The 144,179-nt window shown below is 34.4% G+C and overlaps 1 protein-coding gene across 1 annotated transcript; it reads right to left on the minus strand.

The window, feature by feature from the left end:
* Positions 1-34,148: 34,148 nt before the first annotated feature.
* LOC126970480 (achaete-scute complex protein T3-like) lies at positions 34,149-36,629 on the minus strand. The gene is made up of 2 exons (XM_050816413.1): positions 35,949-36,629; positions 34,149-34,792 (listed from the first exon to the last, which is right to left on the minus strand). The coding sequence occupies exon 1, from the start codon at positions 36,527-36,529 to the stop codon at positions 35,954-35,956; it is 576 nt and encodes a 191-aa protein (XP_050672370.1). The 5' UTR covers positions 36,530-36,629; the 3' UTR covers positions 34,149-34,792; positions 35,949-35,953.
* Between the last annotated feature and the right edge of the window lie 107,550 nt (positions 36,630-144,179).

A 144,179-nucleotide genomic window follows, 5' to 3' on the forward strand; every position in this document is an offset into this window, starting at 1 on the left:
ACCCATGTCGTATCATCCCGGAAACACCGCACAAGGAAGTTCAATCCACAGCTTTGTAGTACGTGGAAGAAGGTTCCTCGAATACCGCACAGTGGAGGACTGCGAGGTGGAATTTGGCGACAGGAATCAGGTGGAACAACTCTTCGGATCACACCCCGAGAGACATACGGTAGAAGACACACAATGAAGCGACGTTTCTACGCAACGCCAGGTTATCCAGTCGTTTACAGAGCACCGAATCCACCGGGCCCCGATTTATGGAAAAACCAAGAATATGTAAAATGTTTAAAAATGTATTTTGCTTATGATTGGTGTATTCAGACGTATAACTTTTCCCGCGTTTATTTGTAAGGCTGCTTGACATTCAAAAAACTTCAGAATTATCATTGTATTGACAGTGCTGTCAACGATATAGTCAACATTTTGCATATAACTTTATACCAAGTTTATTTGTAAGATCGGTTTAGTAAAATGTTTAATATGTTAAGCAGTGTTGTTATTATATGATTTAAAAGATCAGCTGAGACTTTCAAATCAGTTCTTCTCCCCATGTCCCCCCATCATCCCCAAAACCCATTTACGAACTGATGTAACTTCGTGACGTTTACCAAGAGTTTTTGCAGTATGTTATGTTATTGTCACTCCCTATGCTAAATAAATATTATATTCTTAATTAACTAACTGTTTCTTGTAACTCCAGTGAGAATCCCTTACTTTCACAAAAAAAGGTGCCATTGTCGTACCCATAATCTAGCCGGCATCCTGTGCAAGTGCCTCCCACTGGTAAAGAATATTTCTTTCAAATATAAATAGTATTTCAGAATTCTAAAACATTGTACAAATTTAAGGTTGTGATTCATAATTTTCATCGGGTAATAAACCATTCACAGTGAAGCGGTATCGCTTGTGATTGTAACAGACATCCCGGTATTTCGAAGCTCATTTTCTTCGCGCATCATACGAATCTAATTTCGCCACCACATTCGTACATGCGAACAAAGAACATTTTTCTACGGCTTTTAAACTTCAATAGGGACTTATTTAGATGGTATTTTTTCAGTGCAGCAAGCCAGTGTTCCCTTATTTGCCTTTTGTTATCCCGTGGGCGCGACAGAGCCACAAACATTCCCTGCTGCGTGGCCGACAGATTTTTTGCGTAAATTTCGTATTTTATTTCATTTGCTGAATCTCAATGCATTGAAAAAGTGCATTTAGTAGGTACACGTGGGGCAAAAAAATTTAATGGAAGATGCACATGATATATCGCCCTGTGGCTACGTAGTCTATTCAGTCGCGGCCGTATTGTGGTGAAATTGTTATTATAAAGAATCGGTCAGAATCTGTAGCTTTTTGCAAAAAGATCTACTAAGATATTGTATCTGATTATATCTTTAATACGCGAATTTTAAAAAAAAATATGATAAAATAAAATACCAATTACTTACCTTACCCTACCATATTTATATTTATCTAAACATCTAACTAACTAAAAATACAACATCTATTTTTCATCCCCCTAAATGTTAAGGGTGGTCCACACGAACTTCTTTTTTTAATTTTTGACATTTTTTTTAATTTGTTTGATTATGAGTCAGCATTAAAAAATACATACAACTTCAAATTTTCACCCATCTACGATCAACAGTTACATTTGTATCGCGATTTTAATATCGGCAATACAACGTTTGCTGGGTCACCTAGTTATAATATATTTTTGTATATGATATTGTTGGATAGTTTTTAGTTTTCGTGTATATTAAACGAAAGTCAATAAAAAAGATACTATTATTGTAAAGGATAATGTCAATGAATATAATAAATCTTGGATGTGAATTGCCTTAAAGGATTTCAGATTTTAATTACTTTTGGTAAAAATAATATATTAATAACAAATTATTTACAAATTGAAACAAAATAATAAACTTTAATTGCATGTATTTCGTGAGCTCATTTCGCGTATTTGTAGTGCTGCTCAGAATTTTTGGGTTTTTTCAAGAATCCTGAGCGGCACTGCATTGTTATGGGTACGGCATATCAATTACCGTCAGCTGAACATCCTGCTCATCGTCTATTTTCATTAAAAAATAATAAAAAAAATTCATTAAATTTCCTGTATCCCCTAGCTGGGGCAGAGGGCATCCACAGGACATCTCCATCGCGATTAATCCTTGGTCCAATGGAACTTGTCAGAGAACAAAAATTACTTCCAAAATTATATCTCACTTTGGGCATAGAGCCGCCCCCAGTCAAATTTTAATTATTTAAACGATTTATCTATTATTATTTTATTAAAAAGAAACAAATTATTGACTGATTTTTTTTCACTCGTTCTTCTCACAAAATTGTAACAAAGTAAAATTTGTTTATATGAGTATTTATTGTGCGAATAATAAAAACTCTGTAAGAAATGAATACCTTTTTGAGCCATACTTTAGTTAACTACCACTTTCTTATAGTAGACTTACCGACAACCAGCTTAATATACATTAATAAACCTCTCCAATTCCTAAGCCATTGATTCTAACGAGCCTAATATACAGTAATCTGCTTTATGAGTTAGTATACCTTCAAAATTATGATTACAGAGCTATTACCTTGATTAATAAGAGGCGTTTTGTTTCTGCAAGTACACGAGATTCTGAAATTATACCAAATTTAATTCAGGGAGGCTTTTTTTTTAGTTGAATGCAGCACAAAACCTCCCGGAACACGTGCAGGTTCGCTCAATGAGATTTTGCATTTCCGCCCGCCATGCACTTCCTTTACTTGAGATTTTACTTTTTATTACGCTTTTATATTGCGGTCTGGACTATTGTGAGGCTGTATTGTGCGGGGGACATTCAGCCTGCGCAGGTTTCGATTTCGTTAATGATATCGGTAAAATTTTATCGGGAATGAAATCGAAAGGAAAGGAAATATTTAATTTAATGCCCAGGAATTGCTTCCGAGGGAGGCATTGAAGTTAGGTTTTTTATAGTGTTTTACGTTTATTGTTCTTAAATTGAAATTAAAAGTGAAATCTAAAATACGTATCTTCATAGTTTTTGCTTTAACATTGTGAACCATTGCTAACAATTAATGTGAACGCTCTGACTATCCCAACAGATATTAAATCAAACCGTATCAAAATCACTTTATTCATGTAGGTCATGGAAAGGAACACTATAAATGTCAAAAAAAAATATTTTTCTTATTGAATCTACCGCTGCTTCGTAAAGGGTTGATCTAATGAGAATAAGTAGCAAGAAACTCATTGCCACTCTTTTAAATCAAGATTTTTTCATCGCTTTACAAATCATTCTATGAGAATAGTAATGGTTTTTCGGTCAACTTCAAAAATAGGAGAAGGTTCCCAATTTCAGTTTTTTTTTATGTTTGTTATTATTATTATTATTGGTCTCCACACTATACGACTTACATACAAAAAATTTAAACCGTACAAAAAAAATTCCTAAAATATTTATGTTACAAAGCATGTCATCCCTACACGTCATACGATGAAGCATGTAGATTTTTTAATATAGACCCACTGGAACTCCGCCGAAACCAACAAAGATGTAATGTTTCTACATTCTTTATTGTCAGGCAATACAAACTGTTCTGAATTATTAAGTGCCCTATCGTTTAATGTACCACAATATAGAACACGTCATACGAAACTCCTGGTTGCACCACGTACCAAAACGAACTATTATAAAAACTCGATTATTTGCAGGATTCAAAATAATTACAATAATAACTATGATATTCTAGATATCTTCATGTTAGAAAAGGATAAATTGAAGCGTGAAATTATTAAATTACACCAGTCTAAAGCAGTGCCATACTCATTTGTTTAAAATATATACATATTGTTATCTACTAACCACACACATACCCTTTCACACCCACACACATACGCTTTCACACCCACACACAAACATACACACAGTAAATAAGAAACACAAGAGGCAGTTATTCTGTAATATATCTCGTTGTAAAACTATTGTAAAATAATAATAAATCTAATAAATCTTTATTTGTTGCAAAGAAAAAATACAATTTTGCTTAAAATTACCCTCGACCCCCAAACTAGGACAGCCCGTGACATGGGGGTCAGTCTCTTCCCAGTTGTGCATTGTAAAATGTCAAATAACAAACATCAACATATTTTAAGGTCTAACAATGGAAGTTATGCAACAAATTATGATCACAGAAACTATTTTATATATAATTTAGGGCGTGTATTGTGTGTTTGTGTGTGTATGTGTATGTGTGTGTGTATATGTGTGTGTGTGTGTGTGTGTGTGTGTGTGTGTGTGTGTGTGTGTGTGTGTGTGTGTGTGAGTATGTGTTTAGCTTTTTATTTTTCAAATGCTATACCTGGTTTAAGTAGTGGTTATCGAATAAGATTTTCAGTAGCTTCGTAATTTAGGTTTCTTAACATGTTCTTAAGTTTATGTCTAAGTTCATATATATTACAATGCATAATTTTAAGTTTTGTATTAATATTTTTGAAAAGATATCGTCCCAAATAGTTATATTGGCGTTGTGCAAATGAACTTTTTGTTCGGGGAATGTGTATTACAGGTCGACGTCGGGGAGTACTGTCCAGTGGTGGGATTCGGTGCATCCGATGGTAACGTGTAAATATGAGTAATCTATAATGGCCTTAAGAATTATGTTATATATTATTGTTTATTAACGTTTACTGTAACGCTGTTGATTACCAATAAATAAATAAATAAATAAATTATTTGGAGAGGGTGGGTATATTCCTAGTTCTAATTGGGTCCTAGTAACACCGCGTCCCGAATTGAACTATTGTGTTCGCCACTCATACTAAGCTGGTCGTCGAGCCCTGCCGCGTTTGTGAACCACAGTATCTTCTTGATGCGAGTATTGCAAACAGGATCAGGGTGTAGGGTATAATCGCCGATAATGTTTGTTAACTTATATATATTTTATGGATCGATTTGAAAAAGTTTTTGTTCGTTTGCCTCTTTCGTGTATCTGATCATGGAGTCTAGAAGCGATTTATGTAGCATTATTGGCTTTTTAAAACAAAAAAAAACAAGCATTTGTATTGTAGAAGTGGTGAACTGATGATAAAGACCACATATGGCCAACGGAACTTATTAAATAAAAGTATTTCAAATGAAAACAGAGCTAAGCGACTGTACCTAGGTAACACTGGAAACGTTTAGAAAATAAAAACGGCTTAATGTAGAAAGATGCCGAAGTAATCTCCGTTCCTCTGTACACATCGTGGCTTTTGATGGAACCACTGTTTTATATAACATATTTTTTTAAAAAAAGTTTTCAGTGCCATGTTTCTAACTGGCCAGTTCTAAATATTTTCAGTGTTACCCATGTATATCCAAAATCCAAATAAATACAATATATTATATCGTCACAGGTGATGAAAGCTGGATATATTACTACGAACCCGAAACCAAAAGACAATCAGCTCAGTGGGTGTTTCCTTTCGAGGGTCGGCCAACTAAGGTAAAGAAAGGAATAGGTCAAGGAAAAAAGATGATTGGCTCATGCTTTGGTCGGAAAGGTCATTTCGCGACAGTTGTGCTAAAAGATGGAAGGTCAGTTACTGCAGACTGGTATGTCAATCGTTGTTTGCCTGTTGTCTTGAAAAAAATTCGACAGCAGCGCCCTAGAAGCAGGATCCTCCTTCACCACGAAAATGCTGCAGCGCACTCCGCAAATCGGACTGCTGAATAATTGACTATGGCAGGTGTCGGGCTAATAAATCATCCGCCATACAGTCCTGACCTGGCGCCCTGCGACTTTTATTTATTCGCAATAACTAAAGATAAAATTATAGGTATTCGCTTTACGAGCCCTGAAGATGCGGTGAAAGCGTACAAAAATGCCATAGAAGAGACCCCTAAAAGAATGGGCCCACTGCTTTTCTCAGTGGTTCCATCGAATGCGACGATGTGTTGAGAGGAACGGAGATTACTTCGAAAAACAATAAAAGTATTGGCAACATTCTACATAACGTCGTTTTTCATTTTTTAAGCATTTTCAGTGTTACCTATGTATTTAAAAAAAAATACCATTGTCATTACTCACAGTCCTTGTAGACTTAGAAATACGATAACTTTAACTCCAAAATCCGACTAAATCCCACTTACTATATTGTTATACGATACGGTGGACAATGCAAAATGTTTATAAGTTAATTTACCACCTTTTAATCTTTATGATCAACAACACATGTCAAGATAAGGTACTGGTAAGCCACCATGATGGGCTATTGTGGCTAAATATATTTGCACATCCATCTGCGCTCGAATTTAAAACAAAAACTCAAATTCCATTATTCGTTCACAGAAACAATGCTGCCCAACAAAAAATCGCACAAGTAGATCTGATAGAAGAAAAAGTTGTTTGGGCATCGAATGATAAAATGTTTTTCTTTCACTCGGTATTTATAGCCTTATTCAATTCTCAACTTTATGTTATGAGTGGTAACGTTAAAATTGAGTTGTGCGACAGAATGTCACCGTAAAGAGTTTTGTTGTGGTCAAGCCCTGATTATTTTTATCTGCAGTGGATCTTTAGGCGTCAAAACTTATGTCCGGAACGCAGCGTGATACAGGAAGGTGTCAGGGAGGCATGCCACACAAGTTGACGTCTTATTTCCCGAAATAATATTCAATTAACGTCACAAATTGTCAACCAGTAGCCGTCTGATTTAAGTGTCAATAAATGCGGGAGGTCCTCGGATAATAATTGTCTATCAATACCAACCCCCTGCGTATCTCGCTCGTGCATTTATTGATGGAAATAATTGAAATGTCTCGTGATCGGTAGTCATTTGTAGATGTCATGAGTATAAAGCTCAATAGAGCAATCATTTGAAATCGTGGGGTATATAATCGATGCAAAACCGTTTTGATATTTTGTTTAAAATAATTGCATTATATTAAACAAAAAAACTTTTATTTGTTTTTGTTTTTTGTTTTTGTTTGTTTGTTTTAAACAAACTTTTGTTTAAAATAATTGCATTATTTTAAACAAAAGTTTGGAAAATAGAGCATGTTATTTCAAATAACTTCAATATATCTCCAGTAATCGCACCTGTGAACGGATTTTAACTTTTGTGAAACAAAATTCTTTAACTTATTTCAAATTTATACATTAATTAAGATGTTTCATTTTAAAGTTATGACTTTATAATAGCGTGGGTACTTTGTTGTTTACGGTATTTAGCTGAACTTACAAGATAAGTAATCTTTTATCTATATCATTCAATCGGATTGTTTAAAAATTTTAGAATTTCATGTGTAATTAATCCCAGAAGTGAGGGTTATCACTTAAAAAAATAAAAAATTGTTTAGATCTTAAGTCCATTTCCTAATATGCAAATATAGGGGTTGATCAGGTTATCAACTACTGTAAAGTAGATCCTTTAGATGAAGTCACAACCTGAGAGTTGTACAATACATACAAGATATATCAACGATAAGTCACAGTGGAAAGAGCGCTCGCACTTAACGCGAGAGTTTGCGGGTTCGAGACCAGCATTGTTCATAAATTTTGTTTTTAAATTTAATGTGTGTAATTAATCCCAAAAGTGAGGTTATCAATTTAAAAAGTAACAAATTATTAAGAATTTAATTTAACCAGATTTTATATAAAAAAAAGTACAAGTATATGTGCGTATTTTATTGATAAATAAAAACTCATTCGCAACTTCAACTTTTCTTGAAATACGTCAAAAGCATATTATATTAACTGAATACCTTCTGGTAACTCTGAACGCTTGTCAATTTTAACGGTTCTGTTTTATAACGGCAAGCAGGTGGACAGTTCGAAATTTGAATGTGGTTAATGTTGTCAGTCTAGTTTTAAATTATCGATTTTATTTCAATCGGACATTACTCACATATTTCCCTTTTAGACTCAAAAGAGCCGCAATACATAGACGCGACTCGGTATTTCTTTCGTTTTTACGGTGTTTGTGTCAAATAACTTTTAAATATAATATATCGGACAAAAACTTTTCACATATTATTATACTTAGTATTTATTAACTTGAAATAAAATCTCTTTGGTTGGTATTGTTAGTAACTGGTTGGCTATCATGCCATTAAAAAGTAATATTCAAAATAAGAATCGAATCTAATTAAGACATTCATATTTCGAAATTCTGTTTCAAAAAAGGAAAAATGCAAATGTCGGCAGGTCGCGTGGCAGTTAGAGTGGTACAAAGTTGGTTTAAGCGTTTCCAATCCGGTAATTTTGATGTCAAATATGCAACTCTATCTGGTCACCCTGCTACAGATAAAATGGTCATGGTAAAAAAAATGGGAGCAAGATCAGTAGGTAGTGATGACGGCTCAAGAACTATATCTTCAATCAAAAAATATTCCTTAAGAATCTCTAGGCGCCTGGGCATAAATTAAGTTAAAATAAATTACAATAACTTATAACTGATAATTATTAATAATTGTTTCAACCACAACGTAATTACGTACTTATTATAAGTCAAATCGTCTGTCTGTTTTTTCCTTCTACTCTCGGAATAATAGAATTTCACTGACATACCTGCTGTTGTAAGGGAAGAAGCTAATATTATTTAAAAAAAGTGAAAAGTGCTCCTTGAACATTAAGTTAATCTTAACAGCTATCTTGTAATCTTGCTTATCTTAAACTAGACATTACTTATTAAGGGTATGTTCCGATATGCACTGCGACCAGTGTACAGTGTGACGTCAATTTAGTATACTGTGAAGCCGTTCCTTTATAGCCAGTTATATTGGTTACTATTTAAAACGGAACACAATCCCGTATACCGTCAGCCGCATTTTTTGACGCAGCATTTAAATGAGTGTGTTAAAGTTTTCTAGTTCATTAAAAAAAAACTGTTCTAGACAGTACTCCATACTGTCATATTAAAAATATTTGGGATTAAACTGTAGGTATTGTTTATAAAACGTTAGGCACTCGAGTGGTTCTGACTGATCACGTGATCAAAGTACTGCGAGTACATTACCTCGAAAACGCCAGTGCTCACAGTAGAATATGGCGGCAATTTATGACGTCATATATTTCCCTAGGGTACTGCGGCAGTATACTGGCAATCCATAACGGAACGAAGTTTTCTACAGTGATAGTACTGTGCAGTGCTCGCAGTGCATGTCGGAACATACCCTAAGTAATTTAAATACATACTTATTTCGTGGTGTGTTAATAGTATAATATGTCAATAATAATGAAAAAAAAACCATTTAAATTCTATATTTAAATTTTTGATTCCTATTTCAGGTTCTCATTCAAATTCTGAATTCATATTCTGGATTATTATAGATTATAGATTTTTAATCCTTTTTTTTTACCTATCGGATTTACTTGGCGGTTATTTTTTCTGTTTTGGCTTTTAATGTTTGGTGTTATAGTGATAATAGTTAATGAACACTGTCGAAATTACTGCTTGAACTAACAGACAAATGGATCCCTAATAATATCAGTCGGAGAAAGGAGTGACTCTGGCAGTCATTCTACTTCATAAACCATGATTGTTTCTTCGAATTAAGTTCTACGGGGAAACCCGGCAAGGTGATTTAGTGGTCAAGTATGTTCTTTCCAATTTCTGATGATGGAGTTATAAGATAGCCACGGGAACTCCCAAAGATGGTTACCTCTCGTTTGATGTGATCTACCGTCTCGAAAATTAAATTCAAACGTTGTTGAAACGATAATAAATACGGTTTTCATCTATGTAATGTTGCAAGTTTTCCGTTACATTTACCTCCCTAATTTTTTTCAATCCGATTGAAAACAAATAGAAAATTTTAGTAAATACACATAATACGGCGACATTTAGGCGGGCAGTGACAGGTATCCCCTCATTAATATTTAAATGAAAAGCTTATTAATAAAAAAGAATTCAATAAAAATCTTATAAGAAAATCAACACAATTTCACATAGTATCCCACATCAAGGAGCAAACAGCACAAAAGAACTATAGAGACGCAATGTTGTACAAAACATGATCACAGTATCATTGCTTCCGCACAGATAGCATCGGGCACAGTTAGTATCACAATAAAGATGTCCAACCCGATAGCCATAGGTAAATGTAACAACATCGTTAGCGAGAGCATTAAGTTGTCTAACAAGTCGACTCCATTCTTCGACTTTTACAAAATACAGGAATTTAGATTTTTGTTCTTGTTGCGATTGGCTCATAGCACAATAATCCCTAGACTTGTTTTTATTAAAACCTTACTTTATTACAATTTTGACGTGTGGAATTTATAAAATGGTGTCTTGTCTTAGTTATATCTTAATAACATCTATGGTACATGTTTCAAACATGGAAGCAGTACAACGTGTGAGTCTAAATATGGCTTCTTATATAGTTTATACGGGAGCATTCATTTACGTTCCTAATTATTGGAAGTCCTTTTTTAGGGAAACAAACAGTACTTAAAACATTTACAAAATACATACACAACTTTACACACACCAATAATGTTTTCACTAATAAACATTACAAAATAAAAAATAAAACCAAAAATATATCTATACCTTTAAAAGTGCACCATTTTGTTTTGTATACCTATGTATTAAATCATATCTTTATTGCAAATTAAGATCAAAGAAAATATATAATAACTTAATTTACAAACATTGTTTAAATTCAAATATTACGCTTGAAATGTGTAATTTTTTTAATACATTCTCTTCGCTCATTCGGAAGGCTGATTTCCTTAGAGAAGAATGAGCAAGAAACTCTAAAGTTGCTTTTTTCAAAACAGATAAGGTTTTACAAGTTCTTAATTTTAATGCAACTTACAGATCATTTCAATTACAATATATGCAAAGTGATGCAACAAAAATACTCAAACTTCAAAAACTAAATCTATTTTAAGCCTCTAAGAATGTTATTCATCAGTCTTTATGTTAGTATTTCTCAGAAGCTAGCTAGATATGTATAGACTGTCAGTAGAACACTAGCCCCAAGGTACTACTTAAATCATTAAGCTTACTGCCACTGAGTGACATTGCATAATAGCACGAGAGCCGCTGGTTTGTAAACGCTTCGTAGAAACCACCATTATATTATAAAGTATAAAGATCATAAGGACGCAGGCATTACTTTGTGAGCGCTTAATGCGTGTAATCAGCTCCTGATTGGCTTGAATTAATCGTCCGCGCATGCGTGACCGCTACCCGAGTCACTTTCCTGATTCCCCCTTCATGAGATATCGTCCCAGCCTCGAGTGAATTAAAAATAATGGCATAATAAAACGGTACATCGCTCTTGGTACGTCTTAAACTAATGCCAACGATATTTTCATTTTAATTACATACGATAATTAAACTTTGTAGGCATTTATAATTTCTTGTCAAAACATCAGTCATGCTAAATTAGCAAAATAGTTTTACAACCGCTTAAAAGCTTTACAATATTTTTTGCTACCATTACATATTAAACTTGTAGATAGGCAGTAATTGGATAGATAATTTTTTATGCTATTAAATTTAAGAGCCGGTGCCTATGTTGTCGCGAAATGATGAATGTTGTACAAAACGATATTAAATCATAAAATGTCGATCAACATCACTATTAGAAACGCCAAAGAAATTCGACTATAAAATTCGTTAGCACCGCTTAATGAAGGCTGTTAATTCAAATTTTTCTAATATGTTTAATAATAAATCCATTTAGGTAATGACTGTGGGCGGGTGATGGAGCGATTCGTCACCGCTATTACATAGAACCGCTGACTACCGGACCACCAAAAAGCATACTTTTACAAAGATCTCGACTAATCTCTCGATTTATCGACAACTATTAACGATGTTGTTAGTAATTATTTCGTCTCTATTATATTAATATCAGGGATATAAAGTTAATCGTTACGCATATTCGGAAGTTTGGAGTTTTAAATTAAAGCTGTAGTATTTTTTAACGTTACATTAAATGTTCTTTAGCTCTGCAGCTATTTTTAGATGAATAGATACCTCATCTAGGAATTATTTTTGGTTATAAAGTCGAAATTAGATTTATTCAGTTAAGTTATTCCACTATTCATACAGCTTGCATATTCCTATCCCACTGGTGTCGTATATTTCAACAGTTGTTTTTCTAATCTTTAGTGTTTTTTATGTTATTCTCTATGGAATAGAAAAACCAATGAGCATAATATGAGGTTCGCTCAAGCTCTCACGGAACACGAAAGGAATCACAGAATCGTTGCATCTTAACGCGGTTGTAGGTAACTTCACACTTTTTCGGATCATGTTCAATCAGCTGGTATATCTAATCTGGCAGTCTTCTGGTATACCTAACACATGGAGAAGCGGCGGCTATTAAAAGAAAAAGGAAGGCCTGGCAGTTATTCTGAATATAGCAAAGGCCTTCGAGTGAACGACCCATGGCTTCCTTCTGGAAACTATCATCATTTGGATTTCCCGTGAGTTTATGCAAGTGGACCATCAGCTTTCTCACTCGGCGCAGCATTTAGGTCCATTTCAAACCTGGACGAATATTGATCAAACCTAAAAACCGTGATAGATGGAGTTCTCCAATTATATGTGTTATCTGTATCTTCTGCATATCAATGATGTGTTGGATGCCTACAACATGCATCATAATGTAGATTAATTCAGTACTGGAGATGTGTTTACCCAGGTCATGCATGTCTTTCTCCGGATGATGTCAACCAGCGCTGGAAGAAACTTGAGTCTTCTATCGAGTCTTCTCTAGAGGTCACGGTATGAGTTTAAATGAAGCTAAAGCTAACTAATAACGATAGCTGGCAGGCGTTTGTCATCATCATCATTATCAGCCGGAAGACGACCACTGCTGGACAAAGGCCTCCCGCAAATATTTCCACAACAATCGATCCTGCGCTGCCCTCATCCAACGTATTCCGGCGATCTTGACCAGATCGTCGGTCCATCTTGTCGGGGCCTACCAATTTTTTGCGTTTGTCATAATAAAACCTAATCAATACAATTATTTGATATTATTTTACAATTAGTTCTATTATTTGATTAAATACCACTAAGTGAGTCCCATTCTCGTTGAGTTGAGCGCCAACATAATATTCCAACAGGTTCGTACCAAATTTCCTCTATAGTTCAAGTTATCTCGGCTACAATTAGCTATGCTACCGCCACCGCTTCTGTCTTATTACCCCTTCATTAGCTATGGTTTACCTCACAGCTTGTACTAACGACAATTATAATTACGATTCGACACACTACTTGAATATGTGCCCTGTCCAATGAGAGTTTTCATTTTTATCTCCTACCAAACTACATACAAAAACCGCAATAGGCTTTGAGCAAAAACATGTCATCATAGAACTTCATAAAAAGTAAGTGTAAACAGATTCCGCTTAGTTAGTACGTTATACCTATAATATTGTTTTAATAAAAGAAATATTTTCATTGTTAGTTATTTACAATGTTATAACTATTATATTATTTATTGTTTATTCTCCTGAATCACTTCGACAAGTGTTTCACCTCTACACGAGGAATTCTCACTAGCTGTTGACTCGCCAAGTCCGCAAGTCGGTTAGCGCGATCATAGATGGCGATGGCAAGGCACCTGATGAAGCTTATTAATTATGAAATAAAAGAAAGAATGAAATGAAGTGTGGATACCTACATAACTGCACTGAACATACGTTTTTTTACTTTGAGGTAAAGCAATTATTGTGAAAAACAAGAGTGATCTATAACTAATAAACTTCATATTTTCAAAAATGAAATAACATCATTAAAAATTTATAATCATAATATTTCTAGAGCTATCTCTTAGTAGATACACTTTTTCTCCTAACGATGTATCTTATTTTACAGCAACAATAATAACCATGCATGCGATGCTCTTGTAAATCTTCTACATCCCGATTTGCCATATTTCAAGACAAGTAATTGTCGTTTAAATTGTAACAGCTTCTTTATATGCATGTATCAGCTGAGTTATAAGAATATCAAATTGCTTTTTTAAGCAATCTATTCTCATTTCACTACTGTTTCATTGCTCGCGTGAGATATTCTCGTAAATTTAGTTTTGCGCAAGTCGATGTCGGCGGTAAGTGTATACAAATCTTCACCGGAACTACACAATTATTTGCTTAAAGACGTTCAAAAGGTTTCTAATTTAAGAGCATTGTCCGTTTTTAAGATAACTTTGAGTTTTGATACAATTGCAAGTTTCATTGTCAATGTTGGATTTCTGTTGTTTTTTATGAAAATAGCACTAGTAGGGTCAAATAAATGTCCTTGTGTTTGCGAAAGAAATTCTTTTTGAATGGGACAAGGTATGCCGTTGTAAATAATATAATTTCATCGATACCCAAGTTAATTAGCTCGTGGCTGAGCCCAACATTATTGGAGAAGTTAAGGCCTACCATCTTCGTAAATATTGTATAACTTTCTTAAAAAAGAACATTAATAATTACTTCAATGGTCGGGAACACTAGAGTTGGTTTGCAAATGTCGATGGGCAGTAGTATTTCCACGACGATCGGTCCTGCGCTGCCCTCATCCAACGTATCACGGCGATCTCAGCTCCTCTGAGCACACCCCGTGATAAATGCGGTAGAAGTTGCAGAGAGAACCCACATCTCTACGCAATGCTAGAGATTCAAGCCGATCGGAGATGACTTGATCGTCGATGATTCGAGCCACTCTTCGTTGTATGCGGTCAAATGGAAGAAGCTGGTACTGGGGAGCACCCGCCCAGAGGTGAGAACAGTACTCCATGTGAGGCTGAATTTGCGCCTTATAAAGTTGCAGGCGGTGGCTTTTAGTGAAGTACTGTCTCGCCTTACTGAGTACACCAAGCTTTTTAAAGGCCAGTTTGGCCTTCTCTTCCAAGTGACCACGGAACTGAACGTCGCTCGATATATCGACGCCAAGTATGCCAATACAGGCTGTGGCAGTTAGAGGAGTGATCTCGAATCGAGGGGATACGACAAAGGGATACTTTTTAGTGGTGAACGCACAAACTTGTACATTAGTACATTAACACTAAAACAAAAGCCTCGCCTAGTATCGGAATAATGGGTCTTGAAATCTCGAGCGATTGCCAATTCCGTGGTCATCTGGAGGGCAAAGCCAAATTCGCTTCGAAGAAGCTGGGCGTCATTAATAGAGCAAGGCCCACATTCTAGCGCTCTACAAAGCGCAGGTCCGGCCACACATGGAGTATTGCTGTCATCTCTGGTCTGGTGGACCCCAGTAACAGCTCGATCCATTTGACGGCGTGCAACGTAGAGCAGCTCTTCATCACTTGGCGTTGCGTAGAGATGTCACTTCAGTGTGTGTCTTCTACCGCATTTATCACGGGGAGTGTTCCAAAGAGCTGTTTAACCTGATTCCTGCCGCCAAATTCCACCTTCGCACGACACGCCACAAGTTAGGATATCATCTCCACCATCTGGATGTGTGGCGGTTCTGCACAGTGCGGTTTCAAGGAGCTTTCTTCCACGTACTACAAATCTGTGGAATGAACTTCCTTGTGCGGTGTTTCCGCGACGATACGACATAGGTACCTTCAATAAAAGCGCGTACACGTTCCTTAAAGGCCAACAACGCTCCTGTGATTCCTCTGGTATTGCAAGAGATTGTGGGCGGCGGTGATCACTTAACACCAGGTGACCCGTACGCTCGGTTGTCGTCCTATTCTATAAAAAAATGAAAAGCAAAATTCATAACTTAACAAACTAAAAAAATTAATAAAAGGAAAAGCAAGTTATACACTCCTCAATCAACATACAACTAAACGAGGGAGAAATCGAAGTCGTAATCATTGCATTGTTAAGGCACTTCAAAATCAAATCGGCTCAAATGGACTAGGGCAGGGCAATCAGTCAAAATAATTACATAAATAAAATTCACTTCAAAACCTCCGTTTGATAAAGTTTTCACTTCTATCGAGAAGATTTTTTGTTTGAAAATTATTGTTAAGAACAATTCTAGAACCAGGAATCAAATTCTGATGTTTTCTCATTATAAGTACCGTTTCGTTTTTACAGTCTGGTAAGTTTGACCTGTAGGTACATTGATCTGTGCAGTGAAATAGTAAATTGGAATCTAAATCATTGTGGTAAATAAATCAATGACCTTTCAACTCAGGTAATGATTGTTCTACCTATGTTTGTGCAAATTAAAATTCCTATAATATTCTTTGTTTTTTCAAAAACAAAGTTCAAAACAAATGTATTACGAAATTGAAAAGAATTTTTAAAAATCGTTTGTGTGGTAAACGTTATTGTAACACTAATGAATTTCTTAATAGTACCACAGCTTCCCAAGAATGGAGTGACCGCCCTCATAGTAATATTGATACACTTTTTACACAAATTATCTCACCCCAAATTAAGCATATATAGCCTGTGTTATCGGTTGCAAGACAACGTAAAAAATACATTATACTTACTTAAACATACATAAATACGCGATATGCTGTGAGATCGAACTATTGATGAAGAGTCGAAAAGAAGTCACCGACAGGCTCGAAGGACACCCATGCCGTTGGGGCAATAAAGTCCCCAAATAGCCCCGTACCGGAAAACGGAATGCTCCTAAGCCCCCACAAGATGAACTGATGATCTGATCAAGATCACCGGGATACGTTGGATGACGGCAGCGCAGGACCGATCGTCGTAGAGATACTACTACCCGATATTTGCAAAACAACTCTAGTGTTGCCGACCATTGAGGTAATTATCATTTATGTTCTCTTCTTTATTTCAAGAAAGTTACACAATATTGCGGTGGGCCTTAACTTTTCCAATAATGTTGGGCTCAGCCACGAGGTAAGTAACTGGGGTATCGATGAAATTATATTATTTACACTGGCATACCTTAACTAGTGTTATGTTTACACCAGGAACAGACATAAACTTATAATGACTACTACTCGGCTAAGTCGAGTTAGTAAGTCTTTTGTGGGGCGATGTATATGCTTTTACAACAAGATCCTAGAAAATGTTCAAATCAAATTATTACGGTATTCAAAAGAATTATTAGTATAAGTTTGTGTGGTAAAGGTTACTATTACATAAATGACTTTCTTAATGATACCACAGATTGGAAATGGAGTGACCGCCCTCAGGCTATCGAATAATAAGTTTAATTGTACCATTCTACATAGTAATTATCTTGCTAATATATAAATATTTTATAAAACAAAAGAAGCCCGCTGAGTATTTTACGGTTGTTCTTCTTAGGTCTGAGGCATAGTTTTTCGAATGTGTGAAGTTATTGACTTTCAAAAGGTGATACTATAATATCTTATTTTGAATAAAATTATTTGAATTTAAAAGTCTTACGTGCATATAATAAACTCATCAGTTATATTTTTACTCTACGATGTAGATATAGATACCAGCAATAATAATATCTTTTAATGATAAACACCATTAAATTGTAAGAATGCACATCTCACAGAGAGAAATGCAGTGGCGCTTCCATTTAAAATTATCAGTATTCAAATCACGGCTATCCTTAAGCCTAAAACACATGGTCGGATTTGGTACGGCTGGAACATCGGACGATCCGGTGGGCGCCTCGCACCTATCGGTTCGCCGGCATACTCGGTACGGTCCGGATGGTAATAATAATAATTTTGCTGCTCAAATAAAATTTATCAACAAAAATTATGAACGATGCGGGAAATGAAACCGAGGTGTTTTTCACTCGCATTGAACGTGAGAGGCGTTCCGTGCTCTTCCAATCTTGAGCCAACCGTCCGAGTGACGTATCGGTGATAAATCTTGTGTATGTCTATATAAAAATGGTATTATTATATACAAATGATTTAAGTTTTCTTTAGTGTTAATTCCGCCAATATTTGTTATTAAAACAATTCGACACGTGTTTCGCCTCTACACGAGGCATCCTCAGGACGTGTTGTCTCGCCAAAATCTGGCACGAGACTGTTTTAATAACAAATATTGGCGGAATTAACACTAAAGAAAACTTAAATCATTTGTATAATTATGGATTTCCGCAAAGTAACGCCTAATTCAATAAGTATTATTATAACCTAATTTAAGTTCTGTGGATTTTGTGATGTTTTAAATAAATAAATAAAAAAATGTCTTGTTCAACTTTAACATTGTGGCTTCAAAAATTTTGTTTCTAAATTTAATGTGTGTAATTAATCCCAGAAGTAAGGTTATCGATTTTAAAAGAACTGATTTTGGTGCGTGGGACTAAGCGACATACCATCGAATATCGCTACTGGACCGCGTCCGATGGTTCGGCCGGACCAAATCCGATCATGTGTTTAGGCCATTACATTTCTATGATGTTACTACTTAACATTTATCTGCTCTGATCAATTCTCCGCTTCGTTAGCGCGTTATAAATGCATCTCGCTTCTACGATTATATAGCTATTTGTCAATGTAATCACTCTGATTGGTTCCACGTGATTACGCCTCAAACTCTATAACGTTAATTTCGTGTGTAGATCACAGAGTATTTAAACACAGGAAGTGTATTTCAAACTTAAGGCGAAGAGTAAGCAGAAAACACGCAAACATGGTGTTTTTAGACATGTTTTGTGGTGAAAGTATAGCGTTTCGAGCTATGAACACTACTTAATCCTGCTACACATATCCTTAAGTCTTATTTGTAGGTTTCTCATGCTTGCTGTTGGTTATAGTTAACACTGCCGAGCCTTTTTGAACTACAACTTTTCTTTGAAGTTAAACAAGTTTTTTGGCATGGCGTGACGAAATTTTTTGGTACCTACTTCTCTCAGAAAAGTTATTCTTATAGCTTGTACTTTTTTGTGTAGGTTCATATATTCAGATTAGTAGTGAATAACGAGGATTGTAAGCATATAAACTGTGTTCCGCCCAAGAATTTTGAAAATATTGGCTTTGTTACATAGATGGCGGGCCGGCAGCCGTGAACTCATATCGCTCAAGGTCGCTGGCATTTAGTGTCGCCTTAAGGGTACACATTCGAAACAAATCGAAGCAGTATGGTAGTGGTTTGACAGCTTAATTTAGTTTTACATGAAAAACTGAAATTATCAATAAGTTATTTACACGTTATTCCGAAAAATTTTACTTTTCCTATAAAGACAAAACAATACAAGTTACCAAACTATACACATCATTCAGTTGTCATCTCTTTTAGCTTTTTTCAAAATAAGTCAAAAATATGACATCAAAAATTTATTTCAAAAGTATTAAGTATTAATTTTTTCTTCTAATTTATGAAAACGATTAAACACTAGTTACTTAACAATATTTAAACCACAATGATCGGTCCAAATTTAAAAATGCGAGACGAAAAACTACCATATTTCAATTTTTATTCAGCATTTTATGTCGATATATATAGTCTACGTAAAGTTTTAAAGTTTTACATAAAGTAAAAAAAAAAGTAAGTTTAGTAATATTTTGATTAATATACACAATTAAATTAAAACTACTTTAACCAAATACCAACTAATGGGGAGCTGTTAAAAACATAAAATAGAAACGCGTTGTGGCTTTGTAATATTATGAAAAAAAAAGAAGCACTCCGCGCCGTGATATTAGCAAGTGAAGCACCTTTATGCTAGTGTGTGTGTTATTACGGGATATACCAGTTACAGTTACTTTTCTATGATTGTTTTTACAATTTTTCACAACGCACGACGGCATTTTTAAAATATTTTATTGCGACGCTAACTGATCTGTCATAGAAGATGGCAAATCTCATAATGGTGGCCGATCGGCTTGTATTAGTGTAAGTGTATGCGTGGGTCTATGTATTTACACGTTTACCGGCTTGTTTTGGTGCCTCACTGTTATGTAAGGTGACACGGAGTCCTTATTTTTTTACTCGACCGTGGCGAAAACCCACAATATTTTTTGAAGAAAGATCATTAAACTGATGCTCTAATTGGCCAGTTTGTCAAAATCCTTTGGATTCAGCGTAATGGTTAGTTACCGCTACATTAAGCTCCTTAAAAGCCTCATTCGCCGCTCAATATGGGATGATTTTAGTGATTTTTGGTTTGCACGTTAAATCAAAAGCGTGGAAATTATTAACCACAAAGTGGTAGTCGGTGATGCTAATGTTCAATAATTCTCGGTTATTAGGCAGAAGCGTGTATGACACAATTTACAAATTAAGTATTGGTTACGCAAATTTGAACACAAGTGTATATCAACTGGGTTACTTTAAGTTGAAGTTGCTTTAATTAGACAGTTCTTTATTTTTTCACGCAAACTTTCTTTATAATGGTTTGATCAATCCGACCATTGCTTTTTTTAATGAAAATACGGGACGGGACGAGCAGAACGTTTAACTGATGGTAATTGATACACCCTGCCCATTACAATGCAGTGCCACTCAGGATTCTTGAAAAGCTCAAAAATTCTCAGCGGCACTACAATTGCGCTCGTCACCTTGAGACATAAAAAGGCATTTATTTTCTCAGAATTGATTTCTTTAGAATTCTTTTTGATGTTATTTTTAATATACTAGATACTACTACCGTTTCGGAAACAAATGGCGCTCTGAGAGAGAAGAAGCGGCGCAAGAAACTCTCCCAGCGTTCTTTTTTTGCGCTCTTTTTAATAAGAAGTTAAGTCTCATTTGCCAAGTAATTTCAATAGCTACAGCGCCCTTCAGACCGAAACACAGTAATGATTACACATTACTGCTGAACGGAAGAAATAGGCGCCGTTGTGGTACCTACAATCTAGTCGGCATACTGTGCAAAGGATGCTCCCACTGGTAAAACTGGTTTGCTTTGGGTTTTATTGTTTATAATTTTCTTTCGCGGAACCCTAACTGAATTTCTAGAATTAACAATATTAGTTTAAGTAAGTCGTTGTAATATTTGATAATATCTTGAAGTGAGAGTACAATGAACATCAATCTAACTGTTGTATAGGTTGGCCGAAACATAGGTAAAGATAAAAAGGCAAAAAAGCAGTATGAGCTGAAGACCACAAGACAGAAATGAAAACTTTATCATTTTGAGGTTGATGGTTATATTATGAAATACAATAAACTAAAATACTTCTTATAGGATAAAAACGCGTGTTATTTTAACTGTATTATTTCACATTAGGTATTTGCGGAGAAGTTATGTTTTTTATAATTTATTTATTTAACCTGACCGTTCGACCTTTGCAGGAGTATGTTTTCAGGGTCAATTATATTATTACATTATTCTGAACAAATTTTTTTTAACTGATAACCCTCACTTGTGAGTTATCACATTAAATAATAAGAAACTTTTGAAGAACGACATTTCAAGTAAATTTCCTAATATGCAAATAGTGGGGTTGAGCTGATTTTCAACTTTAAAGTTGTTCTATAGATGAAGCCACAATATGAGAGTTGAACAAGACACACAAGATTTATCAACGATACGTGACTCGGACGGTTGGCTCAGTGGAAGAGCGGCCGCACGAACGTTAATAAATTTTGTTGCACATTATTATTATTATTAGTGTTGCACATAACATACATATATTTTTTGTTCTATTGTAATAATTAACACATACAAAATATACCGTTTTAATTATGTTTATTAAAATGGTATATTTGTCTGTTAAATATTTCACTGACTTTACTTGCTTCAATTGAGGCTTTAGTCAAACGTCAACATCAAATCAAAATCAAAAATATATTTTTTTATTACTCATACCCGGAAAGTAATGTTGTTTAGATCTGATTATTGGATGGAAAATGCTGCTTCCCTCCATAGAGAGGGAATAACTCATACAAATTACTTCCCACCTGAGGGCCGGAATGAACTTTAAAAATAGAACTGCTGTGAAGAGTTTTATGTAAAAAAAGAACTTATAAAAAAAATCGCTGCGGCCATGTGACTTTCTAAACAGCCAGTGTGAACTTAGCGCAAACTTCTTTGAGCGGAATAAACTGCAACAATTACGCGGTGAGTTCCATATTTGAAATTTAAAAAGTCGACATAAATTGGCGGGATACTAATCTGTGCTTAGATAAGCAACTAGTTTTATTTTCCTCATATTCGAAATGAAAAGTAGAGTGTTTAACTCGGGTAAAAGTATCAATTCCTACTCGGACTATAGCCGACCTCGCTGCGCTCGGGCGCCTAAATACCTCGGGAATTGATTCTTTCGACCCACTGTTAACAATCTACTATTTTTCCCACCTCGATGAGAAGCTGTCTTTTAGTCCCTGGTGCGAAGGACAAAAGTGGCCGATTCTCTCCCAGCAAGACGACTTTTGCCCCTCGTACCAGGGACTAATATAGAGCTTTTCATCCAGGTGGGCAAAAAAATCATATACGCACCACGTGAGATAAGTAGGACATTGCCACCCGCAATTGTCAACAATACTCCGCGGATGAGAATCACCTACTTTTCTCCCTAGGTGCGTAATACACTATTATTTACACTATTTAAAACAGACATTAACATAATTTGGGCAAGTATCCTCCGGTAAGCAATTAATGCATGTATTGAAAGACAGCTTTTACTCCATTACAATTCTTAATGTAGATACACATAATTATTAAATGAATTAACTAAAAAGATACATGCGTTACTAAGCCAAGCGTGACTGCTCAGTAATATTGAAAGAAACCACAAAATAAAAATATACTAAAGTCAATTGACAATCAAAACCGGAAAACTTATGAAGAGCATCAATCTTTATTTATAATGAGGTCTTTAAATTTCAAAAGGGAACATACAAACATACTAACAACTGGAAAATAATGACAAGTGAATGACAAAAACTCGGATGCGTCTTTTCACTATATTTATTTTGATTGTGGCATCAATTTCTCAGTTCATAAGGCTAGTAGCTTCTCATATAATTTGGTTGTTTTTAAGATAATTCTTGACACTGTAAGACCACCTGAGTCGATTCGTTTTTTGTCAAACTTTCAACAGCCTTAACACGTTTTATGACTATTCAAATTATTCACTTGAGATTAATTAATTTAAATTCAATTAATTTTGAATCAATCGTGGCCTTATTCTATAAATAAAGCAGTAATTAATTAATGTTTCTAAATTTGAAATTCCAGTTTACATCTTCTTCGACAGCCTGAAGGATTTGGACGAATTTTTCTTTTAGGACTTGGCTATAGACATGAGAAGTACCTATCCTACCTACCACCATACCATTTGTGTAGTCATTTACAGTTTTCTAATCGAATACTTTTGGATATAAGTATATATTTATATTATATAAATAATTTTATAACGTCTTTTAAAGATAAACATTGGTTAGTGCTGCAAATCTGCGGTTCGGGTTGACTATATGTAGTGCTAGATAATTGGTACCACAACGGCATCTATTTCTGCTACCAGTGGGAGGCTCCTTTGCACGTGTGTTTCAGTCTGAAGTGCTCCGTAGTTAGTGAAATTACTGGGCAAATGAGCCTTGACATCCTATGTCTCAAGGTGACGAGCGCAGTCGTAGTGCCACGTAGTGGGCGTGTCAATTACCATCAGCTGAACGTCCTGCTCGTCTCGTCCCTTATTTTCATAAAATAAAAATGTTGGCAATATTATTTTTGCGTCTAATAAAAACTAAATAAATAGTACCGTAAACCATAGTTTTATTGTTAGATTAGACTCAGTAAAGTTTCAGTTCATTGACCTATCCAGGTGCCATGAGTGACAGTAAATATGAGTTATCTAAACGGAAGAAATTACGTTCCATTGGTGATAGCGATAATGGAATCAGTAAAGAACTGACCTCACATAATACGATCCAGATTAAAGACCACGCGACAATGAAGTTAATTCAGTATCAATGTTCAAATAGCAGCTGTCAATATGATTGACAATCTTATTGTCGCTCTCTATGATAATTCCTTTTAGACAGTCAACGGTAATGAAATTGTAACTGTCATTTATGGAACTATCAACGGATACATTACTACACTATTCTTTATCTAAGTACGGCAAACGTAAAAAAAAACATATCATGACTGATTATTTGATTATTTGAAGAAATTCAAATCAAATCAAAACGAAATCATTTTATTCAAGAAGGTCACGGAAATGACACTTTGGAATGTAAAAAAAAATCCTATTGATATTACCGCCACTTCGAAAAATGTTGAGATAGTGAGAAGAGGTAGCAAGAAACTCATTACAACTCTTTTAAATCAATATTTACATTTTCATCGTTTTACATATCATTTCAATTGCAATATTTTTTTTTATGAAAATATGGGACGAGACTTGCAAGACGTTCAGCTGATGGTAATTGATACGCACTGCCCATTATAATGCAGTGCCGCTCAGGATTTTTGAAAAACCCAAAAATTCTGAACGGCACTACAGTTGAGCTCGTCACCTTGATTCATAAGATTTTAAGTCACATTTGCCCAGTAATATCACTAGCTTCGGCGCACTTTAGACCGAAACACAGTTATGTTTACACATTACTGTTTCACGGCAGAAATAGGCGCTGTTATGGTACCTATAATCATAAAATGTTTGTATGTATGTATGCATAGTGAACAATTTACAAAATTGAGGATCGTATGTAATATCGTGCAAATGAAAGTAATACAAATTGGGTTTGCCTTCCGAGAACTACTTATAAGGTTAATACATTTTAACAAGGATTTAATGGCAGTATAAATGATTCTGTACATCGGGCAGGATATATCACGACGGTGCTTTTTGTGGTGACGACGATGCTCACGACTTTATGTGGTTTAATTCGATCCCAGTACGTACCCGTCCTAATTATTTGATTAACGCCACATAAAACTCCTTTGAACCGAGCCGATGGATTTCACGTACAAATTAACGAAGGCAATTTATAAACTTGGATAATATTGAATTGTTTTTTCGTGTGTAATGTCTGATTGCACTGATTTATTATATAAATCAATACATCAGTTTACGAGTATGTGAATAGAATCTTTATGTGTAAAGCCAGTGTCCTGATGTTTGTTTCCAGTGAACTCCTAAACTAATAAACGGATTTTAATGGAAATTACTTCATGGAATGCAGTTAAGTCCAACTTAAGAGATAGGATAGATTTATTTCTAATACTCGTTTTGTATGGACACATTTTCTATGTGAGAATTTATTGACGCACGGTTTAACAGTTCTGCTGTGAAAAAATTTAATTATAACAACAGGGAGCATATTTTACGAAATAACAATAATAATGTTGAAACACTCTTACACATATTATCTTGACCCAAACAAGGCATAGCCTGTACTATTGGTACAAGACAACGATTTATTTAATACAATATACTTACCTAAGCATACATAAATACAAATAAACATTCATGACTCGGAAACAAACATACATATTCATCATATAAATGATTGCACCTACCGGGATTTGAACCCGGGACCTCTAGCTCAGTAGGCAGGGTCACTAACCACTGAACTATAGGGGTCGTCAAATAATTCTTGTTGACGACCTGATGTTATGAAATTAAAGATTTACACAACCTTTAATTTCATTTAGAATACTGAGACGATTCATAAACTCATGCTGGAACATAAGCTATTGTTAGATTTATTATAATTTTAAAATCCTACTGCGGGCCGCTTATCTATGTACATACCTACTCAGCTATATTCGTAAAAAATATTTTAATAAACATATTATATTAATAAGTATCATAAAGATCTTATGACAAACAGAAATTCTAGCAGTAATTGGTAGACATCGTAGTAGTAGTAATAATATCCGGATGACCGAGCATTGCTCGGATATTTAAGAATGTACAAAACTTGAACAAAAAAAGAAACTAATAGGACATGTGGATCCGAACAGATCTTCTGCTTTCCGGATCACTCAATGTCCCACCTGAGCTAATATAGTCTTGCATATAGTGGCAACATTTACCTTTGTATTCTAATGTTATTGCACCTGTTTCTCATTAAGCACGGATAAAACTACATTTTTTAAAATTGAAACCTAGCTAGATAGATTTATCGCCTCTGAAATCCCCTGTATATTAGTAGTTAGTAAAATTTAGATTTATGAAAAACGTTGGAGCCGTTTCCGAGATTCAAATTATACAAGAATATATACATTTAAAGATATAGGATAACCTGAGCTATCAGATTCTAACCTTATTGTTTCTAGTTACAATTTAATAATTTAGGTATTATCAATCAGCTTTTGATATTATATTTGTTGTTCTATCTTTAAAAAAATCGTCTTATTGGACTAAGCCGAGAAGAGATAAGAAGAGCTCAAAGCCAACTGTATAATAGAGTATATAACAATTTAATAAGAAATTCCTCTATTATTGACTTTTTAGACGCTATTTATTAGCTTCACTGCTCTGTATGTTTGTTTGTTTGTAACAGACTCACTTAGGCGCAACTTTGTTCCACTTTTAACGGCCAGATTTCATTCAAACTTCGTAGATTTATCGAGGACCGGTGGCAATACAATAATTTGATGAAATTTGCAAAATAAAATTTTTGTTAATTAAGTCAATAAGGCAGAAATTACTTTTCTACTTTTTAGTTCGGTTTTCTATAAGAGTGATTTTAGTTTTTTATTTAAATGCTATTTATGTCTAGCAAACTTTGAAGTCTTCTAGGTACACTGAACGAAATTCCATTGACATTTTTATATTGGTAATTAAATTAAGTCCAGAGGTCTTAAGATACTTCAGCAAGAATTTGGTCCAAATCAGCGCGGCATCTACTAGTGGCTATTTAAAAAAAGTGGAGCTATTTGAGGTATTTTGGGACTACCTGCTACTGATCTCCAATTCATTAACGGCAATAAATGAAGTTTATAACAGCTTGAAAATTTATGAAAAGATGCATCTGATTAGAGGTAAGTTAAGACCATAAATATGTCAATGTCGGTCTCGTTTTGGTAGATCATTGAGATATTAATAAGCCTTCGGGAGAACGCATAAAGATCTGGATAATACCTACGTTATTTCGGTATGTAACAGTATTTTTTTTTTAATGAAAATAAGGGGCGAGACGAGCAGTTGATGGAAATTGATACGCCTTGCCCATTACAATGCAGTGCCACTCAGGATTCTCGAAAAACCCAAAAATTCTGAGCGGCACTACAATTGCGCTCGTCACCTTGAGACGTCGACCTACTTTGCTGATAATTATTTTAATTTAAAACATAAAAATTGTTAGGTTTTGTTTTTACACGAAAAAGATTGAATGGCAATTGTTGGACTGTCAGTGTCTAATAAAATGATAATCAGTTAAGTGTATGTTCAAGCGAAATTCGACTTATTTGCTTGTTTTGACTGTAGGAAAATAACATTAAGGTCCAATTTTGTCGATAGTACATTGAATAAATCGAATGCACGGAAATAATTTGTTTCACATAATTCTATAAAGTAATTGACGAGATGAAGAAAACATTCATCTGATATTAAATGGTACGCCCTGTCTTTTACAATTCAGTGCCTCTTGAATTACCTTGATTCTTGAAAAACCTTTATGAGCGGCACCGCCATCGCGACAATCTTGAGACATAAGATGTTAAGTCTCATTAGCCAAGCAATTTCACTAGCTACGGTGCCTTTCAAAACGTAATACAATAATTCATGCATTTTACTGCATAGCGATAAAGAATAGCTTCCATTTTTAATGTGCTAAACCCATCTAGCAATTAGCACTTAATTTGCTACTTATAATAACTAGCCGAATTATAGAACTGGCAGGGACATAATAATAACTGAGCGATTCACACCAACATTGGTAGTGTAACTGCTATAATGCGTCGCTGTGGGGTCATGCTGCTGACATTGATATAGGGTTTCCTCAGCAAAAGTCTGTTCATGCTATATATAAGCTTGGTTATAGACAGTCAATCAAAGAAAAATTTCTTTCGAAATCTTCAGTTAACAACGCCAGGTAACAACGAGGTTCGCATTATTAGCTGTCTCAGAAAAATTCCGTCAAACACACTTCACAATATATGTGCATGGAAATAGATGCAGGGAAATCCCACATGTCTACGCAACGCCAAATCTATACTGATAAATGGAGAGATGGTTTTTGTCAGTTTATAATGCAAAAACTACTAAATCGATCGAAATACTACTTATATCTTAAGATACAGCGTGTTTCGAACAGAATTTGGTATATGATATGTTGATGATTACTTATCTGAAACCCATATGTTTTTGACTTATAAATACCTTTAAATTCGCAATATAAATAAAAAATCAGCTAGTACTGAATAAAACGCTAAAGCAAACTCAAAAATATACAACTTCTTCATAAGACTCAAGCTTAAAACAAGTTACGTCGGTAATAGAGCCGCCTCGACACTTGAACTTGTTCGAAGTTCAAAAATAACTTAGTGCGTGTATGTTCAAATTTGGGTCACACGCTTATTGGTTGTAACTTGCGACTGTTCACAGCTTACTTCAAGTCAAGGTCGACGTAACCTACTACTCTACAGATTATTAAACTTTTGCAAAAAAAAAATCATTCTCAACCCCTCATTCTAATGAAAACTTCTATTCTATTAAGTATTTTATGGTAATTCATAATACATTTAGCAGACCTCTTATAAAATCTAATTTAGGACTGAAGTCCCCAATTATCAGAGCTGGTGAACAAAATAACATGCTTGTTAGAAAACACCCAAATGTAGATAATATATTCAATGACTCTATTGGGTCAGTTACAAATAAAATACTCACATACTTTTAAGTCATACTATAAACTAACAATAAACCTAGTAACTTAAATTAATTTTCACATTTATTTTCAATTGTACTTTGTTATAAAACACTTACTTTAAATTATTATTAGTCAATGCTGTGCAAGCAATTCTTTTATAGGCATATTAGAATTATGAATAATATTAAGTTTTTAATTGTAAATGAATTAATATGTATTCTGTTGAAGTGCTTAATAAATAAATAAATATGGTGATAGTCCTAGACCTTAAGAGTAAGTATTTCCATATAACACCAGAAATCTTCAAACCAAATTAATAGTAATTAAAAATTCTCATGGCACCCAAAAGAGATACTTATTATTTCCGGAAAAACTGACGTTTTAATATTTATTATTGCCATTATCACAGAGCAGTTTAAAAGATATTATTATAAGTGACGTTTGATGAAAGTGGAAATGATTTTACGTTGCACAGGGAAATAACATACTCTATTAAAAATGGTAATGAGCATCGCAATCAAAAACTAATGACATGCGCATTTTGTTCTCGAAAAGTAATCGGTTCTGCGCAAGCGGTCACTGCGAGTGCGGAAAGCAGCTGGCGGTGTGCGCCTGCGCAGACGCGCGACGGTCGCGTGCCGGCGACGCACGAGCGAGCCCGAGCGCTGCCGAGTGTAGCCGAGTCTGATTTAAGCTCACTCAATTAAATATTTAACGCTCTTTTGTGATTGACTTACCGGAAATAGGTTTAGAAAATTGATTTGTCATATAGTTACAGACGAGATTAGGTATTACTGACTTACCAGGTAAGTGGTCACTTCGACAATTGCTCATATAGTCTTAATACTTGGTTAGTATTTCTCCAAGTATCTTCTAGGCTTGGACACACTAAGATAATCAAGAATTTTCTTTATGTCTCTGGGTGTTAGGTTTGTTTGCCCGTTTGCCGCTCTAATATAAAATAATATAGCAAATATTTTTCTCCGCATCTGGAAAAGCCGTAATGTTATGCAAGCTTTCTTTGGCTGGCTTACAAGCCCTGTGTACAAATGATATAACCGTTGAAGACTCCAATATTTAAGTTAGTAGGAAATAATTACAATTATGTAGTGGTCATGTGATCACCTATCATTTGATTTGAAGTAAAAAGGTAAAATAGTATTAATAACTTAAATTTAAAACCTTGAAAGACTTTATTTGTTAAATAAATGCAAATATAGGAGGCATGACTAAGAAAATTCTTGATATCTACAATATAAATAAAATGAAAACATCACTCTTATAGTAAATGCTAATGATTTTATTAATAGCAGAGATATAAATTATTCAAACTAGAATTATATTAATAATTCCAATTATTTTATATTAAATTAGCTCTTTATATTATTAAGAAACCAGTTAATAAAAATAAAATAACAATGATAAAATATGATGAATGGCGACTTGAGCGAAACTTGTTTTTTTATTTCAATTTTAGCATTCGGCCTTAACTGAGGCGGGCAAAAACTTTAAAAAGCTAAAAAACGCTGTAGATATTCCTGTTACAAGTAGTCAATTATAAATAGCATTTAAAGTCGAATAAATAACTGCATATTTCACATGACGACAAAAAGTTGATCATACTTGAAACCGAACGGATGCGTCGTGGTATAGTAACCGACAATTATCATAAGGGGTATAATGAGTTCGAGAGGAAACTATTCGCGAATTATCACATACCTAGCACAGGTGTTTATGACGCTTCCGTCGCATCTACTAATTTTTAATCTTTGCCATCAATTAAAAGAGACAACGAGCTATCTTATGTATCAACTAGCTGACCCGACAGACGTTGTTCTGTTCATAATAAAAAAAAACTCTTGCGGATGGAATTTTGGAAAATCCTTAGCTCTTAGAAGTTCTTAGCTGACCTCTACTCGGTGAAAAGAATATTCCTACCAAATTTCAAGTCTTTAGCTCTAATAGTTCCAGAGATATCGTGATGAGTGACTTTAAACGTGGAAATTTCTTATATATATATATAGATATTATAGGAACTATGACTATTGCCAGTCAACTGTCAATTGTCATTTAACGTCAAAACAACACCAATCCGCCATAATTTCTCAATAATGGTATTGCATTATTTGGGAGACAATAAATATTAATAGAGCTCAAAATCAGTGGGAGGCTCCTTTACACAGGACGTTGGCTAGATTATGGGTACCACAACGGCGCCAATTTCTGCCGTGAGCAATAATGTGTAAGCATTATTGTTTCGGTCTGAAGGGCGCCGTAGCTAGTGAAATTACTGGGCAAACGAGACTTAATATTTTATGTCTCAATTAAAGAAGATATTCCGAAATTGTATGATAGGATATAGTTTTATTTCAGTAGATAAATAAAAAACATGTAACTATTTCTGATTATTCAAATATACAAATTCAACTTTTTTTATGAGGATAAGGGGTGAGACGAGCAAGACCTTCAACTGATTTGCCCTGCCCATTAAAATGCAGTGCCGCTGTCAGGATTCTTGAGAAAATTCTGAGTGGCACTATAATTGCGGTCGTCACCTTGAGACATAAGATGTTAAGTCTCATTTGCCCAGTTATTTCACTAGCTACAGTATCCTTCTGACTGAAACCGGTACCGTTGTGGTACCTATAATCTAGCCGGCATCCTGTGCTAATGAGCCTCCCACTGGTAACACATCACCCATGTTCACAAGACCCTCTAGATCGTCTGTCCTGTATTCCATTGCATATTCAATAAAAGATGTCTAACAAATAAAAGCAACGGATATATCCTCCCATATTCGCATTCTTCCCGTCCATTATCAAAAATGACTGCAACTGCAATTTGACTTCGATGGGCGGGTAGCAAGCAAAGATTGTCTTTGAAAATTAAATGTTGCAAAATCATGGGCCATACTGTATTCGCGTTGTATTATTTCCCTTTCGCAAATGTGTAATTTGAGATTAAGCACGTGGAGGGTATACCTACGTCTTGTTTTTTTTTTATTTAGTAACTTGTTTAACTATACCAACTGGTTTGGAAATCATATGGCGACGTTATAAGTTGGGTCCCTAAAACATGTTCACTTCCTGGCTTGTACACTACCTATGCATCATGGACTAGTCTTATCCTAAGGCGATGTTAGCGTCTTCAATTCCTGTTAGGGACATTTACTATTTTACCACCTTTGTTAAAAAAGGCATAAAAAGGCATTTATTTTCTCAAAATTGATTCCGTTAGAATTATATTTGATGTAATTTCTAATATACTAGATACTACTACCGCTTCGGAAACAAATGGCGCTCTGATAGAGAAGAAGTGGCGGAAGAAACTCTCCCAGCATTCCTTTTTTGCGCTCTGTTTAATAAAAATATACAATATTGTACTGTCATTGCTATTGCTATAAAAAATATTATAATCTAGTCCCAGGCTGCCCGATCACTTCATTAATTAATCATCAATTATTCAGCTGTGGAGTAATAGGATTTACGACAGAGCCATTTTATATATACCTATTCATCAAAATATATTTACCATATTGTGCCCGTATTATATTTTTTGTGGATTGATGCATCTACTGTTATACCTAATCGTATCTCTAACTATTAAACTAACTGAACTAAGTCAAATCGCTTAAGAATAGTTGTTGTGATAGTTTGAAAAGATTGTATAAACAGTTTGAAACTAGCAGAGTTGTAGATAATATGAAGTCGGTGTGTCATTTCTTCTTAATTTACCAAGTGGTAAAAGTTCACAAGTGTCATTTTATGACTAAAATTAACGAATTGTTTAGACAATTTGTAACTTTTTAAAGAGATAACTCTAACTTCTGGGATTAGATACACAAATTCAATTTGTAAACAAAATTTATGAACGATGCGGCACACGAACCCGCGATCTCTCGCGTTCGAATGACGTCTCACAATCTGAGAGTTGAACAAGACATTTAAAAAGATTCATTAACGATACGTCACCCGAAAGATTGGCTCAGTGGCAGAGTGCTCGCACGGAACGCGAGAGGTCGCGGGTTTGAGTCCTGCATCGTTCATAAATTTTGTTCACAAATTTAATTTCTTCTGAGTTACCTATTCACTTTCTGTGAGTACGCCGCATGTCTCATGAGGTAGTGAGCTTTAGGTAGGTTGCGCAGAAAATGGTGTCTTCAAGTCCTGTTTGGGACATTTACTATTTTACCACCTCTGTTTTATTGGTTTAAAAAGGCATAAAAAGGCATTTATTTTCTCAAAATTGATTCCTTTCCTTTTTGATGTAATTTCTAATATACTAGAGACTACTACCGCTTCGGAAACATATGGCGCCCTGAGAGAGAAGAAGCGGCGCAAGAAACTCTCCCAACCTTTTTTTTGCGCTCTTTTTAATAAAAATATACAATATTGTACTGTCATTGCTATTGCTATAAAATGATCATAATCTAGTCCCAGGCTGTCCGATCACTTAAATATTCAGCTGTGGAGTAATAGGATTTACGACAGAGCCATTTTTATAAAAACATTTAAATTTATTTATAGATAATGACTGAACAGTGGCTGGCCCTTTGTTATAAAAGTGTATACTTTTGCCCTTAAAGCTAGTATGTATCTTATATATGATTATATATATTATGTATGATTGTTCGAATATGTTGCTTTTGATTACAGTGGATTGTTTTTAGTAAATTGTAAATTGGATTGGTTTGTCAGATTTAGAAACTACTACTAGAACTAAATTAAAAAACAGCGAATTGCACTGACTGAAAGAAAGAAAGAAAAAATGTTTATTGACGTCATTATACATTCTGATAATAGTTCTTAAAGTTATACTAATCTAATTATGATCTAATGACGCCAATGGGCCCCTCAGCATAGTTGTGGTTTCGATAGAATCCACAACGCTGGTCTTCCGTGGAAACCCAATTTATATCAATATCCTGATCATGCTGGAGTCGATCATCAAGTTAAGGAGCCGAGCGTAACAGTTCAGTCTCATTCAATATGCACAAAATAGTGTACCGTGCTTTAGTTTTCACGACAAAATTACTGTTTAAATATTTTTTTTAATATGCAGCCTGTAAGATGTTTGTTAAAAGTGTGTGTAAAAATAATTAATATTTTAAAACTAATGTTATTTGTTATTCATGTAGATCAAGAATTTTTCAAAATGAACCAGAAAAAATATATTCATATTTAATTTGTATCAAAATATATGCACGCAAGCGGGATTCGAAGCCGCACCTCTGGGGTTACGTCTCAGAGCTCATAACAACTAAGCCAACCGTGAAAAAAAAAGTGAGGAATATCTTCAATAACTTCAAAAATAACAAACTATTCAGTTAATAACATTTTTTTTTTGCTAAAGTTCGGATCAAAATATAATTTAAATAATTTGAAGAAGTAAATTTTTCTATTATTTTGTATATTGCTATTGTAAAAATCTCACTTATTATATTATTGGGTATAAATATAATGTTTTATAAATAATCAAGAAGTCATTTAGATTTTCAAATGAAAAATCATTCGAACGCGCATAAAAAGAAAAAAACAAAATATATTCAATATATTTATTAACAAAGCATTTTCATATGCTTTCTTAAGTTTTGAAAAAACTTAAAATATTAGGAATCTGCCTTAGGTGCTAATATTTACATAATCACAATTAACTGTGACATTAATTCTCAACTTAATCTAAACGCTGCTATCGAAGCCAAAAGACTTTTAATAATATATTTAACAGATTCAATTGTATGCCGCAAGTATTTACAATAAAACTTCTTAATATTAATGACTAGATAGATTATTGAAAACATAACTATTTATAATCAACTTACTAACTACAATCTGGAAGCTAATCTAAGGCTATTTAAGGCACAGCGTTATAAAGTCTTCAACAATTAAACTAAATGCTTTTGCAGAACAAAATATTACGTTTCAGTCAATTTAGACTTCAGTCTTCTGTCATTCCATTCGCGTATGAAATGTCAGATGTTTAGTCAGTCGTTCGCTCGGAGGAATTCTTCGATGGGATTGTTTCACTCTACCATTATCCACTCTCATTAGGAAAACTCTGATTGCGCTTAATTAGAGGTTATCTCGGAGAGCGTCGCGTTTCAAACTATCGGCCTCTGCGAAAGGATTCTCGTTTTTCAACAACCAATAAGTGGTCTAATACCCTCATCTTCTTGTGCAAGTACCTGAGAAAATAAGAAATAAAACGTTAGTATACGACAGTTATCATTCATGATATAAATTGTATTGAATCTAGATTGGTTATCAACAGATGTTTGCTTAAAGCTAAGCAAATATTGTAACACGTGTTCAACTTCGTCATCCCTATATTTCCTATTGAGATTTCGTCTTCCGGTTCTAAAGTTAATGGGCGTGTAGTCTTAAGTTTTTTTGCGAATTCAAAATGAAATATTTACTCGCTATGGTTTTGTTGGTCGGTACCATATGGCGAAAAGTGCTGACAGCCAATACTGACCGGATGCTCCTTATTGATTTAAAATGAATCAGCGAATGCTAAACCTGTTCCCACTTCAGACCAATAAAAAAATCAGAACTCTAAACAACTGCTTGTTATTAAATTGCTTCACTATTTGAGTGCAGTATCCAGTCCATGCGGGGTAGACCACAAGATTGTTAGAAGTAATTGCTATTGGTCATTGTAGTAACAAAGTTATGCGGGTTTGGTCTATTAAAATTAATTTATAAAGAAGGCATCCTATCAAATGAATTTTATCTTATAGGCTATATTTTTTATTGGTATTATGTGTCAGAACTAAGCTTTGTCAAAGATCCTATTGTGTTTTGACTATGACGATGAATAGATAAAGGTCTTCGCGAAGACGGTTCAATGCGCACGTATAATAGTACATATGTTTACTTTTGGCTCGCAAGCTAGAGACGGTCCCAAAAGCCTTTTCAAATTGTACAATATAAAGAAACAGACCTGACCCGGTAGGTAACCGTGACTAACGAATGGAGCAAAAAGCTTAGTCGGTACTTTATTGAAGATAAAAAAACATTACCTGGTATATGCATTTTATTCTTTAGGGATCCCATAATTATAAAATTCAAGCTCTGATAACCAGTGTCAACACAGTCGGGACAATGTAAATATTCTGATAAGAAATTCGATATTTCAAGGTCTCTATGTCGTCTCTACCCTAATAAACTTTTGATAGTCCACGTAAAAATAATATGGAAATTTTAATAGTTACATAAATTCATAGAAATTAATGTCATTCTGAAATAATTTATGTTTAACACTAAAGCTGTTTTCTTTATAATTCTCTATGAATTAATGTAAATATTATCGAATCAGAAAATTGTTAAGTGAAAGCTTACCTTTCTCACTGTTGTTGCCACCAAGATATGACGTCTAACAGTTCTTCATCCTCAGGACTCATCGGCTCGTAGGAATCATATGTTTCGTGACAGTTCGGTCCAGCTGAGCCGTCAGATAATAAGGAAGGTGCCGGTGAATGAGATTCTTCAGATGACGGGGGCGTTTGAGGTCCACTTGTATTTAATCCCAGACCTAATTGCGACTCCGAACATCCCTCTTCGCCGTCTTCAAGTAATCTTTTTAAGCTCTTTATATATTCTACAGCTAACCGCAACGTATCAACTTTGCTTAACTTCCGCGAAGATCCTCTACCACCTGCTAAGGCGGCAGAAACAGCTGATGGAATGTGCTGCCTGAGCGCAGCAAATCCATTGTTGACTTGTTTCACTCTGTTTCTTTCTCTTGCGTTTCTTCTGGCAACCGAAGCAGGTTGCGACGGGTAGGACTGGAGGTAGGTGCGCTTCTTGCAGCGCCCGGGGTCTGGGGCAGGTGCGAGCCGCAGGTTCCTCGCAGGTTGCAACTGCGTCAGTTTCTGATTAACACCGTGATTCTGGTAACCGTGTATCGCCGCCATGGGCATCGCGTTCGTTCGAGAGTAGGTCAAGTAGCGCACGTGTGGTTAGCGCGGAGGTTGCGCGTGGATTGGCGGAGGTTGTGCTCACCCCCGACTCTAAGTAGAGCGCGCAAGCGGTGGGGCGCGTGCCCGGCTCGCGTTCTAGCACGGGCCTGTGCGCTTCCCCCCCCCTGTTCCTCCGCTCCCCCTCATCGCCCCGTTCCTACACGGCACCACGCGCCTCCCCGCGCGACCTGCGTTTGACCGCCTGCTTCGCTAGTCGCTACTTGTTGCGCACTGATCAAAATACGCCGGCACTTATTATGGCACAGAGCCGGTGCTGACTGCTGATACTATACGCTCGCGCCGCTATTGTTGCACGCCGTGGCGCATGATTATCCTGTCTTGTCCAGTAGACGTGATCTCCACGCGTCTATTTAGAAGTCGTTACGCAGAATGGACGTTGTAAATGCGCTGGAACGATATTGTGCTATTAAATGTCTTGGAGCTTTTATTCGGTTAATGATAGGTATACAAATATAAATCAAGCGAGGTACACTTTACAATTTAATGACTAAAATAACACCGTACTATAAATATTCAGGTATTTCTATTACTTCTAATTTCTCTACTTTACTATTGTAACGACGTAAATTTTTAACAAAGTCTAATAAAACTTAAAAGCTCCTTCTATGGAAAAATACATTATGTACTTAATAACAAACTTAAATTAAATATTCTTATTATTACTAAGATATTTTATAAATGTATTCTCAAATAATATCTCACACCACAATTATGTACATAATTAAATTGAATATACATAGTTGTAAATTTCAGTCTCTTCTTTGTGCCTTTTTGTTACTTTTTTTATTTATTTATTATGGTTCGTCAACAAGTATTAATTACACACATACTAATTAGTGACACGTCTTACAAGATTACATATAGATACACCCAATAATAGACAAATGCAGCGTACAATTTAAAATTATGTACGTAAGTCGGTTTGCTACACTTAAAAACATAGAGTAAATAAATTAAAACTTTATTAAAACTTAAGTTCAAGCATTGTTTGCAACTAGGTATCCTCAAAAATAAAGGCAATCTACATTTCAGTTGGCTTTTTTAATACTATTTGGTTAAGGGACATTAGGTTATAGAACAGCTCTGGTCTTATGCGAGCTCATTCTGTGACCCTTCCTAGATAATAACTCCACTGTCCTATTGTCCCTATAGTACCACTAGTATAGGTTTGGCTGTCTGACACGAGTTTATGTCATAGTTTGGTAAGTTAACGTCTCCTGAGGATGCCTCGTGTAGAGGCGAAACACGTGTTGAATTGATTAAAGATAAATCTTAAAGGTATTAACACTCAAGAAAACTTACATTTGGATTATTATGGATTTCTGCAAAATAGCACCTTATTTAGAGATCTTAGACATCCGACTGGAAACCAGTAAAAGGAAATTTAAAACTAAACTTAAGAAATATTTATTGTCAACACTGCCTTAAAATTAAAATTAGATTTTTTATTATATTTTTTATCAATATTTGTTATGTACACTTGTATAAAATCAATGTTCTAATAAGCACTAATGTATTACAAGAGACTTGATCCTTCAGACAAACTGTCCAAACAGTTTTGCGGGACTATGTTAGCTTTTAAGATTCTTTCTGTAAATGATTAATTGGTGTTACCTTGTGGTTGACATAATCCTGTAATACTAGGATTTCAGTTTAGACGACGGAGACATAAAATCCTAGACGTAAGCAAAAATCGTGCTCCTGCGTGCAATTAATAAGTTTAAGCAATTGAGGGATAGATTACAAATTCGCATGACACGCCACAAGTAAGGATATCATCCCCACCATCTGGATGTGTGGCGGTCCTCCACAGTGCGGTTTACAAGGAACTTTCTTCCTCGTACTACAACGCTGTGGAATGAGCTTCCATGTGCGGTGTTTCCGGGACGATACGACATGGGTACCTTCAAAAAAAGCGCGTACACCTTCCTTAAAGGCCGGCAACGCTCTTGTGATTCCTCTCCTCCAAGAGAATGTGGGCGGCGGTGATCACTTAACACCAGGTGACCCGTACGCTAGTTTGTCCTCCTATTCCATAAAAAAAGTCATATTATAGCTGGATCATATAAGCCATTTTGTTTTTGAAGTTTGAGTATTTTTGAAGTAAAACTTCTTTAGGCGCGACTTGGGGGTAACTTAGAATTTTTTTCTGACGGAAGGAACGCTCAGTAAAAATGTCAATTGAAACAATTTATTAAGCCGTTATAATTTTATGGTTTTAAAAAAAGCATTTGAATATACTCAGGAATAATTTTTTGCCAATCTCCAAGTGTTATATTTGCTTATTTATTTCTACTTTTGTAATAATATATAAGTTATCAGAATTTTTCCGACATTAGCGACATTCGTTAATTTGTTTAGGGTTTCTTCGTCCATTATTAGGATAGGCAAAGGGTTCGAGCCCATACAGCCATATTCGTTAATATTCAATAACAACGTCATATTAATATGTGCCAATATAAACTTCAATTTCCTATTATCAATTATTTTATTAAATGAGTATATATTTTAAAATGTGCGAATGGTATTAATGAATTATAAATAGAATATTAAATGAAAATAATAATCAGTCAAATAAAATGGCGGAATCCCAGGAACATATTACTCTTTCATCAATAAATAAGCATAAAAGAGAAAATCAAGAACCATAATATAATGACCTCACCTGTAAAAAGTTTAAGTGTGAAGTTTAAGTCAAAATATATAAGTTATATCGTTAACGTTTCCGCGAAAAAAAAATAGCAAAAAATCTAACAAAGCTCGTCAGTAATACGTGTGTGCTTATTTGGTAATAAGGCTTTATTTAATGTAATATATTAATGTATCAGTTAATTTTTCCTAAATTGAATAATTATTAAGTTTTACTTCAATCGCGCGTAAAGATTACACGCACACACTTTTTTTTTGTTGGATCACTCTTTTTATATTTTAATTGAAATAATTTGTAAGTTGCATTAAAAATAAGAATTTGTAATACCTAATCTGTTTTGAAGAGAGCAACCTTAGAACTTCTTGCTCGTTCTTCTGTAAAGAAATCTGCCTTCCGAATTAACTGTATGAAAAAAATGACATATTTCTAGTGTAATATTATTTGATTTATCAGTTCGGAAATGTAATAACATGGGGAGAAGGACTGATAATAAACTGCTCGCCCAGCTTTTAAGTCATATAATAACTTAACCTAATTAATATAATAATAATAATATTAATAAAGCTCTTTTATTTCCCTAACCAATATAATATGAAAAATATACATTTTATTATTATTATAGCTAAGGCCTCTGGTGGGTATAGGCCTCCTCCAACAACTTCCAGGTTGTTCTTGACTTTACTTTCTGAGTCCAGTTTTCTCCAGCAATTTTTTGGTCTCATCAACCCATCGTTCTTTAGGACGTCCTCTGACTCTCTTGCCTCGTGGTCCAGACAAATTGGTGACCAGTTTTGTCCACCGTAAATCTGTTGATCTGGCTACATGAGCAGCCCATTTCTACTTCAGTCTTTTCATATGCTGAAGGGCATCTATCAATTTCATTTTATTGCGGATGTTTTCTGATTTTTCCTTGTCCTTCAGCTTTAAATTATGATGCTTCTTTCCATTGCACGCCTAATTAATTTACTATTATGCAATTTTAAGTGGCCTGAAGAAAAAAATAAAAACAAAAAGTCTAGAAGTTTCAGTGTTGCTCGTAAAAGCCACCGGTGTGCCCGCGAGAGGCAGGTGTTACGGCGTCCGTGGCCTGACCGTAACGCGTGCGGGCTCCGCCTTGAACGTTTCATGTTACGCAAATATTATGTAAAACATAACATGTCTATAAACACGATTGATATACGCCCGACAGAGGCACAAAATGTTTAATTACAATAACATTTTATGATGAGATAAATGAAAATCGCTTCTAACTTAAGTGTTACGTAATTTTTTCTTAATTTATAGTTCAAGAGGGCTCGTAATAATAAGTTTAAATATGCATAAACTTTAATATTATTGAATCATCAAAGTTACTGACATAGGTCTGATTATTGCGAAACTGAAGTGGCAGTGGGCAGGGCTTAAGGTCGATGGACAGATGGCCGTTGGAACGGTAAAGCCCTCGAATGGCAACCGAGTACCGGAAGACGCAGTGTTGGTAGGCCCCCCACAAGATGGACCGACGATCTGGTCAAGATCGCCGGAATACGTTGGATGAGGGCAGCGCAGAACCGATCGTCGTGGAAATCTTTGAGGCTTTTATCCAGGAATGGACGACGGATATGATGAAGATGATATATAAAATGTCATTAAATTAATTGCATTACTTAATACAGAAGTGTTAAATCAAGCAATTCAATGAATTAAATTAGAAAGTGCAATACTCCAAAATACTATACCTTAATGTAAAATAAATATATGACATTCTATCTAGAAAAGAGCAAGTCTACTAAATAAATAAACAATATAAAAGCTACTTGAAAGTCAAATTAAAAACAAAGTGAAACTAATTATAGACGCCAAACTAACACGCCACTCAACAGATGGCGCTTTACGCAACCACTCTAGTCATCTATGAACTACCCTTATTTCGTTCAAACATATTTGATCTTTCAACCCTTCAGTTATTTGGAACTGACACTAGAGGGCAGTTAAATAAAAATAGTTTGAATTGGTTACCACCAACATTACAATATATAAAGCAGATTTGTATTTTAGTTCGTATACGCTTATTGCTTAGGTTATATTTATAATATAACTAGCTCATGCCCGCGACTTGGTTCGCATACATAAAGAGTTTTTTTTAAATAATATGCAAGTTCGGAATTGAAGATTATCTCATGTCCTATTATAGTTCCAGTGCCCAACATATTATATGAATCTTATTTCGAGGAAGATTGCTATGGCAAACTAAACCTAATATTGGTACCTATAGTTCTAGCTCATCGACGTGAATTTCAGTTTTTACAAATTCCGCGGGCAATTTGTTTTTTTCCGGGATAAAATGTCCGTTCCCAGGCTCTAGTCTATCGCTGTACCAAATTTCATCAAAATCGGTTCAGTAGCTCTGGCGTAAAAGCGTAATAAGCAAACTTACATTCACATTTATAATATTAGTAGAATTAAAAAGACGTTACGCCCCTTCTTCAACCATAAATTATGAATGTGCAAACATTATTGTGTTTCGGACCAATGTTTCGATATTAGAAGAACTCAAGTAGGTACTTTGGGCACGTTACACGAAACCAAAACTCCATGGAACGACTCGTTGTCCAAGACGAGTGGAAGGCAAGCGGTCACGAGTTCGGTCACCTACGCGTTGGACGGACCTGATAAAAGCTGCGAAACAAACCACCATTGTCCAATGTTCCGGAGGCGCATTGCGAGAAAATTGAGGTTGACTGTTAACCTCTATTTTGCATTGCACGCACACTAACACAAAGTATCATACAAATCGCTTGTGTAAGACGTAGCTTGTCACTCACACTAAAGTAATAAACCTGGCCTGTTTTAATCGGTTGTCTAGCAGCAAGCAAGAGGCTCTATCTAGACGTATAATTAATTATATAAGCATTCAGCAAAATTTTACATAAGTAAAGTCTGAGCAAGTCGCTCTATAGATCTCAAGATTGTCTCAAGTGACGCGCGGAATTGCCTAGTCGCTCAAGATTTGTGGGTTCAATCAAGAATCCTAAGCGATATTACATTCTAAAGGGTTTTACATAATAATGGTTAACGCATTTTTTCTAGATTATTTCTCATAACGTAAATATTTTCTGAAATTTTCTTATGGGTAAATTATCAATGTTGCATATTCTTACAAAATTAAAGTAATCACGAGTCAACGAATGACTTTAACTACAGCTAAATCCTCTGCAATGTATCTTATATCTTTAAACTAGCAATTCTTGTATATATACAAACACACATAAAGGTGAAGCTAATAAAAAGCGTGTAAAAAGTCAATGAGGAAGAATTTCTTAAAAATTGCTATTCACTCTATTACACAGTTGTCTTTGAGCGCTTCTTCTCTCTTCTCGGCTTAGTCCTATAAGATGATTTGTTGTATACCTAAAACAAAAAACATAATATCAAAAGCTGACTAATAATACTTAAATTATTAAATTGTAACTATTAATAATAAGGTTAGAATCTGATAGCTCATGTTATCTTATATCATTAAACGAACAATTCTTGTATATAATATATAATCTGAATCTCGGAATCGGCTTCAACGATTTTCATAAAATTTAGTATACAGGGGATTTCGGGGACAATAAATCGATCTAGATAGTTTTTAATTTAAAAAAATATAGTATTATCCGTGTTTTAATGAGAAGCAGCTACATTAACATAAGAATAAATTTCGCAACTATATACAAGACTATATGTGCTGCAGAAGAGGGCTATTCGCGCTATTTATAACCTAGGTCCTAGAGAATCATTGAGAGCAAAATTCAAAGAAATTAACATCTTGACTGTTGCTTCTCAATATATTCTTGATAATGTAATGTATGTTCATACGCACATAAGTGAATTTGCCAGAAACTGTCATAACCATAATGTTAACACCAGGAACAGACATAAACTGATGATGCCTACTAGTCGGCTTAGTCGAGTTAGTAAGTCTTTTGTGGGGCGATGTATATGCTTTTACAACAAGATCCCAGAGAATGTTCAAAACAAAAGTATTACGTTATTGGAAAGAATTGTTAAAAAACGTATGTGTGGTAAAGGTTACTATAACATAAATGACTTTCTTAGTGATACCACAGATTGGGAATGGAGCGACCGCCCTCAGGCTATTAAATAATAAGTTTAATTGTACAATGTTACTTTGATACTTTGTAAATGTTACTTTAATTGTAAAACATATTTTTGATGAAAAAAAAAGCCCGCTGAGTTTGTTGCGCCCATTCTTCTCAGGCCTGAGGCATTCATTTTGGAATGGGTAGTAGTTTTTTGACTTTCAATAAGTGATTTCACATCCTATTTTGAATAAAAATATTTGAATTTGAATTTGAATATAATAGCTCAGATTGGGTTATCCGGAAAGCAGCAGACCCCGGTTCAAATCCAGATGACCTATTAGTTTTATTTTGTTCAAGTTTTGTACATAAAATCTTTCATACTTAAAAATCCGAGTAAGGCTCGGTCGTCCGGATATTGTTATATTCTGATGATTCAATTTAATATTGTTTTACTTTATTTATATATTTTACTTCATCTATATGTTTCCTTAGTATAGTATGTTTTGACAGGATTTACTCTTGGCATAATTTTAAAATTTTGTTAAGTATATCTTAACTTGTGTGGTAGATTTTGTTCATTTCTTAATTTCGTTAGGTCATGGAATGGTGGTTTTATAATTTATACTTATTTCATATAACTATTTGATATTCGCGGTATTCACCTATCATTGAACAGGAAAAATCTATGCATACTCACTAGGATGCTAAACGGGCACTGTCGCCTAAACAAGCACCTCAGTGTGGTCGGCATCAAAAGCGACAAAGCTTGCAGGTTCTGCCTTGAGGATGATGAAAAACCTATTCATCTACTCTGCGACTGCGGCCCACTAATGCATAAGCGTAACACAATCTTTGGTGACTACTTCGTGCCACCAGATTGTGTTTGCAACACTCGCGTCAAGGAATTGCTGCGGTTCGTAAAGGCGGCAGGGCTTGACGATGAGCTTTAGTATGAGTGGCGAACACAATAGTCCAATTCTGGACGCGGTGTTACTAGGAATCTTTTAGGACCAGGAAATAGCCACCCTCTTCAAATAATAATAATAATAATTCACCTTAAAAGATAATGCATTTAGTAATAAGACCTTTGTAACTCAGCATTATTATAAATGTTATATTATAACAACCGTAAGTGAATCTACAGAAATAAAATAATAAATAGTAGTTAAAAAAAACTTAAACACGAAAATAAAATAAAAACGAAAATTTATTGTGAAATTTAAAATTAACACATATTCCTTCCTTATAGACCCGACCATAGATGAAAATTATATAAATCAATAAAATCTTATATTTCAAATTGAAAAATGGAATAATTTTATCAAATTAATGTATTGTCATCGGTCCTCAATAAATCTACGAAGTTTGAACGAAATATGGCCGTTTAAAGTGGGTCAAAATCGCGCCCAAATGAGTCGGTTACAAACAAATATACATAAAAGTGAAGTTAATAAAAAGCGTTCAATTGGGTATTGACAACCTGATATTGTGTATCTCGAATAATGATTTGTCACAATACTATCTCATAGAGAGCAGACGTTTTAAGAATTAAGCTGTTAATATAAAACCAGTCAGCATTTCGCCTGACTTTTATGGATATAAAATACCTTGTTTTGATGGAAATAAGTCCATAATCAGTGTAAATATAGTAGCAGCTTCAGAAACAGCACCGTTAAAACAAGAAATTATTTTCTGAATACATAAAGATAATCTGTATATAGCACGAATGTTTTACTGCAATAAAGAACTGCTTGACTTAAGAGCATGTAATAATATTTTGAAATGATAATTTCATTGAATTATATCTTAATGGATGACACGCATTCTGTTATCGGTACTCTTTCATTACAAGTATTCATTATAATTACGTTGTCTCTCACTAAATTTATCGATACCCTTAATGACCGTATAACTTTCGCACCGTCATTCGTCACAGTACCGCAAAGCTGCAGTAGTGGGGTATTCGATTTAAATGACTCTAATAAGGGTTTTCTCTTTTCATACGATGGGTAATAGTAAAGTAATCGGCGACTAAGAAATTAATAAAAAAAGCATGATGAAATGGTGTTCTGAATTCAAATTATTTAAAATGTTAGGTCGCTAGTTTTAACACAACATTGACACAACTGTTCATTATTTGAAATCTATATATATAAAAATGAATTGCTCTTTGTTAGTCTCGCTAAAACTCGAGAACGGCTGCACCGATTTGGCTAATTTTGGTCTTGAATTATTTGTGAAAGTCCAGAGAAGGTTTAAAAGGTGAATAAAGAGGAAAATGCTGCTAAAGTAAATAAAAACAACAAATTTGTTTTTCCTTTGATGTGTCCATACATAATTTCTATGAGAGAATTTATTGACGCACGGTTTGACAGTTCTGCTGTGAAACAATTTCATTACGACAGCAGGGTGCATATTTTACGAAGTAATTTTTGATGTTATGATATATTATTGACAAATTCATATAAAAACATTATTTTATTTATTATATACAGAACAACGTCTGTCGGGTCAGCTAGTTTGAAATAGATTTTATTCTGATTTAGTATTTATTATTTTTATTTCTATTATCTTCATGCAAGACAATACTCAATCACACTGCTGGTTTTGTTATGAACGTCTTCCGCAAACAAAACATCGTAGAGTTGGACTAGCCCCCACAGTTTTGTGACACAAATCCCATTTTTGGATATGTGCATTTCAAGAACTTCTTCAAAATTAAAAGATAGGAGGAAGACTTTTTTCATGATCTTTCTCGGAAATGGACTACGATTCCACAGGCCATAGTAGATAGTTTGATATCCAGCATGCCAAAGATATGCAGAGCCTTAGTTGACGCTTCAGGTCATTTGATATTCTTAATTTTGTTTAAAACTCTTTTGCTTTCTCTATTCACGAGCGTACGGGGTCACCTATTCTTAAGTGACCACCGCCGCCCACATTCTCTTCCCAATCTTCCCTAATCACAGAAGCGTCACCTGCCTTTTAGAAAGGTAACCAAGTCATCAGAAACACCGCTCAAGGAAGCTCATTTCATAGTTGGTTGTACGCGGCAGAAAGTTTCTTGAAAACCGCACTGTGGAATAACGCCACAGATCCAGATGGTGGTGATGATATTGTTATTAGTGGCGAGTCATGAGAGATTGGAATCCAATCCTGACAATTGTTTGAATAAACAAAAGGCTTTGCGGTCTTGCTCCAATACACCAGTTATATGTCAACAAATAGCGTATATAAGCTTTTCCCCTCTTTAACATTAAGTCGTTACACACCCACCTTTACCCGTTAAATTTTGCAAGTTTATATTAATAGACTTATATGGCCGTAACCATTGCTCGAATTGATTTAACTACAGATGTATTTGATTTAATTATAACTTTATACCATTTTCCGAGAATGTTAGAGGAAATGACTGATAATATACAAAATGACTTACTTGACGTTCCTGTATCCCCATCTCCATCGCGATCAGTCCTGAGCATCTCTCTTAATTTCACTCCAGGTCTTTCCGATGTCTTTCGCTTCGTCAATGACAGTCCGCCGCCAGGTTTGCGTTTTCCTTGAGGGTTCCAGCCTAGGGCTTGCCTCGATATATGGTTGGAATCCCTCCGGAGTGTGTGGTCTATCCAACTTCATTTGCGGCGTTATATCTGTTATTCGATTATTTATGACAGCATTGCCAAAGAGGATCTTTTGAAATTTTGTCGGGCCAGTGAATACCGAGGATATTGCGAAGGCCATTTATCCAAAGTGTGTTCCTGTATTTCATTTGAAACGTACGAAATCGTGAAAACAGAATAACTTACACTCACCAATCAAATAAAAACAATGTTGCAATAATGAGAACACTGCATTTTATTGCTGTATCGTTTATAATATTTACAAAAATCAGAATAGGACTTGGTGACACAGACATATAAAAATTGTCACCAGAAAAATATGAGCCCTGTCTAAATGACGATTACATGACGCAATAACTTTTCTAGCACGTCTCGCAAGCCATCATTTATTTCCAACGATAAGAAATAAAACACTTATTTGTATTTGCGAACTTTGAGCTGGGGGTATAATTTTAAAATGGCGTTTGCTGACATAGAGCGCATGATTGCATTCGTGAATATATCACATGCTCGCAAGCGGCGCTAAAGTGTATAATTCCCATGATTTATATTATAACTGGCGAGCGAGGTAGCGAGATGGTTAATAGCGGATAGCCACGCGACTGTATACAACTACGTGTTCATATTAGAGGACAGTCGGGAGCCAGTGCCCACGGCAATTGTATTAAGCGCGTATTACCAAGTATTAAAATAATTATCGCTCTTAAACTAAATTTATCGCTTTTGAATCAGTATTTAGTGTATGTTTTTGAAGTGAAAACTTCTTTAGCGGCGTTTGAGCACTTTTCTTGGGATGTGTATAAAATGTTTAATTCGCTTCAGGACACGTGGCCTGATCGAAAATTCGTAAGACAGTCGTTGAAATAATGGACGAAAGTTGATTTTTCTGAGAAATAAACTTTTTAATGTAAAATAACTTTTGCCTTTGATCATTTATACGTCTAGACTATGACAGCTGTGAAATTTCGAGTTAACATATATTTTGAGCAATGCACGCTCAGTAACACAAAGTGTCATACAAATAACGAGTAAATCCTGGCCTGTTGTTATCGGCAGCCTAACAGCAGGTGACTGTATCTAGACGTATATATTATTTAGGACTTTCACCTGTATGTATGTATGTATGTAATGAAATCTTTTTATATTTCTATCATTTTAAAAAATTTAAAAATTTTTTACCTATCAAGGACTGAAAGATCTCGCCCTAACTTTTTAAGTGGATGGAGATGGCTACGATGATACGAACGATGGCTGGTCCATGCATTAATTCGTGAACGAGTGCTGTGTGGTGGTGTTGTCATTATGTCAGTAATTATGATCATGTTCTTGAAACATCCGCACACACAATGAAAAGTTGTTAAGGTTTATGCATTCAATATACGATAATTTAAATACAGTAATTTTTTATTACATCCTATGAAATATTTAATATTTAAAACGATTTTATCTTTGAACACAATGTATTATGTAAGTATTTTAGAATAGTTGTAATAGACGTAATATTACAACTATTCTAAAATACTTATCAATTTAAAAAAGCAACCGTTGATTTTCTTGTATGTTCTTCTTACCAAACATATAAATACATAGCAATGTTTTACGTAAGTAAAGTCTGCGCAAAGTCTAAGTACGCTCTACAGATCTCAACCTAAGACATAAAATGACATTAATTTTAACAACAAGAACTTAAATTCCTAATCACAGGATGATAGCACCACTACTGCTACAAACTACTTCAAAATAAGTTAGCCGTGAGCTTAAGTTTGATAACGTCATTTTAATATCAGGAAATATCAATAACCCATTATAATCATTTTAAATATTTCTTTATCTACTGTGAACTAGGGAGAAAGTAGGGAAAACTTACGCATTAAAACCGCGACACTAAAGGGGCATTGCTGATTAAACAATCACACTCAATCCTAGGCGTCAGAGACAGCAGAGCGTGTAGATTCTGTAACAGTGAAGATGAAACCCCGCTACACATCCTCTCTGAATGCGAAAAAGAAGCATATCTATGGGAAGTGCAATTCCACAAACGCTTGAGATATGTCAGCTCACTGCAGAAACAGCCATACATACAGTGAATCATGATGTTATTGTATGTCTTCTACAACAGCTGTCAGTTATTGTCAAAACCTTTACACTGCTTTTTTTTATATAAGAGGGGGCAAACGGGCACGAGGCTCACGGGATGGGCGTGAGGCAACCACCTATAGACATCTGCAACATCAGGTGTCAAGAGATACGTTGCCAGCCTTAAACGAGTATTCTTGAAGCTCCCTAAGTCGTATCTATTCGGGAAAACCGCAGCCGGTAATTGATTCCACAATCAAGCTGTGCGAGGCAAGAAGTTACTTGCAAAACGCGTGGTTGTGGAATACCAGACAACAACGTGATGCGAGTGTTACTTTGCACGTAATGTCCGGTGGCGGAATTCGGCCGCTGAAATCAACCCGAACAGCTCCTCTGATCGCTCTCCGTGATAAATGCGGTAGAAGATGCAGAGAGAACTCACATCTCTACGTAATGCCAAAGAATCAAGCCGATAGGAGAAGACTTGGTCAAATGGAAGAAGCTGGTACTGGGGAGCACCCGCACAGACGTGAGAACAGTACTCCATGTGAGGTGATTTTGCCTTATAGGTATATTTGCAGGTGGTGGCTTATAGTAAAGTACTCTCTCGCCTTACTGAGTACATCAAGCTTTTGCAAGTTTCCTGGGTTTGTCGCGTGGTCTTTTCTGTGCCGCAACCCACTTGTATTATAAATCTTTTACCGGGCTGCTATTGTTCACCTGTTCCAGATAGCCACATAGCATGTAATATTTGCAGAACCAGATTATACTACAAAATGTAATACTAAAAATAACCTATTTGACAGGGACCGCGAAATATTGCGTAAAACCACATTTCCATTATGTTGTGATACTTTTCTTACATTGTTTGAATCGTCATTGTTGAGTTTTATTATTATAAAAGTCAAAGAAATTTGTTATTTATACAGTTTAAAAATATCCCTTACTTATGGGAATCATTAATGTAATTTTTAACGAAAATTTATGAACGATGTATCCCATACGTCACGCGAACGGTTGCCTCAGCCTTGCCTTTACTTTAATTTACTCTTTACAATTTTGTATAAATAAATTTGTAGTTATATAGTGATATTGTCCTTTTTTCTTTTTTTCTTCTTCTTTTCTTCTTCTTCTTCATAATTTGCCACAGGAATGCAAAATGATGACTGCCAAGTTAATCTGGTTTAGTGTTAATCAAAGCTTTATTTGATCCGATGATACAGTTTCTGATTAGTTAGATTTCGACACACTTTAAATGACCAGATTTCGTTCAAATTTCGAAGATTTATCGAGGACCAATGACAATACATTAATTTGATAAAATTATTCCATTGTTCAATATTTCATTTCAAAATATTTCATTTATGGTCATATGGCAGGAATTGGTGTTCATTTTAAATTTCAACCATTATCCTTTTCAATCAAAGCGTGTGTTTTAGTTTTTAAAACTATTTTTATTATTTTTTGTATTGATATTAGAAATATAAAGATATGTTTATCTTTATTTAATTTTTTGATATAAACTTTAAATCAAATCAAATCAAAATCAGTTTATTCACGTAGGTCACGGAAATGACACTTATGAATGTCAAAATATTTTTTTTTATTGAATCTACCGCTACTTCGTAAAGGGTTGAGCTAATGAGAAGAAGTAGCAAGAAACTCTTTGCCACTCTTTAACATCAAGATTTACATTTAAGTACATCGATTTACAAATCATTTCAAATTACAATATAATATGTAAAATGTAAAATGATACAACAGACACACTCAAACGTCAAATAGTCAATGTCTTACACGAGTAAGTCAAAAAAGTAAATGTAAATTAATACAAAAGTTATTGAGTACAGTAGCTGCGTCATCCACATACACCATAAATAAATAAAGGTATTCTGTGAGCATTTTGTAAGCGATTATAAATAAATAAATATGTATATATCCATACATATATATACAACAATAACTTTTAAGAATCTGAAACCAAGTCTCCGGCAACAGGATCATCCTGCCACCAAAAGCAGCGCCCGTTCACTAGCATGACGCATGAGCCAGCCATCGCCTCCCTCAACTTTACACATTATATTACTATAAATGAATTCGGAAGCTATTGATAGAAGTCATATGTGTTTAAAGTGATTTATAATGGACACTGCATGTGTAAAAAGATGGATTTAAATAAATTATTCTTATTCTTATAATAAAATTAAAATCAAGCCAATAAGCAACTTTCACTTTCTGGGCTATTTCAAGCTTCTATGTTAATTGGCAATGAAATTCAATAGAATAATTGTTCATTCTCGAAATAGCTCGGTTAAGAGTTGTACTTTAATTTTATTTATCGACTGTTCAAACTTCGCAACTTCGTGTGGAGGTAAAATTCCCATGTTTATCCTATTCATTTGTAAAACAAATGGCATCGCTGTTATTCGGTATTTCATTAAGTATTCAAACAATCTCTTTTATTCGCATTATTCAAGTAAGAATTTTCTGGTTAGACTGGTAATTAAATAAAGAAAAATATGCTAACGTTCATTTAACTAAACTAAAAAAACGAATTTTACTGAATACTTAAGAACGGTTATTAGCGAATTTAAAGTTGTGTTGAATTTTGTCAATGGTTGTAGTTTTCAGTGATCTTTGAATACAAAATATAATATGTATATTTGCATGTTGGTCAAACTTTTAAATTTGGTTTTAGCTACTATATTCCGGTTCCAATTTACCCCTATAATATAAAAAAATGTATATATATTATATTGAATACTATTAGATTTTGATTGAATTTTTTATTTGATTTATTGAAATGTTTGATTATTTAATTCCCTAAGAGCTGATAAGCTCTGAGATGAGAGCTGAGATTCCTGCCGCCGAATTTCATCTTCGCACGACACACAACAATTAGGTTATCTTCTCCACCAGCCGTGTAGGGTTCCTCCACATGGCTGCTTTCAAGGAGCTTTCTTTCACGTTAAAGTGTACTGTGGAATGAGCTTCTTTTGCGGTGTTTCCAGAACTATACGACATAGGTCCAAAAAAGCTCGTTCACATTTCTAAAATGCCGGCAATGCTCCTGATTCCTCCGGTGTTGCAAGAGGATGTGGGCGGCGGTGATAACTTAACATAGTGACCCGTACGCTCTAGCGTCTTTCTCTTCCGTAAAAAATACAAGAAGTTATTCTTAGAACAAACTTGTATTATTATTTAAAAAAAATTGTGACTGGATCTCAATTTACATAGATTACAGCCTCTCACATTTTCTAATCATTACAATTCAAGTCCTTGACACAAATAATATATCGTGCATGCTTTGATATACATTAATTTTTAATTATAAATGTTATTGCATTATAATTTATTGAAATCTTATTATCATTGTAATTAAGTGTTGTTCTAATAGAACAGCTGCATATTCACCAACTTTCTAAGTTAGACCAGTTTATCATCGCAATCCGTTCATATTAATGTGGCTACTGATTATAAACAACGTTATAAATAATTTTACCAAAGTTTAAAGACGATACACACCTATCGATTACGAAAATGAAATTTTTCTGACTCAGTTACATAAATATGTCAATAGTTATTTATAACTGTGTAATGATGCTTGGGTTTTTCAATTTGATTTCGATATTAAGATCTTATTAGAAAACGATTTGTGTGTTATTAATGCTGTTTAATAATTAGTTGAAGTTCTAATTTGATTCAAAGTAACGTAACAGATTATAAATTCATATTAGATTTGAAACGACAATGATGTTTTTCGACTTATATTCTTTACTTATTTTCTTAGTGATTTTCATTATTATAACACTAGAAATGAGGGATTGTTTGTTACTAATTCTAGTAGGCTTCATAATATACATAATAGCTTTAAGGGTAAATGTATACACTTCTACAATAAAGTCCACTGTTCAGGCATTATCAATAAATAAATTTAAATGTTTGATAAAAAAAATGGCATTATCGTAAATCCTACTACTCCACAGCTGAATATCTAAGTGATCGGACAGCCTGGGACTGGATTATGATTATTTTATAGCGATAGAAATGACTGTACAATATTGTATATTTTTATTGAAAAGAGCGCAAAAAAATAATGCTGGGAGAGTTTCTTGCCGCCGCTTCTTCTCTCCCAGAGCTCCATTTGTGTCCGAAGCGGTAGAATGTATCTAGTATATTAGAAATGACATCAAAAAGAATTCTAAAAGAATCAATTTTGAGAAAATAAAGTAGTACACGAGTAGGTGTGTATTATTTCGTCGAAAAGTTTCGTCGTTTTTGTTAAATCGAATCAAAATCATTTTTTTTAATCCTTTCTTTTTAAATTTACCACGACTTCGGAAAAGGTTGAGCTGTAATGAGAAGAAGTGGCAAGAATATCATTGCCACTCTTTTAATCAAGATTTACAGTTACGTCATTGCACAAATCATTTCAATAACAATGTAATGTAAAGTGATGCAACAAAAATACTCAAAGCCTTACACGAGTAGGTAGTAGTAAATGTAAATTAATAAGTATGTAAGTAATCCTCTCCGTTGCAGCTCCCACCGTACGTGGTGCAGTATACCAAGTACATACCAGCAAGGAATCTCTTGACCACTGGATTTGCGGATGGGTGGTTACCTCACCATTTACAATCACATAAGCCTATTTATTTTATGGAACACGAAGACAAACGAGCGTACGGGTACTTGGTGTTTAGTGATCACCGCCGCCCAAATTCTCTTGCAACACCAGTGGAATCACATGAGCACTAGCGACCGTTAAATAAGGTGTACGCGCTTTTTTTTTAATATACCCATGTCGTATTGTCCCGAAAACACCGTTCAAGTGCCAAATTAAAAAAAAAATACTGGATAATATTTGATTTATTTACATACATTCTTTTAAATACGTACTGAACATCATAAGTACTTTAGGTTAATATCATTGTATATATAGTCATAATTTAGTGTAGATTTGTGTAGATAATTATTTCTTTTGTTTTCCTTTTTGTGTTTATTAATTGTTTGATTTTTATTAATTTAATTTACTCCAACTAGCCATAATATTAAGAACATTGTTTATTTCTCTTTAGTTTCAATTAGTATTGTATAAACATTTATTTTTGTACCTAACATTGAATACCTCTAAGTTTTTCATAGTAAGATGTGGATAGCGTATCTGACTACAATTTTATTAGACTTAATTGTTATTTCTTTATGTATCTACTTTGTAAGTTGTAGTTGTTTGCTTTTCCTAATAAAAAAAAAAAGGCAACTCATTTCATAGCTTTGTAGTTTTGGAAGAAAGCTCCTTCCAAAAACCGCACTGCGGAGGACCGCCACACATCCAGGTGGTGGGGATGATATCCTAACTAAATTGTATTGCCCGTTTCTCCCGTCTTATATAATATTATAATAGCCCACAAGATAATCATTCAGTTATAAGTTACATTCTTATAAGAATTATTTGCAAAAAAAATAATGTATGTGCAAGCGGCTTTAACACTATGTTAATTAGCTTCGCAAATTGTAGGTATAGTCAAGTTCTGGCCTATTGTTACGAGGGGCGCGCTATTGGTCGAGAAAAGCCTTTATGCCTATTCGCTGCTCCAATCACAGCCTAAGGTTCTAGTTAGACGAGAATAGATATTTGCAAACATCCGTATAACGGTACGCGGTTGGCGCGAACGAGTTTTGATTTTAGAACACAATTTTAACGCTTATGTTATTGGAGTATCAGATAGAACATAATATAAAAACTCTTTGCTATTTACTAATAAAAAGGATTTATAGCTCTTTTATAGCGAATATTTATATTCTAATAAGATTATCTTAATATTCTCATTAGGTTTTTAACTAAAATGATAGGGAAGAGAAAGTTCTTATAAGTTTATTTTAAGATAATTCTGAATACTTTTAGTAATTTTCGGTAATTGGATACTTTTTAGTGAAAAAAATACTAATACTAAACTACAAATACTAGATTTTTTTCTATGTCAGTTTTTTATGAAATACAAGAACAAGTGAGCATGATGGTTGGTGATCACCTCTGCCTATTCTGTCTTCGAAGACATATCACAAAAGCATTAACGATCCACTTCATGGTATGTTCATATTATAAAAGTTAGTTCATTCCATAGATGTTTGAGTCTAAATCCCACATCATTACATTAAAATATATTGAAATTTTATTACATTAGGTACATAAGAATTGTTGCATAAGAGCAAACGTTTCCCTAGAAAAAACAAGTTTAACTTAACAAAAAATATATAAAATTGTAAAAAGTTTACAATATAAAATTAGTTAATACAATTTTAAAGACAGATTCCAACCGTGATACTAAACAACTTTCCCAAAGAAACATTCTGGACCTCCCATCGAATCAATGTAAAAAAAGATCACTTGGACATATGAGAGGTCCAAAAATTTCATTCATCTCAACACATATTTCTTTTCGAATGTTGTTTAGCGCTTTGAATCTTCCCTTAAGGCGACACTAAATGCCAGCGACCTTGAGCGATATGAGTTCACGGCTGCCGGCCCGCCATTTATGTAACAAAGCCAATAATTTCAAAATTCTTGGGTGGAAAACAGTTTATATGCTTACAATCCTCGTTATTCACTACTAATCTGAATAAATGAACCTACACAAAAAAGTACAAGCTATAAGAATAACTTTTCTGAGAGAAGTACCAAAAAAATGCGTCACGCCATGCCAAAAAACTTGTTTAACTTCAAAAAAAGTGGTAGTTCAAAAAGGCTCGGCAGTGTTAACTATAACCAACAGCAAGCATTAGCAACCTACAAATAAGACTTAAGGATATGTGTAACAGGATTAAGTAAGTGTTCATAGCTCGAAATGCTATACTTTCACCACAAAACTTGTCTAAAAAGACCATGTTGGCGTGTTTTCTGCTTAAAATAGAACTAACAGTTAATTATGTTACACATCGTATAACCTACCAATATTCAAGGAGCCATTAATCAAGTTATTATTTCCAATGTTTCGACAAATCGAAAACGCTTTTCTGTTTCGATAAGAACTGATATGGCGTAAGTTCGACCCGCCCAATTATATACCAATTAAAGAGTGTTAAAATTTATGTACAAAACTTGGAACTTGTTCCATATTATAATGAATTATAGTAACTCTATATTATAAATTATTTACCGGCTAGATTATGGGTACCACAACGGCGCCTATTTCTGCCGTGAAGTAGTAATGTGTAAGCATTACAGTGTTTCGGTCTGTAGGGCGCCGTAGCTAGTGAAATTACTGGGCAAATGAGACTTAACATCTTGTCTCAAGGTGACGAGCGCAGTTTTAGTGCCGCTCAGAATTTTTGGGGTTTTTCAAGAATCCTGAGCGGCACTGCATTGTAATGGGCAGGGCGTATCAATTACCATCAGCTGAACGTCCTGCTCTCCTCGTCCCGTATTTTCATAAAAAAAGGCTGTAATCTATGCAAATGCAGATCTAGAAACAATTTATAAGTTGAATTGTTGTATATGTTTTTATGTACTGAAGTAGTCTCGTCCCTTATTTTCATAAAATAAAACTTAATTTAAAGCTCATATAAAAAAGGTACTAATATAATGCTACCTATATAGTTTTAAAGGTTTATAATAACAGTATTCATGTTATATTTATTAGATTTTATTACAATTATTATTATTTTATATAAATACATGTATAATCAACTACGTTATCCATAGATTACTTACATGTCAAAAAGGTTTATTTAAATACAAATATATAAACATAGAATCATACACATATACCTACCTATAAATCCATATTATATAATATTATTTGTCAAAGATAAAGTTATAATTATGCAACTTATTAAATATCAAATTCTTGACTTGAAAAAAACATTAAGAAAACACGTAAGAAATCTTTTGAACACCAGACTTACATATAAAATGATTATAATATTTAATTGCTTTTGAAGACGTGTCGTGATAATGCAAATCATCGCCTTTTTGCAAAAATGTGGCTGCAACGTAAGAAGTTAAAACCTCTATTGTGCTCTAAGGTATTTGTTTACATACTTACCTGTTGTTAGGCTATGACGATATAATTTGCTAAATACATACCATGAATATGGATCTTTAAATATAAACTTTACACTTTAATAGATGTAGTTTTATCGGTATCAAAAAAGTGTTATAAGTCACTTTGTGGAATCAATCAGGCTGCAGAATTCCAGAACCGATAAGACTTCATATATCTCAGCGGATACTCCATAGGGAGTGTCGCTTGCACCTCTCTCTCCCCAAGAGAAGGTCGCCTTCGATGAAGGCTTAGAGGGCACCTGCCCAAAACCAATCTCAAGTGGTGTTTAGTGGGTAGGCACCTAGGTTTTACGTGAGTCCCACATAACCAACGCAGAGCATATATGCATGAGCGTTCACCACCTCCCTCCCGTCGTTATCCCGGAGTGTTTCCCTTTGTGTAGGTGCAAAAAAAGACTTCAAGCATATAATAATAAAGCATAGATATATTATACTCTCACCGCCAGCCGGTGGTTAAAGGGCAAACTTTGCGATCGTCTCCTGGCCTCTAGTATTGCTGATGTCCATAGGACGTGTGGTTTATCCCTTCCCACCACGAGAGCCTCTTGGCCGTTTGCCTACAGATATATAAAAAAATATGCAAATGGTTTTTGTTGAAAATAAAATGCTTGCTCTAGATAGGTAGGTAATATGTATCCAATACTTATTTGCGATAAATATCATATATTCAATGGCTATACAAGACCCTACAAGAAAGATACATAGTACATACAAAACCAATGACGTTACTATACATATAAACAATGCACCTCATGCAAAATCAAAGCCGAAATATGGCGCATGCCACAAATGACATCTTCGACTGCTCTGTCTATACATTTCTGATTGTGTCCTTTCATCTATCCTATTCTGACAAGATGGTCTTGTCTGCGGACTTGTCAATAATATTGTACCATATTTAATTAAAAAATATTTGTTTTATTAAATAACTTCCGCTAAATAAAATAACCTTATAAGTCACACCATCTTTTTTGAGTCGTTAATATAATATTATTTAAGCACTTTTTATAGCACACCTAGGCTTGTTGATTGACACACAGTTGACACACGACTAAGGAGAAAAGTGTGCTTACATTGTCTTTAAGCACACTTTTGCCGTTCCGTTATCAGACTGCAAATGATGTGTCCATATGCATAGAGCGTCATTGTACCAAACGCAAAATTTAATAAAAACACAAAAGCAATGCTGGAAACGAAACAAAATTCCTCATAAATATAATGTCTGCAACAATAATTTATTCTCGATAGTTTTAATTGTTTCGTGTTTTATTTGTGAAATGCTCACCAATGCTAGATGGTGCGGCTAACATAACTAACTACACGAACTAAAGATTTATTACTTACAAGTTGACACGCGAAATTTCTACCACGCTCCTCTTACTAAAGAGTTTTAATTTCATATTAATTTATGCCTTTTACCAACGATTTTGATTGTTTTATTTGAGGACAAAGCAAAGTTCTCTAATACAATAAAAAAAATCTTTATTGGTCTTAACACTTTCTACTTATCAAATAGTGGCAACAACCTTTTAAGCAAATAAAGAATGCTTGTGCCAGGAGGCGCCGCTCTTTCTTAGCCTTAAAAACATACTTTGAGAACTTTATGTAATATGATAAGGCGTGTGTTTATGTGTTTTAACTCTGTATTATCATAAATTTGTGGTAGTATCAATGCTATTAAAAAAAACAATAAATTGATTTGGATTTTTGGCTTGTAGTGAACACAATGAGTAACAACTTATTTTAAAAAGTTGCTACACCTGGACAATGCAGAAGTATATGCGCATTCCGTTTCTTCTGCCACCATGCAAGCCCTGCACAGGTGGCTGTCAGTTATGCCTGTATTAAATAGATGTTTATCATAAGGACTGTGACCAGTTAGTGCCACCGTTTTCTGTCTAAGTTTAATTTCATCGAGCTTAATAAGGCGATTCCCCATATTGCTGTTCGTGCTATATATGTGTTTGGTTATAGACAGTCTCTCAAAGAAAAATTTAAAGAAATAAATATTATGACTGTTCATTGTCAGTACATTTATGAAAATTTAATATACGTTCACAAAAATCATCACCTTTTTGCTCTTAATAGCGATTTTCATTATTATAACACTAGAAATAAGGGATTGCTTGTAACTAATTCTAGTAGGCTTCATAAGATACATAAAAGCTGTAAGGGTAAATGTATACACTTCTATAATAAAGTCCCAGCCACTGTTCAGGCATTATCTATAAATAAATTTAATTGTTTAAATAATGGCTTTGTCGTAAATCCTATTACTCCACTGCTGAATATCTAAATGATCGGACAGCCTGGGACTAGATTATGATTTCTTTATAGCGATAGAAATGACTGTAAAATATTGTATATTTTTATTGAAAAGACCGCAAAAAATGAATGCTGGGAGAGTTTCTTGCGCCGCTTCTTCTCTCTCAGAGCGCCATTTGTTTCCGAAGCGGTAGTAGTATCTAGTAGTTATTAGAAATGACATCAAAAAGAATTCTAAAGGAATCAATTTTGAGAAAATAAATGCCTTTTATGCCTTTTATTAGCATCAATGTTGGGGAGTTTAATGGTGTGGAGTATCGTGTTCTCCATTATACAAGAAACTTGAGGGAAGCTCAGAAATAATGGCATGATTTGGGTAAGAGGGAAGTCTGATATTCATCGAGCTGATAGGTATCAAGAAAAAAATATAGTTTTCAATATCTGTTTCATATAAACGCGAGATAAAAACATTTGAAAAAAAAAGATTTACTTAGCTGTACAGGGTTTTGTTTTCGCCGCTTAGAAGACAATACCGATAAATATAATAATACATAGGATGTGCTTATTTCATACTATAAGATTCGGAAGCGATATTCACTTTATGATTGAAAGTATTTTGTATGTTATCTGTCAAGACTATTTTGAATTAAAAATTCAACCCGAATTAAAAACAGATTTTCACAAATATGTCAACGTGTTTGTAACAATTTCTATTTTTATTTTAAAGTGAGGCTTATTTTTATTCAACACATGAGTGCAAATTACTTATATTGACTTACCAGTTTACCTGCCAACTTTTTAAGTATGACGGGAAAAATTGCCAACGCTTGCATATACTGTTAAATTATATAGAAATTCTCTCTTGAACAGGAGTGAAACGTTTAAAAAAATGTTTATAAATTTTTGATTAACTATGTACAGTATCGCCAGACATATTAAATTTGATGTAAAACACTTTTCATTCATTGAAATGCGTTCGTCTACAGTGCAGTGTTTCCCCGACGATATGATATGGGTGCTTTTACGAAAGCGCGTACACTTTTTTAAGTCCAGAAGCGTTCCTGTTATTCCTCTGCAGGAGAATATGGGTGGCAGTGATCACCGTATACTCGTTTGTCCTCTTCCATAAAAACACTGGTAAATTCTGCTGATTCTTGTTGTTTATGAGCGTGTGATAGACAGACGGAGCGAGGAACGTTGAAATATGTTCGACTGAGCCCACATCTAATGTGCATAATATCCTCAATGTCAATCGTTTCAAAGAATCAGAAACGCAATCCGCCACAAATATTCATTCATAAATGCATCACGAATGCAACACACGCAAACAATAAAATCGTGCTTCTGTTAACGCAGACTAAGAGTCGGTACTTTTACTTTTGAATAAAAAACAAAAGGGACAATTTTGTCACGTAGCAATAATTTCAGGGTCATTATGGTGAACATGAGAATACGCGTGTTTCACTGGCGCCAGTTCTGTATAAAGGTAGCACGTATTAGATTCTACTTGATTTATAGATTATAATAACAATTTTAAGAAGTTTTTTTTTAGCTTTCTTGATGGGCGAAGAATTTGAAGTCTAGTGTGAAGAGAACTTGCATTTATTAAAGTATTTATATTTCATTTCCATATTTTAGAATTACTAAATGAAATATATAGTAATGTAAAGTAATAAAATAATTTTGCATTCATGTTTTAATGCTATCACATTGGTACCTATGTCGCGGGCGAGGATCGAACCTGGGCACCGTTTAGAGAGTCAACGGTTGTACTTACTGCGCGGATTCTTATATTTATCCAACAATTATAATCTAGATATTATTACTCCAAAGATAATTGAACAGTCTTAAGCGGCGGAAATGAATTTATCTTTTTATACGAACAATTAATCTTTATTAGAACGTGAAGACAAATTTGTTAGTATTTAATTGCGACAATTTGAGAACAATAAAATAAGCAAACACTTGACAGTACGATGATTTGACAATAATCGAGGCCACGTGATTTCATTCAGAGACCCTGCAATGAAGAACCAAAATATAAAGGGTTACACATACGCGTGATACTTCTATATTATTATGTCTTGCAGTTCGATTGTTTGTTTCTATTTGTTGCATAAAGACTTTGGGATATTACTTTTGGTATTTACAACTTTCATTTTTTTTTTCATCAAAATACTAGGTATGATCTGACAAGAAAATAAAACAAAATTGCATACATTTGTTTGTCATACTAAGATTTGGTATTTTAACACACTTTTGGAATTCACTCATGCTTTTGATACATTCAATCGCACTATTTACGTTATTATTAAGAACAAAGGAGGAAAAGTTTATTAACAATATGTGTTTTGAGGCTTAATTCAGAGTGTTTATTGAATATTTTTATTGAAACTTCAAATGAAAGAAAGAACTAAATTAATAGATTACTTGATTTAATTTACTAAAGTAGGTGGTGTAAATTATTGCTGAAAATTATAATGATTCACATACAGTGTATTTCATTTAGAAAATTTGATTCGTCAATATCAAGTCGCTTTAAGTTGGAGATCACGTTTTTGCCAAGGCTCGGGTGAATGCAGATTTTAACTTGACTTCACGTGATAAGATCGAGTTCATTGATCCAAAGTTTTGTTTTGTTGTTAATTTGAAGGCTGTTGTTGTGTTTATTTTAATGCCTTTAGGTCTTAATATGATATTTTAAACATATGAATGATGTCTACATCATTAATTGTTAAGTTTTTATCTAGTTATGTACTTATCTGTAGTTGTTAAAATCTCACCATTTTGGATACTTCCAAGTATCTTTATAATATAATATGTGAATTGTAAAGTTATTTAAATTAGTAGAAAGGGTGTCAGTAAAAAACGAAAATTAAAAGTAATTCGCTCGCCTTAACGCTTACAAAAAGAACTGTGATAAGTAACCAAGTTAAAGTAGCTTCACCAAAATGCGAATTACCAAATCATGACTATAAGTATGGCATAAAATCGATATCCACTATAGCTATATTTTGAGGAAATACTGAATTTAAAAGATCCCATGGTACGATTATTTGTTATATTTTATAAAACTATATATTTTTTTAAACTATATCCCTGTGGAGATCGAACAGGAATAAAAGTAAATACATAGGTAATAACGATTTTCAATGGAAAAATAAACCAAAATATTAACTATTCAATGAAATTAAACAACGTTATGATAACCGTTCTCGGAGTATATTAAAATCGATTACAAAAATATAAAGTCCCAGTGTCTCTGAAATAAAACGACCATAAAAACTAATTAGCAATCTAAGGTTTTATGATACTATAAATAAATAAAGCGAAGCGGGTTCACATGGGGCTGCCGTCGGTTTTTGTCTTAACCCAGATGAAGACATCCTGGCTAATTAAAACTTTAAGAGTACCTTAACATCCGAACAACGTTTTAATATGCAAGTATATAGTGATGGGTTTTTTGAGAAATACTAACGAACGTCCATTCATCTGGTCTCATGTAATAGTAGAAGAAATATCTACGTATTTTGTATTTATAAAAGTACACCACAATATTCTTAATCTTCTGTTACAATTAGTAGTTCTAAAGTATAGGATAATTTTGGTGAATATAAAAATTACAAAAATACTCCCTAAATACTTCTAAAAAATATACAATACTATCGCTATAGTAAAAACAAAATAAGAAATGAAAGTACAAATCATAAATTTAACTTATAAATTGTAATAATGGAGACGAAAACACAGAAAACGACTTATTTCACAAATGTAGATTGAGTACCAGCTAAGTTTTTAACAACACTTTCTTTAAATCTGACCAGCCCACTACCGAATATATTATCAAGTTCTGAATTGGTATCGTATAACTTATTGTACTCGCAAAGAATTATCTTTAATAGATAAATAACCGCAATTGGCATTTAGAAGTTTTCTTCTCTTTCATTTTGTTTGTTCTTCTTCTTACCTATTACAATTATAAAAATATTAGTATCAAATAAAGGTTTATAAGGAAAGCAATGACTGTAAATATTGTTTCTTATGTTACGTTAGTCACACTTATCGTATATTATGGCATTCATTCATGCTTAAATCTTTGTGATGTTAAAAGTGATGTGTTTACACCAGAGTTCCTTGATGTGAGTAAAGACGACGCCATAATGACTTCCTAAATTTATGCCATAAATCGAGGCTTTACCTAGATAATGTCTTAATTATTTTCATAACCTTGCTATATCATGGTAGTGTCGCCTTAGCGCGAGAGTTTAAAGTTTGTTATTATGTAAGTTTGATATTAATAAATTTAAATATAAAATTATTCTTAGTGAAACACACTTCACCATAACTGACACACTTTTTGACACAAATTATCTTGCCCCAAACTAGGCATAGCCTGTACTATGGGTACAGACAACGATTTATTTAATACAATATATATATATACTTAAACATACATAAATACTTTATACACATCCATGACTCGGAAACAAACATCCATATTCGTCACATAAATGTTTGCACCTAGGATGCTAGGGGACCTTGCAGGGTCACTAGCCACTGGGCTATAGGCTTCGTCAATCAAGGAACTAATCAAGGAATCTATAGAAATTATATTTTTTCTGTTTATTGAACATTACAGACTTTATGCCAGCAAATGCTTTTATGTGTGTATTAGGATTTGTTTAATAGGTATTCGTACAATCACATTTCTGGCATTCGAGAGGACTATATTGGTATGATATCAAACAATAATATAAATAGTTTTAAAAACAGACTAACTAGTAAAATTTCCTTATACGAAAATTCTGCACTAGCAATTTCCCTGAGATAATTTAAGAACGCTTAATAAACAGCCAAATTTTCGATTCATTAATATTTCTGATATAAAAAACGAGATACAAGCACTAATTACTGTTAACCTTGTGGTTATTAAACCCATACAATAATATTATGACAGTTATCATTTAAATTTATTCCGGTCTCTAGCTAGAATAAAAAAGATTGTGTAGCTATATTCCAGTTATAACACTTGTAAAGGGCTTACTGGAAAGAAGCACTTAAATATGATTACAATGTTTTTATTTCGATATTAAGATCGTGTAGGTAATATAGAAACGGAATAAAATGACTTGATCACTAACTAAGTGGGCGCACGCGAAAATAAAAATACCGTGCGTCATAAAAACGTAGATTTTATAAAGGAGAGAGATAAGTGTATTGGCAGTACTCGCAATACCGGTAGGCATTTACATAAGTCGCTAATTAGAATGATACTTATACAGTCCTTTAATATTCTTATCGTCTAGTCAACTAAGAAGTTTCTTCTGATTGAGTATGTAACGATTGAAGTAAATATTGGTAGGAATTTATTCGAGAAGTAAATTCATAGAACAGGTTTTAGGAACAGAAGAATTACAGACATGTGTTAATGCTTATCTATCGAACACGAGTAAGAAATGGCCTAAGATGGGATTAAGAATGCTGAAAGTGTATGTAATATTATAATGTGTCTGAGCTTCAACATATGCAAATGTCAGCAACGACATGAACTGCGTGTGGCGTAAAACAAAAAGGTACTTTTGAAAGTTGAAAGGATAAATCAACGCGCAAAAAATACGTGTTACCATGCTCCGCTGTTTACACTGTCGCGGCCATCTTGAACACCAATTTTTACATATTGTTTGTGGTAGAATATATCGTTCATGTTAAAAAGCATAACAAAACTATGATGTGAATGACATGAGGTTTTTTTAAGGACGAGCAAGTGGACTAGATAATTACGATACGAATTACCAGGGCTCCTTTGCACAGGATGCCGGCTAGATTATGGGTACCACAACGGCGCCTATTTCTGCCGTGAAGCGGTAATGTGTAAACATTACTGTGTTTCGGTCTGAAGGGCGCCTTAGCCAGTGAAATTACTGGGCAAATGAGTCATAAAATCTTATGTGTGAAGGTGACGAGCGCAGTTGTAAGAATTTTTTGGTTTTTCAAGAATCCTGGTCGGCACTGCATTGTAATGGGCAGGCCGTATCAATTACCATCAGCTGAACGTCTTGCTCATCTCATCCCTTATTTTCATAAGATAAAAAAAAATAAGATAGTATATTGATTTTATCACAATCGATGATCGAGGAAGTTTAATCTCTAGGGACATTTCTATACTGAGCCCGAAACGTACAAATTAAGGTCCTTAGTTTTGTGAACAGTGTCGGCCGTTGTCCCTTTCGTATCGTGTCAAACACGACCACCCAGAAAATATTGGTACAATATTACAATTATTATTATTATCAGGGGTAGAACTCGCAACTCATTGCTCAGAGACGAGCCTACCCACCACTTGGTCAAAGGGCTATAGTTTTTAATAATAAGCTATTTAATAATATCAGAGGCACTTCATAATGTGTTATGGGCGGGAAGCATAGCAACAAATGATTATTCGACCTTTGCGTGTAAATTGGTTCTAGGTTTAATTATGAGCAAACAGAAACAAGGATTTTAATCTTTATGTAAAATAAAATTGTATCTCTTCATAATATCAAAATTACTACTTTTTACTACTTACTGGTTGCACGATATGAATTGAACGGTAATGACGAAAGAAACAAATTCCAAAAATTTCATCGTTTAATTCGTCTTAGCTCAGAAATGACTGAATTTGGAAAAAATTGTATAGAGCCAAAAGTATACAAATAGTTTCACTATCGAATTAAGCAATTAGTTTTATAATTTTATACCTATTACTTACGACTTTGAACACAAGGGCTTTAAGGCTTTCATTTTGTTTTAATTATTCGATATCATTTGTTTTCACCATACTAGGTTTAATGTGTCCGCCATTTTCAATTTTTCTTATTAGATTTTTAGCTTCGATAATTACCTGCAGATACAAATTCTTATACGACTTATTTCCAGTTGAAACTTGGTAATAAAATCGCCTTCCTCATTACCCTACCGCCCAAAACGACTTCGACAAAAAGCAAATAACATACGCCAATATGCGGATGAATTCACTTAGTAAATTGTGAAATAAAGCTACTTTTTATCGGCGAAAACTGCTCTAATTGATATTTTGATCGCTCGCTCGTTGGGTGGTTGAGGCACAAAAATATCAATAATGAAACTGACACCAGGGTTGCCGCATTATCGTGAAGCTCTTAGTTTATGTGATTTTATATTTACGATAGCTTGTTCAATTTAACTTTGCGTCGGTTGCGATTCCTCGGTAGGGGTTTTAATTAATAGCATACCCGTTTCTACACTTTAGTTTAATGTGCAATTTTATTAATGTCCTTCTACATGTTCTTTACTGAAATTGCGTTCTTCACACAGCCTTTTCGATTTATTATTACCGTATCTGTTGTCTATACTTTATATGCAGCTGTTACGTTACATGCATAATTTAAACTAACAACATGATTGAATCACAAAAACGTATACCTTTCATCAAAACAATTGATTTGATGTCTTGTTTCAATTTTCAAATTACTTGTTTCTATGACATGTGTTTGATTTTTGTTTTACACAATAAAATGAGGGTTGGTGGTTAGACTGATTAGTTCCTTGGACCTTGTTCCTTGTCCTTCATGACAAAGAACATTAATATTATCGAAGGCAATTTAGTTTTAAATGCTAGAATTAGAGGATTTGTTATCCAAATAGAGACGTTAGAATTTTTTGTTGTGTCTCGCATGCTTCAATGAAATTTGTTAGAAGCCCTCGGGTTTTTTATCGTTTTTATTTTTGATAGTTTTTTACATCGCGTAGGGCACATATCTGATGGAATCAGTTAAACAGTGACAAAATACTTCGGGCAATGTTCCTTTGTCGTCAGCTCGAGTTGTATGTGTATCAAGATGAACGACATGATATTTTTACCTCATGTCATTATTAAGACATCACTTACCCGGTGGCTCATGAGATCTTTTTGTTGATAAAATTTCGATCATTTATTCTGTATCCCTTGTAAATGGCTGAGAAAATGTTTTATCTTCGACGATATTTAAATCATTTCCTGGCTCGGCGTTCTAATGAATATTGTTTTGGTTAAGAGTTAACACAAGGCTTGGGAATATTTTAATACTTTAGCGAGGTGATGACCACAAAAACATTGTTAACTAAAGTTTTAACATTTATGTATGAAAATTGACAATTATTCTCTTTTGCGTAAATTATTTCTTTTACAGACGGGTAGGAAGAAATATAAGTAACTATGACAATTGAATCTTTGATTCGGATATTTAATATATTGTGTTTAGATATTCCTACGGACAATTTAATAATAAAATAATTTGTTATTTTTTAAAGTGATAGTCCCCACTTCTGGGATTAATAACACAAATTAAATTTGAAAGCAAAACTTATGAACGATGCGAGACTCGAACCCGCGTCCTATCGCGTTCTGTGCGAGCGCTCTTACCACTGAGCCAATTGTTCGAGTGACATATCGTTGATATATCTTGTTCAACTCTCAGGTCGAGGCTTCATCTACAGGATCCATTTTACAGTTGATAACCTGCTCAACCCCAATATTTGTATATTAAGAAATCGACTTTGAGATGTCGCTCTTTCAAATCTAACCAATTTGAGAATTTTTAAAGTGATAATCCTCACTTCTGGGATTAATTACACAAATTAAATTTGAAAACAAAATTTATACTTTCGCACGGAACGCGACAGGTCGCATTGTCGAGTCCCGCATCGTTCATAAATTTTGTTTTCAAATTTAATTTGTGTAATAGTAAAATTGTGTATATCAACATAGTAACAGTAACAAAATCTTTCTTTAATCATGAAAAGTTAAGAACAGGAAGATAAAAATAATTTTCAAAGTACCTACATAATTTAATATGTTTTACAAAAATTGTATCAGTATATTTCTATCATTGTATTTATTTCCAATTGACTCATTCCTTCTTTAAAAAACATTGAAACTGTTATTAAGGTTTAAAAAAAAATATTTTAAATCAAAAGTACTAAATTTGTTTGAGTAAGTTAATTGGACGATAAAATTATTTACCCAAGTAAGTTTGGAATGTCTTCTCGAACATATCTCAATATCACATTTATCTAATCTAAGCTCGTCCAAGTTTCCAATTCATCGATTCCAACAAAGCGTTCGCACGTGAACCTCACTTGTGAAGGAAGTATTAATTATGTTCCTGCTCTTAATTAAATTGTAACGTCTCAGCGAATTTCCATGAGACCCTTACGAGGTGGTCTTGAAGGTAGTTCCCGTCAACGGGTCGAGGTTTACGACGTTGTTAAACCACTTAAACGTTATCTATTGGAAGTTTTATATTATTTTTGTAATATTTATTTTATGGGCACAAAATTTCTATTAATATGAGTATCGTAAAATTATTGTTGTTGAAAGTTATTTACTAGCTGACCCGGAAGAGTTTGTTCTGCACAGAACAAATAAAATACTGTTTTTTTTTTATGAATTTGTCAATAATATTTCATAACATCAAGAATAATTATTTCGTTAAATATGCCCGGTGTTGTTTATAATGAAATTGTTTTACAACAGAACTGTCAAACCATGTGTCAATAAATTCTCTCATAGAAAATATGTTTTTAGAAAACAAAAATGCAAAGTAAAAGTAATTATGGGTCCCAAATCGAAACAAAAACTATGCCATATCTCAAGTTGGACTAAACTGCACTCCATGAAGTAGTCTCCATTAAAATCCGTTTATAAGTTTAGGAGTTACAATTATTTCCTAGTCCCATATTTAAGTGTTAGCTTCTTCAGAACGCTGTGAACTTTAGGGATGGAGATAAATAAGTATTGAAGTGGGGGCTGGATGATCTTGTTACCTGGAGGTATGCTTGATGTGTTTTTTATTATTATTATTATTTCCTTTAAAGTTAAAGTTATTATATATTTTAAATGCTCACATAATGCCTCTATTTATTTACGGTATGTGTGGATTGATGCATATACTATACTCAATAACTCTTGTGTTTATAAATTATTAAATATACTTTTTTTGACTTACTCGTGTAAGCCTTTCAGTTTTTGACATTTGAGTATTTTTGTTGCGTCACTTTGCATATATACTAATTAAAATGATTTGTAAAACAATTAAAATGTAAATCTTGACTTAAATGAGTTTCTTGCTACTTCTTCTCATTAGCTCAACCCCTTACGAAGTAGCGGTAAATTCAATAAGAAACAATATTTTTATTTATTTTTGACATTCATTAGTGTCATTTCCGTGACCTACATGAATAAAGTGTTTTTGAATTTTGAATTTGAATTTGAATTTTTGTATGCGTGACAGGAATTTGAATTTTAAAATGTAATTAATTGACTCTAATTTTAGTTTCCATAAGCCTACAGTATCAGTTCTTGAATAAAATGATGATATGGATAAAAATAATGTTGAAAATACAATGTTTAGATATCGTATTAAGTAAATATTAATTTGATTTAATTATGTATACTTAGATAAAAATGTTTTACTTTTAATTTTTAATGAAGAAAAAAAGTACTTTGTACATTCACCGTGCCTCTGGGGCCCACTGGCCAAGTGTCTTGATACGAACAGCACAAAGATGTAGAAGACTCACTGAGACCGACATTTTTGCGACGTTTGCTGTCTTCGGCAGTCGAAGCAGCAGCCCCAGCACCAACTGACGTAACTTGGACATGAGAAGGAGGCAGAGTGTCGACGCAAATCACGTTCCACAATAATGTTACCAAGTTTCTGAAGCTTACAGCCTTTCATCGCGTTGGACTTGATGTTACTCTCCACGTATTTCCATACATATGCTTTCTCCTAGGCATTTATGATTTTTGCAATCTCTTACAGCCAGATGAAGTTAAATGGAAAGAGTAGTTCAATATTTAGCCTAAATTTCCGCTCAAAGCAAAATTTTGGGGAAATTCTATCATGTGGAATAAACCAGGTGTGTGAGCACTTTGCTAGTAGCTTTAAGTAACGCTGACTTGCATTTATATCCGGACATACATACAAACCAACAGAAACACAGACAAAAATTCTTAAAAATACTTTTTTATATTCGGTATCGTCAGTAGAACTCACAGCAGACGTGTTCTTTAAAAAAAATATTCAATGGTCAATTTTTAGTTTGTTACGATTTCATTTTAACTAGTTGACCCGACAGACGCTGTTCTGTCAATAATAAAAATGATGTAAATATTCGGGAAAAATGTAGTCTTAAGCCAAACTTAATGAGTTACAAATTAAGTTGAGATTTATATTTTGTAAATGGTAAAGATTAATATCGTAAGAATCTTTTACATTATCACTTTATGATTGAATTTTTTTAAAGTATTTAAATGGATATAGAATGTTATCCTTAAGAGACATATACCATAGACTACATATGCCATAGCAGACTTTTGTGATGACCTTTATAAGCTACACAATTTCACCATACATTATTTTGTTATATCGCTAAGGGCTTACACAGCGTTTTCGTTGAAAGCTTATTTCCGACACTTTTAACAAGCATCGTTAATATATACAAAAACTTAACAAAATGTATGGTAAAATCTTCCTAGATTTTACGAGATGTTTTCGTGCTGATTACACCATGCTGTCCATTGGTGAAATCAGCATGAATATCGGCGCAATAGTTTTTAAGTTTATCGCGAATAGACAGACAGACGCGACGGAGGACTTTGTTTTATAGTATGTCGCGATTAGGTTTTTTTTATGATCATAAGGGACGGGACTAACTGGACGTTCAACTGATGGTAATTGATACGCCCTGCCCATTACAATGCAGTGCCGCTCAAGATTATTGAAAAACCCCAAAATTCTGAACGGCACTACAACTGCGCTCGTCACCTTGAGACATAAGATGTTAAGTCTCATTTTCCCAGTAATGTCACTAGCTACGGCACCCTTCAGACCCAAACACAGTAATGCTAACACATTACTGCTTCACGGCAGAAATAGGCACCGTTTCGGTACCCATAATCTAGCCGGCATCCTGTGCAAAGCAGCCTCCCACTGGTACTATGTATGTATGTACAAGAACTCAATCAAAAAGGAATATCAAAACCAAAGCTTCAGAAGCGATTCAATAATCAATAACAGCTTCACGTATAATTATCTTGTATTATAAAACGTAATTAAAAATCATAGACCATTAAAAATATATTACTAGAGATGAATATGTTATTATATTGCTCAGCGGCAGTGGCCTTTTACAAAAAGGCTTTGACCACGAATATGAGTCTCTTATTTGTGTTTAATTAAGGATTTTTCATGCTATAAAGCCACAATATCAATCATAAAAATGTTTCTACTCAATGCTTTGTATGGAGGTATATCGTGGATACGATTAAGAGCCGCCTTCATGATAATTATGTGAACAGATTTTTTACTGGCGCTACAGAATGGTTATACTTTCTAGAAATCAAGAGATTGCTTCATAAGTTTTCAAGTTTATTCGATACGATGTTCATTGTTGTTTACCGAATTTAATCTTGCATAATATCTTTATGTTAATAATGGAATTGTTCTTTTATCACTAACAATCATTGAGGCTTTGATCATATATATAATGAAAACGTCGAAAAAAATGAGGTTGACTGATAACCTCTATTTTGAGTAATGCACACAAACCAACATCAGGATGCAGGCAACCAGGCATCCTATGGAAAAAATGCTACTGGAAGAAGAAGAAAGAATATTAATTTAAGAAACGATCTTCGCATAGGTACATGGAACGTTCGAGGGCTTCTTGAAGATGGAAAGCTTCATATTCTGGAACAAGAACTTGAGCGATGCAAACTCACTATCACGGGAATCAGTGAGACACATTGGAAAGGTAGCGGCCACTTTGACTCAGAGAAACATACCATCTATTTCTCCGGCAACGATAAAAGAAGCTTTTCGGGTGTGGCTATTGCGATCCCTAAATTATGTAAAAACTCGGTGCTTGGATATCACCCAATTAATGATAGAATTATTTCCATTAAACTTAACACATCACCGACCCCACTCAACATAATTCAAGTCTATGCTCCTACAAGTTCTGCCAAAGATGAAGAAGTAGAAGACTTCTATTGTCAACTTGAGTCTTCAATAGCTAAGATCCCCAAAAGAGAGCTATTAATCATCATTGGGGACTTTAACGCCAAGGTGGGAAACACCACAATGAATACGGGCATACGACATATTGTTGGGAACTATGGCCATGGTGTTCGTAACCCAAGGGGTGAACGACTCATAGAGTTTGCAGCCGATAACAACATGGCCATAGCAAACACGATGTTCAAACACCATCCTAGACGCCTATATACCTGGACCTCCCCTGATGGCAAACACCGCAATCAGATAGATTACATATTAGTGAGAACCAGATGGAAAAGTTCAATTGCCAATACACATACCCTTCCCGGTACTGATTGTCATTCCGACCATCAACTGCTCATTGGGAACCTGCGATTGAAATTGCAAAGAGCAAGACAAATTAAAATGGCTAGAAGAATGGAGGTGAACGATCGAAAGTCACTAACCACCTCGATACAGAACAGACATGCCGCATGGAGAGCAGGTATTGGAAACAATGACTCTAACTACTTGTGGATCTCGGCAAAAACATATATTGTGGAGGCGATTGCTGAGTCACAACCGAAAATCGTCTTACCAAAACGACAACATTGGATGACGGAAGAAACCTGGCATTTGGTTGAAGAGCGCCGAAAACTTAAAGCCAGTGGTGCTAGCATTACGAAGCTAAATGCCAAGTCAGCTATCATACAAGCTGCTTGCCGACGTGACCGCAATAACCATCTGAGTAAGATATGTCATGAACTGGAACAGCACTCCGACAAATATCCAACCAAAGATCTGCATGATAAGGTGCGATACATAACACGCCAATTTAAACCTAAGACGTTGGCTGTTGAGGACTCCGCTGGGAATACGGTTACGGAGATAAAGGATATCGTGAATGTGCGGAAGGAATATTGTCAATCATTATTTTCCAATAATTTGGTACTAAGCTTCACATGTTACACACACCTCAAATGCAATAAAGCCATAGGTTGTGATGAGATCCCAATAGAAGTCCTCAAAGCGATGGGAGAACCTGGAGTTGATATTTTATATACCATCTGCTGTAAAATATGGGAGACTGGAATATGGCCTGACGATTGGTCAAAATCCATTTTCATTCCACTGCACAAAAAAGGGTCCACCAAGAAATGCATCAACTACCGACTCATATCCTTGATATCTCATGCAAGTAAGGTGATGCTCCACATAATTAATACAAGGCTGTTGGCCTACCTCTCAAGGCAGATTGCACCCGAGCAAGCCAGATTTGTTAAGGGAAGAGGCACTCGGGAACAAATTCTTATACTGCGTCAGATTATTGAGAAGGCCAGAGAATTCAATACAACCCTTTACATCTGCTTTGTGGACTTTCGCAAAGCATTTGACACGGTCATATGGACACACCTTTGGAAGATACTTGCGGAAATGGGTGTACCATCCCATTTAATAGTTCTATTGAGGAGGTTGTATGAGCACGGTACTGCAGCGGTACGAGTGGATGATACCCTTTCAAGCGAATTCAAGACTGAGGCCGGTGTACGACAAGGATGCATCTTATCGCCATTACTCTTTAACATCTACACAGAGTATATTATGCGCATTGTCTTGGAAGATTGGAACAAAGGAATATCTGTTGGGGGACGCGTGATAAATAACCTCAGATACGCTGATGATACTACCCTTCTCGCACAGACTAGAGAAGATATGGAAAATTTTCTAAACCGTCTAGAAAGTACCAGTCTCCAATTCGGACTTATTATTAACCGAGACAAGACGAAGGTGATGATAGTAGACCGGGCCGAATAAATTGGAACCAACGTACCCTATATAGCCAACTGTGAAGTGGTTCAGACCTATATTTATCTTGGTTCTACTATATCAAGTACTGGAGGATGTGGCGACGAGATCAGACGACGGTGCGCCATCACCAGGTCTGCAGTGGAACAACTGGGAAAGATTTGGAGGGACAGGAGGATTACCAAGAAGACTAAAGTCAGATTGATGAAATGCCTTGTATTTCCAATCTTTCTCTATGGCGCCGAAACTTGGTCTCTGAGACTGCAGGACCGCTGTAAAATCGATACATTAGAGATGTGGTGCTGGAGACGCCTCCTAAAGATCCCGTGGACGGCATTTCGCACCAATGTATCCATCCTCAAAGAGCTTCGTATTAAAGACAGACTATCGTCAATTGTGCAACTAAGAATACTGAAGTTCTTTGGTCACGTCTCTAGAAATGAGAACTCGATGGAGAGACTGGTAGTTCAGGGCCAGGTGGAAGGCAAGAGAGCACGCGGTCGATCGCCAACCCGCTGGATAGACGCCATCACAAAGGCTACTGAGTCCACCATAGTCCAGTGTACTCGCAACGCCTCTAACCGTCAGAAATGGAAGCACATCGCCAGGAGATCTACCCTCAGAAAGGATGTTGACTCACCGAACACTCCACCATGTACCTCGTCAGCGCAACCACGACCACTCTGACAAGAGTGTCCGACTAAGAAGAGACACAAACCAACACAAAGTGACACACAAATCGTGAGTGTAAGAGGTAGGTGTCACGAAAACTAAAGTAATAAACCTGGCCTGTTTTTATCGGTTGCTTAACGTCTAGACGTATAAATTATCTAAGCATTGAGGTTTACTTTACTTTCCAATCAAACATTCAAAATTCAATTTGGATTAGGAAGTTACAACTTGGCAAGGACGCACCATTTTTTTAAAAGCGTTGATGCAACTTACTGGCAGTGCCATGAAAGATCTTCAAGTAAAAGACCAATTAGGTCTTGAAGAGTATAAAGAAGAGTTTATTTTACACTAGCTGACCCGGAAAACGTTGTTTTGCCATATCAATTATTTTAAGAGTTAAACCGTTTCTTGGTTGGACATTGCAATATTATTTTATTTTTCTAAAATTTTAGAATTTTTCTAAAATAAACGTAGTCTAAGTTACTCCTTCTTACACCAGCTACATCAGTACCGTCAAAATCGGTGCAGCTATTTCAGAGAAGTTATTTTGATGTATGTTATACATATACATGTATATAATATTATAGTCATATATATGTAGTAAAAAACAGTTATTTCAATATTACAAACAGACACTCAAATTTTATTTGTATGTATAGATTACATAAACGTATGATTAGTTAATAGTTATGCTTCGTCGTGTGTTTCTTACTGCGTGAAAAGGCTGCTATTAGAATGACATTTACTTTTTTTTCAATGCTTTGGAATGATTACTTTAATACGTAAAATTGTGTCTATGTTTTTGAATTCATTTGTAGATATGTTTATAATGCCTGCGGTGCTATTGTGATTCTTCTGGTGTTATAATAGTCAAAGATGTATTCTACTATTTATTACCACTTCAGAAAAAAATATTTTCAAAGAGAAAAAACTCATTTCATCATCTACAGGTTGGGGAAAGTATATAAAATATATATACTCGAAAGATTCGAGTAACTTGAGTAACAAGTTAAAGAAAGGTAATAAATCCAAAAAAAAAAGTTATGAGTAGGTACAGTAAGTTTTGTGTAACTACCCACACAGACCGTAAGCAAATAAAGTTATTTCATTCACCTTGGACTTAATAACTTAACCTCACTATTAATATTCAAAATTAAATAAATTGATGCGCGATGAAGATAACTTCATAAGATTCAGAATAATGGAATAATCATTCGAAATTGCCAGTTAGCGTTTAATTGTCGTTGTTATGGTTTTGTCCATCGTAAATATAACTTAATACAGTAAGCATTCTGCAGTCAGTTCATTTTTATTTACCAATATATTGCCTTAATACAGCTATTAAACTTAAGTAACATCATGTTCAATATCTCAAAATAGACATTAATTATATTTTTAATTTGCAATGTCAGTACTAAAGTTTTTTTTGTGCCCAGACAATTTGAAAGGGCTACTCTCCGGGATAACGACGGGAGGGAGTTGATGAATGCTCATGCAAGCCAACTCAGCTTAAGGCGTCACTAAATGCCAGCGACCTTGAGTGATATGAGTTCACGGCTGCTGGCCCGCCATCTATGTAACAAAGCCAATATTTTCAAAATCCTTGGGTGGAAAACAGTTTATATGCTTACAATCCTCGCTATTCACTACTAATCTGAATAAATGAACCTACACAAAAAAGTACAAGCTATAAGAATAACGCCATGCCAAAAAACTTGTTTAACTTCAAAGAAAAGTGGTAGTTCAAAACGACTCGGCAGTCTTAACTATAACCAACAGCAAGCATTAGCAACTTACAAATAAAACTTAAGGATATGTGTAACAGGATTAAGTAGTGTTCATAGCTCGAAATGCTATACTTTCACCACAAAACTTGTCTAAAAACACCATGTTTGCGTCTTTTCTGCTTACTCTTCGCCTTAAGTCTGCGTTGGTTATGTGAGACTCACGTAAAACCTAAGTACCTACCCATCGCCCTCTAAGCCTTCATCGAAGGCAACCTTCTCTTGGAGAGAGAGAGGCGCAAGTAGCACTCCCTATGGAGTATATACGCTGGGATAGATAGTAGTAAACTTGATTGATTAAACTTTTGCGTTTGGATGATGTCGATTTACTTAAAGACGAAATCCACACGACCTCATTCTATTTCTGGTCTGGTCCTGTTATGTTGTTATGAGTAAGTGGTATTTCAGTTTGAACTTATAATGATATGAAAGCGAATAATGTAGGTATAGCATTGAACAGACATATTAACACTCCATACAAAAATATATTTTTAAATATTGAATTTTGTGAATTAATTTGGTGAAGTATATAATTTTGGAAATATTTTTTGTCAGTCTTAAAGTATGCTATTATCTCAAACCATGGAGTTTTCGTATAGCGTTTATTTCACTATCGTAAAGGTTTTGTGTAGGCCTACAGTCGTACGTATTTTAAGGTACATAATCTATCTTGTAGTAAAATATGTTAAGCATTAATACTATATAATAACATCTTCAGGATAATGTTGGGACTGCCCCTGTATTGTAGCGCATCCGGTATGTTTGTGGAGAACCGTGTCGATGGTTTGAGAGGAAAAAATAGAAAATAGGTTGGAGAGGAGTCCCAATATTAATATGAAGGTGATAGCCAACAGACAGGACAGCGCATTGAAAGCGCACTGGATGTCTGCTTTAGTTTGTAAGTTTATTAATTATATCAAGTAATATAGAATAACTTTGTTACTAACATATATGTAATTTATTATTGTATTTCCTAACATAGGAAAAGACTATTTCACTAACATTTATATATGGACCTATTGTTGTCTAAAATAAATAAATGAATAGTAAATTAAATTATGACCCATACTAGTTTAAGGCTTGTTATGGGTATCGAGTCTAAATCTGGCACTGACCCTAATACAGTGAGAAGATGAAGTAGAAAAAAATAAACTTATTTGATCCATATAATTTGCATAACAAAAATAAAAATATACCTTTTGCTAGATATTATAGATTTTACCAGTGGGAGGCTCCTTTGCACAGGATGCCGGCTAGAATATGGGTACAACGGCGCCTATTTCTGCCGTGAAGTAATAATGTGTAAACATAATTGTGTTTCAGTATGATGGGCGCCGTAGCTAGTGAAATTACTGGGTAAATGAGACTTATAATTTTATGTCTAAAGGTGACGAGCGCATTTGCTGTGCCGTTTAGAATTTTCGGGTTTTTCAAGAATCCACAGCGGCACTGCATTGTAATGACAAGGCTTATCAAATACCATCAGCTGAACGTCCTGCTCGTCTCGTCCCTTATTTTCATAAAAATAGAACCGGTATCATTTTCTCGATATTTCTAGCGGATCAAGAGGCACATCAGAATTAACTCTTTTTTAATCAAAATCTTTTTACGGTACATTTTAATTAGCTCCCTGTAACGACGGTCGGGGTCGCAACGGTGAACCAAATTTTCACAGCGAGAGCCATATCGTGCTGTGTCTTTGTCAATACTGAAGTCATCAATCAAGTTCTAATCACTCCATTTCGTATTAATCATTATATCCCCTCTCAAGGGATCATTTGTACCATTATTTATTATAGTAAAGTAATCTACAGATTTCTTAAATTACAATTTCAATACATATATTTCTATAAATTAATTACAAATATTATTAATTCCAGAAGTATTTTATTAGGTCTTTCGAATACTTAGATTGGAGTTACATCTAAGCTTGAAGTAAGAAAATATGTAAATACACAACAAAAATTGGAAATAAATATAATTATGGGTCCCAAATCGAAATAAAAACTATCCTATCTCTCAAGTTGGACTAAACTGCAATCCATGAAGTAATCCCCATTAAAATCCGGTCATTAGTTTAGGAGTTGACTGGAAACATACATCAAGATACTAGATTTATATATCTTACTATTTGATCTACTAATGTTAACTGAAATTATTTTAATGGCAGTATTGTTATAGAAAGCAAATATAAGCTTTGATGTTTAATGCAAGAAAACATTTTGCCGTTTAAAACCACACAAACCTTTATTTCCATATGAACGTAAATAGAGCGTGAAAAACTGTGACAATTTCTGAATACCTTTGAATAAATAGGGGACAAATAATGTAAGCCCAAATATAGCCATAGGCCATACCAGTCCCGCAGTAGGTGGCTGCGCATTAAACATGTCCATACATCGAAGGGTTGCCTTTCAGAATAGAATACTAATGATTCCTGCGAACTATTTTAGAACATATCATTAAGAAACAGGTCACATAATGTAAAATAAAGCGAACCAGATCCAGCTTATACTTAGCTGGAATTAGAAGTACGTGTTTTGACGGAAAGAGACAACAGTATAATTTTTGATCGGCACGAAAGGGATCTAAAAACGTAATAGCAGGTGTCGCGATACATCTGCGCTTGCGCACTGGCTGGCACGTGCGTCCTCAAAGCCTTCAGCCGGAACATTCTTGCCAAACTAGCCTCTGATTTCTAACGACAAATCTCTGTTATAAGTAGCGATCGAATATGCATATGTAACAAGTATCACGCGCTACATAAATCCGGTCGAATATCGAACGGAATTCTTTGATGGCGCTATTGGGTCTGTCAAGATTTCCGTCAACCTGATTCTATGACCAATACATATTAAGCAACACCTTAAGTTTTATGTCGAGACACTTGGCCTATGGGGCCCAGAAGCGCGGAGAATGTACAAAGAACTATCTTCGCGCCTCAATAGGGCTACTGGAAGCCCAAGCGCTGGCAACTATTTCGGATCAGCCTAGCTATCCAACGCGGAAATGCTGCCAGTATTGTTGGTACACGTATCCGTAATAATAGTTTTAATTTATTGTAATCATAGTACTGTAAATATAGTTTTGTATATCAACACCTAGATTGCAGTTTTGAGGCAAAATAGTTTGGGGCCTAGAGTACATTTGGACATTTCACAAAGTATTATCTACGCGTCTCCAAAGAACTTCTATGGAAATCCAAGAACTAGCCAATTTCGTACAACGCGGAAATGCTGCCAGTTTTTATCAAATTAAAAGCGTATTAAACCTGGCGATTTCCATCGGCTGCTATAAAAAATCGCCATCAAAAACCGTTAGTCCCCGCCCAATACCTTGTCCGGCTGCCGATAATTTGAGACTAGTTATAAACAAACGTCTGCGACGTCTCGTAAGCCATCGATTTATTATTAAAATAAGCCTGTCACACAGCTTCCTGCTCACAAAATTACTAAATTGGCAATCGCTCGTGCCGGGCACACGACGCTGTTAATGATGTATAAAAAGTGAACACGACTTTACTTTTCAATTATAATCAAGGAATGTCGTATGCGGGCAATTTATCAGACGTCTCTCAGTTTTATACAGATCGCGTTAAGAAGTAACGGTTTAATATTGGTACATGCATCATTATGTTTGATTGAAACGTCAAAAAGTTCAGTTTAACAAAATAATTATTGTGTTTATGAATGGTTGACACAAATGTGTCAGTAAGAATTAATAACTTCCTCACGAATGTTAGATAATACTTTAGGAATGCAAAAAATGAGTTAATAATAATACACGATAGAAAAGAAACATTTCGTATTTATATGTGCGCCAAATGTCAAAAATGTAGATGCGAATATTTTATTAAATGGAGAGGTGGTAAAACCAGTGGAATCTGCTATATTTCTTGGCATTACTCTTGATTCCAAATTGCAGTAGGGCCCCCATATTGAAGGATTGTCGAATAGGCTTAGTTCTGCAGCATATGCGGTTAAGAAAATCAGACGGTTAACTGACTGTTAGATACGGCGAGATTAGTTTAGTTATTTTTACTTAGGTCCTAAAGAATCATTAAGAGAAAAATTTAAAGAAATAAACATTTTGACTGTTGCTTCTCAATACATTTTTGATAATGTTTTGTATGTTCATAAGCACATTGAGGAATTTTCTAGAAACTGTGACATTCATAATGTTAACACGAGGAACAAACATAAATGTGTTATGCCTACTACTCGGTTGGATCGAGTTAGTAAGTCTTTTGTTGGGCGATGTATATGCTTCTACAATATGATCCCAGAAAATGTACAAAACAAATGTGTTACGAAATTTAAAAGAATTGTTAAATAACGTTTGTGTGGGAAAGGTTATTATAGCATAAACGATTTTCTTAATGACACCACGGACTGGGATTAAAGCGAACACCCTCAGGCTCTTTAATTATTAATGTTTATTGTACGATATTACATTGTAATCCATATTTTATATAAAAAAAAAGCCCACTGAGTTTCTTGCGCCCATTCTTCTCAGGTCTGAGGCAGTCTCTTTTGAATGGGTGGTAGATTTTGACGTTCAATAAGTGATTATAAATCCTATTTTGAATAAAAATATTTGAATTTGAATTTGAATAAATAATTGTCTCTTTGGCGTTGCGTACAGATGTGGGTTCTCTTTTTTTTTTATGGAATAGGAGGACAAACGAGCGTACGGGTCACCTGTTGTTAAGTGATCACCGCCGTCCACAATCTCTTGCAACGCCAGAGGAATCACAGGAGCGTTGCCGGCCTTTAAGGAAGGTGTACGCGCTTTTTTTGAAGGTACCCATGTCAAATCGTGCCGGATACACCGCACAAGGAAGCTCATTCCACAGCTTTGTAATACCTGGAAGAAAGCTCCTTGAAAACCGCACTGTGGAGGACCGCCACACAACCAGATGGTGAGGATGATATCCTAACTTGTGGCGTGTCGAGCGAAGGTGGAATTTGGCGGCAGGAATCAGGTTAAACAGCTCTTCGGAACGCTCCCCGTGATAAATGCGGTAGAAGACACACAATGAAGCGACGTCTCTACGCAACGCCAAGTGATCCAGCCGTTCACAGAGCACTGTGTCCACGACAATTCGAGCTGCTCTGCGTTGCACGCGGTCAAATGGATCGAGCTGATACTGGGGTGCGCCAGACCAGAGATGACAGCAATACTCCATGTGTGGCCGGACCTGCGCTTTGTAGAGCGCTAGTATGTGGGCCGGCTTGAAGTATTGCCGTGCTCTATTGATGACGCCCAGTTTCTTTGAAGCCTTCTGCATCTTCTTCGGATTTATACGGGGAGTGCTCAGAGGAGCTGTTTGGGTTGATTCCAGCGGCTAAATTCCACCACCGGACTTTACGTAAAAATGCAAAATACCACCCGCATCACGTTGACGTTTGGAATTCCACAATGGCGCTTTTGCAAGGAATTTCTTGCCTCGCACAGGCACTTTGTGGAATCAATTACCGGCTGATATTCCGGAACCTTTACGACTTAGGGACCTTCAAGAAAAGAGCATACTGACACCTTAAAGGCCGGCAACGCGTCTCTTGACACCTGTTGTTGCGGATGTCCATACGCGGTTGCCTCACCACTCCCATTCAGTGAGCCTCTTGCCCGTGTGCCTCCTCATATATAAAAAACATAAATTTTCAAATTTAACATTTTCACAACCTAATATAGGTGGAGATGATATCTTAATTTATGGCGTGTGCAGGAATTAGGTCAAACAGCTTTTCCGAACACTTTCCGTGATAAATGCAAGTAGAAGACAGCAAAGTGACGTTTCTACGCAGCGCCATGTTAATTAACACAATTAATTGAATAAAAGTCTCTTTTGACCATGTGCCAGTAGGAGGCTCCTTTGCACAGGATGCCGGCTAGATTATGGGTACCACAACGGTGCCTGTTTCTGCCGTGAAGCAGTAATGTGTAAGCATTACTGTGTTTCGGTCTGAAGGGCGCCGTAGCTAGTGAAATTACTGTTGCAAATGAGACTTAACGTCTTGTCTCAAGGTGACGAGCGCAGTTGTAGTGCCGCTCAGAATTTTTGGGGTTTTTCAAGAATCCTGAGCGGCACTGCATTGTAATGGGCAGGGCGTATCAATTGCCATCAGCTGAACGCCTTGCTCGTCTTGTCCCTTATTTTCATTAAAAAAAATATTGATTAGAAAATCAACGATAATAATAAATGCTATAAAAAAATATTCAAAATTACGTGCATTTTAATTCTAAAAACATTTCTTAAAAATTACAAGTTCTACTTGCATATAATTATAGTGGAAATAACACGCGATAAAATTTCAATTACAATCTCAACCATATAGGTCTTATTAAAATGCAAAAATTTTGTTATTTATAGAGTCGCTTGCAAGAAAATTGTAGCTTTTCATACTCTAACACTCTTGAATGAATAATCTAAAAGCAATTTGTTCAAAACATCCCATTTTACGAACGAGCCGTCGTCGGCTTGTTAAAAAGCTATTAATTCAATTTTGACGTATTTCAATAAACACTTAACACCTTTTCCCTAAAGCTATTATTAAAGTGCGCTATTATCTTCTAAGTTTTAAATAATCGCGATGGTGGGTATAGAAAGGTAAAATTTATATTAAATTTGAGCCCTCGTCGACAGACAGCTATAGCGCATTTGCATAAATTGTAATTCTTGTGAAGTGAGTTGTCTTAAATGGTTTTGGGTTTGATCTCTACTAAACAATAGGTTATGTTTTTAAAGTGATAACCCTCACTTCTAGGATTAATACACAAATAAAATTCGAAAAACAAAATTTTATGGACGATGCGGGACTCGAATCCACGACCTCCGGCGTTCCGTGCCGGTGCTCTAACCAACTGAGCAAGCCGTTCGAGTAACGCATCGCTACAAAACTCTGTTTGCTTTGTTCAACTCTCAGGTTGTGGCTTCACTACAGGATCTACTTTACAGTTGACAACCTGCTGAAACCCAATATTTGCATATTGACTTGAGATGTCGCTCTTGTAAATCTAAACAATATGTTATGTTTTTAAAGTGATAACCCTCACTTCTAGGATAAATACACAAACAGTATACTCGAACGGTAGGCTCAGTTGGTTAGAGCACCGGCATGGAACGCCGGAGGTCGTGGGTTCGAGTGCCGCATCGTTCATAGAATGTTGTGTTTCAATTTTTATTTGTGATCTCTACTATTTTTTTTTCCTTTTGAGTTCTTTCTTGAACTATAACTCAATTATAATTATATAATAAAACCTTCGCACGACACCCCACAAATTAGGAAAGGTTGGGTCTCAGATCCATCAAGTGCCCGGCAAACTATGTACTTACAATTTTTAGTGCCGAGTCTACCAGAAGTTATATAGGTTTTCCAAAATATTAAGTGTTAGTGACATTTGAATTGGCAAAAGAGGTGTGCTCCTTGTCCCTTGTCTTGTGAGTATTCTCTTCAAAACTTCCAGTCTTGTAGCCACTATATGTATTCCTATTTGAAGCTAACTAGGTTTAGATATTTTTTGTTTTGGTGAACTAGGTAGTCTAAAACACATCTTACATATGTACCAAACCAACAAGTGTTCATGTGCCAACAAGGATCAATGGCGATGGATGCAATGAAAGATGAATGAAAGAGATGGAATGAGGATCGTACCTACATAAGGATAATAATTAAATATTGTTTTACATACTTAACATTTTCAAAACCCCACCACTTTAAATTAAATGGAAGAAATTGAAAAAAAAAAACAGTTAGCCCGATCTTCTCAGCTCTATGGCAAAAATCTTCGAATACCCATTCGAAGTATTTGACATTAAAATAAGTGATTTTAAATCCTATTTCGCCAAAAAATATTTGATTTGAAAAATGTCATCTTATTTATAATTCAAAAGTAACATAATGATATGTTGTAACATATTATAAATAATCTAGGAGAACAATGGAATCGATAAACCATTAATCAGGTTTTAAATTTTAACAAAACCAATTTATAATTATCATACATTATAGAACACAGATAGATAAGCAAATTTTCCTACAAACGTATATGGAATTGTAAGAAACACTCAATCCGAAAACGGTAAGATTATATTTATAAGGCTCGTTAAGTTCATTAAAAGGTTTAAATTTTATCTGTGCAATTTATGTTAACCACCGTACGCGATGTGCGGTGTATTCGACCCACAGCCTACTAATTGGGTACGTACCGACTAATTAGAATTAGTAAATACATGTATCTCATAATGAAATGAAATTGTTCGATTGTGGGAACGTGTGCTGTATAATTGCTTTCCATGTATGAACAATGCAATGAAGAGCATAATTTAAATCATATAAAATCCTCTTTACTTGATCTATCCATAATAGTGCACACCAGTGGGAGGCTCCCTTACACCAAATGCCGCCTTCATTATGTGCACCACAACAGGGCATATTTCTGCCGTGAAGCTGTAATGTGTAAGCATTACTGTGTTTCGATCTGAATGGTGCCGTAGCTAGTGAAATTACTGGGCAAATGAGACTTAACATCTTATGTCTCAATGTGACGAGAGCAGTTCTGATGTGATCACTGTGGCACTGCATTGTAATGGGCAGGGCGTATCAATTACCATCAGGTGAACGTCCTTATTTCTCGTCTCGTCTCTTATTTTCATAAAAAAAATACAGCCATGCGACTGTGGTATATTAGATTGATATTACTCCATATTATCTTTAGACCTCGCTAGAATGTGAAATCTCCTTCCCGATCCCCTTTCACCCCCTCGAGCGCTTCCTGTTGCGTCAGTACAGTTTGCAGTTTCATTACCGTTCATTATATAGTCGTGATATTTTCATGCTATTCACTGCTTTGCTATTGAAGTTTTCATTATTACCGTTTGACTTTTATGTTAATAGAATGTTAATAGTTCTGTAGTTTCTGTTGTTCTATGTCACTATAATTGTACTGCCAGAAAAATAAATACATTTTTTTTAATCAACCCAGTTTTTTTTTTAATTTTCATCATTATAATAATAATATCACAACACAACACCTATCAATCTATAATACTGAAAAAAATAAATCGTTTATTTATTTATTAATACTAAATAGTTGACCCGGCAGACTGCGTATTGCCTCAATGGATAAATAAAAGACCTAAATCGTTTTTTTTTTTTTAAATAAAAAAAAAGCTTGGTATGAATGAAATTTTAGTAATATTTTCGATCAATTACACATGATGTTGCTTACTTACAAAACAGAGTTTTCCTGAAATACTGGCTATTTATAAGGTTTCAATTTGATATTGACAGACACACACAGTTATGATACAGTCTGTTAACCAATTTAAAGCTTTTTGACAAACTATATGGAACACCGTACAATGAAACACCGTCTTTGTTTTGTTTTGTGGTGCGGTTAGGTTCAGAAATTTTATTTTTTGACATAACTTAAGATTTATCATTTATCAATCCACATAAAAATAATCTAATACATAGTTAACAACTGTAGTAAATACCTACTATAGTTACCTAAAATTAGGTTTATTTGTTACCTCCTGAAAAAGTTAGAAATTAAAATATAAAAATTCTAATTAGTTATTCATTTTAAACAATAATAATTTTAATTTGATTTCTGAACGACACATCAAAGGAAAATCAAAATCGTTGTTTTTATTTAATTCGGAGCATTTTCATATTTGTTCAACTTTTAAACCTTCTCTGGACTTCCACAATTAATTTAAGACTAAAATTAGCCAAATCGACCGCCGTTCTCGAGTTTTGACGAGAGTAACAAACATCAATTAATTTATATATATATAGATATCCTAGTAATGCTTGTTTTATACACCGTAGCGACGATGTGACGTCATCAACGTCATGTCCGTAAATAATGGTCGTTAAAATAATATGACAGCGCTCTAGTGCTAGCCATGTTGATAAATCTTTCTATTGCTTCCAGCTTGTTCACGTCTTTGAGAGTTTTGCTAACTTGACTGAATTTCAATTTGTTAAAAAGAGAGACGAGACAACATTAATCAAGTAAATCCATAAATAAATCTGTTAACAGCAAAGAAAAAAAATTATCGATATGTGTAAACTTTAAGTAATTTACACATTTTTAAAGAATGTGACACAATTTGAATGTGTACTGATATATGGATACATATCATGTACCTTAGTACATATCCATATATATATCCATATAGCATCTAGGTTTATATCTTACCTACCTTTTTATATCTTTTGCCAGTCCTTGAAGAAAAACGAGCTTTCCGGGCACCAGATGGCGGCTACTTTACAACTGGAAGATGGAGGAATGTCTCAAATACAGATATTTATAGCAAAAGTGAATAGATTTCTTCTCAAGACTGGTTACGTGAAGCCATTTAAATTAAAAATTATCCTACACCTAGGACCGAAAAATATCTAAATTAAAACCCAAAACTACACATACCGAAAAAGAGGAGGACACTGTCAGTAAATTTTGCCAAAACCATCTGTCTCCAGCAAATATCACCGTAGCAACAAATGAGACTAAATATAATAATGACAACTAATTTCTTGACTTCGACTTTGGCTACAATCTTTGGCAAAAAACACGAAATCTAATGTTAAAACACAGTTACAATTACACGCGTTTTAATATTTTAAAAGGTGTTTTATTTAAAGAGGATATTTAAGTATATGGTGCTAAGCGATGATGAAATTTAGCAACAATATCTTCACCTACTTCGCTTAACTTTCAATTATTATCGAATAATGTATCGACATTAAATAATTCACGTGTAGAAGAATTTCTTGTGCACTATTAAAAATCCATTAAAACTACAAACAGCAAAATCATATCGTGTGCGTACAGTAGAATTAGTCCTGGGAAATATTAGTAACGGATTCGTGATTCCCTGTTCCTGTAACCATTAGCCATTAACCCTTAACTGCGGTGACAACAATTAGCCACTCACACCCGCTTCCGAAGTTCCCACACATTATTGACCAGTCCAGATTTTCGTTAAAGGCATAAATAGTAAATTGATATATAAATTAAAATTTTATCGCCTTCTGCCATGTTTAACGTCACTTTCACTGTTATTTTTATAAAGATTTGCAAGAATATATATATTTTATAAATAAATTTGTTTTGTGTGGGAGGATTTGAAGACTACCAAATAGTTAATGAAAAGACTATATTTAATAAGAAGAATACCGTACAGGGCTACGTACCTACATGTCATTAGGTACCTACTAGTAACAATAATAATATTGACACACTTTTACACAAATTATTTTGCCCCAAACTAGGCATTGCCTTTGTTATGGGTTGCCGACAACGATATATTTAATACAATATACTTACTTAAACATACATAAATACATATAAACATTAATGACTCGGAAACAAACATCCATATTCCTTATAAAAATGCCAGGATTCGAACCCGAGACCACTAGCTTAATAGTTAGGGTCGCTAACCACTCGGCTATATAGATCGTCAATATCACTTATAAAAGGGACAAGGTGTTTTCATTCTCAGTAAAAATCTAAAACTTTACCACGGACGAGTAAAAAAAGAAGGACTCCGCGCCGTGATATTAGCAAATGAAGCACCATTATGCTAGCGTGTGTGCGGTTACGAGGGATACTAGATACTCAGTTTTTTCTCCCTTAAATAATCATATATCCACAAATACTTTTATAGTATTGTTTTAACACTTTTTCACAACGCACGACGGCATTTTAAAAATATTTTACTGAGACGCAAACTGATCTGTCACAGACGATGACAATTCTCATAATGGCCGTTTATCGGCCTGTAGTAATGTAAGTGTATGCGTGGGGCTATGTGTTTACACGTTAATCGGCTTGTTTTGGTGCTACACTGTTATGTAAGGTGACACGGAGTCCTTATTTTTTTACTAGTCCGTGAACTTATACATATAAATCATTATCTGTTTAAGCTTGTGTCAATAAAGAAGTGCCTTTCATAGGATACCCCACATGATACGGTTAACTTAATTCAAAATTTCTGTATTGTTACTTGCATATAGACTTATGTTCTTTATGAAGTTATTTATAATTATATCGTTTTCAGACTTTCCCCTATACTTGTAGTATAAGACAGTTTTACTTGCCAAATTTGATTGAATGCCTGCCTGTGGCGGCGACGCGGCGGGTCGTTCCCTTCTCTAAAATATGCTCGAGGGAGGTTAAAGTTTTTAAATATTTTACTCAATAAAATGCTCGCATAATGCCTTTATTTATTTACGATATATGTGGATTGATGCATCTACTGTACTCAATAACTCTTGTGTTTATAATTATTAATTTAGTTTTTTATTCATTAAAAATTTTATTTATTAAAGTCTATTAAAAATAAGAACTTGTAACACCCAATCTGTTTTGAAAAGAGCAACCTTAGAGTTTCTTGCTCGTTCTTTTCCAATTTCTGCCTTCCGAATGAGCTGTATGAAAAAAATTACATATTTCAACTGTAATATGATTTACCCATGAAGTAATTAATATGTTTTTGATAGTTCTACGTCAACGGAAAATACGATGTAAATTTCGACACCCTTGAGAGTGTCGAAATAAACGTTTACCGTATCCCTTTTTAAAGTTAACATGGAAGTTTGACTTTTTCACAGCTTCAAGAGATTGTAGATTTGAGTATGTTGTTTTAATTTCAAAACAATACCTCCACAAGTTTCCAAGATAGCGGGTCTTGACAGACATGCGGACGGACGGTAAACAATCTGATCCTATAAGGGTTCCGTTCCTTCTAAGATCCTCTTGCTGCTAGACAACTGATAAAAACAGGCCAGTTTTATTACTTTATTATTCGTGGCAAGCTACGTCTTAACACTCGCGATAAGTATGTCATTTTGTGTTAGTGTGCGTGCATTGCTAAAAATAGAGGTTAACAGTCAACCTAAAATCTTTTCGACGTTTTCACCGCTGTCACAGTTTATCTAGACGAATAAATGAGCTAAAAAAAAGGTTTTCATTCCACGGCAATATGATATTCAAATTCAAATTCAAATAAAAAAAAAATATTATTCACTGTAAAACCATATAAGTTATTTAGTGCAAGTTAGGCTGATGTACTAAAGTTACAATAGCATTCAAATGAGTATAACAATATTCATTAACAAAATTTAGAAACATTAATTTCATTTATCTTTATCATTCAAATAATCTTCCACATTATAATAGGCCTTAGATGTTAGTTATTAAATTTAGTTATTAAATATTTTTAATAGGTTATATTTAAATATCATTTAGGGTTTATTATAACATATAACACAATCCACTTTAAAAGATTTAGCAATATTAGATAGCCTAGTAGATAGAATTGCTAGTTTATGTTTGTTTCGAGTATTTATATTATGAACATCACTATTCATTTTAAATTGGCTAATATGTTTATGAGCGTATAGCAGGTTTTCTTATATGCACTTATGATTATTATACTTATGTACATTAGTATAATAATAATAATATTGACACACTTTTTACACAAATTATCTTGCCCCAAGTTAAGCATATATAGCCTGTGTTATGGGTTACAAGACAATGATATATTTAATACAATAAACTTACTTAAACATACATAAATTCATATAAACATACATAAATACATTTAAATATCCATGACTCGGAAACAAACATCCATATTCATCATATAAATGCTTGCACCTACCGGGTTTCGAACCCGGGACCTCTAGCTTAGTAGGTAGGATCGCTAACCACTATACAGGTCGTCATATAGTATACTTATGTAAATTAGTTCTTATGATAAAAGGCCTTAATGTCGACTACCTATTCACGATCTCGTAATTAATTTATATTGCCCAAACGTTTTTGCATATAACAAACTACTGCTACTAAAAACTACTAAAAATAACAATCATAAACTATTAATCTATTTGTAATTATTGTAGCGTAATCACACTATAAATCACAGCTGTCAAAATATACAGCGAACCTGTTATTATAAAGGTTAAGGGTAAAGTTGTCGATGACATCAATTCCCATGAACTCCCCTAACAATGATTGTACTGGAATTCAACACTTTCTATAATGTCTACTTCCGGAAACCACAGCGAATAAACGTGGGGACACGAAATAAATAATTCCCGGTAGTCTGTACACACACGGTAAGTAAAATATGTTATGAGGCGTGCTAAATGCAAGCGTATTATTTATATATAATAGATTTTTTTACACTTGGCCCGTACGGTCCAGTAGTTAGTTTTTTTTATGAAAATAAGGAACGAGACGAGCAGGACGTTCAGCTAATGGTAATTCATACGCCCTGTCCATTACTATGCAGAGCCTCTCAGGATTCTTGAAAAACCCCAAAAATTCTGAGCGGCACTACACCTGTGCTCATCACCTTGAGACGTAAGATGTTAAGTCTCATTTGCCCAGTAATTTCCACTAGTAGCCCGCCCATCAGACCTAAACACAAAAATGTTTACACATTATTGCTTCACGGTAGAAATAGGCACTGTTGTGGTACGCATAATCTAGCCGGCATCCTGTGCCAAGGAGCCTCCCACTGGTTAGTGTGAGTCCAAACATTTATATTATGATGAAAATGGATGTTTATTTCCGAGTCATGAATGTTAAAATGTATGTTTAAGTTGAGTAGAGATGTGAGATCTCTCTGCATCTTATACCGCGTTTATCACGGGGAATTCTTAGAGGAGTTGTTCGGGTTGATGTTACCAGCGGCCGAATTCTACCAACGGACAATACGTCAAAATATGAAGTACCCCCCACATCATGTTGACGTCTGGCATTCCACAACCACGCGGTTTTCAAGTAATTTCTTGCTTCGTACAGCCACTTTGTAGAATCAATTACCAGCTGCTGTTTTCCCGAATCGATATGACTTAGGGACTTTCAAGGAAAGAGCATACCTTAAAGACCGGCAATGCTCTTGACACCTGGTTTTGCGGATGTCCATGGAAATCTGCCTCACCAATCTCCATCACGTGAACCACTTGCCCTTTTGACCCCTCTTAAATATAAAAAAGTACATAATATATTATTAAATATATCGTTTTCTTGCACCCATAGTATAGGCCTGGTTTTGTTTTAAATATTTGTGTTAAAAAGTGTGTCAATATAAGTATTATTCTATTTCGTAGTAGTAGTAAAATGTAGTCAAAGCTATTCTATTCGCAATCACAAATAAATATTGAATAAATTTTACGAGAAACTTTGAACAAAATAATATGACAACAGGAATTGCAACTTAATATAATTTTAAAAGCTGTTAAGTAATAAATATTAACATCTATAAACAAAAATCAAGTAAGCAATTTGTGTGACGATAACAACTAAGCTATAAAGGAGGCTCTATCTGTTTTATATGGAGCTATCACTCGTTACACAGAGGACCACCGTATTGCACTATCAGCGCTCTGTCCACAGTTTGCCTTTGATATTGCCGGCGATCAACGTCTTATCAGCTCATAGAAAAGATAAAATCTTGTTCGGCGACGAATTCATTATTGTTCCGACCATTAACGCCCATTAAAATTGCAATCAATACTCACTTATTCATCTGTCGACGAGAGACGTCAGGCTGAGTGTCGCATCTTTACCGCTGTTTAATTACTCGAATTCATCTTGTCACCATCAGGTACTGACTTCTGCGGCATTCGATACATAATTAAACGTGAAATTACCATTCGATAAAGCTCTGTCGGCACCTCTGAGGTCAAATTAACTTTGATATTATAGCCGTGGTTAATTCTGTTGGTTTTAGGGCAGGCGCCGCTATTGATAAAAACTAGAACTAATTCACTGATCAATCTTTTATGCTTTACTTTTTCCAGTCTCTATAATTTGTACATCGTCAACGGATGAGTATTGGTTCTTGATTGCATTTCTAGATGATAACACAGACCGATTAGATCTTTTAAATTTGTCAAAATAAATCATCAAATATTAAATATATACTAGCTGTCCCAGGAAACATTGTATTGCCATCTAAAGTAATAAAAAAATCAATAACTAAAATTTTAGGGGTATAAAAAATAGATGACGACCGATTCTCAGATCTACCAAATATTTATATCGTACATAAAATTTATCGTACTCCAATAATTATTACATTCTTTATTGCCATCTTTCGGATCTGTGTCTGTGTTCTTTCGGATGGAACAGAATAATATAAAAATCGCGATACAAAAATAGTTGTTGATCGTACATGAGCGAAAATTTGAAGAAAATTTGATTATTAAATACTGAATCACACTAAAATAAAAACATATAATTTTGTCCAAATATTAAAAAAAAAATGTTAAGGGTGAACTACCCTTATCACTTAGACAAACTTAGACTTAGACAAAAATAGATAGTAGCCGATTCTCAGACCTACTGAATATGCATATTATAAAATTTGATAAAAATCAGTAAAGCCGTTTCGGAGGAGTAAGGAAACTAACATTGTGACACGATAATTTTATATATATTCAAATTCAAATTCAAAAACACGTTATTCATGTAGGTCACAAAAATGACACTTATGAATGTCAAAAAAAAAAATATATATAAATATTGTTTCTTATTGAATTTACCGCTACTTCGTAAAGGGTTGAGCTAATGAGAAGCAGTAGCAAGAAAGTCATTGCCACTATTTTAAGTTAAGATTTACATTTTAGTTGTTTTACAAATCATTTCAATTACAACATATGCAAAGTGACGCAACAAAAATACTCAAAAGTCAATAACTGAAAGGCTTACATGAGTAAGTCAAAAAAAGAAAAAAAAGAAAATTAATACTTATAAACACAAGATTTATTGAGTATAGTAGATGCATCAATCCACACATACCGTAAATAAATAGAGGCATTACGTGAGCATTTCATAAAATAAAATATGTAATAACTTTAACTTTAAAGGAAATAATAATAATAAAAAAACACATCAAGCAGACCTCCCGGTAACAAGATCATCCAGCCCCCACGAGTAGCACCCGTTCACGAGCATGACGCATGGACCAGCTGTCGCCTCCCTCGACCATATTTTAGGGAAGGGAACGACCCGCCCCACGTCGCCGCCACAAGCAGAGGCATTTATAAGACAAGACACAGACAGACGTATAATAAAAAGAACAAATCTTATAACTATATTTAGATTACTATGACTATATAAAATTAAAACTATCATTACGTGGAAGCCTACCAAGAGTACTGGCAGCATTTCCACGTTGGATAGCTAGGCTGATACGAAATAGGTGCCAATAAATAGCGCTAGGGTTTCCAGTAGCGTTATTTAGGCGCGAAGATAGTATTTTGAACATTCTCTGCGCCTCTGGGCCCCACGGGTCAAGTGTCTCGACAGCAAACGTCACAAATATGTATGACTTACTGAGACCGACATATATGTGACACTTGATGTTTTCGGCGGTTGAAGCAGCAGCCCCAGCACCACGAGCCACTAGAAGGAGCCAGAGTGTCGACACAAGTCCCTCACCAGCGCCCTTCCCCATGCCTATCACCTCCAATCACCTACCAATATTATGTATAAATTTACAGCAAATATTCAAACATTCTATTCTATCTTCAATCACTTATTCATCAGTCAAGAAACTTTCTTCCCTGTGCAACCAATCTATGGAATGAAATCAATTGCGCTCTGTTTCCAGGATGATACGAATAAATTAAATTCAAAATAATCCTGTACCAAAAACTAGCAACGATCCAGTGAATTCTCTGGTGTTTGGAAGATGGGCAACGGTGATTCACTTATCATTAGGTGACTCAACACGTCCTTTCCATAAAATAAAAAAATCACAAGTGGCCGGGTTTCGTATGTGTACTCTTAATTAGTTTGACTTTAATGTTTGTAAGGGAATCATTTAATTTACTTTCACCTTCAAGACTTTCAGTCCAATTAACTCAAACAAAATAGTCACGTATAAACGTATAAAATGAACATTGCCCAATTTAGCCCCTAAAAGACTAAGATTGCGAGTTTACCATAAAAAAAAAACCATCTGTCGTATCACCGCTCTTCGACAACACTTCCGTTAAAGCCTCGACTAGTATCAGAATACTGGGTCTCAAAATCTCGAGCGATTGCCAATTCCGCGCTCATTTGGATGGCAAAGCCAAATTGGCTTCAAAGAAACTGGACGTCATAAATAGAGCACGGCAATACTTCAACTAGGTTCACATTCTAGCGCACTACAAAACACAGGTCCAGCCACATATGGATTATTACTGTCATCTCTGGTATGGTGCACCCCAGTACCAGCTCGATCCGTTTGACCGCGTGCAACGAAGAGCGGCTCGAATTGTCGGGGACCCAGTATTATGTAAACGGCTAGATGACCTGGTGTTGCGTAGAGACGTCGCTTCATTGTGTGTCTTCTATCGCATCTACCGATGAGCTGTCCGACCTGATTCCTGCCACTGATTTCCCCCTTCTCACGACACGCCACAAATTCATCATCCCCACCATCTAGATGTGTGGCGTTCTTCCACAGTACGGTTTTCAAAGAACTTTCTTCTTCGTACAACCAAGCTGTAGAATGAGCTTCCGTGTGCGGTGTTTCCGGGATGCATTTCCACAACATACTTCAAAAAAAGTGCCTACACCTCCGTCCTCCAAATCCGGCAACGCTCCTGTGATACCACTAGTGCTACAAGAGAATGACGTGTTCGGCGGTGATAACTTAACATCCGTATGCTCATTTGTCCCCCTCTTCCATGAAAATAGGAATGGTCATTTCAAGGAATCTCAGAGCAGAGGTACTACCAACTACTAAAAAGTAAATCAATACTTTATTTGATTAAAATGAGTGGCCGTTGCGTATTTTTATATTTTTGCGGTATTCTTTGTTTTTTTTTTGAAGTGGTGTACAAGGTCTAGCTGACTGTGGAATTTATTTTTCATCACGATGACCATCTTGCGGTTGAAATGAGAACCAAGTAAGCATTAAAGAATTCTATTGTAATTTCGTTTTAAGATGTTGATAGTTCTGCTTTTTGAGAGCGGCCTATAAAAGTACCCGGTTAAATTGGACAATAAAATTGTACATTAACCTTTCCCTGACATTATTTAAGTGAAAGCAATAATTAATTTAGTTCTCTGGAGATTTCTTAATGCGCTTTACATGGCGTCTAAACAATAACATTATAACTCCCTCATTATATTTTGCTGTTGTTTTCTTGTTTACTAACCGACTTCAAAAAAGGAGGAGGTTCTCAATTCGTTGGTATTTTTTTTATGTTTGTTACCTCAAAACTTTTGACTGGGTGAATCGATTTTGATAATTCCTTTTTTATTTGAATGCTGGTACTTCCCAGTGGTCCCATTGTAATTTGGTCCAGATCTGACAGTGGAATCTATGTGAAAACCATAAAAGTCTTAAATTTTGCTACACATACGTATAGCAAAGTGGATGATAAATTTATGAATAACAACCGATTTCGATGTTTCTTTTTTTATTGGAAAGCATATACTTCAAAGATAGCTTGGTTAGGTTTTGATTTACGGAAATGATGATTAGGTTTTGATGACGGAATCCATGACAAAGTAACGGAATACTGTCTGTAATCAAATTGCAAAGTACTTACGTTCATTGCTGCATTGAAAAATTTAGAATATTTACACATATTTAGACAAATTGTTAGTTAGTGTACTTCAAATTCACTAAAAATCATAAAATATTTTTTTTTAACAAAAAAACAGTGCCTTCAAAAACACTATTCCAAAACAAAATATATAATGTGCACTAAAAAGTATTAAAATAATTGCGTATTTTTTATACAATCTAGTTAATTAATCTTAATCTAGTTACGATTATTGTAACTTTTGGAGTCGGTGTCATCCAAGATAGGTTTGTTACTACATACTCGTACATATAGATATAGGTGAGATATGCTTGAGTCGTGAGGAGGCGAGAGGCGAGAGCGGGTTGCGGCTGAAGGACACCGATTCCAACATAAAAAAACATTTTTGGGGTTGGAAATAAGTAATTTTGTTTTTTTTTTTGTATAAATATTAATGTTCAGATATTATGCGATTTCATTGTATGTATAGAATAGTTTTTTGCAATGTGAATCATTAAGAAAATTTGATGGTGGGTGTAAACCTCTTCATGTCAAATAAATTCACTGCCAATATATTTTCGGGAATCGAACACTTAATCGTTGATGGAAAGGCGGACACATATAACACTAGACAAACGGCATCGACAGTTTTCTTGCATTTTATTTTGCTTTAAATAAAGCACAAATGTGCCAAATTAATATTTTATTACAATCTTGAGAATGTTGTATTGAGAGCGAAATTAAAAGTCTTCCTTGCCCTATTTTAAAGTAATAATTTAACTTTCGTAGAATACGTTAATTTAAGTATCTGACTGTTAATACAATAATGGATCGAGTGCTAATATTGCTTGTTAATAGTAAATTATTGCACTTCGAGTCAATCAACTTATGAAATAAATTCTTTTTTAATGAAATAAATTCTTTTATGTTTTTTTTAAGGAATAGGAGGACAAACGAGCGTACGGGTCACCTGGTGTAAAGTGATCACCGCCACCCACATTCTCTTGCAACACCAGAGGAATCACAAGACCGTTGCCGGCCTTTAAGGAAGGTGTACGCGCTTTTTTTTGAATGTACCTATGTCGTATCGTCCCAGAAACACCGCACAAGGAAGCTCATTCCACAGCTTTGTAGTACGTGGAAGAAGGCTCCTTGAAAAATGCACTGTGGAGGTGGGGATGATATCCTAACTAGTGGCGTGTCGTGCGAAGGTGGAATTCGGAGGCAGGAATCAGGTTAAACAGCTCTTCGGAACACTCCTAGTGATAAATGCGGTAGAAGACACATAATGAAGCGACGTCTCTACGCAACGCCAAGTGATCCAGCCGTTCACAGAGTACTGGGTCCCCAACAATTCGAGCTGCTCTGTGTTGCACGCGGTCAAATGGATCGACCCGATACTGGGGTGCGCCAGACCAGAGATGACAGCAATAATCCATGTGTGGCTGGACCTGCGCTTTGTAGAGCGCTAGAATGTAGGCCGTCTTGAAGTATTGCCGTGCTCTATTGATGACGCCCAGCTTCTTCGAAGCCAATTTGGCTTTGCCCTCCAGATGGCCACGGAATTGGCAATAGCACGAGATTTCGAGACCCAGTATGCCGATTTATTATGCATTTGGCAATCAATACTCAAATCTATTTCAAATACAATTTAGTATTTCAAATGGCAGGTTCGTAATTTTGCTTGCTTAAAACGCCGTGTGAAATAAAAAAGCAACAGTAAGTTATAATACATTTTATGCGTTTGAGACCAAAGAGTATTAAATTAAATGGAGATTCTACAAAACCAGAAATAAGTCTACAAATCTTTTCAAAAGTAAGATATTCTTAGTAAATAATAAAGATTGGATCATACAGTGAATATGATAGAAGAACAAATTTTAAACATTTTTTTAATATCTTTCATCATATTATATTATATTTTAATTGTTTATCACAAAATCTACAGATAAATTTTCAATATGAATTTAATTTAAATCGTAATTACTGTATTAATCAAAATGATTTAAAGTTAAGTTCAAATCCAGTTATTCTCTAGTGATAATTCAACTTTGACAATATCTTTTAAATGGTTTATTACTCTCTGGTCAAGGCTGCCTGCACTTTATAAAGCTAACGAGTTTGTAACGTTACGAACATTCAATCACATCACTCCATGATTCGATTCAACAAATCATTACCACAACGAATCGAAAATTGATTTGTTACACCAAAAAATTTGTTGAGCTTCAATGTTACGGCAATTAAAGATATTTTTACTGCAAACAATCTGCTACCACATTTGATTTATTTGTTGTAAGTATATTTGTATTGTGATTTATAGGCTATGCTGAGATATTAAATTAACTTCAAGTTTTATTTATTTCTTTCAATGTAAAATCAAACTCAAACAAAATATGTGTTTAAATTTGAGTGAAAAGAAAATAATTTTATTTTATATATTATATAAATATATCCAGTGTCAAGATGTTTAATGCAGATTTACTTCATGGAATATAGTTTAGTCCAACTTGAGAGATAGAATAGTTTTTATTTCGATTTGGAACGGTATTATTTTTATTTCCAGTATTTGTTTTGTATGGACATATTTTCTATGAGAGAATTTATTGACCGTGCGGTTTGACAGTTTCATTATTACAACACAGAGCATATTTACGAAATAATTCTTAATGTTATGAAATATTATTGAGAAAGTATTTTATTTATTACTAGCTGACCCAGCAAACGTTGTATTGCCGATATTAAAATCGCGATACAAAAGTAACTGTTGGTCGCAGATGGGTGAAAATTTGAAGTTGTATGTATTTTTTAATGCTGACTCATAATCAAACAAATTAAAAAAAAATGTCAAGAAAAATAAAAAAATAAAAATTTCGCGTGGACCCTTAACATGGGGGGATGAAAAATAGATGTTGTCCAATTCTCAGACCTACCCAATACGCACTCAAACTTTCATGAGAATCGGTCAAGCCGTTTCGGAAGAGTTCAAAGTTCAACACCATGAGAATTTTATATATGTAGTGGAATTGACTAATCTTTACGCTATGGATCTTTATATGATTAGTTTTCTACTTTACAACAGGATTGTTTAGTAAAAGAATTACATTCCACAAATAAAGTTCATTTAAACATCAGTTAGGTACTAGATAAGTGACAGAAACGTCACCTAGTTAAGGAACAGGCATTATAATATCTTATTAAACGCCTCTGTGCGAAGAAGACGAACGACGTGTTAACTTCTCAATTATTTATTCCTAAATAAGGAGATAATTTTGAACTACACTTCTAGGTAACTAAAGGTGTGGCCACACGCAACAACTTTACATAAAAGTTCTTTAAAAGGTTATAAATTTTGAAATTAGAATTGACAAAATATTTTTTAGAAGCGTCCGTGTCGCATTAGGAAGCACCATTAACTGTCGCAACGGAGTCCCTGGTTTGATCCTCACCTGTATATTCGGTTTTCAAATTCATTTGTTGGTTTATATGTCGCTTTATAAGATCAGCAACGCTCTTATGAATTTTTATTATTATTATTCTTTTTGATAACCTTCACTTCTGGGATAAATTACACGATTTAAATTTGTAAACATTAATAAACGATGCAGGTTTTGATACCTGCGACCTCTCTCGTTCCTTGCGAGCGCTCTTCCACTGAGCCAACCGTTTAGGTGACGTATCGTTCATAAATCTTGATATGTCTTGTTTATATCTCAGGTTGTGGCTCTGAAGATTCCTCTGGTGAACCAAGTGTAAGCTCGTTGGTACTAATCTGCCATAAAAAAAAACTGTCATATTCTCAACAATTTAATATCCAGGGTTTGGCTTGGTGTATCGTCATCATCGTCATCGTAAACAAAAACATAAAATAAAAATACACCGCTGTGTTCTAAGCAAATAGCAGTGACATCTTATTACCCAAAGACTCTCGCAACGTGTTGGGAGAAGAAGAGCCAGGGTATAGGGCTCCACCCTGACACCCTCCTTCCGCCCTCACACAGGGGGTGAGAAGAAATCTCGTCGTTGTCATCATAAATAATCTCACTGTCGCTCAGAGGGCAACCGAGAAGGCTATGGCGCGGAGTTTCCCTGCGAGATCTTATCAGAAATGAGGAGATCCGTAGGAGAACCAGAGTCACTGACCTAGCGCTGACGGTTGCGAAACTGCAGTGGGCAGGGTACGTAGCTCGACGGACAGATTGCCGTTGGGGCAGTAGTATCCTGGAATGCCGACCACGTACTCCAAGTCTAAGTGTTGGTTGGCCCCCTACAAGTTGGACCGATGATCTGGTCAAGATCGCCGGTATACGTTGGATGAGGGCAGCGCAGGAGCGATCGTCATGACGATCTTTGCGATCATCTCTTCTCACGAGCTAAACATGCATATAACATAAAATATTTTATCTTTTAATGATTCGCTTTGTGACAGAATAATAATACCTATTAAATAAAAATTGTTATGTACATGAAATAAAAAATGAATATGTAATAAAACCCAATGTGAATAGAGCCTAAGCTTCCACTAACCAACCGCCTCGTGAAGACTAGCTTGAGACAATCAGGTGACAGGTGTCGTTCACCCTAAGTGCGTTAACAAGAGCATGCAAATTTTGTGCCAACAATAAATTGCAAATACCTTGGCTTTCTTAAGCAAGGTCTGTATGTATCGATTTTGTGTTCACGTAGACATAAGCTGTAAGTAACCGAAACAATTTTGAGCATATTCAAACTCAAGAATTTTATTCACTGTAAAAATTTAAAAGTTACAAGCTGGTAGAAGTTGTATCGCCACTAATAAAATAATTGCAATTAAACAATTTTGTCGTATAAAAAATAAATTATGACCGATTCTTAGACCTACCAAATAAACATGTAATATTTCAAAAAATCGATCGATCCGCATATGTTTCTTATGATGTTTTTTTTATTGAAAAGGAGGACAATCGGGCGTACGGTTTCCCTGGTTTTAACTGATCACCGCCGCCACATACTCTTGCAACACCAGAGGAATGACAGGAGAGTTGCCGGCCGTTAAGAAAGGTGGACGCGCTTTTTTTGAAGGTACCCATGTCGTATCGTCCCGGAAACACCGCACAAGGAAGTTCATTCCACAGCTTTGTAGTACGTAGAAGAAAGCTCCTTTTTAAACAACACATATTATTTAGTTAATTAAGTTAAGTATAATATTCATTAGTTAATTTTTTGGTAGATAGAGAGATCTGTAATTGGCTGTACACTAATTTATAAAACTTTTTGTAATATTTATGCTGTTAGTCTTTTCAATAAATAAATAAATATTATCTAACATGTGTGATACAACGAAAAATCTTCAAAGTGATTGTATAACTCAAACTTGTTTAAAATATTACCAATAACGCCCAGACATAATATTTTTTTAACTAAAACATGTAACTGCCTGCTCACATAAAAATCTTAAAATATAGACGAGAAATTTATTTTGATGTTTTTATAAATAAACTGACAATGGGTCTCAAAACTGAATTATAATATTTATGGAAAATTATTACTTTTCCTCCATCGCTGCTGTTATAATAACTTGTACCATTTGCATAATTAATTTAGTTTCGCTGAGTTTATGTGAAATATGGATATTTTAGACTTTTAGAGTGATTGCGGAGCATTCTATATGACAATAGCTATGGGTGGTAAGACCACCTGCTATGTTGTAGTATATGTTCATAGAATATTTTGTCTACGAATTATTACGGTGGTGCCTCATTGTTAATATAGGTACATATCGGCATTTTTAATTATTTAATTCCTTAAATTTCAACTAACTCAAGAAGAAGAAGGTTCATTTGTATGTTGTTATTATCTTACCATATTTCTTCTCTAATTGTTGACAGATTGTGGTAATTCTTTCTTAATGAGTATAATATCAAGCAAGACAGGTCGCAGGTTTGAGTCCCGCATCGTTCATATATTTTGTTTTCAAATCTAATTTGTGTAAATAATCATAGAAGTGAGGGCAAGAACTTTAAAAATAACAAATTGTTTAGATTTGAAAGAACGACATCTCAAGTCAATTTCCTAATATGCAAATAGTAGGGGTTGAGCTTGTTATCAACTGTAGATCCTGTAGATGAAGCCACAACCTAAGAGTTGAACTAGACATACAATATTTATCAACGATACGTCACTCGAACGGTTAGCTCAGTAAAAAGATCACTCGCACGAAATATGAGAGGTCGCGGGTTCGAGTCCCGCAACGTTCTCAAATTAATTTGTCTAATAGTGTCTATACCATTTAGATGACAATACATTCAACCTGCCCTTCCTTCCGGTACTTTTTAATATAAAAATAGCACTTTCTGTATCTTCTATGGAAGAAAATGCCACTAAAAATTCTAATGAGATCGTTAACAATGTGATGAAAATAACATATAAAGTTTCTTTTTCATAAAATATTCCAAATAACCCCAATATATTCGTTCTCGATAAGCCATTGTAATTTAACGATATGCAAAACTTTCGCGGCGTACCGTATAATTTCAAAAAGCATAAAGAACAATAAACATTTATAGAAGCAAGTTTCCATCTTCGGTGAAACGCGGTATCATTTAGATGATTTGAAGACAACATTGTCTGGTATCGATTACTCCAGATTAAATTTAACAAGTGCATCTTACAATGTACCAAAGCAACCGTGACGAATAAAATATCCTTTATGAGGGGTTTATTGCAGGGTTCTTAGGACTCATCAAATTTAGGGCCAATGTGCTAATTATATAACAATGTTCTCGATAAGTAAGCCTTTTTATAGCCACTGATGGCCGGAAAACTTCAGCGCGTACTTGCAAGTGGAATAATTAATATAAATATCTATTTAAGCTCTATACTTCAGAAATTGGCAGTGCCCTAGAGCACTAGATTTGTAAGATATACCAAAACCGAGAGTGCCGTACGGCACACTATTCCCTCACCGGACCCTTATTTTGTTTATAAGATTGTTAATTTTGCATGATCTTATAGCTAGTTTCAATAGATTTCTGATATTTTTACTCATATCATGCTAATTACACGCAATCTATTAATACGCGTAAAATAATACGCATTGGCAGAACGCTGCGGCAGCGATCTGAGGCATACCGTGCGATAGAGTTTCCCGGAACGGAAAGGCTAGAGATGTCAAGTTGCTGAAGGGTAAGGGATCAATGCTCCAAGTACTGTTCAAAGTACTTTCTTCTGGGATTTATCGAGGGGGGGCAGATATATATATATCTATCTCTATACAGCATCATGTCGTTTAGGGTAAAGTGGGAGGCTCTACATAATGTGCAAGGTTGCTCCTGCGTGTACCAACCCAATTAAATTCGTAACACCAAATAGTTGGGCCCACAATTCTGTCCCTGCTACAACACTTCATGGCAGTCACTCTATCAAGAGCATAATGACTGAGAATAATGTAATAACTGTTTATTATTTATTTGTTAATACGGGAGGGCGTAAATAGGCATGTGACCCTGGTGGAAAGTAATAACCGCCGACCAAGGCGATCTGCCATAATAGAGGTCAAGAGAATCCTTGCTGGTCTTTGATATGAGATGAAGATGAAAGGTATCTATTTCGTATTGTTCCGGGAATACTGCAGCCAGTAGATCCACTAAGTAGCTGTACGAGGTAAGTAGTTTTTTGCAAAACTTTAGTGTAGATTTCCATTTAGAAATATTTAAATTAAAACTTACTTACTTCTTATATTTAATACTTATACAATACCTAAGTTATTCTTATACATCGCTGCATGTGCAAGTATTTTTTTATTATAAGTTTAGCAGTTTAAATAAATCCAAATTAAATTGGACTAAGAACAAATTTCTTTATTTTGCCAAATGTATTAAAATTTATATCGTTATATATAATAGTTATCTAAGTTATACTTATTTTTATAGTAATATGCATTACGTAATCTCAGTCTGAAATGAAGTTGTTTGTAATTCTTTTGTTTATATAATATTATGTCACTAACATAAAATAGCATGTTTCGAAAACGCTTCTTTTTTTAAAATATGTTTTCTTCGTAGTAGTCACCATCGTAATTCAATCTAAATTGCTCTAATAAGACAAAAAAAAAATATGAAATATTATACATTAGAAGCCAAAACATTTCCTAGTTACGTATAAACGACATAAACGCATTTGCGTCTGTTTCAACCTATTGTGTCAATATTTTAAAATAAATGTAACTGTGCCTTTTCAATTTTATTTCATTATTATAGGCTTATAAAATAGGCTTTCATATTTTTTACAACTATTATAAACTAAGTAATATTTTTTTTAGAAGAACAATTGAATTAGATCCAAGTCATAATAATATGTAAATATGCGACATGGGTAGCTTATAAAAGCGCGTTTACCTTCCTAAAAGGCCGAAAAAGATGCAGTGATTATTCTGGTGTAGCAGAAGAATGTGGGCAGCGGTGTTCACTTAACATCAGGGTTCGCTTGTTTAAAATCCTGTTTCTTAAAAAAAATATGGAAGAGAGGAGAAATGAGTGTACGAGGAGAAACGAGGGCCCTGATGTTGAGTGATCACCTCCGCCCACATGCAATAACAGAGGAATTACAAGAGCATTGCCGGCACTGAAAAATGTACGTGCTGTTTTAAAGATCTATGTCGTATTGTCCTGAAAACACCGCACAAGGAACTCATAACACAGCTTTATCGTTCGACAAAGAAATTTCAATTTCAATTGAAAATTAAACGAAACTATCACGATATTAAAAAAAAACAAGGTATAAAATTAGGACTTTTAAGCTGAAGAAACGCCCCATTTCTTTAAAATAGATTTGAATACTAAATTTCTTTTAATTTATCTTCCCAACGGTGTGAAATACTTCCGAAATTGTTACAAAATGAATCAGGCCATAAAACACCCAACGAAGCCTGTTAAACGGGCATTTAAAATGTTTAAATGAAATCTTGACAGAGCATGATACCGTTTCACACGATTGTACACCGTATATTTACATCGGCATGTTGGTATCTTGAGATAAAGTTAAACTTATGAACATTAATGAACCTGTTTCAATTTACGATTAAACTTTAGTTAAATAATCAAGAGCAGTTACATGTATGAAAAGCAGCAGTTGCTTTTTTCATTAATTCATATTAATGATTTTTGTAAATGGGTTATTAAAAGAAAATAATTAATAAACCTCTTTCAATTTACAATTAATCTTTCGATAAATAATCAAGGCAATGCATGACAATAAGATTGCCGTTGGTTTGTGAAATTACTGGGCTAATGAGACTTAATTCAAACATTAACGTACAATAAACAAATAGACACACAATCACTTTGCGTCTATTAGACAGAGTTTTCAGTCAGCTTTGTTTCAACCGCGCTTTGAATACAACGCCACGCAATGACAAAGTTGTCGGTGAAAAACTATCCAAATAACAGCATTTCCAAACTTAAAAACAAAATTGTGGAACTCACTTGACAATTTAATCATTTTGCTATAAAATTACATTTCAATTGCAAAAAAGAAATGTTCTTGCCTAGTGTTCGCGTCCGTCTAGCGCGTGACGTAGTGTTTTTTAGTGACTTTTCTAATGAGCGTATACAATAGAATATGAACTTTACTATAATGAAATAAGGTGTTAATTTGATGATATGTGAGTGAATATTTTTATGTTATCTGTATAAGTTAATGTATACGATTATATAAAGGTAGAGGTCCCGGGTTCGAATCCCGGTAGGTGCAATTATTTATATGATGAATATGGATGTTTGTTTCCGAGTCATGGATGTTAATATGTATTTATGTATGTTTAAGTAAGTATATTGTATTAAATATATCGTTGTCTTGTACCCATAGCACAGGCTATGCCTAGTTTGGGGCAAGATAATTTGTGTAAAAGTGTGCCAATATTATCATTATCAATATTATCATTATCATTATATAACGCTGCTCAGTTATTTTTTGAGGTCTTTTATAGGCGATTGGAAGTCTAGTTGTTTATTGTACGTCAATGGTCTCAAATAACGAGTGTAATTGCGAAGCCGCTCAATATTGTATTGAATCAAGAATCCTAAGTGACACTACATTATAACACATTGTAGAGACTGCCGATAGAAGTGAAATCTTTTAGTATTAAAATTTTAAATTTAATAATGAAACAATTAAAATTATTAATTTCAATTCATTTTAAAAACTTATTTTAAATAATATAGTTATACAAAATAAATATTTTTATACACATTGAACATTTCACTAAATCCATTCAACTTCACTTATTTGATATACACAGTGCTAATGTTGCACAATACGTCAGCTGTATAGCTACAGATATACTGCTATAAGCATTTCGGAGACACGAACTCACGAGATTTCACTTCAAAAATAACTTTTATAATTCTACTACGCTTCATAATCATCAAAAGCTTAACAGTGATTAATTAACAATAGTAACATTTAAATACTCATAAATAATCCATTTCTGTTTAATATGATTCATTAAGTTTTGACAGACCCCACTTGTTGACATTATCTCTGTATGATTCTACATCTCAATTTGTATATTATTAATATTTAAGCTATTTGTCAAAGCGGCGATGGAGTTCGACGATAAGTCGTAGTAATGTGCGACCAACAAAAGATTATGAAAAGCGATGCGTCAAATCCGTATCGATTGTGTGTCAGCAGTTGAAAGATGGAAGACTCTATGATACGAAGGTTATATTTAGTTTATTTTTTATGAAAATAAGGGACGAGATGAGCAGGACGTTCAGCTGATGGTAATTGATACGCCCTGACCATTACAATGCAGAGCCGCTCAGGATTCCTGAAAATCCCAACAGTTCTGAGCGGCACTACAACTGCGCTCGACACCTTGAGACATAAGATGTCAAGTCTCATTTGCCTGGTAATTTCGCTAGCTACAGCGCCCTTCAGACCGAAACACAGTACTAGGAACCGTTGTGGTACTCATAGTCTAGCCGGCATCCTGTGCGAAGTTGCCTCCTGTATAAAAATATATAATATAATAATAATAGATAAATAAATAAATAATTAAACAAATTAATATTATATAGTTAGACACTTTTTGTTTGGGTGAAATTGCCGAGTTTCCGTCACCGAAATGCGTATGGCAGTATATCTGTAGCAATACGGCTGGCGTATTATGCAACATTAGTGCTGTGTATATCTTATAGGGTTAATAGAATGGATATAGTGGAATGTTCAATGTGTTAATACTGTGCATTGTTGATATAGTGTTTTTGTTTCATTAATATATTATTGAAATTAAGTTTTAAAAATAAATTGAAATTGATAACTCAATAGTTTTTAAACATTATGAAATTTCAAAAAAAAATACTAAGTTCTAAGTATTCACTTCTATATGCAATAAATTTTTCTTTAATATCTACTAATGTCGCTAGTGACATAAATAACAATCATATTAAAAACGAGCGTTTCTTAACAAATTAGTATTTCTTAAAACATAATTTTTGAAGTGAAAAATTATCTAGCATCGTTGTGAATTGGAAGTCGATGAAACGAAAAATCGAGACAGTGAAAAGAGACAGACACATAAATTCATAAAATTTCGTTGGAGAAAATGAGATAGGAAGCATTATACAGTGTTTTGGTACCAGGCGATCATAGTTGAAGAAGAGATTGTCTTATGTATGACGCGAGTGTACATTAATATATTTTGACGTCACGCGCTCGACGACATATAGACACCAGAAGCACATAAGTATGGTAGCGGTGATAGTAATGTCTTTCATAGCGGTTGAAATAATGTGTCATCCGAGCAACATGCACCAGGACTTCATATGCAGTTTAGAGGTCTAATGTAAATTTTGCATCGGATATAGCGATTGTGTATCATTTATCGAAAATGTAAGTTCTGAGTCTGAATAAATCTATGTAATACTTACGAATAAAATGTAACATAATTAACAAACATAACATATCATTACTAAAACCTACAATTATCCTCTTCCCGAAATTTTACATTCGTCTCATTATCTTGAAGCCACCATTTTTGCAGGTAAATTCTACGTGTAAATTACACACGTTTTTTTTTATTAAACATTTAGATTAGAGATGAGCAAGACAACCACCTTCTGAGTGACATCGTAATTGGGCTCATCAATGTATATGTCTGAAACATAAGATATTATGTCCCATAAGCCCAGTAATTTAACTAGCTATGGCACACTTCAAAGCGATACACATTAATGATTTTTTTATGAAAGAGGATGAAAACGAACGTACGGGTCACCTGATGTTAAGTGATCACCGCCTCCCACATTCTCTCACTCTCACAGTAGTGTTGTGTCACACATGTCGTATCGTCCTGGAATGTGCAGGAAAGTTCCGGTTCTAGAGATCCGTTCTTGTATATTACAGAATTTAGGCTTAGCTTTGGATGTAGACAGCGTTGATCCCTCAGCATCGGTTGACCTCCTCTGCCATTAAAAATTAAAGATAGATTTTCGACACTACTAAACAACGCAATACTCAGTTAAAGATATTGATCAAAAACTTCACTGAATAACTTTGTTACTAAATTGATTTGACATCTTATTGAAATACTATCACAAATTGAAATTTGTTTGCATGCGTTCGCTACCTCTTTTGGCTGGTATTCTGATAAGACGTCAGATTCATACCATTTTACGGCCGTTTTCAATAACGTTTCTCTAGTTACGGATACATTGCTGTCAACGTTAAATGACAAGATCTTATCTATCCATAGTTATGTCCAATATAGTTACAGTTCAATGCTTTTTATTGAAATATAAGTAAGCGTAAAATGATAGATTGGTCTACCTCTAGTACCTACGTTAAACTAAGGATAGATAGGTTATTAAAAACGGCCGTTAACCTATGTTAAATGTAAAGTATTAAAAGGGGGTGTTAATATACAATATATGTAATCTTAAATACGAACCACAGTGATTGTAGCTCGTTGAATATTTTATGTGGACAACGAAATTATCTCCGAATAAAAACACATTGAAAATTATTTTTTAACAAGCTAAGCAATCACTTCAAAATATAATTGACCCAATGACAAATTGTTGGCAAAGTGAAATTCGCTAAAGGACTATGTCGTTGATCGTTTGATAACTGTTTATTGATGATGGTCGTTTAAATTAGCTAACGTTGTTGTCACATTGCTTTGTGCACTTCGGTGAACAGCGATGTATTGATTCGCGTACCCTGATCTGTAGATACGTTGCAATCAACTCTTGTTGGTTATAATAATTGGTATTAAACTTGTGGAAACCTTAATGATGTTAGAATTTGTTATTAGGCCCGTTTTACATACTACAAAATTTAATCATTTTTATTTTATCTAATGGAAAAAAAAATGGGTGTGGGAGGCTTCTTTGTACAGAATACCGGCTAGATTATGGGTACCACAACGACGCCTATATCAGCCGTGAGGCTGTAATGTAAGAGCATTATTGTGTTTCGATCTGATGGGCGTCGTAGCTAATGAAATTACTGGGCAAATGAGACTTAACATCTTATGTCTCAAGGTGACGAGCGCAGTTGTAGTGCCGCTCAGAATTCTTGGGTATTTCAAGAATCCTTAGCGGCACTGTATTGTAATGGGCAAGGCGTATCATTTACCATCAGCTGAACGGCTCGTCACGTCCTTACGTGTCATAAAAAAATTAGTTACACTAAAAAAACGTGTTTCCTAGACAACCGTACGGGTACGAGTACATCCAAAAACATCGCACCTACACCTTCCTAATACAATAAAAAATAAGATTCCTCTGGTGTTGCAAGAGAGTACGTGCCACGTGTATGTTTGTTGTTTACTCTTTTGCCCTCTGCTTCGATAAAAAAGCGTGAAAAACAGAAAAAAACATAATATAAATCACGAATCTCATTAAATACACACGTCTCGTAATTTGATCGCGTCACATATAACTAATTTGATTGAAATTGTTGATATTATTCCATACCAAGAGCGAGATGATTTATACCTCAAGTATTATTTCGTTGCCTCGTTAACGAATATATTTGCTGTAATTTTGTGTCATCCAGCGAAAGTGGCAAATTTGCTAACATTCATCAAAGCGTTGACAGAAAGCGAATTACTCGTACAGTTCAAAGGAGCCAAATCTGAATACGAAACAAAAACCAAGTCGATAACATTATACCACCAACAAGCGTTGCTAATTCCGAACGTCTCAATATTGGATGGGAAGCATACGAAATCAATAATTGCACATGTACAATGGCATGATTTAGTTATCCGAATTAATATGATAATATTTTGGTCATACTTTTGACACCTGCATACGTCGTGTTTCGGTAACTGGTCGTCCCAATCTGTAGTTTTCTTGCAGTTTAGAATTTCTAATTTTCTATTTGCATATTTCACCTCAGAATAAGTTGCCTGATATAAATCTGATGACATCCCAATGTGAAATATTGTAATGTGTTTCAAATACGAGCGTAACAACTTGATCATGTTAGAGATAAGAAATTAGTTTTCACTCGCAGGTGGCTATAAAACGTTGTCAAACCAATTTTTGAATAGAAATAACTCATTTCATTTGAGTTCTTCTACACAGTACGTTAAATTTTATGCGTATAAAGTCCCAGCCACTGTTCAGGCATTATCTATAAATAAATTTAAATGTTTTATAAAAAATGGCTCTGTCAAAAATCCAATTACCCCACAACTGAATATCTAAGTGATCGGGTAGCCTGGGACTAGATTATGATTATTTTATAGCGATTGAAATGACTGTACAATATTGTATATTTTTATTGAAAAGAACGCAAAAAAAAATGCCGGGAGAATTTCTTGCGCCGCTTCTTCCCTCTCATAGCGCCATTTGTTTCCGAAGCGGTAGTAGTATCTAGTATATTAGAAATGACATCAAAAATAAGTCTAAAGCTATCAATTTTGAGAAAATAAATGCCTTTTATGCCTATTTAAAACTTCCTTAAACATTGAAAAGCTGACCAAACTGACGAGAGACCACTGTCAAGTAGTATGCTTTAGTATATTGCACTAACCATTAATATCATATATTTTATAAAAAAACGTGTGCAAAAATAATGCTGGGAGAGTTTTTTGCGCCGTTTCTTCTCTATAAAACGTTGTCAAACCAATTTTTGAATAGACATAACTCATTTCACCAGCGATCTTCTAGACATTAGGTACGTTAAATTTCACCCGTATATTTTATTTCAATTTTCTTGAAAACTGCGTTCAACCCTTAAACTTCCTTAAACATTGTAAAACTGACCAAACTGACGAAAGATCATTGTAAATTAGTATGCTTTAGTCTATTGCATTAACCTTTAATATCATATATTTTATAAGAAAGTGTGCTAAAATAATGCTGGGAGAGTTTTTTGCGCCGCTTCTTCTCTATATTATCTTGTCAAATCAATTTCTGAATATAAATACCTCATTTCATTTGAGTTCTCATAGACAGTACGTTAAATTTTATGCGATTATTTTATTTTAATTTTGTTGATAATTGCATTCAACTTTTAAACATTGCAAAACTTACCAAACTGACGAAAATAGTATGTTATATTTCTATTGCACTAACTTTTAATATCGTATATTTTATAAAAATGCGTGCAAAAATAATGCTGGGAGATTAGATTATTATTATTTCTATTAATATTCTTCTCATTAAAACTAAACCTTTTTCGAAGTGGCGGTAAATGTAAAAAGAAAAAAACTTTGGACATTCATAAGTGTCATTTCCTTGACCTACATGAATTAAATGATTTTGATTTTGATTTGATTTTTGATTTTAATGAATATTATACATCTAGATAGAGTCTCTTGCTGTTAGACAACCGACAGAAACAGGCCAGGAATAGTAATACTATTACACTCGCGATTTATATGACACTTTGTGTTAGTGTGCGTAACTTGCTCAAAATAGAGGTTAGTTCTGAAGTCATTTTTTCGACGTTTTCACAGCTGTCATAGTCTATCTAGACGGATAAATGATCCAAGATATTATGCATGTTTGAGGTCGGTATATTTCTTGAAATTTTCTTTAAGTTACCAGTGGGAGGCTGCCTTGCACAGGATGCCGGCTAGATTATGGGTACCATAACGGCGCCTATTTCTACCGTGAAGCAGTAAATTGTAAGCATTTCTGTGTTTCGGTCTGAAGGGTGCTGTAGCTAGTGAAATTACTGGGCAACAAAATAAAGCGCAACTGTAGTGCCAGAATTTTTGGGTTTTTCAAGAATCCTGAGCGGCACTGCATTGTAATGGGCAAGGCGTATCAATTACCATCAGCTGAACGTCCTGCACGTCTCGTCCCTTTTATTCATAAAAAAAGTTAAAATATCTTATAAATACAAATCAAAACGCGCAATGCAAACATTTACATATAGGCTTATAAGAATCCACACAAGCGGCTTATTGGTACATTCAAAAACCAACATCATTTAAGTTAAGATCAACATAAGTAAGCCTTTGAATTATCATTTATTGCCATACGGGGAGTAAGCTCTCTGACACCGAGCGTGTCGCTGTTCTTATGGCCACCCGTTTGTTTATTTATATTCGATTCATATGACAATTGTTCATTTTATTAAGTACCACTGCGGTTAACTTCTGCACTGGCAAACTGACATCTGCATATAGCTAAATAGCACGTAAAACTCTATATCCAAGATGACTAGACCATAAGACCTTCTAAATTTATTATTGTATCGTAATATTGTACTTAAAAGACATTTATTTTCTCAAATTCCGTAAGAATTCTTTTTGATGTCAGTTCAAGCACTACCACTGCTTTACATACAAATGGCGCTCTGAGGGAGAAAAAATGGCGAATAATATATTATATAATATTTATACAAAAACATAACAAGTTTACTAAATAGGAAATGAAAAAAATAAATTTCCTTACAAAATTATCACTTATGTTATAGTAACCCTTAACACACAAACGTTTTTTCAATAATTATTTAAAATTTGGTAACATAGTCTTGATAGAATTTTTCAGACAACCCGCTCTCTGTATAGATTTAAATCTTATTCGAAGAATTCTTTACAAGTAGCAAGTTAATCAATTCATTATATTATTATGTAGATATAGATCCTGTAAAAGTTTGCGAATGTCAATTAAATTCTACATTGGCATAAATCTGTCTGTCCAGAGCAACATCAACGGATACAGGTGTAGTTGGGAACAATCAAGCGTTCTCCCTCAGGACTGGACAAAATCTGTGCCATGTCCGAACTCTCGAAATTTTTGTTTTGTTTTGGACGGATGGAGGGTTGAACTGGTGTGTAAATAAAATAAAATTGACAAAATATATTTAGAGATGTGACTCAAATAAAATACAGTACAGCTTATGACTAGTACAGCTTAATCGTACTCAGTTAAGCCTATTTGATGAATCATCAAGTGTTTTCGCAGTGTATGCTTATATTAATACTAGCTGACCCGGCAAACGTTGTTTTGCCATATTAAGTATAATTCACGCGATAGTTTTATATGTAATAAAATATTGCCTATATTATAGCCTGTACATCATTTTGTTCTAATGTCAATAGTTTTTGCAGCGCACGCAAAAATAGGTTTTCGATTTTACACCTTGTGTTACAAAATAGCAATTTTATTACGGATCCCTAATTTAAAAAAAAACATAGCCTATAGCCTTCCTCGATAAATGGACTGAACCCAACACTGAAAGAATCATTCAAATCGGACCAGTAGTACCAGAGATTAGCGCGTTCAAACAAACAAACACTGCAGCTTTATAATATTAGTATAGATTATGTCACAATAATACTTATATTCCAAAATAATATTGTTATACCTTCTTCAAAATAAATTAAGTACATAAGTACAAGTAGGGACATAGTCTAAAACTTGTATTACCATAAAGTCAGCGAGATATTTTTGTATTTTAATACCTACCTATTTCACTATATTAGGATTAAAGAGTTTATTTCTCAAAAAGAACAAAAGTTCGCCTACATGAGAACAATGATTCTAAATAAATATAAAAGAAAACATACATTTTATAGTTTTATAGTTACGGTGACTTTAAAGTTAAACAATATTATGTTCTGTGTTCTAAGATAAACAATAATGTGTTCAATGTTCTAAGGTAACAATGAATCTTTTGTGATTGATAGTGCTTTTTTAATTTAGCATTAAATTTTGGAAAATATTTTTCCTCGAATATATCTTTCGGCAAGTCATTATATAATAGGGCTCCCTCAAACTGTATAGTTTTCGTACCATAATTTGTGATTTTGTCTTAAAAGTGATTTGGGTATGTACGGAATTTACGAGTATTTTCCTAACTAGTATGCATACTTTGTATTTGTATAACTGACTTATTGCTTATTAAGTTTATATTGTTTTATATCTAAATATTTTAGAAAGACGTAATTATTCTATATAAAATAATTGTCTTTAACTGAATATGTACAGTATTCATTGTATTAGATTAAAAGCTTATGGTAAATAAAGACCTTTATAAACTAACTAACTAACTAGTTTATGCTAAATAATGTCTTGCCTAAACAAAGTTTGTTTGGTTAACGTTAAGTGGAATTTTAGAAATCTTACACAACCCATGTAAGTCCCTGATAACACAGCTTTCAATGCGTGAAAGAATTATTAAAATCGCTTGAGTAGTATTTATAAAGACAAAATAAACATACGAAAATAAATTTTTTTCTCTAATTTTAATAAGTCTTTATACTATACTCACATTTTACATTTAAATAACAGGATTTTTGTAAATAATAGGAAAACTATATCTCAATATATATAAATTACGTGACACGTTGTATGTCCGCGATGGACTCTTGAACTAATGAACGGATTTTAATGGGGATTACTTCATGGAGCGCAGTTTGGTCCAACTTGAGAGATAGGATAGTTTTTATTTCGATTTGGGACCCATAATCATTTATATTTTCAATATTTGTTTTGTATGGACATATTTTCTATGAGAGAATTTAGTGACGCACAGTTTGACAGTTCCGCTGTGAAACAATTTCATTATAACAACAGAGAGCATTTTTTACGAAACAATTCTTGATGTTTTGAAATATTATTGGCAAATTCCAATAAAACCGTATTTTTTTATTATCTACAGAACAATGTATGTCGGTTCAGCTAGTATTATATGTATATCTGAAGCTAAAAAAAGATTCAGGTGAGTGATTACACAAAGCAAATTAAATCATATGTTGTTAAAATCTAAATTAAACTTTATAAGAAGTATTTTAAAATACACAAGCTAAATCCAATCATATATTGAATCCTATCGAATCAGTTTCAAAATAGTTTACGACAATTGTAACACTTATCATGCTTTCGATGGTGCAGAATTTGAATACACCGTTGTACTTAATAACATGCATCAAAGTATTATTTATGTGTAACCAAAACATCGCCGGACGCAGGTGTATTGTAAACACGGATGTTACACCCCATCTCTTTTATAAAACAGAAAAAAAACACTATATTGTCGACCAAATTTTAATTGTTAAGTTTTTCTCTGTGAAAAATGAGTACAACTTCCTTTTACAATGGCCTGAGTAAGAAAAATACGAATAAGGGTGACATAAGACACAGATTATCATGTGTCCATTTCCTTTCACCCTTCAAGCTGAAAAAGTTATATCAAGATATATTATGTATAGGTCCTAAGCAGCCTTAAAATTTATAAACAATTTGTTATTTTTTTTATGTGGGTTATCACATCTGGGATTAACTACACTAAAAATGATACACTTACAATAAAAATGATGAAAAGGCATTTACACCATAAAGATTAGACTAGTTATGTCTAGATAGACTTTGACAGCTGTGAAAACATCGAAAAAAGTTTGACAGTTAACCTCTATTTTCAGCAATGCACGCACATTAGCACAAAGTGACAGACTAACGGCCGTTCCCAATATACTATCTACAGAGATAAATAACAACCTTCTACTTTCAGTAATTAGCTGTCAATAATCTGAAGCTGTCCCAATATACGCGATAAGTCATTCTTATCGCCTTATATTAGGACGCGTGAATTGCAATTTCCATACAAACTCCTATCGCTGGTAAGCTATACGTCGTCCCATTGACAGACAGCGTGTGCATCAACGATGGTTACGATTTTTATCTCAAGTAGGCCACAACCGGAGATAGACTGAATATTGGGTACGACCATTAACTAATAATCCTGGCTAGGCTATATCTAGACGTATAAATTATCTACTTAAGCCACAAAGCTAAGTCTAAGTTTTTCATAATATTGTCATAGATTAATTAGACTAACTTCTAGAGCTGAATTACAAAGTAATACCAAAAAGGTTCTATGAAATAAACATAAAAACTTTGATCTTTCTCCCATCAACTCTTGGGTCCACGAATAACAGGGAGTCATTACGGATAATCAGATTATAGAAAAGTGATTTTATATTATTAAAACTCTTCTACGTCGGCATGCTTTTTTGTTTCATCTCATGTCCTCCGGGGCAAAAAATATAAGAACACTTATGCTTTAATCCGAAACTAATGGTAATAATTAGTTTGGGACAACATTCATTACAAATAATTTGGATATACCGATTTACCACAAAGTATAACGATATAATGATAATATATATATATATATATATTTTTATTTATAATCGCTTATAAAATGCTCACAGAATACCTTTATTTATCTATGGTGTGTGTGGATGATGCAGCTACTGTACTCAATAACTTTTGTATCAATTTACAATTACTTTTTTGACTTACTCGTGTAAGGCATTGACTATTTGACGTTTGAGTATGTTTGTTGAGTGGCAATGAGTTTCTTGCTATTTCTTCTCATTAGCTCAACCCTTTACGAAGTGACGATGGATTCAATAAGAAATATATTTTTTTTGACATTCAGTCAGACATAAGTGTCATTTCCGTGACCTACGTGAATAAAGTGATTTTGATTTGATTTGATTTGAAATATAAAACTAATTCATTATGCAAATGATTTTTTGTTGAATTCGAAAAGGAGGAGGTTCTCAATTCGATTGGATTTTTTTTTAAAAGGAGTTAGTATAAGGAAAAGGCCACCTATTAGATATTAGTGAACCTTTCTTTTGTTACTTTTCCTATTCGTTTGTACATAAATTACTTACTTTTTACTTTTAAATTAATTTAAGTTTTATCAGTAAGTGAATTGTTAATTCTTAATGAGAAATAAAGATTCTTAAACGATATTTTATGTATGTACACCGATTATACAGAGATTTAGTATCCGATTTTCGTGATTCTTCTATGGTTTGATGCGGAATGTTTGCCATTTGAAGTCGGTGTCAAACGAAATGTAATTTAAGGTACAACACAGACGAATAATATTAATAATAAGGTTTTTTATAGCAGCGAGCATACAAATATATGTTAATGTGAAAATTAATTTAAATTACTAGGCTTATAGTAGCTTCACTTAAGAGTTTGTTAGTATTTTATTTTTACGTGAGCCAGATTTGAGTATTTTCTAACAAGCATATTTTATTGTTCACCAGCTCTAATAATTCCGCAGTTCAGTCCTAAATTTGATTTTATAAGAAGTCTACTAAATATATTATGAATACTTTTACGCGGATAGCTCGAAGGTACGGTAAAATATATATTACTTTACGATGTTTTGTTTTTATGAGCTACATCTAGGCACTCAATAATACCTTCTTTTAATACAGTGTTCCATCATCCCCTTTTTACTCAACGTTAAATTTTTTTTTTATTCATATTAAAAAAAGAGTACAATGAAAACTTAAAACTAAGATGCGCCACAGAAACCTGTGTAGGTTTATGTGTGGTGCAAATGCATCACTTCGCTCACAACTACTGTACTTAAGAAGTATTTATATCAATATTTTATTATTATACATAAGAAGGTATACTGTTAAATAACAAAAGATAGTAGATAAATAATAATGAAGATAGATAAATAATAAAAGAATATAAACAGGCAGACACACACAAGCGAACATATTAATCATTACAACCATAATTATCCCCAGCCACTTTTAAAGTAAACAAAATATAACTAATGACTAATAGATGAGTTAGTTTGTGAAATTAATTTTAAAATGAATTTACTCGAGGCTGTTCTACTGTCCATCAATCAGTTATACGGTAAGGCATGCTCTATCCCTGTTGCTGTTAAATGTAAGAGTAGGAAAGAAATCACTTAGATTTGATCTTGTGAAACGAACAACCCCTGGATCACACGATCGCCTTAGGGTGAACTTCCTATATTATCTATTTTTTTATATGAACAGAAGTTTATTATTATAATATGTAATAAGAATCAATTGTTTTATTTTTATGCGTCGGTAAGTTATGTAAAATATTTATTGAAGTAATAGCTACAGTAGATCACGTTAAATGTTCTGTTATATGTTCAATCTTAATAGTTTTAAAATCACCGACGACCTATATAGCTAGGTTATTTACACTGTCTACTGAGCTAAATGTCCCGGGTGCGAATGCCGGTAGGTGTAAATATTTATATGATGAAAATGTATGTTTACTTCCGAGTCATGGATGTTTATTAGTATATATGTTTGAGTACGTATATTTAAAACAAAACAAATCTTATAACTATATTTACAATACTATGACTACATAAAATTAAGACTATCATTACGTGAAAGCGTACCAAGTATACTGGCTGCATTTTCGCGTTGGTTAGCTATAAGTAAATTTATGTATTAAGTATGTATATTGTGTTAAATTCGTTAATTCCAGAAAAACGTTCCAAACCACAATTATAAAATATTAATAATAATATAATATTAAAGAACGCAAAACTGGTCACGTGATTCATATTAACCGACTCACAAAAAAAGGCAGCCCTACTGTCACTCTTTAAATGACACCATGACGTAGCCCAACCCACGTGTATGGAATACTCTAATATTTATTAAACTTTAAAGACGAATTCATTAAAATATGATATTTGTGGCTTGGAACGTTTTTCAGGAACTACGTCCAATTATGAAATTGACAATTGAACCTTTTTAACCATAATCCATACAGAGCCATGGGAGGTATATTAGATTGTGGTACCTAGAAACAAAACTTATTATTTTAGTTTTTAGCATGTATTAATTGAAATCTCGATCACAAATAACAACTGTACATCTGATATTAATTTTGATAAACTTTTATACTATTAATCAATTTCAATACATGAGACAATAATATGTCTAACCTATTCGTAACTACTGACTACAATAATGCGTGATTAAAATGTGCCTGGATAGTGAGAAATGAAACAATGGTATGATTACCTATCCGTAAAGTGTTTAAATATTTTGTAATACTTCAACATAATTTAACTTTGTTCCACCACCAAAACTTCTATGCGGGTGTACTTTTCTAAAATAACACCAACACTCCTGTGATTCCTCTGCAACAGCGCAAAAACGTGGGCATGTTTGTCCTCCGCATGCATTAAAAACAGCGTTTCGTTGTTCTTGATGTCGATATGACTTCTACAAATGTATCCTTAAAACACTTTAGTTTTTAAATGATTTATTTGGACTCCCGCTATTCTGTTTACGAAGTGATCGCGATACAAAAGCCGCGAGATCTTTATCGTCCCACACAAATGTGTTCGGCATGATGCGAGACTTTTGACACCAAACAACAAGCGATAACATCTTAAAGCATTCTAATGTTTTAAACAAACTCTTTTATGTGGGCTAACTTAATTTCCTGAGAATAAAAGAGATTTGTATAGTTTTTTACAACTAATATATTATTTTTACGGATTTCTGACCGTAGTAGCGTTTTTATTGATGCTTATCAAGATTGATTAGAGTTTATGTTGAGTGGATTTTGGGGATATGTTGGAAACGTGAAAAAGTAAAGAAACTGAGGGTTAGGTTTATGGAAGAGAGACAATTCGTATAATGTTGAATAAATATGAATTCGCAAAACCACCACATATTGGTATGTGATGATAGATTATTATGTCTCTTATTTTTAACTCTTAATCTATTAATGTACTATTATAGGGGAAGAGACTGGACCTCACGACACAGGGAATCCTAGTTTGAGGCCAGTACCCAATACTTTTAAAACTAAAGTTACTTACTTTAAACCAACGTATACTTTGTAACAGATATTTTGAAAATCTATGTAACTAATATGGTACTGCAATAAATTATTCTTATTCTTATTCTTAATGCTTAAGGTTGGACGATGGTAGCTCAGGGCCGTTTGTCATGGCGATCTTTAGGGGATGTCATTGTCCATCAGTGGTTGAAGCTATTGAAACTATTTAAATGAAATTCTGAGATAGTATTCGACCCTGGAAAGGACATTAAGAATCACTCTTTCCTGTAAGTCATCAGTTAGGCGGGTGTAAACAGGTTGAAAAATCTATAATTTATAAATATTATAATGAAAACGGTCATTGTTTGAGGCTCAATCATGCCTAACTGATCGCATCGACATGAAAATACCAACTTTCGATGCGAAATTTATTCTAGATGGTTTATGGCTACTTATTTCTTTTATTGTTTAATTTATTTCCTTTTAAAATTCGCCTAGCGAAGCGAGCGGGAACGGTTAGTTATATATATATACATATATATTAATTATATAAATACGGAAAAATAATTTCTCAAGAAAGGTTTGTGAAATTCATTATGATAATAATCTTTTTGAGACAATCACCTAAAATATTATGCATGGATTTTATATCTACATAACCCGAGAAAATTATTTCAAAATTAAAATGCAATACAAAAACCGCCAAATTGTTAATTTTTATGTTAAAGCGAAGGGTAAAAGGAAAACATGCAAACAAGGTGTTTTTAGACAAGTTTTGTGGTGAAAATATAGGATTTGGAGCTATGAACACTACTTTATCCTGTTACACATACCCTTAAGTCTTACTTGTAGGTTGCTAATGCTTATTTTTGGTTAAAGTTAGCACTATTATGAACTACCAGTTTTCTTTGCAGTTAAACTAGTTTTTTCTCGGCATCATGCATTTGTTTAGTATACTACTACTATCATAAAAGTTGTTCTTATAGATTTTACTTTGTTATGTGGGTACATTTATTGAGATAAGTAATCAATCATGAGGATTGTAAGCAATTAAGCAGTTTGCGCCTGTTAAAATGTTACATTTTCGACCCAAGAATTTTTAGAATAATGGCTTTGTTACATAGGCGCCGTGAACTCATATCGCTCAAGGTCGCCGGCATTTAGTGTCGCCTTAAGTTATATGGAGCACAATATGAAATTGAACAGGGACAAAGTCATGCGCATAAGTTAGTAACAAATTTTATCAGATCTTTGAAAATTAATTGATACAAATTTTATTTTAGTCTATTAAATTAATTACACATGGCTTGTCTTGTAATGAAATACCTTGCCATGAATCCTGACCATTTGAGGTGATAAAAGTTGGTATTTACTTAAATCAAATCGGTTCAAAACGGTTTGTTAAAAGACAAGTGGTCTTTGGCACTATTTGGTTCCAGGGATAATATGATCTTTCTGATTGTTCCACTTACTTCAAGAGCATATTTATGGCATATCACTTAGTAGGTGATCACTTATATCCATCAAATCATTATCTTTGTTATCTTCGAGTAGCGGAGATTCACAAACTAAGGCCAATCACTAATGCATTCATCACATCACTGCCCTTAGGCACTTTGTAAACGTTGGTATTGTGCACTTCAAATATGAATAGAAATGTCATTGACCTCTATCTGTCAAATGTCACTTAAAGAGTACGGTTTACAAAAAACATATTAACAGAATATAATGCGCCGTAGCCAGTGATATTATTGGGCAAATGAGACTTAACATCTTATGTCTCAAGGTGACGAGCGCAATTGTAGTGCCGCTCAGAATTTTCGGGTTTTTAAGAATACTGTGCGGCACTGCATTGTAATGGGCAAGGCGTATCAATAACAATCAGCTGAACGTCCTGCACGTGAGGGCTGAGCCCTATACCCTAGCACTTCTTCTCCCAAGACATTGGGAAAGTCATTGTTGGAGTTGTCGCCACTTGCTCGGTAGGCGGGTCACAACTATTTTTTTTTTAATTTTTTTTTCGTTGGGTGTTTGCATTTTTGTAGCTTTGTTGAATTGAATGAGAGTATGTATGAGGATATAAAAGAGCGGTTTTCCGCAAAATAGTGCCAAATACATATATAAAACTGAAAACAAAATCTTATGAACGATGCGGGACTCGAACTCGCGACCTCTTGCGTTCCGTGGGAGCGCTCTTTCCAAAAGACTTCGAGTGACGTATCGTTTATAAAATCTTGCATGCTTTATACAACTGTTAGGTTAAAAAAATCAAAAATAAAATACTGTTTTCAGTTTTATTTGTGTAAATAATCCCAGAAGAAAGCACAACAAAATGCCTAATTCAAGAAACTTTCATCGAAATTCACTTTTTTCGTTAATCATCCAATCTCTACACTTGACGAAACCAGTCCAATAATTGCATGACAGAAAACTAAAAGCGATAACTTGAATTTTCTTGTATTAAAATAGTCTTAGAAATCTCGGAGATCAAAGGCGACACTAAATTATTTATTTTATAGTGAAATGAATATGTATTTTATTGCAATGTCACAAATATTACACCTGTTTCATCCAAATACGACATAATATTTATTATTCTAATTTGTGCAAGAGTTAATAATTAATTCGCACACGTCATTAAAGTTTAAATCAATGCAAATTTGATGATATAATTAAAAGATTGATCGTGTAAACTGTTAGAATATCTAATTAATCACACGATTATTGTCATTAAGTATTGAAGTTAGAGAACTATTATGCATATACAATTAGATTTTATTAAGGCGTGTGACAGACTAACAATTAATTTATCACAAACAAATTTGAAAGATTAAAACGAGGGTAAATAAATCATTTACCAGTAGGAGGCCTCTATGCATCGGATGCTGGCTAGATTACGGGTATCACAACGGCGCCTATATCTGCCGTGAAGCAGTAATGTGTAAGCGTTACTGTGTTTCGGTATGAAGGGAGACGTACCTAGTGAAGTTACTGGGCAAATGAGACTTGACAACTTATGTCTCAATGTGACCAGCGCAGTTGTAGTGCCGCTCAGAATTTTTGGAATTTTCAATAATCCTGAGCGGCAATGCATTAAAATGGGCAGGGCGTATGAATTACCATCAGAAGAACGTACTGTTCGTCTCGTCCTTTATTTTAATAAAAAAAACCTTGATAATACTGGTGTAGTTTGTGACCTCTGCCCGCCCGACCATTTATTATTTCAGAAATTTTCTTTGTTAGAAACATAATACATTATCTACGTAAATTAAATCATATGAATTTTTCATGTATAATGATATTTACTCGTAGAACAAAAATATAAGTCACAAATAGCCTTACAGTATTTTTTTTTTAATATTTTCTACTGCATATATTTTTTATGACAGTAAGGGAAGAGACGATGCTCAGCTAAGGCAAACCTAACAATTCTGAGTGGTACAATTGCGCTCATCACCTTGAGACATAAATCTCATTTGCCCAGTAATTTCACTAACTGCGGCACCCTTCAGACTGAAACTCAATAATGCTTACATTCTACTGCATATCTGCAGTACTGCTTCATGGCAGAAAAAAGTGTGGTACCCATAATCTAGCCATCATTTCGTGAAAAGAAGCCTCCCAAAAGTAAATGCCCTAAGTCGACTCTAACGATACCCTTAGGCCTCCTGGCCTTAGTATGCCCTGCCCTACTCTGTTTATGCCCTAGGGAAGCACAGAGCAAACCATATCACCGAGAGTGCTTAGAGGAGTTGTTCAGGTTTATACCAGCAACCCAATTCCACCAACGCACATTCAAGATGAGAAATGCCACCCGCATCAATTGAGGCATACTACAACCACGCTCGATGCCTCGCACAGACACTTTTTGAAATCAATTACCAGCTGCAGTTGTCCTGAACCAAAATGACTTATACTCCCAACTCAAAGGCAACCTTTCACCCCAGGTGTTCCGGGTGTCTATGGGTGACTGTCATACCACTTCCCAGCACGTGAATCTATTGTCCGTTCAGTTCTTGCTTCGGCTTTTACTGGGGCTGCTGCTTCAACTTTTGAAGACAGCAAGCGTCGCAATTATGTCGGTCTCAGTAAGTCTTATAACTTTGTGCCGTTTGGTGTCGAGACAATTGGCCCGTGGGGCCTTCGCGCCTCAATAAGGTAATTGGCAACCCAGTAGCTGGCAGCTATTTCGGTCAACGGATCGGCCTAGCTATCTACGGCGGAAATTCTGCCAGTATTCTTGGTACGCTTCCCCGAAATGATAGTTGTATAAATAGTTAAAAGATTTATTTATTTATTTATTTGGCTCTTACATAAAAAAATTACATTTTGTGCGCTAAGTTTTATAGTCTGTGACTCGCCTTAACAACGTATTCTTGAACACTCGTGTACTTTTGTTACTAAGAATATTGCTGGTTCGTTAGATCTATGTTGCATGTCTTACTTGATCATCGGAGTTATATCATTTCGATGTAATAATTTATCAAGTGAAGTCTCCAATGGTAATTATAGCAAAGATCTACAATCTAAGAAAATTAATTGATACAAAGTTTATTTTAGTCTATAAAATTAATAACACATGGCTTGTCTTGTAATGAAATAACTTACCGTGAATCCTGACTCTTTGAGGTGATGAGAGTTGATCTTTAATTTAAATCAAATCGGTTCAAAACGGTTTGTTATATGATCATTCTGAAGCTGTTTGTTTAACTTATCAAACGGACGAGTATGATATTTCTCTTAGTAGGTGATCACCATGATCATTTTCATCATGATCCTTATGCCACGATAGGCATCAATGACTAATTCATTCATCAAATCATAACTTCTTAATTATACATTCTTACTTTGTGATCGATGGTTCGTTGCCAAGTCGAAATTAGCTAATTAATCGATTTTACCTCAAGAAGTGGAAGAAAATGCAATGTTCCTACTGGTAATCGAACCCCTACCCGTTGCTCGATCGGGAGATACATAAATCAGAAGTAGATAGAATACAGATCAACATCTAAGATTAGTTTACAAAGACAACATTACCCAACAAATCATTTTCTTAGCATACGTTCTGGTCAATAGGGTTACCTACAGTTTCAATTCTCGTTGGCTTTGATAGTGAAAATATTTATTCTACGTTAAGATCACATCTGGGAGACGCCGGATATAACTTACCAACTAATTTGATTTTGGTCTTTGCATCAAACGTGACCAAACCACACGTAGGCCAGGACTTCATTTTTAGTTCAGAGGCTAATCTCTAACAGACAAAACTGTTGGACGATTATTCATTTAATATTTCGTAACTAAGAAGCCTTTGTACAAACAAAGTCATTTACAATCACATAATATGAAACTCTCCTGGTAGATTTTGATAATCTCTGTTAGGAGAGAATTGCTCATTGCAAGGTCATACATACATACTAACTTATATAAATAAAATAATATTTATTTAAAACTTAAGATATGACTTGAATTAATAAAATCAGTTATCTGATAATTGTTCTGTTTAATAATTATTTATCTTTCCTTCGCCTTATTATTTCCTCGAGGAAATAGTTTTTACTACAATATGTAATCACATTCTACTGAATTACAAATAAACATTGTTTAACAAACTAATAGAATAATAATAATATAATAGTATTACAATTATTATTATTAATAATACTAAGTAATACAATATTAATAAATCGTATGTTAGCTTAATCATAACTAAACCGATTATTGGTTTAGTTCCGTGACATTAAACAATAAAGTTACATAAATATTCTGGCTCGAACATATTTTCGGTAACACTTGAGTCGAACTCATGCATATTTAAAAAGCCCTTTTCACTGTTGTTAGGTAAGCGTGTGCTTATTATAAAAGTGAAATTGTTCAGTTTAATCTATATGTTAATTAAAATAAGAACATCGAATTAATTATCGGCTAATAAACCTACTTATGGTGACACTTAGTCCAAAAATTAATTCATTTGTGATACGTTTGAATTTATATACGTATAAGATATGATAATAAATACGCAGTTTTCTGTCTACTAGAAGAAAAGAGAATTATTTTTATAATATATCAATCTTCTAAAATTCTTTCCTAATATTATAGACCTTAACCTTATAGTCTAGGAGGAATCGGCGCATGAGTACCGAAAACTATTCCACCTCAATTTATTTATGCGATCCTCTTTAAATTGATCTACTAATGATATAAATGCATGTTACCATGATAACGGATGTATAAACAATTGCAAGGAATTAATATTTTTCAACTGAACAATTTTTTTATAATATTCTTTACTAAAATACAAATAAAAAGGTTTTCGGTACTCACGCACCGATTCCTCCCGGACTATAAATGAAATTGTATCAAATCAACTCAACATCACTTTATTCATGTAGGTCAAGGAAATGACACTTATGAATGTCAAAAGTTTTCTTTTTTTTATATTAACCACCGCTTCGGAAAAGGTTAAACTTTAATGAGACAAAGTGGCAAAACTAATTGCCACTCTTTTAAATCAACATTCACAGCTTCATCGTCTTACAAATCATTTCAACTACAATATATGTAAAGTGATGCAACAAAAATATCAATGTAGTCATTAACATTCAAATATTTTCATTCAAAATAGGATGGGACATCATTTATTGAAAGTCAAAAACTACCACCCATTCGAAAACGAATGCCTCAGACCTGAGAGAATGGGCGCAACAAACTCAGCGTGCTTTTTTTTTTCATAAAAAATATGTTTACAAAGTAATATTGTTCAATTAAACTTATTATATAATAGCCTCAGGGCGGTCGCTCCATTATCTGTGGTATCATTAAGAGAGTCATTTATGTTATAGTAACCTTTACCACACAAACGTTTTTAACGATTCTTTTGAATAACGTAATAATTTTGTTTTGAACATTTTTGGGATCTTGTTGTAAAACCATATACAACGCCCCACAAAAGACTTACTAACTCGACTTAGCCGAGTAGTAGGCATTATAAGTTTATGTCAGTTCCTGGTGTTAACATTATGGTTGTGACAGTTTCTAGCAAACTCACTTATGTACCTATGTACATACATTATATTATCAAGAATATATTACAAGATACCCGTTGCGGGGAGTGAGAAGCGCGGGTCGAGAAAATAATGATTCATTAATAAAATTGTGCATTGAACGAAATTTGTCAATAAATTGCTATTTTGCGTGGGATATTTAATTATGAACAATTGTTTTGAGTATAACTTTACTTTTTTTGTAATTTTTAGAATCATGTTGTAGGGTAATTTGGACAACAGGAAATGAATAGAGTTGAATATAGCGAAAACAATTTTATTCCATATAAGCTTACAATTAATTAATGTTATATCAATACGACGGACAAATATGGCGACTTATGCTCCAAGCGACTTTCTTTTTCCAGATTCCCATACAATTATTAAGCTCAAAGATTGATCTTTTATCCTCGGTTTAATTGATGGGCGCGGGGCCTTTATTCAGATAAATTACGACAGTTAACAATTGCTTGGGAATATGCAATGACAATTTCTATTGTTTACATTATATCTTAACGTACAAAGGCTTTATCTGTTTGCCTTTTTGCATAGGCCTCCCCCAACTCTCTCCAAAAACTCTTATCTGACAAACACCATGACAGACTTTTCCTTCAACTGCATCTATGTCATCTTGTCATAGCTTAAATTCCCTGTCTCGGTTTCTTTTCCAATCTTTCGATCGCTCAAAATAGTTAGTTTTTTTCTAATAAATTCCTTTAATTAATTAGTTAACGCAATTGGTCAGGGATCACAAATGTGATAGCCGTAAAGCCCTTATTTCATGTTATACACTAATTTTTACATGTTATTTATTAGCTTCACCTGTATGTATATTTGTTTGTAACCGACTCATTTGGGCGCGATTTTGACCCACTTTAAACGGCCAGATTTCGTTCAGACTTCGTAGATTTATCAAGGATCGAAGACAATACAATAATTTGATAAAATTATTCAATTTTTCAATTTGAAAAATAAGATATTTGTTAATTTATACAATTTTCATCTATCGTCTATAAGGCAGGAATTGATGTTAGTTTTAAATATCAAAATATTATTTTCTTTTTTCTAGTTCCGTTTTCTACAAGAAGCGTGTATTTAAGGTTTTTTTAACAACGATATATGTAAATGGAAGTTAAAATAAAAAATCGAACAAGGGTGAGCTATTTGACTGTGTTGCAAAATATGTTTATTAACATAATATTATAAAGGTAACCATGTTTTTCTGCCGGTGTGAAAATTACTATACAAAAAATAATGAAATATCATAATTTCATATAAATTACACTTTTTACTCCGCAACATATATATTATGTTAATCCACATATTCTAATGCTCGCGATAAAATGCATAGAATGCGGGCTGTATTGCATCTGAGTCCACCATTTACCTATAGACCTGTTGCCCGTATTTCCATTTAAACCATAAAAATAGATGCTGGATATTTAAGTGTCTAGTCTATCCGGACTAGCGACTACCATAGAGTGGCTTGTTTAGAAAAAAAAACGCCCAGGAATTTTCAGTTGGCAGATAATTGTCTTTGCATAATATGAGAAACTGGTTATACTTCATAATTGAATGTGAATACGGGTGAATCTTGTTATATTCAAATTATAAGAATCATCTTTTTTTGTTGCTTCTTACATTATAATATGTATAGGAAAAGATGAGCAATAATTCATTATTGTTCACACTTGCTATTAAATTTTTAAATCAACTTTTCTACAAGGATAGTATGTAAATATTCCTGTAAGTTCTGTAGATTATAACATCACTTTCATTTCAGCCGGAAGACGTCCACTGCTGGACATAGTTCTCCTCCAAAGATCGTCATGACGATGAGTCTTGCGCTTCCCTTACCTAATACAACCTACTCCGGCGATCTTGACCAGTTCTTCGGTCCATCTTGTGAGACCTACCGACACTACGTCTTCCGGTACGTGGTTGCCATTCGAGGACTTTACTGCCCCAACGGCCATCTATCCGTCGAGCTATGTGCTCTGCCTACTGCCACTTAAGTTTCGCAACCGTCTGGGCTACGTCCGTGACTTTGGTTCTCTTACGGATCTCCTGATTTCTGATTCGATCTCGCAGGGAAACTCCGAGCATAGCCAGAGGGTTTTGAAGGCTAATGGCTAATCCATTACCCTCTGTCACTTATTATGTCATAATCTTGATTCAGTTTCTTGTATAATGGTGATACAATATGTCACCATTATATAGGACAATAAATACAAATACACAATTTAATAATTTGTATACACATTTTATTTTATTTCTCTGTTATAAATTTTAATAATATTTTAAACACTTCCACCTTCGCACGACACGCCACAAATTAGAATATCATCCCCACCATCTGGATGTGTGGCGGTCTTCCACAGTGCGGTTTTCAAGGAGCTTTCTTTCACGTACTACAAAGCTGTGGAATGAGCTTCCTTGTGCGGTGTTTCCGGGACGATACGACATGGGTACCTTTAAAAAAAAGCGCGCACACCTTCCTTAAAGGCCGGCAACGCTCTTGTGATTCCTCTGGTGTTGCAAGAGAATGCGGGCGGCGGTGATCACTTAACACCAGGTGACCCGTACGCTCGTTTGTCCTCCTGTTCCATAAAAAGAAACGCAGTGGTAGCCTTAAATTTAATTGATTCTAATTCATGGTACTATATATTATGATTTGTTAGTTGATCAAATAAACAAATTAGTAAAAATAGATTTCAGGAACTTGCGATTCATTATATATCATGTAAATATATTTTTTTTTTTGAATATGGAAAAAAAAATCGTTTTATTTCGTATCGATAAGGCTTTTACTTTTGTTTTGTAGTCTTAACAACGCATTGTCTTGTTTATGTATAATAATTTCTTTTTGAAAAATCTTTTAAATATTATTTATATATTTCTCACAATTTTATAAAGATTTGTTATTTTACGACCTATGTTTAACCATATATACAAACCTACTACATATATTAATATGATGTTTTTTTAATATTATGACGCCTATATCTCAAAGGGGGAGGATGAACTCAAACTTTTCAACATTTTGACGAATTTCTCAGTCAGTTTATAATTTCCTTAACTTATTTATATAATGCCGTGCAAATTGAGAAAACGACATGCGTAGAGTCGCATACATTAATGTTGTATTGCGCGATCCCTCCTTCTCTCTCGCCCTATTGACTAAAACAAGAACTAAAAATTTTTTGACGACTACAAATGTAATTTCAAATCAAAAAAGAACTTCAGTTTATTGCCAATTCTTTTGTTGCATCAGTCCCGATTAATTTAACGTTGACTTTGACTTTGAAAAGTTATAAGCTTTCACGGATATTCAATAGAATTATGCAGATATTAAAATCCTCCCATCCTAAGTCCTTCGATAAGGTATTGGAACTATTTCCACACTTCCATTAAATATTTATGGCCCTTATTACAACTAAGCCAAAGTTGATCTTGCGCGGATTGGTCCTAACTCTTAAGCTCAGTTTAAATTTAATATTTGTAATCATATCACTTAACTGTTTATTTCATTTGAATTGATTTCACACTTACATTTATCATAAACGCTAATTATTTTGAAAGCATCTTTCATCTTTAAATAATTTTGTTCTGTGGCAATAGCTCCAGATATTCTATGTTAGAATTAAATATTATAATGGCCATTAGCGGTCTGTGGTCTGTCACATGTAAGTGGAACCAGTACTAGACGACATGCAGGTGACGCTTGTAAGCATCCATTACTCAAACCATCATCTACATGTAAATTGCTTTACATACTTTTAGTATTTATTATAATATTGATACCATTTATATGGTATAATTAATTACAATACAGAATTTAAAAAAAAAAAAACTTTTTTCTTTTTATACAATATTTACATCTATTCTTTTTTTTACTGAATAAAAACTTTTTGACGCTCTGAGTATTTCTTGGTGTGGGTTATGCTTAGGTATTGTCCTTAAGGACATTAGATGAACGCAACAGATTCAAGTTATAGAAAGACGACAGATTTTTATACAACAGGGGACAATCGGACAAGATGCTGTCGTGCTGGGAAGTGGTGAGACAGGCGGTCATGGACATTCGTAAGACCAGGGGTCGAATGATGCATTGCCGGTCTTTAAGTTGCGAGCATACTCGATGCTTGAAGCTCGGTTCGGGAAAACTGCAGTGGGTAATTGATTCCACAAAGTGATTATGCGAGAGAAGAAGTACGGTAGTGGAATTCAGCTATTGGTAACAACTTGAACAGCTCCTCTGAGCACTCCCCGTAACATTTGTAGTAGAAGAGGGAGAGAGAACCCATATCTCTACGCAACGCCAAAGAATCAAGCCGATCGGAGATCGTTTGAACTTCGCTAAATCGAGCTGCTCCTTGTTGTCAAATGGAAGGAGGTAGTAGTTGATGGTATCAGGTAAATTCTAAGAACAAGATTAATTTCTAATCAAGGAAAAATTTATTCGAAAACCCGAACTATTAATCGTTGTAATAGGGCGTTGCTTCAGTATTGATCATTTTCAAAATCAGGAAGTAATAGTAGGTAATATTGTAGATAATGTAATGAAAGGGAATGATTGAATTTATTAAATTCTCCTATTAATTGATAGGCCAGGAAAGTATGAAAATGAAAAAAGAAATTATATATAAATAAATATGTCTAACTATTTTTATCAGTGGGATCCTTTGCACAGGTTGCCTGCTAGATTATGGGTACATCAACGGCGCCTATTTCTGCTGTGAAACAGTAACGTGTAAGCATTACTGTGTTTCGGTCTGAAGGGTGCTAGTGAAATTACTGGGCAAACGAGACTTAACACTTTATGTCTCAAGGAGATGAGCGCAATTGTAGTAACGCTAAGAATTTTTGGATTTTTCAAGAATCCTGAGCGGCACTGCATTGTGATGGGCAAGGCGTATTAATTACCATCAGCTGAACGTCCCGCGCGTCTCATCCCTTATTGTAGTAAAAAAAAAAAATTATTTGATTGTCAAGACCATGTTAAGTAGAGGCCTCTTACCTCTGTCTATCCCAGCCTCTGGTAGCCATATTTAATGGATAGTGATATCACAGTGTAATAATTATATTTCAAACAGCGAGTCAACTCCGCGACTAGATGTAGGAACAATAAGGTGTGGTATGAAGGAGAGCGGCGTCCCCCTGCTACCTGCGACGTCGTTGTTGTTACCGGAATGCTCTATTGCGAACCGGTACTCGTATTTAGGCATTTCACGTAGACGAATAAGTACGATGTAAGTGGATGTGGATAGACCAGAGCTGAAGCCTTTAAAAATGATAAAAAGTAAAAAATAATAGTAGGATAATACCCATTGGAAAAGGAAGAGAATATAACAAAAATGAAAGTAAATATAATTTACGGGCGATCTGAGGTCGGGAAGTGGAAGTGGGAGGAATTGCCATTATATTTTGATTTCGTGGAAAAAAAAATTGTATTGGTTATTGAAAAAAAAAAATTTTACATCTTTTTATTTTATACAACGTTGTAACTTTACTTTTATCCGGAAATGGAGATTAACCTTTTTTACCATTAACACCCCCCCCCCCCTACTTCCACTTATCGACCTTAGTTCGCTCGTAATTTATTTTTCTTTCATTTTCGTTATATTTTCCTCCTTTTTCAATGGGTTTGAATCTACTATTATTTTTTTTTTGGTTTAAAAAACTATCAACTCTGGTCTAGTACTTCAGCATCTAAGAGTGTTTTTGTGTGGAATTTAGCAGCAGAATCCTCTCTTTGTATTTATTACAGACTAGCTGACCCGACAGACGTTGTTCTGTATATAATAAATAAAATAATGTTTTTATATGATTTTCCATAATATATCATAACATCAAAAATTACTTCGTAAAATATGCACACTGCTGTCGTTGATTATGAAATTGTTTCAAAGCAGAACCGTCAAACCGTGCGTCAATAAATTCTCTCATAGAAATTATGTATGGACACAACAAAGGAAAAACAAATTTGTTGTTTTTTTTTTTATGGAATTGGAGGACAAACGAGCGTACTGTTGTTAAGTGATCACCGCCGCCCACAATCTCTTGCAACACCAGAGGAATTACAGGAGCGTTGCCGGCCTTTAAGGAAGATGAACGCGCTTTTTTTTGTAGGTACCCATGTCGTATCATCCCGGAAACCCCGCACAATGAACCTCATTCCACAGCTTTGTAGTACGTGGAAGAAAGCTCCTTGAAAACGGCACTGTGGAGGACCGCCACACATCCACATGGTGAGGATGATATCCTAACATGTATCCTATCCTAATTTAGCAGCATTTTCTCATTTATTCACCTTTGAAACCTTCCCTGGACCTCCACAAATAATCTAAGACCAAAATTAGCCAAATCGGTCCAGCCGTTCTCGAATATTAGCGAGACTAACGAACAGCAATTCCTTTTTATATATATAGATATGGTACTGTGTTTGTAAAGAAACAAAGTAATACTTCAACGATACAATACCCCATCACCAGACTGCAGTGCAGCAAAATTACTTTTTTCCCTATGTAGATGGACAAAATTAAACATGCATACTACCACGTTCTCAGGTAAGGCAGACATGCCCATTATAGTTTCAATTAATTGTTACGAATACAATGCGGTTTTAGTTCATTAATTAATATGCTGCAAGGAATAATTACAATACCAATAAAGTCTTGCTATTACAAGTAAAGACATCTGCTTTATTTAATACTAGTTTTATATGCTCCTAGCAGGGCACGAGAGCTTAAAAAATACAAGTAAGCTAACTTAGTATGGAGTTGTAGAAAAAGTATACGACCTTGTTGGCAGATGTTTAAGAGAAAATCAGGAATTGGTCTGGATAAAAAATCTTTATCTGCCACAAATGAAAACAAGCATTCCGTAGAGATGTGGATTTCCTCTACGTCTTCTACCGCATATGTATATCACGGGAAGTGCTCAGAGGAGGTGTTCGGGTTGAGCGTCCGAATTCCACGAACTCTTGGACTCTTATCCAAATCTACCCACATCATGTTAATGTCTAGCATTCTATAAACATAAAAATTTCAAATATAATGATTTTTTTTATTCTTACGACTCAATCATCACGAATCTTTAATAAAACATTAATTTAGGTTTTCTATTTTAATCTATACATCTATACATATAAATAAAATTGGAGTATCTGTTTGTAATATTGAAATAACCGTTTTTACTACATGTATATGAATATATATACGGTACATACACCAAAATATTTTTTTTACAATTTTTGTCTGTCTGTCTGTTTGTTCCGGCTAATCTCTGAAATGGCTGGGCTAATTTTACGGGGCTTTTATTGGCAGGTAGCTGATGTAATAAGGCGTAGGTTAGGCTACGTTTATTTTAGAAACATTCTTTTATTTTAGAAAAATAAAGTAATGTTGCAATGTCCAAGAAACGGTCTTACTCTAAAAATAATTTATATGGCAAAACAACGTTTGCCGGGTCAGCTAGTATATTATGCATATAAATCCAGTGTCCTGATGTTTGTTTCCAATGAACTCTTAAACTAGTGAACGGATTTTAATGGGTCTTCATGGAGTGGATCTAGTATAGTCGAACTTGAGATATTATATATATTTTGGATTTATTTAGATTCGGGTCCCACTATTATTTTTATTTCCAATATTTGTTTTGTATGGACATATTTTCTATAAGAGAATTTATTGACGGCTTGACAGTTCTACTACGAAGCATCTTGATTATAACAGGGAGCATATTTTTCGAAATAATTCTTGATGTTTTGAAATATTATTGACAAATTTATAAAAAAAAACATTAGTTTTATTTATTACGTACCGAACAACTTCTGTCAGCTAGTTATTATGTAAAAAAAGTGTACATAAAAGTTATACTTATGGCATTTCATTATTAGCCATCGATAAACCAAGTGGTGAATCAATATTCCTCGATCAGTAACAAGAAGCTATTACAATAATTAAATGCAGTGAATTGTCGAGCGTCCTTCGTGAAGGTCTTACGTACATAGTGTGTGACTGACCTGTCAACTGGACACACGGCTGTAGCGTTTTACACCACGTTCGTTTATACCAGTGGACGATATTTTTTAAAGTTATACTTTTTTAGGCGCGTTATGAAAAAATGATGAGAGTGAAATTTTAAGATGCGCGCGCATCACTGTAATACAAACAGGGTGAAGTTGGTTCCTAAAATTTTCTGACGTATGCGTCATTCGTTATTTTTTTTGGTTTCTTCGTCCATTATTAGGATAGGCAAAGGGTTCAACTCCATACAGTCGTATTCATTATTTAATAATTAATTGTCAAAGCCATCTTTGCAAGATTTTTACAAAATTGTTCTTTATTAAAACGTAGAATAGCACGAGGAATAAAAAACATTTTAAGGATTTTTGCTTCGTTACGCCAAAGAAGTATAACTTCTTTCGTGCATACGTACACACACTTTTTCTATTAATGAATCACAAAGCCACCACCTAATTAAACTTCAATCGGTACGGATAATGTTCTTACAAATAAACTCACCCTGAAAGAATAGGTTCTTCCACTAGGAACAATTACTTCTAACTGGCAGATCAAGTAAATTTTTGAACATTACAGATGCATTAGCGCATATCTTCTTTTGATCCCTATACTCTGGAAGATTGATTTAGATTTTTGCACACACTTATCGCTTGAACGACCAATTTGTTTATTTTCATAATGGTGATCCCCACACATGAACTATTTTATTTAAATAATTGCTACCACGACTTTTGGTTTTGTTGCATAGTTTTTTTTGAACGAAAGAAAAATATTTATTTGGTCACTTACAACAAATAACAAAATGAAGCAACTTAAAAACATATGAATATAAAAATATGTGTGGTGTTTAAAAAAGGAGCCGTTGGAACACATGCTGAGTGTTCCAAAGCTGTCCTTCTGTGACCCCCGCGTGACACATGAACCTCAAGGGCGATAATTCGCCTGAATTACATTATTACTATACCATCTAAACTTAAAAACAAGAACTAATTTTTCGTTCTTTCAGAGGTCAATTGAACCACAAGTTGACTTAATATATGCTTTTCAAAAATTTACTGCAAAGGAAAGTCGTGAAAAAAATGGCTTGCCTAAGAACACATATATACTGGACCCAAGTGGAAGCAGCCAAATGAAATGCCAGTATTAATACCTCCAGTGGCGCACACGTCGCTATCCATCTCCTTTTTCGGTATCATACTTATTGATATTCAAGTTGTTTTTTAAAATAAAAATCCTAGGGCTGCCACCGAATTCCCTACCTTATATGTGTTGACAACATTTATGACGACAACTAAAAAACCACATCTATTTACGTATACTAGTTTGTGGTTCTTTGTTTATTTTGCATATTGATAGGAAATATTTGCATGAAAGTAATTTGTAACTATTATGATAAAGAACTTATAAAAGTGCGCACATGTGGAAGATAATCTGTAGATTTAGTGTATCTATTTGAAATAAAAATAACGGGTTGAAAACTTGAACATTAGCATTTTGAATTTTTGAATATGGAAGGTGTACTTATTAAGGCGCGTTATGAAAAAATGATGAGAGTAAAATTTAAGATACCCGCGCATCACTGTAACACAAATGTGTAAACAGTGTGAAGTTGGTTCCTAAAATTATCTGACGTTTGTGACATTCGTTTTTTTTTTTGGTTTCTTCGTCCATTATTAGGATAGGCAAAGGGTTCACACCCGTATAGCCGTATTCGTTATTTAATAATTAATTTTCAAAGCCATCGTTGCAAGATTTTTACAATATTATTGTTTCTACAAACATAGAATAGCAGGAGCAATAGATAATTTTAAGGTTTTTTGTTTTGTTATGCCAAAGAAGTATAACTTCTTGCGTGCATACATAAGTACACACACATACTTTTTTTGGTATGATTGGGATATAATACGGCCCGAATTGGTTTATTTCAGTATAAAGTAAAGTAAAGTTTATTTTTGGGGTTAAATACAATATTAATTTATTTCGCTTTTGTACACAAAAATTACAATTTATATAACATAAAAAAATCAACACTTCAGAACTATTACAATTATATTACATTATAAAGTTTATCTCTCAGAAAAATCAACTGTAATCCATAATTTCAACGACTGTTTTGGCGTTTCTCACGCAATTACCTCCCTAGTAACCATTGCTACAATAATATTTTTAAGTATAATTGGCAAGAAACTAAAAAGAGTTAAATTTATATAAATTAATAAAATATCTGATTGCAAATAAGAAAGAATGCCGCTTGAGTGTAATTTCAGATGTAAGAAAAATAAATTCCCACAGATATTTTGATCGGTGGACTGGTTCGTCAATATAAGTGATCAAAGAGGGCCGGTCGGCGTCGCGTATCTGGTCTCGAATCTTTGTCATTCGCGCTCAACTCGAGTGTGCAGTAGACGAGCCGCCGTTGGCAATTAATGTGGCCGATGATCATCAGTAAACAACTTTATCACTTCATCGCCTCTGACACTGGGAGTACTTACATATCTAGGTGCAGTCGTATATGTCGCAGAGAAATAAATATGTCTGGGGTTTTTATGATTTGAGTCTTGAGTCAACACTATAACAGTGTGTCTATATGATTCCGCTTTTATTTCAAAAGTGTCTCGACTTATTGGCCGATTCAACATTGGATGACAACATTACGAATACAATACTGATTTTATCTTCAGCACGGATAGCAACGATATCGTCTATCGATACTGGTATGCGTTGCACTTTAAAATGCTTAATATGTGCGAATGAATCGCGCATTATGTCGTACTCAGAACAGTTACGCCTATTACTGCCGTGAAGCAGTAATGTGTTAGCATTACTGTCCTTCGGTCAGAAGAGCGCCGTAGCTAGTGAAATTGCTGGGCTAACATCTTATGTCTCAAGGTGACTAGCGCAGTTGTAGTGCCGCTCAGAATTTTCGGGGTTTTTCAAGAATCCTGAGCGGCACTGCATTGTAATGGGCAGGGCGTATCCATTACCATCAGCTGTACGTCCTGCTCGTCTGGTCCCTTATTTTCATAAAAAAAAAGTTAAAATCTCTTAAAATTGTTCTCAGGTGGCGAAAGCGGATTACAAACAAATTACGCGTTATGGTAATTTTAATCTCTTTAATAATTAATACCATCTTTGTGTTGCAGAGAATGTACAGAACAAATGTGTTTCGAAATTCATAAAAAATCCTTAAAAAAACGTTTGTGTGGGAAAGTTTACTATAGCATATGCGATTTCCCTAATGATACCACAGACTGGGAATGAAACGATCACCCTCAGGCTCTTTAATTATAAATGTTTATCGTACGATATTATATTGTAATTTTACTTTATATTTAACCTTTTTTTTTTATAAAAAAAAAGCCCGCTGAGCTTCTTGCGCCCGTTCTTCTCAGGTCTGAGGCATGAGAATGAGTGGTAGTTTTTGACGTTCAATAAGTGTTTTGAATATTTGAATTTTGACTTTGAATTTAAACTGTACTGTAGTGTCGTATGATATTGGGATAACATCGCTGACGTTGGCGATTCAAATGACGTCAACGATGGAATGTGAAACAGTTCGTATCAAAATGTATGAAACTGTCAGTCCCACAATATCGTTATCGTTACCATCGGTAAATTGTTTCTTTGTGTTGAATTTTTAATAAATATAGATTTAGACAGGTCGCTTCCTATTAGTAACATAGATTATAAGAAAAAAAAATTGCTTGCGTATAAAGTACACAAGTCAGAAGTGAAACCTGCTTTGCGCATGAACCTCTAAGCTGCCTATGAAGTCCTGGTACATATTGCTAGGATGACACATGATTTCAACCGCTATGAAAGACATAACTATCAACGCTACCGTATTTATGTTGTCCTGGTGTCTGTGTAGTAATAATAATAGTAGTCAGAATATATTAAGGTATACTCGCGTCATACATAAGAAAATCTCTTCTTCAACTATGATCGCCTGTTAAATCCTATGAATTTATGTGTCTGTTTTTTTTCTGTCTTGCTTTTTCGTTTCATCGACATTCAAATCACAACGATGCTAAAAAAGTTTTCAATTCAATAACAGCAGAAGTGAAAACTTGAACATTAACGTTGTGCATTTTTTAATATTTTGGAATAGTAAGCATCATCATCGCCTTTAAAACTGATACAATAGGTTTACGGTAGCTGAGGTAAGAACTGAACAATTTTTATTCGAATTTATTTAAATTTATAGTAAAGACCGCATAAATACTAGTTTTGTATTTCATTGTAAGATTGCGATCATTTGACATCAAACCAAACTCATTATTAAAAAATTCAATTAACTCCTTCTTACAAATATTTGATCAGGCCACGCGTCCTGACGCGACTTTAGCATTAAACCAATCCCAAGAAAAATGCTCAACGCTGCCATAGAAGTTTTCACTTCAAAAATATTCTAGCATACGTCAGTAAGATATAAGCCAAAATATAGGGACAAGAATGTATATACTTTTATAGCAAGCCCTTCAAAGTCTTACATTTTCACCCCCAAACAACCACTATACTTCATTCTCCACGATTTAAACAAAATGACGAACGCAAGCTCATTATAAATAGCCTCTGCATAGACGATACATGGTCATATAAACTATTTGGACAAGACGTCATACCATCTAAGGAAGTCCATCCTTACTATTAGCGGGTACTTTGATAGTTTTTTGCGCTATTCCAACGCTGTTTGAAGTACCTTTTGATCGAAGCGGCAGTAATGCTGCCTTCACGTCATTTGCCTTATTACTGCGATTATCTGTATTGGTGATTCTAGTTTATAGCAAACAAGACAGGGAGTTTTTTTAATATAATAATGGAAACAAGTTAACGGCTAAGTTGTGGTGGTCATCTATTCTGTCAGGGGATAGGCATGTTTATGGGGGAGCTTCTAACAAAAACAAGACGAATTCAGGATCGTAGTGGTGCATCCATTTAATTTAGGGTGTTTCCTCTTTTAGGAATTTATTTAATAAATAAAATCTTATATCTATATTTACAGTACTATGATTATATTAAATTAAGTTTATATTAAATTAAATTTTAATTACGGGGAAGAAGAAGAAGGGAAAAAGAAAATACTTTGTACATTATTTGCGCCTCTGGACCCCACGGGCCAAGTTTCTCGACTCTAAACGGCACAAAAATTTAAGACTAACTGAGACCGAAATATTTGCAACGTTTGCGGTCTCCGGCAGTCGAAGCAGCAGCCCCAGCACCAACTGACGTAACTTGGACATGAGAAGGAGCCAGAGTGTCGACGCAAGTCGCGTCCAACACCAGCACTCTTCCCCGTGCCCAAGCCACCAGGGTCATTCCATCAGGACGCTTGCATCGCGGCAGGTACCGCTTGGCTCTAAAACAGCTGGTATATTAAGAGCGGCCAAATGACAAATGACTTCCTCTTTTAGTTTAAAACATATAAAATAAAAACTCTATATTTTATGGAATGAATCGTTAAATATCTTTTTTATCAATTACATAAACAGAGTTTCTGTAATAGCTATACAAAAAGGGACACACTTACGTAGCGCTGCCTGGGTCATGAGTTTAAAGAGTTCGAAGTACGGATTGCACGTTTTGAATTCATATTACACTGTACCCTCCAAGCCAGACTATAAGTGATTTAGTGGCAGATAAACTTCTAGTGGAACTGCCCGAACGAAGGGTGATTTGTTTTGTTAAAAGTTGACTGACACAAAAATCGGTAAGAAATTAAATTATTTTCACTTTAAAGTTTATGTGCTGCCAAAATTATAACACAAGAACAAGTATCTTTTTTTTAAAAAAAACTGCCTGAAGAGTAAAAGGACTCTTGATTTAATTATTTTACAATATTGAGTCTTAATTTTGGGCTGCAACATTGTAGCAAGACAACCCTTATATATCTTGCTTGGAGTTCACTGAGATAGAGATCCAGGGTTCGAATCCCGGTAAGTGCAAATGAATGTGTAGTTTCTTTCCGAGTCATTATGTATTTATAATAGTTTAATTATACATATATATATATATGTAATATAATAAAATAATAAAAATATTAAGTATGTGTGTGTAACTATGGGCATAATGAGGAAGCTCATTGTCACTCAGAGGGCCAAGGAGAGGGCTATGCTCGGAGTTTCCCTGCGAAATATAATAAGATATGAGGAGATCCGTAGGAGAACAGAAGTCACCAACATAGCTCTGAGGGTTGCTAAACTGAAGTGGCAGTGTGCAGGGCAAATAGCTCAACGATAGAATATAGCCGTTGGGACAGTAAAGTCATCGAATGGCTTCCACGCACCGGAAGACGTAGTGTTGGTAGGCCCCCCACAAACTGGACCGACGATTCGGTCAAGATCGCCGTAATTGTTGGATGAGGGTAGCGCAAGACCGATCGTCATGGCGATCTTTGAAGAAAGGCCTTTGACGAGCTGTAGAGCTGAAATGATGAAGTATGTAGTATTATACCTATTTCGTTGTCTAACACACACAGTACACGCTGCGCCTAGTGTGATGTCAGGTAATTTGTGTAAAAAAAAGAGTCAATATTGATTATTATTGTAATCTCGGAATAAAAACAATTTTGGCCTTTAGAAAATATAATGCATATTATGTTCAAGTACTATATTATATCTTGAATTGTTTTGGCACGAGGCTTCTGGCATGACTCCTCCTTCTATTGTATTGTACAATACGTTGTAACTCTTGCTAACGAGATGAACTGATTGGTGGAAGTTGTAAGTTATTGGCGGAAACATTTCTTGTTTGTTGTATGGATACGTAAGATATTACTGCTTTTTTATTAAAAGCAAAAATGTAACCACCGTTAGCGTGTGTCAATATAATGTTAGTAATTTTATTTTAATATCAAAAGCCCACACACAAATTACAATTGTTCAGTCAAAAAATTTACTTATAAATAATTAATGTAATACATATTACTTAAAATCACACAATGCTTTATAAAGGACCAAAAAGAATTAGACGCCATGTGGACAGATTGATGTACTATTAGTGTCAATGTGTCAAGAGTTTCTCGCTGCCTACCCTTTCCGGATCGGCGCGCTCCGGATCTCGCTGTACACTGTAGATCGGCAAGCTTCCGGCATTTTCGCGGCATTTTCCCCGTGTGTATTATTTTACGTGTAGTTATAAAATGCTTATAACTAGGGTGATTTGAGTGACTGTCACTGAAAGCTATTGAAACAAGCTATAAGACCATGTATAAATTATTCATATTGTCTTTCTTTTTTATTTCACACAGACTTTTCATTCGAAAAAAAGTGTAAAAATAGGTATATTTTAAAATAAATATTGTTATTATTGTTAATTACTTGTTTTATTTATTTCCTTTTATGTTTTTGTAATGAATAGTATATGTTAATTATAAAATAAAGCTTAAATCTCCACAAAGAACGATCTTCGTGTAAAGTCTTGATAACGACCGCTCGCTGCGCCGGCCGGGAACAAGTGGACACATAAGTGCTTTGTCCGTAAAGCTATGACGTCGAATATTGGTGGCCTCGAATCGTAACGGATCGAAATGTGTTTGGGAATTCACTCGTTCATAACTGCGTAGGCAAATAAACCATCTTGTACACCTAATAAGGGTGAAAACTGGATGAGGTAAAAGAGTGCCCCGCGGCACAGCCGCTCTCATTGTTTTTTGAATTACCAGTGCCCGCGGGCACGGCCGATGCGGAAAGGCTACTCAACAGTTCCGCTGCGACCACGATTCAGGCAATTTGATCGAATACCCGTCATAGATAATAATTTCAATGATTTACAAGTTTTACTTGAAATTGAGCTGTTAATACAATTTAATAAAATCTCGTCAGTGACAAAAGGTTTTGTTAGAGTTACTTAAGCGAACTGATCGAAAGATACGAACCTTTCAACACAGCATAAACTCAAAATTTTATTAAATATTTCCATAAGTTGGTCGGATTGATAGCGATTGGGAGGAGGTGGGAGGCTCCTTTTGCACAGGATGCTGGCTAGATTATGGATACCACGACCGCGCCTATTTCTGCCGTTTAATAATAAATAGGCTTAAGATTATTTATTAAATTAGTATTTATGAAATTACTGGGCAAATGAGACTTAACATCTTATGTCTCAAGGTGACGAGCACAATTGTAGTGCCGCTCTAAATTCTTGTGTTATTCAAGGATCCTGAGTGGTACTGAATTGTAATGGTCAGGGCGTATCAATTACCATCAGCTGAACATCCTGCTCGTCTCGTCCCTTATTTTCATAAAAAATAGTGTGTGAATCATATTTGTTACAACTAAACAGAAATAAGATCATGAAACGAGAAGGATAATGATATTAAAAAATCGCGCCATCTTATGACTTGTGCAATACAAAAGCATGCAGTTCACTCACGTAATATTTTGTAAGAAGCATAATAAGCTTTCGTATTTGGCATATTGTATTGACACACGATAAATATTTGCAGTATTACGAGGTCCAGATCGTACTTGTGATAGATCCAATTGCTTCGGGGCTCTACTGATACAGCCTGGGAACCTGTTCTACTGCCAATAGATGCACGGTGGTATCGCTTTTGTTATTTTTTATTAGGCCCCGCTTTCTTATCCAATAATTCCTATATTCTGATTTACTCCTGATCATCTGACATGATATCGCTTCAAGTAAAACTTAACGAGACTAAGTAAATTCATCCGCTTTCTACGTATATTAGTAATTTTTTTTATTTTATTAGAAAATGTCATGCTTTTTCATCTAATTACATACTCCTTCCTTTTTTATTTTTTATGGAGTCTCTATAAGTAGTATACTACAAATACACACACAAAGGTACCGCTACCTATATACATAGGAATGGTCCCGACCGCTTAGTTAG

Source organism: Leptidea sinapis, chromosome 21 (assembly GCF_905404315.1).
Source record: "Leptidea sinapis chromosome 21, ilLepSina1.1, whole genome shotgun sequence".
NCBI classification, from domain to species: Eukaryota; Metazoa; Arthropoda; class Insecta; order Lepidoptera; family Pieridae; genus Leptidea; species Leptidea sinapis.

Coding starts and splice junctions, on each gene's coding strand:
- LOC126970480 (XM_050816413.1), bottom strand. CDS start 36,529: ATGCCCATGGCGGCGATACACGGTTACCAGAATCACGGTGTTAATCAG.